We start from the raw sequence: 144,179 nt of genomic DNA on the forward strand, positions 1-144,179 counted from the left end.
GAGTTTGAATCAGTCTCTGCACAATAATGGTTAAAATCTGTATGAATCAGAGACACATGATGGATGAAGAGTAAAAATCTAAAATAATACATTATATACTTCTACTGGACTTTTACATGGATTTCTGTTTACTGTTAGTGTACTCTGTACACAGTAAAAAAAAATATATTTTGTGTGTTTTCTTTCATAAAAAGTTGCATTATGTTAATCTGCTGGTATTTTCAAAGTCAAATTCTGAATAATGAATTCATATGCAGCAGTTATCATTAAGACCAAGGTTAGTTCAAAGAGTCAATTGAGCAAAAGTTTAAAAAATATTTCTCGAAAAATACAATTATAATTTGGCATGCAGCTCATAAATATGTGGGCGATCCTCCATCGCTTTCGCGATTTAGCCCTATTTGGGGAAATGAAAAGTTCACACCTGGTAAAAGTGATGGAGGATTTAAAATATGGAAAAAAATAAAGGCATTCAAAAAATTAAAGACCTATATGCAGACGGCATGCTGCTCACATTTGATCAGTTATGTAAAAAGTATTTAATACCAACTTTTAATTTGAAAACAGAAGTTAAGTAGACTGCTTCATGTTTTTGCAGAGATGTATGACCCGATAATTAAAAAGAAAGCACTTTTTTAAATATTTACAATTGAAAAACTATTTGTCATCAAAACTGCAAAGGATTGCTGAACTTCCACCATTGACAAAAATAGAGGAGGCATGCATTAAGAATACAAAAGGGAAAGGTTTTCTCTCTATATATTATAATTTACTGATGCTTTCCTCCAAAGACTCAGCAGCAGATAAACTGGATGCTTGGAGAAGGGAGATCCAAGAGGACATAGATGAAAATGACTGGAACCAGGCTTGCTTAAAAGCACAAAAACAAACAATAAACACATGCTTTAAACTACTGCAATATAAATGGCTCACGATAACCTATATAACACCTGTCAAGCTTCATCATATGTCCAATGATATTCCGGACATCTGTACTAAATGTTTAGTTGAAAAAGGAACTCTTCTTCATTGTCTATGGGAGTGTCCTAAAATCCAGGAATTTTGGAAAGATGTTATCAAATATCTTTCTGAAGTGTTTAAGGTAAAAATCCCTTTAAAATGAAAACTCTGTGTACTTGGAATATATCCAAGGGAATTTAAGCAATCAGGAAAAAAATGAAATTACTGGACTATGGACTACTTCAAGCCAGAAGAGCCATTGCGCTATGTTGGAAGAGTATGGATGCTCCCTCCATGGGACTCTGGAAGAAGGAAATTGCAGTCTCTCTAGGCCTGAAAAGACTAACATATATTGCCAAGGGCAAACAATGGGACTTTGTGAATATGTGGAATCCATATATGGATATTTTAGGGAGTGGAGGTGAAGGACATTTATGAAAAAGAAGGAAAAGAAGAAGGGAAGGAAGGGAAAATCTTGTCTCTCCTAACCCATTGTATTTTTGTATTACTGTGAGAACTGTGCTCATTTCTACATTTGAATGTGATGTAGGCAGGTTTGATGTATGGATGGGTGTGTGAATGTGAGGGTGTTCAATATTTGTTTGTATTGTACTATAAAAAATTTCAATAAAAATATATGGAAAAAAAAATATAAACAAATATAATTTAAATGTCAGTTATTTGATGTGGACAGTTTTTCTCTTTTAATGACTGATCAGACACACAGATTAACAAAATACAGACACAGCAGGAGTCACAACTTTACAAACATCACAGGAAGCAAAACAAAATGTTCAAGCACACACAGCATCGGGCTGACATAATTACATTTTAATTACTTGGGCTGTCTGTAGTCGGTTCCAATAACGGTTAATTAGGCAGAAAGAAGTCCAGTCCTGAGGGTAGTAAGTGTTTACTGTTTACTGTACGATTTAGTCCCATGTTGCAACCCCGGCATAATGAGGAAGCTCCAGCAGGTGGTTTTTATTTTAGATAATTACTTAGAGAGAACATTAAGTGTTCAGATTCTTATTGTGTTCAATCAGCAGCCTTTTTTGAAGCGTGTGCCAAACTCACCGTCCTTTCCAGTAATACGTGTTTGCTTATTGTTTTGTCTTCCGGGTCTGATTTGCAGACAATGAAAGCCTGTGAAAGCCATGCTTTTCGACAGCCAGCATGTAAATATCGGATGCTGAAGTTTCCTTAAAAGATGCCACAAAAAGAAAAGCTCCTGCCACAGTTGGGATTACCACACCGCAGTCGGGGAGTTGTTCAAAAGTCTCAGCAAAATTACTTTTATATAAATATTATTGTTAAAAAAAAATTGGAGTAAAACTCGTGTCTTCGTGAAATAATTGCAGTATCTTGATGGACTCAGTGGAGCTTTAATTAGATTTTCACATTTGAGTTTTTCCATTTTTAATGCAGCGATTTGCTTCCATTAATTTGTGAGCAGTATTATTTTAAGCTTGCTGACACTTGCTTGGTAACATAACATAACCCTAAGAAAGGAAAGGTAACCACAGGAAAAACCCATGAAAATGTTTGTGCAGGCTTGTTGGAAAGGTTCAGCATCATGCATTTTTTTTTCTTTAAGATGTCAGATCAGAGGATTTTCTTATAACTTGGAAAAGAACTGAATCACACTTTATATTTTTGGCTTTGTCTAAAAATCTGTCTGGAAAGGGTTGCAAAACCATTTCTAAGATTTTGGGACAATGAGAGTCCATAAGCGCACATGGAGAAAACTTGGAACTGTAGAGAACCTTCGAGGAGTGGCCAGCACACCAAAATTACTCCAAGAGCGCATGGACGACTCGTGCAGGAGGTCGGAAAAGAAGCCAGAACAAGATCTAAAGAACTGCAGGCCTCACTTGTCTCAGTTAAGGTCAGAGTTCATGATTCAACAATAAGAATGAGACTGGGCAAAAATGTCATCTATAGGAGAGTTTCAAGGAGAAAAGCACGAAAAACCATACACACTGAAACAGGGTGGTGGTAGCGTGATGGTCCCGGGCGGCTTTGCTGCTCCAGAACCGAGACAGCTTGTTATAATTGAGGAACTGTGAATTCTGCTCTTTACCAAAAATCCTGAAGGAGGCATTAGTTGGTGCCCTGAAGCTCAAGCTTACACAGTTTCAGGTGGACAGTGATCCAAAATACACCATCAAGTCCCCCCTAATGGCTCAGAAATTAAAATGACATAAAAATGAAGTTTTTGGAAGTGTCCGGTCAAATTTTGGACTTAAATCAGATTGAGATTCTTTGACACGACCTTAAACAGTTTATGATTGAAAACTTTCCAATGTGGCTTAAATAAAACAATTCTACAAATAAGAGAGGTCTAAAATCATCCACAGTGATGTGAAAGACTTTGTGCCAATTATTGCAAACCTTTGATTGCAGATGTTGCTGCAACATATTAGTATTCTTCTCCTTTAAGTGTTAGCATCAATCCTCAATCAGATATCAGTTCTTAAAGTCTATTTGGGTTTAAACTCTGCCCTGTTAAAAGACTGTTTCCCACCTTGACCCACTGTCTACCTGAAAGAGTTTCAGGTACACTGACCCACTCTCAGTACACTGACATGACCACAGAGGTCATGATTAAGGAGCCTGTCAGAATGCTTGGGGCACAAAAACAAACATTTTGGTCCCCAGCAGCAGCATTCAAATCATGTGCTTGCGTCATTGTTTCTTGGCCTTAATTACACATCAATAGTTCTGAGACATAATGACCCTAATCTGGTCAAAGTAGCAAAGTAGGGTACATAATCTGCTTTGATCAAAATGGTTAAACTAGAGACAAAATGCCCTACATAGAGCCTGACTAATACATCAGTGGGTGGAGATTTATTGATTTATTGGTATCGGCTGACAAATGAAAATGTAAAAAGTAAATCTACGACTAGTTGTGACAATCTTAGTAGGTAATATCTGAATAAAGATTCATACAATAACATACAATAACTGTTTAGAAAATCTATACATGGTTCATGTGTCTGAAAGGAAAAAAGTATTGTCTGCTACATCGGATTTTCAGCTCATCAAATATCAGTATTGGTCTTAAAGATCATTATTTTAATCTTTGCAGTTTATCACACTGAAATTCAAGAGACCTTCAGCAATGATGGAGATGAATAACTTTTCAACAATAAGTAACATAAGTAAGCTATAAGAACATTTATAATATATTTGTTTTTTTGCTTTTAATTTGCGATTATTATCTCCTTTTATTGTTTTGTTATTCATCCATCCATCTCTTTTCTGGTGCTTAACCAATCCAGGGTCACGGAAGGGCTGAAGACTATCCCAGCTCTCAGTCTGTTGCTGGGCTAACACGTCGAGACAACCACTCATGCTAACATTAATAACCTAACCACTACGCTTTACTGTAAGACCCTTAAAGAATTTTAAAAGATTGATAAAAGTATTTTTTAATGTTGCTTGATTTGACAAACGTTTAGGATGTGTCTTCTTCTGCCCCACTAGAAGCACAATATATGAGGAAAAGTGAAAATCTAACCTTTTCTTCCTACGTTATGAGACGTTGTGAGAGCCAAAAAATAAACCAGAGGGTAGCTCATGAATGGGAAGTGGGACACGGATTTATCCAACCACTTACTATACTTTATAATCTCATCAGGACATCTCACTCCTACGAGCTGCACACTCCACATGGGATTAGGCTCAGGATATAAAATTCACACTGCTGCAATTCTCTTCTATTTCATTTGCAATCCTGCACATCCCTGCATTGCATAAAAGTCCTGCAGACAAATTACTGGTAAGCTTTCTCTCGCTTGTGCTTGTGGGAAGGCGACGGCGACCATCACCTCTTGACCCCGCAGCTTCGGCTTTCCTTTCGCCATTTCAGGCATGTTGTTGTGCACATGAGACACTCTGAGTTTACCTTTCATTACACGCTGTGGCAAATACCTCCTGTTTTTCCCATAAGTGGTCACTTTCCCACTGAATTGATGCCTGCATCAACAGGAGATGGTGTTGGTGGCCATTCCTACGGCTTGCAGTGATTTACAGATAAATGCCAACCAGAGGGTATTTCAGAGTAAACCGAGCATCTGTCAGAGACATGGGACAAACAGAAATCCTGGAGGAGCAGCTCTGATTATTCCAGTAAGGTTTATTTTAGCTAGACAAACAACAGGATATGATTATCTTGCAACAAACAAGCTTTGATGGAGGATGTAAACAGGTAGTGAATTGGCGGTGACGATTAAGATGGCATTGTGGGGTTTTTTTTTTTAAAAAAAGGAAAAGAATAAAAAAAGTTTTCAGGAAGAACAGCCTCGGATATTTTCAGCCCGTGAGAGTTCAGTTGTGAAGACGGTGTGAAATACGTAATCCTGGTGTTTTTGCGAGTGTGAGAACATCGCAGGATCAAAGGGAGAATCAAGTTCTGTTTTCAAACAATGGCTGGATTGCAAACAGATTTTCCTTCCTCACTGTTTCTCCCTCGGTTTCCTAAATAACAGAGAATCTTAGTCTATTTAGAGAAGAGCCAGACAGTTACCGGCAGGAAGAAAATTAAGGAAGGTTTTTTGTGATTGGCTCTTTCCTTAACAGCATGTGATCCTGGATTAAACTGGAGGGAAGGAAACAACTAAATTAATTAATGCACAAATCCTCCAAATTAGTTTCTCTCCCGTGTATAGATTATGTGAACGTGGAAATCTCGACTTTTTATCTGAAAATATTTTAATTGAGGAGCCACTGTGTGCCCGTCAATTCATATTAATCGTAACACACTGTGATTACATGACAGGTACTTTCTGCTGCTTCCTTATTTCCCAGTGACCTGCCACAGACGATAGATCTTCATGATTAGGCGCAAATTTTATTTATTTATTTTTTTTAATGCCGGATGCTCTTCCTCACACAACCCTCCCATTTACAGTGGGGCAAAAAAGTATTTAGTCAGCCACCGATTGTGCAAGTTCCCCCACTTAAAATGATGACAGAGGTCAGTAATTTGCACCAGAGGTACACTTCAACTGTGAGAGACAGAATGTGGAAAAAAAATCCATGAATTCACATGGTAGGATTTGTAAAGAATTTATTCGTAAATTAGGGTGGAAAATAAGTATTTGGTCACCTCAAACAAGGAAAATCTCTGGCTCTCACAGACCTGTAACGTCTTCTGTAAGAAGCTTTTCTGTCCCCCACTCGTTACCTGTATGAATGGCACCTGTTTGAACTCATCATCTGTATAAAAGACACCTGTCCACAGCCTCAAACAGTCAGACTCCAAACTCCGCCATGGCCAAGACCAAAGAGCTTTCGAAGGACACCAGGAAAAGTATTGTAGACCTGCACCAGACTGGGAAGAGTGAATCTACAATAGGCAAGCAGCTTGGTGTGAAAAAATCAACTGTGGGAGCAATCATCAGAAAATGGAAGACATACAAGACCACTGATAATCTCCCTCGATCTGGGGCTCCACGCAAGATCTCATCCCGTGGGGTCAAAATGATCATGAGAACGGTGAGCAAAGATCCCAGAACCACACGGGGGGACCTGGTGAATGACCTGCAGAGAGCTGGGACCAAAGTAACAAAGGTCACCATCAGTAACACACTACAACGGCAGGGAATCAAATCCCGCAGTGCCAGACGTGTTCCGCTGCTGAAGCCAGTGCATGTCCAGGCCCGTCTGAAGTTTGCCACAGAGCACATGGATGATACAGCAGAGGATTGGGAGAATGTCATGTGGTCAGATGAAACCAAAGTAGAACTTTTTGGTATAAACTCAACTCGTCGTGTTTGGAGGAAGAAGAATACTGAGTTGCATCCCAAGAACACCATACCTACTGTGAAGCATGGGGGTGGAAACATCATGCTATGGGGCTGTTTTTCTGCCAAGGGGACAGGACGACTGATCCGTGTTAAGGACAGAATGAATGGGGCCATGTATCGTGAGATTTGAGCCAAAACCTCCTTCCATCAGTGAGAACTTTGAAGATGAAATGAGGCTGGGTCTTCCAACATGACAATGATCCAAAACACACCGCCCGGGCAACAAAGGAGTGGCTCCGTAAGAAGCATTTGAAAGTCCTGGAGTGGCCTAGCCAGTCTCCAGACCTCAACCCCATAGAAAATCTGTGGCGGGAGTTGAAAGTCCGTGTTGCTCGGCGACAGCCCCAAAACATCACTGCTCTCGAGAAGATCTGCATGGAGGAATGGGCCAAAATACCAGCTACTGTGTGTGCAAACCTGGTAAAGACCTATAGTAAACGTTTGACCTCTGTTATTGCCAACAAAGGTTATGTTACAAAGTATTGAGTTGTATTTTTGTTATTGACCAAATACTTATTTTCCACCCTGATTTACGAATAAATTCTTTACAAATCCTACCATGTGGATTCATGGATTTTTTTTTTTTCACATTCTGTCTCTCACAGTTGAAGTGTACCTCTGGTGCAAATTACTGACCTCTGTCATCATTTTAGGTGGGGGAACTTGCACAATCGGTGGCTGACTAAATACTTTTTTGCCCCACTGTATCTGGGTTTGAGTGTTGTGTGTCCTTCCGGGCTCAAACCGGGGATCTGTGATTACAGACAAAGTCCACCATCCCAAATCACAGGCTCAGCTGTGAAAATGCACCCACCTTAAGATGTTGGAATGCTTATTATAATTTTAAAAGGTTCTGCAGCTCATTCTGAATACGCCCATGTCAGCTGATCTTTTTGTAAACTGTGGTTTACAGTTTGAATTAATAACTATAACAGTAAAATTGCGCTAAACAAGTTAAACTTCATGAGGGGGAAAGGAAGTCCAGATATCCTCTGTTTAACAGAGGATTGAAGTTGATGGAAAATGCACAATTTGAGTTCACTTCAATGTTTTTAATAACCGGATAAAAACGGTAATTAAAAAACAATAAACAAAAATTCTAAATGATGCATTTGATAAAAGTCATGGGCATTGCTTTGTTTTATGATAATCACATTACTGCTCATTTATCTACCTGATAATTCGCCTCATGTTTGACTGACTTCTTTGGGTTTTTACTGGCAGCACGGTGTTTACAACTTTAGTAAATATCCATCTTATTTCACCACTAACCCATAATCACATCAGTGTCATTTTAAAGGAACACTTTGTCTGCTACTACACAACAATATTGCTTGTTCGGTTCATTAATTTACAAAGAATGTGGGTCTGTACACACAGCGTGCACCTAATATAGTCTGGTTTCAAATCAGGAGATTACAGTACTTTATGTTTCACTGTATGTGATCAGTAACCTCGTGAACTGAATAATGTTTACTTCCGGAGGTTATCTGGCCTTTTTTGGAGCTCTCTGTTCCTTATTTGGGTGTTTCCTGTGTGATGTCTGTTATGGAAAACAAAATGCTCTTTGCTTTATTGTCTTTCTTTTTTTATGTGTGTGTAATAAACCCATAAAATGTGTATTCCTTCGAGTCAGAATATATATATATATATATATATATATATATATATATATATAAATAATATGTATAAATATAGTTAACTAGTAAATATTGCTTATTTAAATATTTTTAATTGTGAGATGCACATAAAAGTGCAAAGTGATTATGCTTACTGGCAAAACTGTTGTTTTTCCTTTAATTAATTTTCACAAGGCTCTAGTGATAATAATAATAATAATAATTTCTTTTTAGAATTACAAAGTACCCTGTCTACTCAAATAAAGTTAAATTGAACCTGAAAAGAAAAATATTTTAAGAGATGCTTGTTTAGATATGTATTATTACTGTTATTATTATTAGTAGTAATAGTATTAGGAGTTAGTAATAGTGATATTTAAGGAATAACTTAAATATCACTAAATGGTAAAGTAATTTATTTAGGGAGCAACTTGAATGATTATTTTTTAGCTAATCATTAATATTTAGGTCTTTAAATTTCATAAAGTGTAAATGATTATTGTTTTCAAATTCACAACAACCACAAACATGCAAAAAATAATAATTTAAAGATTAATTGGGAGTTTTTGATGAATTTTATATCGATCATTTGACCGATTATTTCGTCTGTAGTCGTACATTTAAAGTTCTAAGTACGTTTCAAATCGAGTGACACGGCAGTAAATCTAAAGCAGTTTTCGAGGTAAACTTCTCCTTGTTGCAAATTAATCGCAGGAGTAACTGTGTTACTTTCTAACGCGTTACCGGCTGACAGTAGGATCAGTTTGTTGTGTAATCCAATAAGCTCCAGTCCGTATTTCCCCTCAAGCCCATCTGGCTCACTGGCAGGGTTTGTTTACTGGCGGAGGGGCTGGGAAGAAGGGGATCCTACAGGACCAGGGAGACCTACCTCTGTGTGTGGAAGAAGAAGAAAAGGAAAAAAACAACTATAAACTCCGATAAACCTACTTTCCTCTCGTTTAGATACACACTTTTGACCGTAGCGGGCCGCCGTGCAGTGCACTGAGCACAAATTGGAGCGTGTATGTGAATTTCTTTTCTTTTTTTTAAATTCCCAAACAAAAACAAAAAAAGGAGAGTGGTGCTTCTGCTTCTGAGCTGCGACGAAGTCTGCGCTGTCAGCCTTTCAGAGAGCGGAGGTGTTGCTGAAATATCTACACGGACTGTGGAGGAAGTTTTCCAGCCAAGCCGACAAAATTCACAACACAAACATGAAAACTGGGCTGTTTTTTGCTCGCTGTGGGACTTGACGGGATTTTTTCTTCTTTTTTCTGTCTCTATCTCGCTCCCTCTTTTTTTCACGCTAACGTTACGCCACGCATGCCACAACCATCGAGTCAGCAGCAAACGACTCCCCTATTTTTAAAAAAATCCCTCTTAATCACACTAAAGCTCGCTTTTATTAAGATTTTTGTGCATGCATCATTTCTATTTTTTGAGGATGAAATGCATTGCAGCCGAGTTGCCACGCGTCGCATTTGGTGAAGTTAAAATTAACTGAGTGGGCTGCTGAAAAGCGGCGCAAACTTCGCTTGTGGCCTGAGCTGGAGTGGAGCAGGAGCCAGGCTAGCTAGCTCAACTGTAGCACCAGCGCTAACCAGCTTCTTCTCGGCTAGCGAGCCCGTTTTTGCACTTTTTTTTTCACCGACACTGACACACTCAGCTGGGCCAGAATAACAACCAAAAAGCACTTAAAGTCATAAAAGAGCACCCACGCCCTGTGTTGGCGTTTGTTGATGGTTGCGCCCCCCGCCCCACAGTGAGGTGGCTAACTTTAGCAGCAGCAGCACTGCTAGCTTGTGTTTGACTGAACACGTTGGAGTCGTTCCTCCGCCCATCTTCCGGGATGTCTTTTATTTATTTTTGTTTACCTGTTGGCCCACGCCGCAAAACAAAACCAGTTTCCTGAAGGTACTTCTCTCTCTCTCTCTCTCTCAAGTCCGAGCTGTCCTGCTCGTCGGGAGGTTTTTCTTTTTATATTTTTCTGATTTTCGACCGGGAGTAAGCGCTGCATGGTGTCAGATATGTGGCTCCGGACTTTGCTTTTGGGGTTTGTTTTGACCGCAGTCTGCTTTATGATGAGCTGTCACCAAGCGAGTGCAGAGAGTAAGTAACACCAATTTTCACATTTCATGTTAAGCTCTTTTTAAAAACTGTGTGAAACTTAGAGTAAGTAGCTGTTTGTGCTGTGCAGATGCCTGTTTTCTACCCTGAGAGAAAGCAGAAGTTTTTTTGCGAAAAAGAGCGGAAAACGCACAGATTGAAATTACGCTTGATTAAAAAATGACAGCCAAGTGCTGCGAAAATTCTCCTCAGTTGCAGTGATTGGGTTAACGAAAGCAATCAAAAAATCTTTACACATATTTTAATAGTGCCAAGATAATGGTTGATCGATTTCATAAGTGACTTATCAGGTTTTCTTTATCTACAGATATTTACACCCACGTAGTAGCTGCTGTAGTTATTATATGAACATCCAAAAACACAGTAAATCACTATTATTATTATTACGGTTTTACTCTTAAATGAAGCAAACATCCCGCTGATTAGTCGGATACCCTGCTGCAATATTGCCATACTGTTTTTTTTTCTCTTGTTTTGTTAGTGATGGTGAGTTGATAAAAAGCACGCAGGCTGCAGCAGCAGTGCTGTAGACAGCCCCTGCATTGAAGGGACAAAGGTTAGCAGTTATCGGCTGTGTGAGTCTGCACTAACTGTAAACAAATTAAGTAAGTAGTCTGAGAATTTAGTAGAATTAATTGGTTGTTATTGTAGATGCTTAAGCTTGGCTTGTTGCTCTGCTCTGTGCAGGAATGTGACAATAAGCCCTCTTTAAAGCCCCTCACAATCCCTTCTACACCCTGTTGATAAGAATGAATGAACGGCATTTGCAGTGACTCTGCAAACTGACAGTTTTCCACTGTGGGAATCTTTATTATAAGGGTAATATTACTAAGAAAAGGTGTGGGACATTTTTAAAGATGTCTGCACAGCAGAGCAGTGATATGGCAGAGATCAGTCATTGCCCCATATACCAGGAAGTTCAGTTTTATCAGAGCAGATGATTCATTCCAGGTTATCTTTGATTTATAGGTCAGAAGAAAAATTTTAAAACCTTTTTTTTAATCTGCAAATAACTCTTGGGTTGTTTCCTTATTGTCCAGCCAGAATAACTTGTTGAAATAATGCTTGTCACAGCCTTTGGTGGAAGAATATTGGCTCGTGTTTGGTACATCTGTCAATACTTTTTGAGTTTTATACAGTGAAATTACTCCCGAAGTGTGCATTTTTAAAATGACTTTAATGTTAAAATCAGACTTTAAATGTGGTGTAAATGCCCTTTTTATATGATCTTCAAAAGTCTGATGTAAACTGGTAAGCTAACCAGTTTTCCTCAAGTTGTTTGTTTACAAAAATGTTTGCCTGTAGGTTCATTTGATGGTCAATTTTGTGCGCGGTTGCAAAGTAAAAACGATGTTGTACTCATCACTTTTAATCCTGTTTAGTTACTGTAATATCTAAGAGAAAATGCTCTGCTTTTTGGTACAGTTCTGTTACACAAGCACACAAACACGTTTTCAGATGAACAGATAAACAGAAGCCCCTCCCGTGTATGTACATTATGACATTTATACAGTGTGTGCACAGCCTCAGGTAGCTTTGACACTCCTACTGCTTCACTATATGGCATTGGTTTGACGTAAGAGGCAATCGGATAAAAAGAAAAAGCGCAGAGTCTCTTGCCTTTCATCAGATTTAAATGAGGAGCGTTTGGAGCGATGCCATCAAGTCAGGCTGAGCGAGAATTTTAAGATATAAATCTGAAGCGAGTTGTGTAATTGCTGTGCAGCCCCCCTCTCGCTCCTCTCAGACTTAAGGGTGAACCACAGACGGGAAGAGTGGAACCTGGGCCCCACACTGCTCGATTTCATAAGCTGCACTGACCAGTGTTGAAGTCAGAAAATCTTTTGAGCTACTTGTTTTTCGCTGCCCAGCTCAGCTTGATGGAAAAACTCACTTAATAATGGAAACTTCATATTCACCGTGAATTGATTTCATTCACTAAACATCAATTGAAAATGTTGAAGCCGTCACCATTTTTGGTAAATATTGTGTATTTTATGCTTTTAGCTGGACCCTGTAAAAAGTACCACAGATCGATTAGAAAGAGGTTTTTTTTTTTACATTCACACTTTGAACATTTGGCGACTGCAGAACTGATGTGATAAACATCAGCTTAAGTCATTTATAAGTGTCACCTTCTTTACTGATGTAACAGTGCAAGTCACCAAGAAGAGTAATTGCCAATACATACATCCAAGAAACTGGAAATATGACTTCAAGTGCCAGAAGTTTACGATTCAGAAAGCAAATAATGTAGGAAAAAAAACATAAATACAGTTTTTTCTCCAAACGAGGGCAACAGAAACAGGTGCTTAGTTTGGGGTTGTGTTTTAACGTCAGGGGGGAAAAACAGACTAGTTAATTCTAATTTAAAAAAACAACCGACTTTCAGAACCTCTAATATGTGTAATCCTGCTCTGTTGTTAAATTCTCTTAGTACTTCCCCAAATTATGTACTGTCACCTTTAAAATATACTGTGTGTGCTGTCACATGACTGTTCTGTGACTCCCCCGTCTGTGACATGAAAACATCATGGAGGAAATGTCAAACACTGAGCCAACTGCACAGTTTGTACCAAATAAAAATGGGTTGTTTTTTTTGCTGTTATTTGGACGCTACTTTGGTTTTAGTAAAGACAACATCAACCAAAGCAAAGGGAACAAAAAAAGAGTGCGAAAAAATAAGGCCATACATCAGTCTGTTCCAACACTTGGAGTACAAATAAATCAATATATAAATATTCAGGGTCTTATCACAGCAGTCTAATAGATTGGGTTAAATTTAAAAATATATTATTAAATATAAAATATATAAAAGCATGAGCTGCTTCGATCTTATGTCCCCTTACGTCGCGCTTCAAGGGCTCAGGTGGTCGAGTCGTGTTATTGTTGTGCCATGATAACATATCACCTTAAGAGCGTTAAACAGCCGGGGCTCGCCATGAAGCCACCGGCACCCTGTTGTCAAGCACCACTTTGGTCAAAAAATCAGGCAGCGATCCAGCAACCTGGCGCCCTTGATTTACGCCACCCGACAAAAAGAGCAATTGTAGGGCAATGAAACTGTCCCTTCCCCCCGCCACCTCTTCAAAAACACTACACACAAGCTGCCACTGTGCCCTCAAGTACCAAAGTCACAAGTGCAGTTGACATGTATACAATAGTGTGATTTTTTTTTGCATTTGTCATCCGAAACAATGGCTCTCTAATCCTTGTTGGAACGTTCAGGTTTGAAATTTATGCACTGCTTGAAAACGGTAATCTGACACACCTGCACTCATTCGTTTTATCCACTCATGCTGACGGTGAAACCTTGTAGTTTCTGATCTTTACCCTTGACACTGTGGCCTTGTTTAAAGAAAATATGCTTGTTAGCGTGCTGTCACACTTCAGAGGTAATAATTACCTCGGTGCTCGTGCTGTTTGTATGAACTCTGTGGGTTTTTTTTTTTAAAAGGCTCTTATGAATCCCGGTGGTTAAAGCCAGTAGTGACATTAGCTGTTTTGGCTGCTACTGCACTGTGTCAGCAGTTTTGCAAAGTAACAGGCGCCCCAAATTTAAAATGAAGGACAAATAATAGGGTTGTGATTTATATTTTTACATAAAAAGGGGGTACCAGCCGAGAGAATAATGTGTGAGTGCCGCTGAGTGGGTACTAAATGATCTTTGGTCCACAGCCACAGTATACAAATCACACAATCCCAAGGGGAACTTTGTGGTGTGGTCGGGCTCTGTTTTACTCAGTTTCACTCTATTTAAAGACTGAGGCCTGATTTCTTTGGTTTTAACGTTTTCCTTGTTTTTTGCACTGTATTGTTAATGTGCTGTGGTTCCCAGTTGCTGACATATTTGATGATTAAACTCTCAACCCACGCCCGCTTTCTGGACTCTTGTAAGAGATTCTACACTGCGGAGGATGACTTTGACTCTTGACCAATTTCTGAAGAAAGTTGCATCTCTTCAGAGTCGTAGTAATGTCACTTTCTGGCTGTTGTAATATCTGACCTTGCACAATTCAAAAATGATAAATTTCTGAGCTGTAATTGGTGCTCAGGAGCTCTCCATAGCAGATAGTTGGATGTTTTGTTTTGTTTTGTTTTTATAAATACAACATTTAGTTGAAGTAATTCTTAGAATAGTTTTGAGCACGATGTTAGATAAATGAAACCTTATTTTTACAATTAATTTACAATTTACAATTTTTCATTTTCACTTTGAGGTTTTAAAACCCGTCTTAAAGAGGATCACATCACGTGCCAGTTTGTGAATGTTCAGTTAGTTGTAGCCCTGTTTGAGAAAACAACACAACAGTGAAACTTAGAAAAGGGAAGTGTTGCAATCACTGAGTGCTTGCGCTCCTGCATGCTTATTGAGGCTCAGTGATAATATACACCATCAGCCTAACAGCCCGAACCCCCCCATCCACTTCCTTCTCTACATCAGAAGCCTTCTGTGCCTGTTGATGCTTGCAGCTGTAGTGAAAGGATTGCGGTTTTGTACGTAGTGCCACTGAGCACAAAGTGGACAGATTGTGGCGCTCAGACTGTGCAGCATTGACTCCTTTGGTTCACATATGCACACAATTTGTGTTCTGCATTAAAGCTTCAGTGAGCTATAGATTAGTGCATGTTGATTCAAATTAAAGTGCAACTTGTGACCTAGGTGGGATTTACACGAGGCATTCACAATCTGCTAACTGTGTGGATTAATTATGAGGACGGTAACATCATAACTGTGTCTGCACTTACTCATGAAATTAATTGTGTGGTCTCGTTTGCTGTATGGCTTCATTATTATATAGAATTGGGTCACACTGTTGGAGCTTGTGGGTAGATTTAGTTTTTCTCTCAAATGTGATCAACTTCTATGGATTTCCTTTTTGCCTGATTGACTTTTATTACAGACTGATTACATCGTGAAGCAGACCACCTTCAAACATCACCCAATGAATCTGAGTGCAATAATGTGCCGTAGAGCTTTTAGAGCGATTAGTTGATGACCTGGTTAAGGGAGAATTAATCTGCTTGTGTTCTGATGTGAGATTTCTTTCACATTGTCCAACCCTTAAGTTGGATTGCGCACTCTGAAAGTCAGAAAAGCCCCACCAACCCTGACTTCTTAAACACAAGTAAAACTGTAAAACTTGTAATTTGTATTACCGCTGCTGTGTATTTGCAACTCACTAGCAGGCAGCGATCCAACACTCACTATATAAGCTATACACAAGCACGCGGATGTGCTGCAGCGATGTTTTTAAGCACAATAAAACCAGGCATTGTGCTGTATTGCTAATGATGGATGAATGGCTTTACCTTGCTAGGGAGCACAACAAAGGCTGCTTTTCCATCTGCTACTACTGGAATGCAGTCAACTTGGGAATGACGTCACTCCCAGCTCCAATATCCAGATTCTGAGGTAAAAGGGGTAAAAGGAACGCTGCATGAATCCATGTCTGGAAAACTGGGTGATATTGACATAAGGTTGAGTTCCAGACCAGTTGGCTTTAAAAAAAAAAAGTTTTATGTATAAAATTATTAAACAATGACAAATAATAATCTGCTTAATTATCAGCTTTAAAAATAATTGTTGGGCTGCAACTTCTACCTGGTGGTGCACAAGTTGTGTTGGACATTAGTACAAAGTCTGTGACGTCGGATTGCACTGGTTTGTGCGAGAGTAATAGAGTCCAGTTAATTCACAGCTAGTCACTGGAGTTGTGAGTCATATGTGCTGCCTCCTAAATGTAGGGATGTCACCAGAACCAATACATATGGTACCATTTGATTTTAAAATACTTCAAGAAATAATTCAAGTTGAGTTAGTTTCAAAAGCATCCAAAGTATTACGTTTCTTTTGTTATTCTGAAATGGACGTATTGAATTGGGTATCGAGAATTGCTTAATTCTGCCGGTATCGTTATAGACATTCCTACCTACGTGTTCCTCCTAGGCAGCACGCTCACTTAGGGCCATGTGTATATATATGGTTGCAGACACAGACAGGAAGCTGGAGATGTGTAATTTGTGCATTGTTATGTAAGTTTTCTGTCCACATGGTCACAAATAACATGCAAGCACATGGACATCGGCACGGGTCCTTGTGCTCACCATGATAAAATTGACCTCATGCGGACCCGAGCAGACTTCTGGATGTGGAAAGTACAGTCCGGGTGTAAGGGTGTTTGTATGTCATTCTTAATGAAGGGGCCAGGCACCCAGCAAGCATCTCACTTTCATCTTCTTTCCAAACTTCAGCTGGGCACCACGTCCATTTGTCAGGTTGCTTGCGTCGCCTAGGTCACAAGTGTGACTTTGTTGGTATTGTGTCTCGACCTCTGCACGTGCAACGTAAAGGATACATGGCTATTTTACACCATCTCTTGTGGTCATCTGAAATTCACAGGACATCGTTTCATGTCTGCACCGTTTAGTCGTTTAAACCGAACTCTGGTTTGTTTTCCTGCTTGGTGCGCTTCATTTCTGAAGATATAATTGCATTTGGGTGCAGACCAAAACAACTGCACCAGGACCCTTTAGAGGAGCTGGTCTCGTTTTTTTCCAGATGAACTCAAGAGTCGTTCATTTATCACGAGGTGTTCAGACCTCGAACCAACCTAACTGTTAAGTGTACACTGTAAGTTAAGTCCCTTCCAGGCGCCAGCTTTTCTTTGCATTTTGGGATTGGAGAGAGTACCGTTGACTAGCGGGCCACGGACGACGTACCGGTCCGTGAGTCGTTTGGTACCAGGCCACAAGAGTTAAGGCTCGGGTGTGAAATGTATGGTTTTTAGAGTTTTTAGAGTTTCTTTTTTAATCGTTTTAATCGTTAACTCAGTTTCCCTGGGTCTTTTCCTATGTGTTATGAATAAATCTTCTTTTTTTGGTACCAGTACTGATTTTATTTTATTGTATTTATCCACGACACCTTAAATGCCGGGCCGTAAAAATATTGGTCGGACATAAACCGGTCCGTGGCGCAAAAAAAGGAAAAATAGCCGCAATCTCCAATCGTCCTTTATATTTCTTCATCGTTTGATGTACCAAATGTTCAGAACTCAGACATATTCACCTTACAGTGAATAATTTACATTGAAAGCAGCAAATCTCCTCCAGCTCTGAGAAGCTGATTATTTGTTTAACTAACTGCTTATCAGAATGTTGTTTCAGTGCTAATGATCTGCATTTTCCCCTCATCCAGATAAGATAATCCAGACACGGTAGTATATTGTGGACGTGTAAATGGAGGCTGAGTTATTTGAGCGATAATTAATAAAATGCCCAAAGAGGCCAAAACCAACTATTTATCCTGCTGATGAATGGTGTTAAAAGACCCAGTTTTTCATAATAAAAGAATATGTTGCTCAAAAGAATTCTATTTCGTCTTTTCGTGCGATTTGTTGCTCATTATAAATTTCATTTAGGGAAAACATTTACACTGTGATTATTATAGTTATTATTAATACATTTCTGCCTGCTCTTTTGTGTCTATCATAGTGCTCCTATTCGATTAATTATAAAGTAAATCTCTCTCAAAGGTGTAGGCAGCGAGAGACATGATGGCTGTGGTGAATAGAAATGTGCCCCTCTAACGACTCTAATTGATGACTCAAAGCAGTCTTTTCAGTGTCTGGTTCAGACTAAGGGATGTATGGAGAGTGGAAACCTTTGTGAAATCTCCCAGTTTCTCTGTTTCTCACAATACAGCATGTAAATTCATCAGTGGTCCCAGTTTGTCTTGTTTCAGTCATGACATGTTGTCATGAGCTAAATTTAAGCCGCCTTAGTTTTTGTCTGCCAGAGTTTTGTTTTTGAACTTGCTGTTCGCAGGTAGAGAAGAGTGCTCGGACAGTTTCTTTCTCTGCCGCTGCTCCAAAATTCCTCACTTACACACCAGGGCTGCTATGTTCCACTTTCCAATGTGAGCCACTATCGGTAGGACTGGAGTGTATTAGATTCTCTATTGGGAATGTGGTGCTAAAAATACTGGCCTGGCTGAAAGTGTACACTGATAGGAACTTGCACTCGCCGCCCTGTGATTATTCCCCTTCTCATTTTAGTCCTCTGCTTTCTGCCTTAGCTGTGACTACACAGCCACTGACCCTTCGTATTGTAAACTTCGGCTGTTGTTTGTTCTTTTTAATGGCGTTGCTCGACTGTGTGTGGGGCCTTGTATGATACAGAGAGAAGCTTGTAGTTGTAAATGTGTTTCCTAATGGATCTACAGTAGGCTGCTGGCAGTTTGTCAGTCAGTTTGATGTGAAAAGTTTAAATTTGAAGTAGATGTGCTGAAAGTAAAAGGATTGTGGCCCGTCATATGTGCTTACAAGTTAGCAGTGCCTCCAAGGAGAGCTGCTGATCTTTGTGTAGTTTAAGAAGAGAAATGTGCTTTTTAACAAACTGAGCTGCTTTTAATGGGCAGCAGCTGAAACCCTCATTTGAACATTTTACGCTCCGTTTTAAACACGCCTCCGAGTTGTAGGCTCAACTCCAGATAAGTGCTGGAGAATTAGCTTCCTGGTTAAGGTTACAAAGTGAAACGCTTGTTGTTCAGTCTCCCGGTGATTGGACTCCGTGTTTGTGCTCTGCTTGTCTTGTACTGTTATGCAACAGAAGGTGTAAAATGAGCTGCGGCCATAAAGACAAGTACACCTAGTGGTTACATTCGTCTCCACACGGCTGACCGGTTGACTGGTTGATGTCCCCGGCTCAGCGGTTGGTCCTTTGGTAAACAAATGCAGTCCACTCTCAGCAGGCCGCACACCTCCAGCATGACTAAGGCTGGGGTGACCCATATAGCACTTCCATGAGGTTAAGAGTTTGGCTCATTTGAAAAAAGGCATTTTAGGAAATTACCTTTAGTTTTCTTTATACTCAACTCCGTTTTTTTGTAGCTCTTGCAACACACTGGACATTCATCTAAAGCTGACGAAATCAATTTATTTATTAATATTTCTTAATTTCTGCTGCAAGTAATAAAAGTAATTTTATGTCTGCATGACTCTTACACCTGGCAGAGTCATCAAAAGTCCAAAATCTTTTAATTCATGCCTTATTTTTTAATTCTTTCTATTTCAAGCTGGGCATGTTCTGTTTACATAAATATGCAGGTCAGGAAACTTAGTTCAGGGTGAGTAAAAATGTGAGAGGATTTCAAAAAAATACCCAGAAACTGCTGTGGTTCTTAGGGTTAGCTGTAATATTGTTGAGTTTTGGACTAAACATAAGCAGTGGTGTCAAAATAACACTTGACAGACGAATGATAGTTTCTGGCTAACATTAATCTCACGTGTTGCGTCACAGCGATACAGTAGACAGAAAAACATGTAACCCGTCTGCGGGGTGGCATAGTTAAGGAATTTCTCATCGAACAGGATCATGTGTCTGGGTGAGCACTGACAAAACCACAAATCTGCTACTGGTGCAATACATGGCCATTACCAAGGACAAATATTTTTAATGCATTAGCTAATGTTTTTTATGGTCTTGAGTTACAGAAGCAACTCCACAAATCAACTCGGCATAACCAAGGATGAGCATAGCCTCACGTTGATGACAGCGCTCCATATTTGACAGAGGCTCACAGACAGATATGTGGTTGCTAAACAAAATGTCAAGGAAGATGGTCTGGTCTTTATCAAAGTTAGGGACATAGCCACATATTTTCTTCAGGAAAGAAATATCTCCTAATTATCAAGAGATCTATTTTCCCCCCCCATCTGTCACGTCTTACTTCTTCGACCTTGTTTTTCCTGTGCACAGAGCAGACATCTTGTGTAATGCACGTTCGGCACTGAGAAGAGCAGACAACACATAAGATTAATTGTCCTTAGAAATTTTTTTTGTCTTCACACCCAAGAGCCAAAACATTTTTCTGAAACGCATCACAGTTTCGTCACTCTTAATGGCGTACTGTACATTTGAACCTCTCCACCAATTTACTGTTTATTATTCTGTATGTGACACTAGAACTCGTTTCTAAAGAATATGTTTCTGTCTTTCTGATTCTCTTTTCAGTTTGTCCAAGCAAGGACATCCGCAACAATGTGACCAACCTGCGGACGCTCGAGAATTGTACTGTGATTGAAGGCCACCTGAAGATCCTACTCATGTTCAGGACCAGGCCTGAGGATTTCAGAGGCATAAGTTTCCCCAAGCTGACAGTCATCACCGACTATCTGTTGCTCTTCAGAGTTTACGGGCTAGAGAGCCTTAGCGAACTCTTCCCCAACCTGACGGTCATCAGAGGCAACAACCTCTTCTTCAACTATGCCCTGGTTGTGTTTGAGATGCTCCAGTTGCGCGAGATCGGCCTTCACAGTTTGATGAACATCACCAGAGGAGCTGTGAGAATTGAGAAGAACCCTGATCTCTGCTATCTCTCCACCCTGGACTGGTCCAAGATCCTGGACTCGGTGGAGGACAACTACATCGTGGCCAACAAGAATGACAGAGAGTGCGGCGATGTGTGTCCAGGGGCGGCAGTCGGAAAGACCACCTGCCAGACGACCACCCTCAATGGGCACTTCAGTGAACGCTGCTGGACCCACAACCACTGTCAGAGAAGTAAGCAGCTTTTTATTAAGATTATCTACTAAAACGTGTGCTATCTGTGATGCAATCACCTATTAACACATCCATTCATCCATGTCAAGTCAAGTTTGTTTATATACCACATTTAAAAAGCAGCAGCTGTTGACTAAAGTGCTGTATTAAAAACAAAAAATAAATAAAATCAAATAACATAAAACAAAGGACAAAATGATAGCCTTTAAGAAAGGAAACAAAGTGAGAAAATCCGAGTAAAAACAACACAAATAAAAGGAACTCTGAACTCAAGCATTTAGAAGCCAAACATTAAAAATGGTTTTCAGGTGTCTAATGTCAGAGAAGTACCAATGTTGGCCAGTTTGATTCACAGTTTTGGTGAAAAAACTGCAAAGGTTTCTCAAAACTTGGATTGTTGTTACACACTTCTAGATTCCTTGCAAAGGATTTTTTAAAAAACATTTTTAAAGGGCTGAGGTCAAAGTCAGGAGCACCGAACACTGACCTCTGCTTTCTGTTCATTTAAGTTAAGAACATTTAAAGCCATCCATGTCCAAATATCTCCCGAAACAGCGCAGCAGGGCCTTCAGAAGAATTGATGTTTGAGTGGCACGTAAATCTTCAAGTCATCTGCATATAAGTGAAACGCAAAAATAAATAATAAGTAATAAATAATAATAAAATTTTTTTTTTTAAATGAGCAAGGGGGAGCATATGAAATAGAAAAAAGGGCATTTGAGAAGATGTATCTCGGTATTAAATGCAGCGCTGAGGTTTAAAAGTACTAAGATGGCAGAATCTCCTTAGTCAGTAATAGTTAAAAGGCATTTAACTTGAAAGTTCAATCCATCCATCCATCCATCCATCCAGTGAAACACCATTCCACCTACCCATTCATCCTGAACTTTTCAGTGACTCAGATAGTCACAAGCCTTCTTTTATAACAAATGTTTTTTAAATACAAATTCATTGGAAATTCAAATTCACTTCTAAATCTACACTTGACAGTTTAGATATACAAAGATAAAACTTGAAAGGTCTCAAAAAAATAGTCCTGCAATAAATCTGGCCTTCACGAGGAGGATAATGTCCAGTTTTCACTAACAATGTTTGAGGTCGTGTGTATTCGGCTGTGTGATCATTCTTGAATGATGCAGTTTGACATTGACCCGTTTCTATTGTGTGCTTATACCCTTATTGATATTAATATGAACAAAAGAACATGGCTACCTGTATGGATAGCATGGCCGTGTGGATACCATGAAAGGGCATGGAGGGCACCACAGGAGCTCCTTGTGACATAGCAGGCATTAATAACAGCAGACTGATTGTAAAATGGCTTAAAGCACAGGTGGTGCAGTTAAAGTAGGTTTTTGTATGCAGGCTGAAGCATCTTAACTGGCATTGCATATGATCTTTGCCAATAGGATGTGCAGAAGGAACTCAGCTGAAGCATCGGCTGATGTGTTGTGGCACTGATTGCTGGTTGAGCTTGACTTGTGGGCTGCCAGAGCCCAAGCTGTGCTCATTTTGTTGAAAGATATTTGTTATTTCCACACAGGTGAATTGCTTTTGCTTCTGTTGTTGACCAAAGGCTCTCTTTTTGGCTCGAGCTGAGCCTAATGGGGAGTGACAGCTGAAAGGTCACCGATGTAAAGGAAAATTGTGCCCTGGATTTACAACATAGCACAACACAAAACAAGGGCTTCAGTACAAAATGTAATGCAGCAAAATCTCCTTCATAGCTTGATTTTTCAGTGTAATTGTGGATTTAAAGTCATAATAAAATGAAATTCCATCGAAACATAAAACCAAGTGAGGGCTATTGTGTTTCAATGCATTTGTTTCCTTCAACAATTTTAATCAAGGGAGTTATCGAAATGTTCAGATCTTTTTATAATGATTATTGTTAAATAATGTCCAGATTACTCTATCTCAAGTTGAGATCTATTTACGAGCCACCATTTTTATCTGGAGATCAACTTGGCTCAGTTTTTCTCCCCTTTATGTCACCATTTAGTGTTTGCAGCAGTCAAAAAATCATGTGTTTTTTTTTTTCTTTTTTTTCCATGATTGTATAAGAAACTGTGTCTAACATTAAAAATTAGATTTGCCTTTTAGTTTGTTATGATTTTTGCCAGCGATTAGTGGCAGCTTTGCAGAGCCCTTCTCAGCTTCTTTTCATTGGTACATCAATATTTCCATTGGCTTTTGCCACACGTCTTACCCATCCAGCTTTTACAGAGTTCAGTTCAACTTAAATAAGAGCTGATGAGGGTATTTGTTAGAAACAAAACATGTCTTTGTGTCAGAGTAAATCTCATAAATATAAAATACAGAGACATAACAAAACAAAAATGGGCATGTCGCTCCTTCTTGATGTTGAAATGTCAGACCTCTGTCATGTGCTAGGGTAAGTTAAGTAGGCCAAGCTCTGTGTCAATGTTGCCTGAACTGTACTCTAATGTGATGCAACACCTTTCCAGTTAGTCTGTGAATGTTTACTCTCAATAAACTGTAGTGTCGTCATTTCTTATGTTGTGGGGACGTTGTATAGAAGACGTTAGACATCATGAATGTTCATGATGTCTAACGTACATTGTGCCTTTTACTGTACAACAAGGAGCCCACCAATTTACACATAAAGAGTTCAAGTTCAAGTGCTGAGAAGAGTTTTACACATGGGTGTCGGCCCATATCATTACACAACGCTGCCTACATTATGTCCTGATGCATGCTCAATAATCCAGGTAAGGAAATCCCAGAAAGTTGATTCTGTTCGTCTGCATGCAGCGCTTTCAGTGGGAGAAACGTTTCATCACTCATCTGAGTGTCTTCTTCAGTCTCAGGTTTATGAACCGTAAAGTTTCAGGTGAAGCCACTGGAGATCCCATATGTGTCAAGATTATCGGTACAGCTCCAAACACAGCATCTCTGTGCCTTTCAACCCCCAAATAACACACTACACCAACAACTGAACTCAAGGGGCTTTATATTGTAAGTAAAGACCCTACGATATTAAAAAGAAACCCCCCAAATCACTTGATCTCCATAAGCAAGCACTTGGTGACACTGGGAAGGAAAAACTCCCACTTAACAGGAAGAAACCTGGGCTCGGGGAGGGGCAGCCATCTGTTGTGACTGGTTGGGAAAGAGGGGAAAGAGAAGAGAGCACAAAATACAGTAGTAGTATATAAACAACCAGAGAGAATGAAGAGTATCAGGAAAACCAAACAACCTCTAGCTAAGTTGATGGCACAACACAGAAGAGCTACCTCATTACTATACTGTCTGTTTACACCTACATGCCAGCGGTCCCTCCTTCGGTGATGAGGATGGATATCCTGGACAGGGAGTAGTGACTCTGAACTGAGGAGGTGCCTTAAGAGTGGATCCTCCACCATGCTAGAGTGCTGTAATTAGGGCTGCTCAATTAATCGAATTTTAATCACGATTACGATCTGGGCTTTCAACCTAAACCAAACCAAAAATGCCTGAGCCGATTATTAGCCCCTCCCTCGTGCTTTACTCTCGTGCTGCTCCGTGTGGCAAATCGAGCGCACCTCTCTGCATTTCGAACACGTGTCACAACAATTAAGAGCAGCGGTCCCCAACCTTTTTTGCGCCACGGACCGGTTTATGCCCGACAATATTTTCACGGACCGGCCTTTAAAGTGTCGCGGATAAATACAACAAAATAAAACTAGTACCGGTACTGAAAAAAAGAAAATTTATTCATAACACACGTGAAAAGACCAAGGAAAACAGAGTAAACGATAAAAACGATAACAAAATAACGCTGAAAACCGATTAAAAACCCTGAAAACTATACATTTCACACCGGAGCCTCAACTCTCGCGGCCCGGTACCAAACGACTCACGGACCGGTACCGGTCCGAGGCCCGGGGGTTGGGGACCGCTGATTAAGAGGACCCGAGGGAAGCTCGGAAAGCTAAGCAGAAGTTATTTGGAGAGGAGAGTGACTGCCGTTGGTTGAAAAGAGAGGTAAAAAAAAAACTTCAGTGGTGTGGAAACATTATGGGTTCGCGGAGTCAGACGTGGATCAAGTAGACATAGTGTGTAAACTTTGCTACAGTGTCGTAGCTGCACCACAGAGCAACACTGCAAAGTTCACTAAACATAGATGTTTACATTTTTCATTTATTTTTTATATTGCAGACATTTGCACTGTTATCAGTATTTGCACACTATTTTATATTATTTTTTGACAATCTTTAAAGTCATTATTCAATACATTGTTATTGTTAAATAAATATCGTCAAATAATCGAGATCTCAATTTCAGTGAAAATAATCGTGATTATCATTTTTGCCATAATCGAGCAGCCCTAGCTGTAATTGTAGCCATTTCCCAAGTGTCAGTGAATAATACTCATGGCCACTGATCAATGGCAGTGAAATTTGAATATTAACAGTCATGAAACTGAGGTTGTGGCTGATTGTTTGGCACTGGTGTGAGTTTCGGCTCCCACTGAAAAACTGGGACTGCCTAGATTAGTTTAACAAGTCCACTGAACCAGTGTTTGTTTGCAGCAGCGGTAGTTTCTGTTGCGCTGAGCGCGGCCCCATTATTACGCTCATCAGCGCCTTTGCCACTGAGAAGTGTGTTTATAGTTTTTCCACTAATGACTTTTTTGCTTGTGGCCACTTGGTTCACAGCCATCTGAAGTCCGTCTGAAGTATCTGCAGAATCGGCTCAGAAGACCTGTTGTCAGTTTGCGGTGGCGGTGAATCTTAATCCGGAAGTGTTTAAATAAAAAGTCTCACCGATGATTTCCTAATCGAGACAATGAATCAAGGCCAGATGTTGGCTGGCAAGCACTGATCTCCAATCATGGGCCTGCGGTATTGTGGTCTGTGACCTGCGGTTTTTTTTTTTGCCTACTTTCACTAAAGCATGAAAAAGACCTGTTAAGCTCCAGCTAGAACCACAGGGCACAGTGTTGCATTCGGTGTCCTCTTCTGATGTACTCTGTCACTGCTTTTTATAGACCTACAGGAGTGCTTCAAGTTAGAGGCTTTCCAAAAACTTGCTGCATTTATTTCCATGATGATTTACACAAAGGAACATGCATGCATGTTAAATATAAACACAGGAATACACCTGATAATAAAAGAAAAATGTAATGTAACCTCTTTCTAATGCATAATAATTAATCACTTTTACTGCTTTTTGCTTTTTTATTTTGTTGTAAAAGAAGAACTAAAATTTATCATACTGTGATACTGTTATTTTTAAAGGAAGCTTTGGATAGACAGTGGTTAAGTGCCAGGGGTGACTGTGGGTCTCTTACACACACACACACACACACACACACACACACACACACACACACACACATTCTTTCTGCAGTCTGTACAACAGCACGAAACAAAGCTGCGCAACCACGAGGCTTGGCTCGGCTCCCATGTTTGGAGTAACAACCCATTTCTCTTCCCTGCTTCTATATCAGGGGTAATTTGAGCCTCTCGGCGAGCAGCCGCTGCAGATTCCCCCTCCTTTTTACCCCAAATTGGAAGCTTCCGTTCAGCATAGTGGCAAAGCACGGTTACCGGAGATGCTCATTACCAAATTTGATTAGATTTAGCTACAGGCGCGCAAAAAAACACCATGTAAACAGCCGTAATAGTGGCAAACATGAGACACCGCCCTGCTCCCTTCTTTATATTTGCAATTTGCTCTTTGAAATGTCCAATTTCAGCTTCAATTCTGTTTGTTATGAAGTTTCATTAAAACTAAATGCCAGACAGAAAATACACATCCACGTACAGTGCACTAGTGTTTCTGTAGTTTAGTCATTCCAAGATACAAAAATGTTTTTGTTTTATTTTTTAATTTTTACAGAAAATGACACAATCACCCCCCAATTAGACAGCTAAGTTGTGGATTAATTAGTAACTGTATTTACTTAGGCCCAAAACAGACTATGCTTTGAAGTCATTATATCAAATAACCTGAATAATAACACATAAACATAAAAGGTAAATAATGTTAAATAAAAGTCAATTATATGTATTTTATTTTAGCTCTTTTTAACTAGGTCATTTACTAAAATCACACTCTCTTGTAGCCTGGATGTTGTTTGGAGGGTTAAGGCCGAACTCCATCGGTGCTCCGCTTCTGTACAGGTTAAGACATGCCACGTCACTATTCAACACCAGTAACCAAATATTCACCTAAAATTAGCCTGGGGAAATGTGCCAGGACACTGGAGCTGTATCGTCACCGCTAGACACTCGTTAGACTTGCTTACAGCATCATTCGTGACACGGTACAACAGAACTGTACTGTGAAATGAAGTCAAATGAAGTGCAATGTTTGTATTTTCCCCATTTTTCTGTAAAGTAGGTTAATATAAAAGAATAAAGGGAGTTGCAGTGTAACCGAGGGTAACCACAGGTTTATCAGCGAAGAGTGATTTATTTATTCATATAAGAGAAAACATGACATTAAACCGAAAGCAGCGCACTCCGCGGTGCATTAAAGCCAAAGTGAACAAACAGAACAGAGATGTTGTTGCAGAAAGGAATGCTGCCTAACCCCAAGTGAACAAACAAGACACAAGACATGTACTGGGCATAAACTCCCTAGAACACACACAGAACAGGAGGAGGAAAAGAAACGTACTCGACAAATACAGAAGGAATAGAAAGAGTCTGGAGGCCAGTGACAGGACCGAGATGATGATGATGATGCTGTCAGTTTCTGTCAGCACCAGAGTTACAAGGCTTTAAACAGTAAGCTGTTACAAAACAATCCATCAGGAGCAGACACTTCAACAGGCAAGCCAACCAGTCAGGTCATTCAGAAACAAACCTGCAGGCCTTATTTAAAAAGGCATGTTTTGGCTACGGGACAGGCTTAATGCACTATTATAGACAAATATTAAGCTTATAGAATGTAGTTTAAAAATGTGATCATTGTTAATTGATCCACAGATGCACATATTTTTCTTTCTGTGACCAGGAAAGTAATTTACAGAACAGTTTCCTTCAAATCTGCAACAAGTGACCCTGAAATAAATGAAGCCAGTTGAATAATGGTGCAATAAGTGTACTGTCCTCTCACCTCATCGTTTGGTGTCATTGTTAGGTTATGTGAATGGCACTACGTATGGTTCGTGTGTAGGCTGTAATTTAGCTGTAAAATCTCTTATTAAATGCAACTGCTTTGTCCTGTACTTAAACCATCCATGCACACTGAGATCAGCTGAACCTCACAAGGGTCAGTGTGAACGTGCTTCTATGGCCACATGGTCTCCACAAGCTGAATACGTGCACGTCTTTTTAAAGAGACATCTAATGTGGCGCAAACCAAATCAGCGCCTTTATGCCAAAGAAAATATCGACACCCACTTTGAAAGACGTGGTCGCCACTAACAGTCGATGGTTACAATGCTCCTTCCTCTGTGCATATTTCTGTTAATATCTGAAGTCTTCTGGCTTTTTGTCTGAGAGGCGAAACAAACCAGGCCTTTATTTTCCTTTTAAAAACTGAAATTGTGAGCTGGCACGAGGGGGAATGTTGTACTTGAGTCTGTTTTCTTTTTAATGAAGTGCTGTTTCTTGCCAACGCTCAACTGAAGATAATGGGCATTTGATTATGGTTTGGTAATGGCTGTTATGTGGCACGGCTCGTTTGGCTGTTAAGTCAGCTAAGCCTGAGTCCTTAAAGGGGCTGGCAGCTGAAAATATTGGATGTGCTTCAATAAGAAATCCGGGACTTCCACTGATGATCCTAATATTTTCCACTGTTTAACGCTGCTGACAGACATTTCTCCAATGTGTCTGTCAGATTTGTCCTTTTATACATGAGAGAGAGGGATGAGGAATTAAATGCAGCGTTGCTTCTTCGCTGTCCCCTAGTCTTTCTTATCTAGTAGTCTTTTAATTTGTAAGGCGAATGTGCCTGAAGAAATAACAAACAAATTGGATTAGTGCGCAGTGTTTCACTTACCAGCTAACAGTTTAGCTCTGATTTGAGGAACATATGAAGAATCACATTTACTGAAATGAAGGTTTATTGAGGCATTATCTGTCATTGAGAGGCTAAAAAGTCATAAAAAGTAGACCTATAATGCTCATTTAGCATTTTTCAGGATTCATAGTTCAAAATAATCCTTATTTCTCTTACACTGGGCTCGGCGTCTTTTGTCTGAAACAAGCTGTTTTAGTGCCTCAGTCTTTTTCCTTCTGATTGGCTGGCTCTTACAAACAAAATGCTGAGCTCATCATACAGAGCCGAGAAAAAAAAGCTGTCTCAACTCTTGCTCACGTGCAGACTTCAGTATGCGCATCCACTGTTTTATCAGTGATATAAAAGAGAAACAGAGCTGGGCGGGCTTTAAGTGTGTCTTTCGCCGCACAAACGCAGCCGCACTGGCTACAAAAATGTGTGAATATACTCGTGCAGGCTGCTTGGTGCAAACGGAAAGTGTGATTGCCAGTCAGTTGACAGTTTCAAAGCTTTGAGATTTGAAACTAACACTGTCACCACTGCTCCCTGCAGAGGCTCATAAAGGGCAAAAAATTAAATTGTCATTGGATATTCCACCCATCTGTGTTCTACAGGGTATCTGGGTACTGTTTAATTAATTGATTACATAAAAAGTTGTCAGACTTATTGCAAAGTCTCAACAGAAATGTGATATAGCTTTCCATCATACACTACTTAGGCGAGCATTAAATTGCTGTGTTTGGTATCAGAGATCTTTATATTAGACTGCTAAATACTGCTTGAAGGACGCTGGAGAAACAGTGTTTTAGGAGTTCATAGTCTCTGCCAGAGATGCGACACTCAGCGGGTACCATCCTCATCCTCCTCCTCCCCTGCCACCACAGCAACTTTCACCTGTGTCTGCTACATAATTAATAAGCATCCATGAGGTGGAGTACAGCTCTCTGCAGAGACACAGCCTGCCTCAAATTCAACGTGTGTGCAGGCTGATTCTCTGACAATCGGGGAATTGTTGCGAAACAGCCCGAGCGGGTCAGGTGACGATCGTGTGCCGGACCTCGCTTGAAATGGAGCGCCCAAAATAACCCTGGGCTCATGCCATGTATATCTGCGCTCCAATCATGAGATGAACTGGGAGATTTGTCAGGGTCAGTGTGTCTGTGTAACAGACGGACTATAAATCACACGGGGACATAACCTCTGCCAGTGTGTGTGTGTGCAGACAGAGCGGGCGGCCATTGTTTAGTCTTGCTGCTAGGAAACACGGGAGTAACATTGTGGTGTAATCGTGGATATGAACGCATCAGTTATTCATGCAGGCCGTATCGGAAGGAAAAGCAAAGCCACCATGGGGGTAAGGGAATGGGCCCCACCTCGCCGTTGACCTCAAGCCAGTCCTCTGTGTCGACCTTGTCGCAGGTCCATCACGCAGCAGTCAGCGCTGGCGCCATAATCCCTTTCCATTCTAAACAATGGTGGTTGTAGAAGTTCACGGAGTGTTCTTCCCAATTGTTTCCTGTCTTTGTGGTCCGCTTCCTCTCCGAGGTTATGAATGGACGTTGAGGCCTAGAGTGTCGCCTCGGTAGCGGCAGACACTTTTATGAGACCAAAATACTGAAGGCTGACCTGTGGAGAGTTTAGCTCGCAGAAAAAAAGACAAACTTCGCTGCTCGTAAAGCTGTTTGTAGGGAAATGAAGGATTTTCTAACCAAGTTTTATTATTTGGGAAAATTGAGTCACCTCTGAGAAAATCTTTTAAAAAAGCTTCATCAAAGTGTCTTAAATGACTCATCGCTAATATTTTTATTTTAAACTGTGACTCCGCAGGTGTCTCCATCTTTGTCATGAAACTTGAGAGCTAAACTGGTATTTTTCCTTCCACTCATCCCATGAATCTTTTTTTCTCACACACGGCACTCGTTCACGCTGATTTCCTATGATTTATATAATATTAATCCCGAAAGCTTAAATCTGTAGCTTTCTGCACACCCCAGCTGCAAGACGTAAATTAAATGGTATTTAAACTAAAACAAAGGTAGAAAATCCAGATCCGTGTGTGAAAGACGGCGTGTCCTTGATGAGCCTAAACAGCTTTTCTACCTTTAAACACACGCTAACACAAGCTGACTCACTTACACTGTGCACAATGTATCACACCTCCTTAATACAGGCTGCTGTGGTTTTATTAAAGGATTGAAACTGCTGTTTAGTGACGTCACAAATTTGGACCAGAAGCTGTTTTTTTTTTTTCCATCCAAAAGAAGCAGCACAACCCCAATTTTATGTCTGAATTCCCTTTCTTTTATTTATGTTTCCGCTGTGCTTCTTTGCCAGTGTGCATCTCATCTGTGAGCTATTTGGTTTTCTTTCTTTCTTTCTTTTTTATCGCACCACAGATGGAGTTGTCTTTTTACTTAGAAATAACCAAAACTACATTTAAGAAGCGCCTTTCAGAACCAGTGCAACAAAGCGGTGCATTTTGGAAAAGTTATGCAAGAACGAGAGCACATCTATCAGAGGAAGGATCGATAAAATGCTCAAAGTTGCTTTGAAGTAAAATAAGTGAGCAAAGCTGCTGAACTGAGGTTGCTGTTTATTTGAGTTGGCCATGGCAAACACCAGCTCGGTTCACAATACAGTAGTTGAGCTGTGCAGTGATGTATGAGGACCTTAAAACCCAGTTAGCTGATAAATTGTGTATAAATTCTGACTCCTTTGACCTTATTGGTATCACAGAAGTTCAATTTGGAATTGGGCAGGAAGTGGGGAGGGAGGGCAGAAAAGATGGGACAAATGCGCCAGTCATTAAAACTTGTTCCTCTTTTTTTCTTCCCCCCTCAGCTACAACTATGCTCTTCATGGTCGCAGAGTACTATTTCACCAGCATAAAGCTAGCCTCAGAACCCCCAATACACGCACCACAAGTCTATTTCTTTGAGCTGACTTAAGTGCTCTGGCACTCAGTGTTGTGGAGCTGCACCCTGCAAACCCTCTCCGTTCAGCTACTGGAGCCTTTCCCATGGAATCCCAGACATCTCAGGCATCTGTTAAAGCAGGGCCGACAGGCGTTTCTTCAGCGGCGTGCACGCTCACCATCGCCATAGTGGATTTGAAACATCTCGCCACAGTTTTACAGCTTATTGAATAATATGTTAAGAGGAGATAAAAAGAAACAAGTTACATGCAGCTTCGATCCAGATGTTTTAGCAGTTCCTTGTCGTTCAAGTGCCGCGTGATCAGGGTGGATAACATTTGCGTTGCAGTGGTGATATTTTTTTCCTGTGCCAGATTGTTTTTGTTCTTGAGCCGAGTGTGAGGTATGCGTATGATCTTCAATGAGCGGTGGAGCAAAAAATATCACTGTTGTATAAATCCATAACACCTCACTCCATAAAATGGCACTGATGCGTCAGAGCCGAGCCCTGTTATGTTTTGTTTTGTACCCAGGGCTACAAATAAATCACAAAATAACAAAATGCCACGTAAAGAGTGCTCTTGAAAACGGTCTTCGGTGAAAGGAAGCAGATTTAGAGACTCGGTTATAATTAATTTTGGTATCCTGGTGCCTTAAAGGTGGTGAATAAGTAAAGCTTCTCATTTGCTTGAATAATGGCTGCTCCTTGCGAAATAATAACTCCTTGAGATGGCTGCTTTTGTTTTATCTTCCTTTGTGATATCGGGTGTTTTTCCAAGCAGATGTTCATTATTTGCGTGCTCAGAAAATCCCTAACTCTCTTTATGGTTTTCAGAGATTTTCTTTTCGTTCCACAAAGTCTGTTCTTGGTTCTGCTAGAAACCTAAAACATATGCACTTTCAAAGATTTAGGAATCATAAGTAAAAAAGAATTTTATATAACAGCAACAGTAACCTTGGTTTTCCTTTCTAAACAAGTCAAATAAGATGTTATCTGCTTAAAAAAGAAAGGAAAAAACTGATGGTGATTGGTTTGGATGCCCTTTGACAGCGTTAATCACGAGTAAGAAGATTATTAAAGACGTTGTGACGTTGCATTAATAACATACATGCTTTTGATGTCATAACAGGTAGTCGTTATTTGACCCTGGCATTGAACCCTGGCGGGAAATTAAGATTCAAGGCTGTGGCGTGCGTCATTTGCCTGTCCAGCAGGAAGCGCAATTACCCATCAATGAGCGCGCTGTTTATCATTTCTATTCCAGTCACGGACAGAGTGGATATCCTGCCTTCAGATGACAGAGATGGCGGCGCAACATTAAAAACAAAAAGTGCTTTTCCATGTTGTTTATGTGTTTTTGTTCTATTAACTGAGGCCGGAGGCAGTTAATGAAATTGTTTACGGTTCCTGTTGCTCTCGTAGTCGTCTTAACCGAGCCCTGCTGCTGCTGCTGCTGAGTCAGATCAGCTGACAAGTTTTTAAACGAGACAAATAAACCTGGCTCGTTAACCGTTGCTCTTTGAAAAGTCCCAATGACACAACAGCTCTTTTTTTTGTCTCCTGTGGCATAAGTGGCTTTAGTTTGAATAAGATTGGATGCAGGTAGTTTTAATAAATTCAAGACACATTATTGACTACTTTGAGTTCTTTCTGTTCGGCAAGACTAAATCATTGAAATAAATTCAAGCTCAGAAGAAGACTCAAGTTCAGAATAGCTGACACTCAGATTCTGCTGTCTTTTTGTTTGAGGATTTTTTTAAATTATTAATAGTGTTTATTTTGGGTTTTTTTGTTTTTTTTGGGGTTTTTTTTTTGGTTTACATTTTTTGGCTGAAAAAAAAAAAACAACACCCGACGGTTATGTTGGAGTGTAAAATATCCAGATCCTAACTTAAATGACATCCTCAAAATAAAGCTGGAGATCATGACATTTGTAGGAGGGACATGAATATGAAAATGGAAAAAATTGGGATTTGTAATAAATGTTTTAAAAAATAATAATCGCTGTTTGCTTGACGATGTTTGTGTAAAGTTTTGATTAGATCGGCCCAGATACGATACATGCATACATATGCTTTGATCGTTATAGCAACACATTATGTCAAACCCATCAGAGTTTTGGTTTTGTCTAATCTATAGCTTTCACAATATCAGATTCTTTCTAGATGATTACAGTGGCCACAGTAATTTGAAATAAGTTTATTAGAACAATGTTTATTGCTCAGAGCTACCACTCATCTAATTTACTGTGTTTTGTCTTTTATTTGGAAATTGAAAAAGTGAATTAAACTCTGTGTTTGGAGGTGGTGAGAGCGTTTGGAACCACATGTGCACAAAAGCATAAAATAAAATTGAATACAAATGATAAATAACATATCAGCATTCTTAATGATCGTGGTTATTCTTAATACTAGCATTTCACAGTACCATTACTCTGTCTGACGGTTATAGAAAAGCAGCAAATATGGCCACCTAACTATAAAATGAATGTTGACAAAAAAAAAAAACTATTGAATTAAATGGGAAAAACACAAACGAGTTCACCTTATTGCACCTACCCTTTTTATTCAAAATGTCGACATTTTTATAACCAGATTTCACCAAAACAAAGACCAGAGAAAATAACACAAACTGATGCCTCATTCATGACACTTGTACTTTGAGTTTATATTTGTTCACTGTCTGACTATATCACACTTGTTTCAGAAGTTTTCCTCTCTGACAGATACAGATTTTATTTTAAATATTTTTTAAATGTATCTACCCCTCAACCTTTCAGTTAACTAGTCCAGACAAAATAATTTTTAAGCAAAATTTCAACGTTTCAAATAAATAAATACACATAAAAGAAGAAATGTGAGATGTTATTAGCAGTGGTGTCGCTGGTCATCACCAGTGGATTGTTGTTGTTTTTTTTTTAAATTTTCCTTTCTCTGTAAGACTTTGGTCAAATCAGCATCAGGTCTTAAATGTCACCCACTTGATTAATTGCCACCTTTGCACTTTCATTTGTCATGTATAGAGGGGAGGGGTAGGGACTAATATCACATCTGTTCCCGACAGGCAGTGCTATGGTAGTAAAATGAGTTTGTGTCAGGTAGTGCAATGTGTCTTTACTGCTTTAGATGAGCTGAAATCATGAATTCAGTGATGGAAAGGATAAAATCCTGGATAACTCTGTAAATATTATGTCTTGCAAAAATAACTGTAGAAAATGACTCAGCCACTCTGTCTTCTAAAATTACTCTTTCAGCATATTGGCAGAAAAAAACAGACCAGTGTATATCAACTTCAAGTCTTCATCAGAGTGTGTCACCAACACACAATCAGTCAGAATGAAACACCAGCCCTGGGTGGCAAACAACTAACGCCTGTGTCAGACACAGGCATAAGTCTTGAGTCACCCCTTATTTCTTTTATATGCTGCAGGAAAACGGGATATAGGTGTAGTGATTTATTGATGCATTTCAAGCATGCATAGAAACAGAAGTTTATAAGGCAAATGCAGGTTTGTACAGAAAGAAATTTGCAGATTGTTCTTTGGACTTTTACCTGTCTCACTGAAGAACACCTGTCAGATCAGTCATCAGAGCCATATATCAGGCAGCTCGCATGTGATTCTCTGTCAACACAGCTGATGTTATTAACAGCGGTGTCCAGAGTAACATCAGATCAGCCAGTAACAAGTTGGAGTTTAGAAGAAGCTGGAGTCAGAGACTGGATATACTGCTGTGAAAGAGTAACGGAAAATAAACTGTTAGCAAAAATATCCCAACCTTTCGTACACAATGCTGCACTTTCTCTGAGTCCACCTTCCCACGGTTGTTGTGCAAAGCAAACGCACCCAAACTCGTACTCCTACATTAAAGTTCAATCTGTCTTTAATCTGTTACATTAGGGCAGATTATTCTTTACTCTAGGTCTTTCTCTGCTAGCCTTTTTTTTCAGCACGATCCTTGAGTTTAGCATCTACAAACAGAAATGTATTTTTTTCTTCATTTTTCTTCTTCTGGGCCTTCAGCAAAAACCTTCTTTCATAGAAACTAAATACTACCCTTGTCATAGCTGTGGAATTTTAATTGCCAGCCACTGCACCACCACGTTCCTGTTTGGCATTTTCTCAACTCTCATGTGATCTCAATGCAAAAAAGGTTTGAATAGGTCGTCGTTTCATCACCACCAAAAGAGGAAAAAGCTAAAAAAAATAAAAAATAAATCACTAAATTATTTCAGGGAGGATTGTGGTTAATGAAAACATGTAGAAACTCTTTACAGTTTATAGCGCTTTAACTGCTTGAAACAACACAATAAGAACCTCTTTATGCAGTTTGTGTTTTAATTGCTCAGCGGTCCAGAACAGTGGACCTGTTGAAAACTTGAGTGCGTCACTTTTTCTGTCTTTCTGACACCCCACATTGCTGCAGCTGAGCAATGCAAATCTTTTTTTCTTCACCCCCTTTTTCCAAGTTGGCACTGACTTGATAGGCTGACGGAGACCTGATGCGGTGTTGGTTGTTGCTGTCCCTTTTGGGCCGCGGGAGATTGAGCGCCTTATTGTGCCGCACTGCCGCCTCATTCAAATGAAACCTCAGCTTATGAGATAACGTGCCAGACATTTCTGCAGGCTTATTCCCCAGCCTTCATGCAATCCTGCTGTACTTTGCACGGAAAAGACAGAAATTGACCAACGTGTCAGTGGAATAAAGCAATAAGAACCAGGAGACTTTTTTTTTTTTTTTTGCACGCATCTGTAAAGAGAAAAGACAGAGAGGGAAAGAGAAGTGTTGATATATCGATATAATGTGACCAGGTGATTGTACAAACAGAAGATTAGAGATGGAGAACTCAAGCTCAGTGTGTCTAATTGGTACAGATCAAACTGAGAAAGAACCTCTGCTCGTCAAAAACTGCCAGCGTCGGTGTTGACAACAAAAAGAAGAAGAAAGAAAGCAGCCATGTATTTAGGGATTTGCATGTTTTAAGGAAAGAATAGCAAACCCCTCCAAACAGCCTCCTCGGGATCCTTCCCCGCTCTGGAAGATCAAAGGTAGCTTGGTGTGGCCTCGCTCTCACAGGTCATCACGGTCTCCACCTTGAAACATTTCTGACAACCGCACAAGAAATGAGTATCTCCTTCAGTGTGGTCGCTCGTTATTATTATTTAAGCCTGCATGGATTGCGATAGGGGATACTTGTGATAATGATCATTTAGGATCATTGAGCAGCTTCGCAGATATGGCAGAGTGTGGAGTAAGTCATTTGGACAGTGAACAAGTGACTTTCGATTTGTAAGTTTGCTCACTTACAAAGAAATGGACCGTCTCACTTTTATGGTAGTTTCATGTTAATGGAGAGAGACAGAATATCAAAAAACAAAAGTTATAAATTGATTTGCACATCGTTGAGTGATACAAGTGTTCATTCCACAAGCATTGAATTGTTACTTGGTGGAGGAACTCAAACCTTCAGCTTACTCCACAGATTAAGGTCTGGAGGCTGGCTAGACCACTCCATGACCTTAATGTGCTTCTTCTTTAGCCACTCCTTTGTTGCCTTGGCAATATATTTTAGGTCATTGTCATGCTGGAAGACCCATCCATGACCCAATAATCACACCAACAGTGTCATCTTCTTCTTTGTCAGCTTCTTGCTCATGTTTCTTGATGTCCTGTCCTTTGACAGCTCTTTGGTAGAGGTTGAAATGGAAGAAATTGAATCTTTTGTCAGCTGTGCTTTAAACATATAAAGAGTTGAGATAAGGAGTATCTGTAATTGATTGATTGTAATCTGTGCCACATGGAAGCCATAATCTGGATGGTTAACGGGATAAAATAGTTATTTCACTCAGTGCAAATCAATTTAGAACTTTCATGTAAAGTGTTTGGTTTCTGGATTTTTGGTTAATATTCTGTCACCATTAAAATGAAACTACCATAAAAATGAGAAAATGTTCATTACTTTGTGAGTAAACTTACAAATTCAACGGGGATACGACGGATTTGTCTGAGACTGTCATTCAGGAAAATACTTTAGCGAGCCTGAGCATGAGTATAAATGGTGACATTGCTGGTGACATTTATGTGTATATTGGGCTGGACAGTGTAATTTATTTCCTTTCTGATAACTTTCAAACTGTAATTATATGAGGCTATCCTGCAAAAAGTGGCAGTTTTTCGCATTTTCAAAATCTCTCATTTATATTGAGATAGTAGCTTTATATTCTAGTGGTTTACACCATCATCAAACAAATTAGAGAGCTGCGGTTTAATCCTGAGAGGGGCGAGAAATCCCTTTGGGATAGTGTCAGGAAGTGTATCCGTTTCCACAGAAGTGACTGCTTGTAAAAAAAGGGAGCAGCTAAACATAACTTTTAATTTGTATTGCAATAAGTAGCAGTGTATGGCATCAACTAAAATTTAATTTGTGTTATTTATTATTGTATGTGAAAAAGGCCTACATGATGTTCTGAGTGGACAAAATGAATCTTTTAACAAAGTATTTCTTAGACCAGCAGTCCAAAACCTGAAATGAAAAGACTTTATTGGGAGTTAATGGCAAAACTGACTAAATATTATTTTTTTTTTAACTTTCTGTAAAGTATTACTTCAGCTTTGTTTGTTGCTCAGTTTAAAATCTTAGCACATCCGTGTGGTTTTGCTGCATAGGAGGTTGTAATCGGTTCTTTAATTATAATGGTTCCGCATTTAAAAATTCTCACTGAAAGCATAACGAAGGAAAAACATCATCGCCATCTTTCACCACATTTATGGATTTCCTTGGACTTTAACATTTAACTAACTGCAGTTGCAGCTGAGGGAGGAGCTGTCAGTTGCTGAAAGCGATATTTCAGTCTGGGTGGAAAAGTTTCCAAAGCTGTTGAAATCTGTAAGAACTCGTAACAGGTTGTAGACATGATGAGGCACGATCATCGTCCTGAGGCGCCGAGCTGTTCAGTGCACAATCAAGATTGTCTTAGCATGAGTTTGTAGCAGAAGGAAACCATGTTTTTCTCAACTGGCACTTTTCTTTTGAATGTCAGAGATGCATATGCATGCTAAAATATACTCCAGGCGCTCTTAATGGGAGCAGCTTGTGGTTTATATCAGCGTAAAGGCAGCTGATTCATAGCAGTGAGGAGATGGAAAGAGTGGAGCCACGCTCCTTGCTTTCCCTCAGCTTGAGCCTGTTTCTGTGTGGCTCTCGTGTTGGTTTGCGTATGACTGTTTGAGTAGGACACAAAGGGTTAAACCGTCTGCTTGTCTTCCTTGGAAAGGGGAGAGGCTACTTGAATGGCTAGCTTCTACAGCCAGCCAACACATTGGCTAAAGCTGAGGGTGGATCTGTTGGGTCTGTGCTGCGACATGGAGCACACTGGAGGATCAGGAGTCAGTCAGTACACACAGTAAAGCTTTTGTGTATGTGTGTCTCTTTGTGTTTGTATGTGAGTGGGGAGAAAAAGCAGAAATTCAGCTTTTAAATGAACTTTGGTGATGGAGGCAAAAGGTCAAAGCAAGAAGCAGTTTATTTTATTTTTCTACTGTCTGTAAATCCTGACTGACTGACGTTGATAAGGGGCAATTATATCATTTGTTTTTCTAGCTCGGTGCCCCCCTTTAGCTTCCCTCTCACATTCTCATATTGCTGCTGCCCTCACCAAGCACACTCCTCGTGTGCCTCAGCAGCTTACCTCTGTTAATAAAAGAGGACAGGGGGGTACATGTTGTTTTGTTCATTTAATGGCAGACCTCGTGACACTAATGAAGACAAGCCGTTTCAACACATGCACACTGAATCCGAATGGTGCTCAGCGATCGCTGCCCAGCAGAGGAAACTGCTACAACAACTGCTGCACGTTACTCAGATTCATTGTTTCCTTTCGCACACATTCCCCTTGCATTTAATGTCAGTTCAGCCTCATAAAGACGCACATGCTCACATCTATACGGCCTCACCTGTAACGTACCCTCATTATCAGCCCTGCTGCTGAGCGGTTTTAATCTGACTATCGTGGATGAGGAGCTAATCTCAGCGGGAAGGTCAGTCTGCTGTATTTACCTCTGAGAGTCCTACATCTCCCCTTGGACTCATCGACAACACAGTGTGGCACATTCACACACCTGCCAATCCACACAGCCTCCTGTTACGTAATGACTGATTTACACGCATGCACACAAGCAAACATGTGTAAACAGCCGATCTGCAGACTTGAGTCTTTAGTTGAGCTTGTTTACGCCCAGGAGACATTTAGTCGCATATTTTTTGTAACCGTCAGGACGCTGCGATCTTTCAGTGTTTTCATTTCTCTTGCAGAGCTCTCTATTCTCCCAAAGAGAGGCCCGTGGATACATTTTCTGCAGCTGCTTTAGATCATTTGTTTATTCCGTGGCTGTTTCGGCCAAGAGCTTAGAAATACATGGATATTAAACACAGGCCATAATTAATAATATGTTTTTAGGTTATATCATATCATACATTCCAACACTTTGTGGTGTGTGGCAGTTTTATCAACATTAAGGCTTCAGCTAAATATTGTTTTCATTGAAACAGGACAAGGTTTCTCACAGCCTGAGGAGGATAAAGCTGCAGCAACACAAGCATAAAAATGCCTTTACAAAACATCCCAGACCCAAATGACGAGCTAAACTAGTAACTGACATTTAGATTAAAACATAATTACTTATTATTGACCTTCATAAATAAACTCTGAAATAATTCTCCCAGCATTAATTAAAAAGACACGTTGGTATGTTCTAATGAGCCAGACAGTTTGATTTATTATTTGCCACATCTTAAAGATGGATTGTTTGCATTTTATATTAGTTTCTTTTAAAACCGTTTTGGAGGTGCACAAAATTATGACACACACTGGTCTGTAACACTGAGATCAGAGATGTGGGAGAAGAAATCTTCATAAAGGGCTGCTGAGATTTTAAAACATTTGGACAGAAGTTTGGAGCTCTATCACTGATTTCCAGTCTTTGTCAGACGAGCTCCAGTACTTCTTAATCAACAGCAGGTTTCATTTGATTTTACTGCCTTGCAAGCCGTTCAGATAAATTTTAAACATGTGAAGTCAGCATTTAGGTCTGTTTGGTAAATCCTAAATTCATACTAACTATATGAGGTGGACATTTAAGTATTTTTAAGCATAATTGTATTGCAAATAAATAGCAGATATTGCTATTGAAATGTATTAATTAGTAAAAAAACAAAACAAATCTTTTTAACCCTTTAATCCATCATTTTCAGCTTCTTTGTTATTTTTCCAATAACTTACAGACTATTTAATCTTCTCAGCTGTTTGCTAATTAGTTTTCATTAGCCACCGCTGCCCTTTTCATTATAACAACTATTACAGTCGCATATTAAACGTTTTTTATATAGCACCTTTAAAAAAACAGTCCTTTTAACGTACAGGCATGAGAACAACAGTAAAAGATTAGATTTAATCAGAGAGCAAACATAAAAGTTCACAAAAAACATGAAAATGTTCCTTGACTGATTAACTTAATCTTTCCATGTACTGCTTGGAAAACAAGATAAATACCACCCAGGGTACAAGTATCCCTGGTTACTTGTGGTCTTGTGGAGATTATCATATCATGTCTCCCAAGCACTTCAGTTGCTTAGTCATTGTTTTCTTACTTAACTTCATGAGCTTGGATAGTGCAAAGCTTAAATGACAATAAAAGGGATTGCAAATAAACTCATTTTTAACCAGCCCTCACGTGCAAAATACTTGCATACTTTAAATGCCAGTTTCTCCCCTTTGTCTCACTTTCACCAAGCCTTCTGGAGAAGTATTTTTCTTTGGTCGACTTGGTATTGGATCCCTGCTATTTGTATTTAGTATGCTCCTTGGCCAATGGCAGATGGTCCTCGGGGCTGCTGGCTTGCAGAATAGGGAGGGATTTCACTCCTTCTGACAGAGATCTGATCACATGAGGTTTCTCCAAGAGGTAAAAGTTCAGTGTCAGTGGGGACTAATCAGAACATGTAGGTGTTTGATTTTTGATAAGCTCCTTTTCCTGTCCTTTCTTTAACTCGTGTCATCTTCGTTTCACCTGCAGCACACTCTTTCTAACCTCATCCTCCTTCTCCAATCCTCAGTGTGTCCTGTTCAGTGCAAACATCGGGCCTGCACCAAAGATGACCAGTGCTGCCACAGCCAGTGCCTGGGCGGCTGCCTGGAGCCCAACTCAGCCAGTCACTGTGTGGCCTGCCGCGGCCTCCAGCACGAAGGTACCTGCGTGCAGCGCTGCCCAGAAAACCACTTCACCTACAAGGGCTGGCGCTGTGTCTCATTCGAATTCTGTCAGAATCTGCACAACACATGCAAGCGGGAGAAGGAGCGCAGCAAGAGCACGGACTGCCGCGAATACGTCATCCACAACGGCGCCTGCATCCCCGAGTGTCCCTCTGGCTACACGACCGTCAACTCCTCCTCGTAAGTGCACACGCCGTCAGGCTGAGAGGCTCTTAATGGCCCATAGAAGAGCCACTGGATCAATGAGGCTGCAAACATAAACACACAGACCCCAACGATATACATTTACCTACTCAATGGTTTTGTTACACGATGCATAATTTTCCCTACAAACACGTCTAAATTTGTCTAAATTGGGTTGCATGTTGCTAAAAATGCTGCGATACTTTCATTTACCAGTGCATTTATAATAACTGCAGGCTGACTATTGTTAGTGAGCAGACATCGCAGGAATTTTGTTATGATGGTTTTTTTTGGCACAAAATGCGAGATTGCTTCAGGGCGCTTTTTTTTTTCTTTTTAGTTAGAGGCAATCAATCAGAAAGATCTTTCATCCTGCAGTAACATGAAAAAACAGAAAATATTCAACAAATTCAATGTGGAATTAAAAATAGTCGGTCGTGTTGCTGCCACTGTGTGTGTTTGTAGCACACCATGACGGTGCAGGAATTGGTCTTCTTGCTGAGCTCAGACGTTGCTCTGTGACTGTGTGTGTACACAGACACAGAGCAACGTGCACACACAGACACAGAGACCTCTTTTTCTTTCTGTGTGTATATTTGTGTGTTTGTCAGACACCGCAGACAGCTAGGTCAAAGTGGTACGGCACAGCAGGGAGCCGGGCACGTCTGCATTTCTGAATTTGACTCAGTATCCTACATTTCTGTGTTGCTCACTCGCTCGCTGTGTACCAGCCAGACGCTTGTGTCTGCACTGCAGCGTGCGATCTTTATGTAAATGCAGACACTTGTGAGTGAACTGTGTTTTCCCTTTTCTCTAGCTCTGCAGTTACCTCAAATAGGTGTTGTGCTTGTGCTGACCTGCCAGTGACCTTCGCTGTGTCCCTCTGACACCTCCGCTTACTGTGACTGGGCTGTCCACAAGGGTGGGTGTGCCTGTAAGCACAAACACTCCAGACAGCCGAAGTCTTTCTGCTTGGGCAAAGGCTGAAAATGCAGCTCGGTCTTTCAGGACACGTAGTCGTCTGTTACAGAACCACTGGCCAGTGGTGAAACATCAGGGGACAGGCTGTCAGCACCCCGGGTGCTTGGCCTTGACTCCCCTGGCTGGCTGCGGAGAGATAGAGGGCGTGTCTGGCAAGCAACACGCAGCAACAAAGTCCATGCAGTCTGTCAGTGATGACAGGAAAGGTGGCAGTGCCACTGCTGCCAGGTGTACGGCGTTACGTGTATTTCACCTTTATTAATCCACAGATGATTTGCCAAGCACATAATCTCTGTTTGAACCACATGCAGCTTCACATTCATGGAGTTGCATGCGGTACATTCACACCTGACAGGTCATCTGAAAGCAGATCCATCTCCAGTGGAGCAGATGAGGTGCTTTGTTTGAAAACACCAGTGTTACAGCCTCGGGCTTCAGACAGCTTTAAGCTTTCATTTTCAGGCAGTTTTCTATTCTTTGCTTTATATTATGTGAGTTAGTGTCATCTCACACACACATCATCCCATCTCTGGCTCTAAGCGCAGAAGCCCGACCTACATGCTGTTCAAAGGTCATGCCAATCAAATGAAAGTGGGCTTAATTGGTGGTCTGCCTTAAATGCAGAGGAGCTAAGCAGCTTCTTCCAGACGAAAAAGGAACCAAGGCACTGCACTTTTGCTCATCACAAGATAAGCAGCGATTATTTTGATATGCAAATCATACAAAGACACCCTAAAATCTAGGGATTAAAAACTTGGAGCTGGAAATATGAATAATAGGTCCCCTTGAAGTCAGAAAAAGGGTGAGTGTGTAAGTATATGGATGATAATTTATATTATTATCACCAAAAACCTTTAGCAAAAATACTGAATATAATATTTAATATACCTTTAGTTTTGTGTATAAAGGTTTTAAAGAGACGGCGCATTTTCCAGCTGCAGCTGATTTGTGGCGATTCAGCTGTACTCCCATTTCATCCTTTTCACTTTGACTTCCTTTCTGTTCCCTTTTTTGGTTCCTCCTTCTCAATGGCGTCCTCCTGCTGTTGTTGGCTTTAAACTAAGCTGTGGAAATGAAAGTGCTTTGAAGGATAAGCAGTGTACTCAAAGGTGTGATGAGTGTCTGGGCTGAAAGTGCAGATGTGGCACTCGGGAGGGAAAAGGGTCAAGGGTAGTTCAAGGCGGGTTTTGAGCCAGATTAGATAATAAAAGAGAACAAACCTTCCTTTACTCACCGGCATGAGTAAACTTCTATTTTATTTGTTTTTTTAGTCATTCTGGCTTTTAAACTGTTGTCATGTGGCTGGTTTGTTTTGTTGAAAGCTGTTGTTAATTTCATATACAACTATATCAGTGCCAAAGCTCACAGTGTATACTTCATTTTTGAAATATTAAGTATTTATAGTCTGTAAATGAGTGATTACCATTAAAAGCGTACCAGAAGAATCCATTATTTGCCATTTTTCTCTAATTGTCCTGCCTGCTTAATCAGCTGTTACTAAACAAAGGCCATTCTCACCTCATAAACCAGGACAATGACCTGGAGCAAACAGTCCGCCATCTTCTAATCCTCCACTTTAATCCCTTCAATTTGAAACATTTTCCACAGCAAATGTGTGCCGGCTGTAGGATGTCTGTTCAGTAAGCTGAGAGGGAGAGAAAAACGTGCACAGATGTACTCTGTTTGTGTTTACCTATCAAATATGTTTTGGCCTTTTTCCACTGAAGAAAGAAAGAGGGACAGAAAAACGGTAAAGTAACAGATTCTGTGCCTTGACTGTATTTGGATCAGTCATGCTTACGTGCATAGCCTCACAACAAAAGGCTGATTTTGAGCCAGGAGAAACCTTTGCCAATGCCACTCCTCCTCTACTGGATGTGTAAATAGACATGTTTACTAGCAGGGTTGTCATATCACCTTGAAATATGACGTCAGAGTTGATTTTGAGACGTTTGTCTGCTGTCCAAAAATCACTCATCGCAGGTTTAAGGTTTTAGTATTTCCGTGTGTGTGTGTGTGTGTGTGTGTGTGTGTGTGTGTGTGTGTGTGTGTGTGTGTGTGTGTGTGTGTGTGTGTGAGAGACAGAGAGAGAGAGAGAGAGAGCAGAATATAATTCAAAACTCATCTTGTTCCTTCCTGTTCTTTAGGCTCAACTGCACTCCCTGCGCAGGGCTGTGCCCCAAGGTGTGTCTGGGTCTGAAAGTCGTGGACTCGGTCACTGCTGCCCAGGAGTTAAGAGGCTGCACCATCCTCAACGGGAGCCTGGTCATCAACCTGCGTGGAGGAAGTGAGTGTGTGCGGTTTGTTTGGCTGAATCAGATTACATCGTGCAGCAGATCAGCACAGCAGAACAACAAACACAGAGATGTTGACATTGCAGGAAACCAGGAAGATACTCCAGAATGTACAATCAAACAACCAGCAACGTTAATTAAAGAGAAAATAAAAGCTATGGGAACTCTGGAAAACATAGATGTGTGATGATTTTTGAACATTTTAAAAGCTAAAATAAATTTTAATAGGAACAAACAGCAAGCTCATAGTTTCATTTAGATTTGATGTACAGTGGTGCAGAAGTTCCTCTTCATTTGAAAGTTAATGGATGTGAATATTTAATGCAGTCATTAAAATATAAACGCTGTGCTGAAATCAATCCAGTTATATTATTTACAAAGTAAGCCTGCGATTTAATGGGAAAAAGATGAAAAGAAAATGGGAATCACAAATGAATGAAAACAGTTTGTTGTGTGTCTTTTATGAGTCATGCTGCAGAATCGGTAGTCAGTTTTTAAAGCTCATGTTTTTTTTTGTTTTTTGGGGGATTTCTGTAGACAACATAGCTGCTGAACTGGAGGCCAGTCTGGGCCAGCTGGAGGAGGTCACTGGCTACCTGACAGTGCGACGTTCCTACGCCCTCGTGTCCCTTTCGTTTTTCCGTAAACTCCGTGTTATTCGTGGAGAGGAGCAGGAAATCGGGTGAGACTCTTTCTTCTTAGCTGTTCTCATCCTTGCCATGTCCTGTAATTATGAGTTAAAAGCGGAAGGACTGACCTTTTCAAAATGTCTTTTTGTGGTAGCCGTTTCTGGTTAGACTTTCCCAAATCATACACGAGGCTTCGTTGAGACGAAGTGGAAGACGCCTGCAGCACAATGAGCTGCACTTACAGAAGAAATAGCAAAGGACAGACATGATATAAATTGAAGACTAGCCATGCTCAGATAACCTCCTGCTCATGTTACTCAAAGGAGCTTTTTGTACCCTCAGCCAAATGTCATGTATCATTAAAGTATGTTCATGCTGTCTTCACTCTTCTTTTCCAGGAATTATTCCTTCTATGCACTGGACAACCAGAACCTGCGGCAGCTCTGGGACTGGTCCAAACACAAGCTGACCATCCAGCAGGGGCGCATGTTTTTCCACTACAACTCCAAACTCTGCATGTCTGAGATCCGCAAGATGGAGGAGGTGACGGGAACCAAAGATCGTCAGGTCAAGAACGACATCGCCTCTAAGACCAACGGAGACCAGGCTTCATGTAAGACCCTCGGCCCTCGAGTCGGCTTTTGCAGGATGTTATTATAGCAACGAAAAACACCGAGTCGGGCTTGGTACATGCAAACATACTCATAGTTATTGTTATGATGGTCATTTCCTGTCCTGTGTTTGCAGAAGTCTTCCTGCAGACCTTTTACCGACATTGTGTAACTTGTGTAGGAACAACCAACAAAGCAAAGCATTCATAACCGCTATGCATGGTAACTTGGTGATCTAGGCGTTGCTCTGATTGTGTCCTTTCCATCCTAATTCATATGTGTACGAGCTGGTTAACAGGATGTTATAAAACCTGGCACCAGCATGGTGCCTCGACATTGCTGGACCAAAGGTTTGACTGAAGAAATTCATGATTTCTCATCAACCTGGGAATTTTATCTCAGTTTCGTCAAAAAAATAAATAAAAATCTCCATAGTCACTTTTCAAGTTTTACATTTCCCAAGTGGGGTCCATTCTGTACCCACAGATCTTCAGTCTGTGTAACTTGGACTTGTGTTTATATAGTTGGGATCTTGATGATCAGCTTCTGATTGGCCCTGAGTCTCTTTTTTACCCCTCAGCTGTAAAAGGCTGATGGAGTGTTGTGTCACCCTCACTTTGTGAATACAATATTTCTACAAATAGACAATGTGAGACTTTCAAATTGACGTCATAGGTGGATCTAATAGGAGGGTGATGGGGGTAAGACTGGCGGCCATCAGGGTTTTTGATAACTCTGAGTTCAGGTAGATTTCCTGTCATCCGTGTTTTACTTCTGCTGCAAAGGCCACAGAAAACATTTGAATGCCAGAGCAGTGCGTCTTCATAAATTGAGCCACAGAGATGCACAAGGCCAAGGTCGTCTTTCTTTACTGACATGTTAAAAGCCTTCGTTTTTTCTTTATCAAAGACCTTGATAAATTTGGTAAACATGTAGGAGTGAAGCTGCAGACAGCGGCGCTGAGGAGACCTTTGTTGTTGTTGTTGTTGTGTGCTGGAAGACTTTAATTGTATGTCTGCTGTGCTTTTGAATTGTTAACCCAGTTTTGTTAGTTCTTTGTAAGCAAGAGATGTGCTTTTACACATGTTCAGCAAAGCAAATGAAAAAGGATTTAGTTTGTAAGCTGAAGAAGAATTTAAGTTTAGAAAAGTACAATTGGCTGAACAAGTGGAGTTCATGAAGATCTTCTCACAAATGAACAAAAGCAGATATGATTCCTTAGTTTTCTCCAGTCAACAGAGATTTAAAAACCTGCATAATTACTCATTATCTTTAACCTTCACTATTTCTGTCTTATGTGCTCTCAGGTGAGAACCACGTGCTCAATTTTACCCAGATTCGAACCATGAGCGATAAGATAATGATCAAGTGGCAACCTTTCTGGCCGAAAGACTTCAGAGACCTGCTGGGCTTCATGGTGCTGTACAAAGAAGCGTGAGTTCATCTCGAGTCATCAGTCAGCCACTCTCACAATCAGACTCAGAATCTGACTCGGCTCTTTGCCAAACCAATATTGTTCTAAGCTGCTCAGATACTCTGCAGAGGACAGCAGAGATACAGTAACTTCTGAAAAGTATGTTTTAAAGCGACCAGATCAGTTTTAAAGAACGTTATTGTTTGTCTGTACTCACACATCTGATACATGCTCACCAGTGTTTACTGGCCCCTCAAAAGTTTCCTATAATTAAAAGTGATCCCTATAGACCGATAAAATCTTAAGATAACATCCTGGAATACCCTCCTTTCTAACCAGAAGCGCTGTGAGCGTCACTCTAACATCAGTAATCTTATATGAGCAGATTTTCCTCTGTAGGCTGTTGAAATAAATCGATAAATTATTTTTCTTACAACAGACCGTTTCAGAACGTAACGGAGTTTGATGGGCAGGACGCTTGCGGCTCCAACAGCTGGGTGATTGCCGACGTGGACCCTCCGCGCCGAGCCACAGACGGAGAAAAAGAACAGATCGAACCGGGTCATCTAATCTTCCCCCTAAAGCCGTGGACACAATACGCCATTATGGTGAAAACCCAGCTCTCGGCCTCTGACGAGAACCAGGTCCACGGAGCCAAGAGCGAGATCATCTACGTCCGCACCAATGCCACAAGTAAGTGTGATGAGTGGATCGCAGCTTCTTCCACCTGAGTATTGCCTTGATGTAGTTGAATTGTGAAGTATATTTTGATTGAAGACTGTGGAGTTGATTTAGGAGACTTTGTCCTCATGCAGGAACTTTACTACCTGCGACTGTTTTCCACTAGTTTGTTTTTTTAATACCAAAAATGTTTTGTGACTCTACCTTAACATTATAACAGAAGCAACTTGTCAGGGTATTATTACCAACCACAGCACTACTCAGACATCAATGATGTTGCATTGTCAAGCCTGTTCTGGACCTGAATCTAAGGACTGTCCTACCAAACCAGGCATAAAAATTGCTCTGTGTAATCTAAACATGGAAACCACTGCAAACCTAAAGCTAAAGATGTATCAGCTTCTTCAAAAGCAGGTCATCGGCTGTGAAATTCTCACAGTGGAAAAGGTCAATATCTTGTCCTGTACTAGAATTCAGCTATTTTTAGGCTCATCCCGCGGTGTTACTATCATTGACTGGTGGAGTCAGTGTTGTGTGTGTTGCTGTTGCCAAAATGTCCTTGGCACAAGAACAAGGAGGAGGAAGACAGATGGCATGATTTGCTTACAGTGCCACAGACCTGCAGGGCCTTACCGCGTGCAAGGTGTCCGTATCAGTCACTCAAGCAGCCATCACCGTGCTCTTCCCCACTGCTTAATTGTACCTTGCCACCCACAGATCTCCCTGTGTGCACCATGGTGATGGCCTGTCTAGCTAGCTTCCTTTTAGACAATATACGTTTCCTTCCAGATGAACCGCATGAAACATGACATCTCTCGCTCACATGAAATAGGCTTCCAGCAGAGGCGCATCACTCACACAGACAGCCATGTCAAGCAGGGTTTTGGGTTTTTTTTGTTTTGTTTTTTTTACCCGTCTGGCAGGCGCTCCGGGTTCCTGGCCTGTGTCAAATCTAACCAACAGGGCAAAGCTGTCATTACAAATAAGCTGTTGCTGGTGAATCTTTGTCAGACAATGTGGTCTGACCAGTGTGTGGCAAGAAACAAGGACAACATAATCACAGTGTGACAACAGAGCTCAGGTCTCTGCAGCTCCCAAGGGTTCTGTCTGGCGCCCCACTTTTCTCACGTACACTCTCCTGATCAAACACTGGAAGCTCGGCAGCGTCATAACGATACTCCATCTCAGGCCAGAACACTTTTGAGATCTGAAGTGTCTCTTGTTCTTCCTCCTACTCGAAAAATCTACGTCACACTCAGAAAGAAGGCCATGTGTCAGCGATCAAATACAGGGCGATGCCAGTCACTGATCAACCCACAAGCTAGCAACCTATTTTTTCTGATCTGCAGGGCTTTTTGTTATCAGCTGACCACAACTGATACAGATTCCAGATCATGAAACCAGATGTTAAAGAAAAACAAACTTGCAAAGCTGTCAGATTTTTCCCCCCCACATATTTACTAAACCTCACCAACAACACACACTTGTATAAATTACACACACACCCCCAGCAGTTAACTCAGTGTCAACATCAGTGCATGTGACACCACAAAATAATCACCGGGGTAATTACAGTAAACTAGAAGCAAAGCAATAGCTAGTTGTTTCAGTAAAACTGTCATCAAATTGCAGCTGAATGAAAAAGTTAAAGCTACTGCCGAAAGCACCCATGAAAAGTTCGATCTTCATTCCCCGTAACCTGAAACGCTGGGCTCTGTGAGAGTTGCACGTTACAAGCATCAAACTGTAATAACAAATAACAAAACTGACGGGGAATACCCTGAGCAGGCAGCTGCTGGTCACAGAGCCAAACTGTGCCAGTAAGCGTGTTTCAGTATGAAATGCAAATTGGATAGAAAGAGGACTCCTCGTCCTGCAATAACAACAAATGCAGATGATCAAACCGCAGCCCGATCTGTGGAACAGTGCAAGTTTTCATCTCAAAGAGAGTAGAGAGTCTCAATATAGACTCATAGAGAGAGTCATAAAATAGACTCGTAGAGAGTCTATTTTATGTAAATTCAGATTCCTGGTGCTTTTAATATGTGTACATTGAAGCGAGATGTTCCTAGTTCATTAAATGTGAGTGAGGGGGAAAAATGAATAATCAGTAGAAAATTACAGTGAAAATAGTCAAAACTGAGTTTAGACATTAACCAGACGGTCCTTTGCAGCAGATAACCACAATCTTCAATAACTTCGAAACTGTTTTAATCTGCTGAAACGGCAGCTGCTGTTTGGGATGCAACAGGCCTGTGTTGAGCAGAGTGTACAGGGTGCAGAAAAGCCAAATGTAATGTCCCCATAAGTATGCAGGTTCTCAGGAGCTTAAACTTAGCTGAGTTATGGTCCTGCAGATAGCAGTGCTAGGTGGTGACACGGCCTGGATCCAGCTCTTTAATTTATGCACCAATATATGGAAGAACATGGTGTATGTTGTCTGTCTTATTTATTCATTCTATTATGCATCTATGTGATGGTAAAATAGTGGAAAGACTAATTTCCTCCTGGCAAATTTCAGAGAATTCACAAATACAGGAAGAAAGTAAATATAGAAAAGTAATTTTTTTTGGCAGCAATTCTGGTAACAGGTCATAGTATTCACGTCCCGCAAACAGCCATCCATGTGTTGATAAAACACTCTGGGCAAAAAACAAAGATTTCCCAAATTTGGGAGTCTGACTATCTAGGGAGATCATGAATGACTAATTGAACACATCACTAACAATGAGTAACAATCTCAGTATTGTTCTTTTAATGTAAAGTCATAATTTAAGTATTTATTAAGTCTTCTGTGTATTTCTGAACTGCACTCTTGGGATAAATAAGGCGATTTATTACTCGGTGTGCTTAATATACGTGTTGCTTCATTTTAATCGGCTACTTCTGTGATTTTCCCCCCAGAACCGTCGGTACCGCTGGACCCCATTTCTTCCTCCAACTCCTCCTCCCAGATCATCCTCAAGTGGAAACCTCCCAATGACCCCAACGGCAACATCACTCACTACCTGGTCTTTTGCCAGCGTCAGCCCGAGGCCAGCGAGCTTTACAAGTTTGACTACTGCCAGAAGGGTTAGCCACATTGTTTGTGGTCATTTTGTGTTTGTGCGTCTGCTTCTGTGTCCGACACGCTGAATGCTTTTCATTAGCTCGGGAGCTCGTCTCAGTTTAAGGCTCTTGACTACTACAGGCTGCTGCAGTCTACTCGTATGACACAGTAAATATTTTGTGATGTAATTCTTCTTGATGGCTTTTGTTACCTTGAAGAAAGGAAAGTGCTGTGATAGTTTTATTTAACCTAAAGTGTATTTATTATGGCAGGGCAATTAACTGAATTTTATCTATAGTTGTTGTTTTGCTTTTCAGTTAATTTGAAAACAGATATCTATCTTGTCACCATCTTAACTGGCAGGTTCCTCTTTGTTTTATTGTGCCGGTCTCTACAGATAACTCCTGTGCAAGTAGCCCGACCAGTGAGAACACAATGGCTTCACTTTCAGCACCTGAAAACAAATAACTAATAGATTTGCTGAATCTATTTTCAGAATAATGCTTTTGTTTTGTCTCATTAGCCAAAGGACCAGTGACCTTGGGTCATGGTGAAACGTATATCCACATTTCACTAGAATCACTAATTCCCCTACAGTTTTGGTAAGAATTTGATCAGACTTGCACATAATAATAGGTCTCCACGATAGGTTCAAAGTTCAGGTTAAATATGTCCAATAACCTCTGAATTTGAATGCACTCTGCCCCAGATGAGCTACTACGTCATTGCTGTTCTGGTATTGAAAATCCAGCTTTTGTCTTTACAACCGTGTGAAGGAGTCTTAACAAGTTTCCGTAGGTGAACCTGCACAAACATCATTAATGGTTGTTGTACTACCCTTTCATTTTTGTCTGACACTTGGGGTCTCTCCCTCAGTCCAGTGCAGGCTCTATGCACCAGAGCTGTTTGTTAGCTGATGACTTGGGACTCATTCCCTCTCCACGGGTTCATTATCTCAGGAAGCCACTGTTTCCTCCATCGGCACCTTTGGACCTCCTGTGGTGAAGGCAAAGGATGGAGGAGACCAGTGGATGAAAGACAAACTGAATAATCAAAAAGAAAACACACTGTTTAAAATATATTTTAAATGATGTTCCCAAAGGAAATGAGTCACCCAAACCAAAACACTGGCCTGTTTTTTCTAAAAGTCACTAAACAAGGAAATGAAATTGAGTAAAGTTGTGTCTTTTGTTAGGGCTGCAGTGCATAACTGAAACTAAATGAAACGTGGTACTAAAACAGCCATATTCTTCATCCACTTTAACTCCAATTCAGGAAGACTTCATATCTTAGTTGATTTATTTTGGTCGTAGCCCAGCCTGCATGTGTGCCTTTCCATCACTGCCCGTCTGTGTCAACGCAATCGCTCCTTTTTTAAACTCCCATAACGCTCGCTCATACAGAGATGGGAGTCTGCAGGGAGGTCGTGTCACTCATAATTTATCTCCAGCAGAGAGAATGAGGACCTGGGGATGACAGTGACAGACATGCCACCGGGGCATGGGGGGTGCGAGGGGTTGTGCATAAGACTGTGTTGTGTATCCGTGTTTATCGCACCTGTCATCCCAAACTGCCTGGCTGAAATGCATTTTTATTCTCTCCTGACTACGTGTCACTAGGGATGAAGGTGCCATCACGACTGCCCACTCAGGTGGACAGTGACGAGGAGCAGAAGTGGAACCAGACAGAGGAGCAGGGCCAGGGGACACGATGTTGCGCCTGCCCCAAAACCGAAAAGGAGCTCAAGAAGGAAAAAGAGGACTCAGAGTACCGCAAAACCTTTGAGAATTACCTACACAATGAAGTCTTTGAGATCAAGTAAGACTCCTGACAACAAACCTGCACAGGAACAATAACAGTCACTAAAAATGTCCTATGTTTGTTTGTTTGTTTGTTTTATTGGCCTGACTTTTTAAATCATTTTTAAAGGGTTGGATGCACATAACAAGTAATGTGGTTTCTGTGTTTGAATAACTTTAAATTTGACCTCTGTCATCTAGACGCTCGAGAGACCGGCGTGATCTGAATGGCATCGCCAACCGAACGTTTTCCTTCCTAACCACCGCACCAAGCCCTCGCGCGGGTACGAGCATCCCCGAGGATGAGGAAGCCTTTGAAAGCACCAAGACCGTGGTCACCGTCCATGCCAAGGAGTCCACCATTATCTCCGGCCTGCGCCACTTCACCAGCTACCAGATCGAGGTCCATGCCTGTAACCACCCAACCGACCCGGCGCGCTGCAGCATGGCGGCGTATGTCAGCGCACGCACAATGCCTGAAGGTAAAGAGGCATTGCTAACGTTACCAAGGAACTTGGTTATGTAGGTCTGTGTAATAAACCCGGATCTCTTTTAGCTAACCTTCTTCTGACTCGCTCCTTGTTGCAAATAGAAAGTTTGAAAAGAAATGACCATATTTGGGATTTCCCCTCTCTGGGACATCATACAGAGCCAAAAGTAGTAAAAACCTGTGTATAACAGAGTGTTTAGCACAGAATGAACCCCTGAGCTTTTGTCTGTGAAGGTTCTCAGTCATCCAGGTCATCGTAGTCAAAGGAGCTTGCAAAGAAAAGCGTCTGGACTTCTTTAAGTTGCTTGAAGACGGATGAGAGGTGAAACGTCTTCAAGCAACTTAAAGAAGTCCAGGCGCTTTTCTTTGCATGCTCCTTTGACCCCTGAGCTTTTGGCTCACAGGAAACAGTTTTTAATATGAGCAGCTCATCTTTTATTTACTCCAAACACGCCCAACTCTTCACACAAATATGACTCATGTCGTTTTGTTCGCCACAGACAAAGCCGATGACATCTTGGGTCTCATCAAATGCGAGGTGACAGAGAAAACAGTACACATCACCTGGATGGAACCGCAAGCCCCGAATGGGATGATCATCCTGTATGAGATCAACTACAAGAAGCTGGGTGACTCTGAGGTGAACATGTCCACAGGCTTCCACATCTGCATGCACATTTGTCATGGCTTTACTGCCTTAGTATATGTAATAGTTTGAATCTTGGATGGCAGAGTTCATTGCAAGTTCATGCCAATGCAAATGGTTCTTACACCAAGCAATTTTTATATTCCTCTTTCTCATTAAACATAATGACTTTGGCTTTCAATGGAAAACAATATAGAAGAAACAAATTGTTCAGCTTAAAGCTCACCACGCAGCACAGACGGCTAAAAGCAACGCTTATTATTTGGTCTGTTGGTCTCACTAATGTCATTTGGGAGATAACCTTAATGGAGGAGTAATTTTAACGATGCACCATGTTTTAGTTGCTATAGAGATCAGTTAGTCAGAACATCTTGTTGATGCTGGTGATTTTATTTGTAGTGCAAAACAAACCAAAAGAGTAACAAACTTGTTTTTAACGCACAGATATGAAACAAAATGAGTCTAAATTAAGTTTTAAACTTTCCAAACCTGAACGGCCGCGTTGTTCCTCCGCAGGAGCTGCACTACTGCGTGTCGAGGAACATGTACAAAGCGAGTCGTGGCTGCAGACTGAAAGTGATGCATCCTGGGAATTACACGGTGAGAATCCGGGCCACCTCACTGGCTGGGAACGGATCATGGACCGAGCCCACGTACTTCTACGTCGAGGATCCAAGTAAGTAGACAGAATGAGTTCAGACATGGTTTGTCTACGGACACCTTCTGTTTTCTGAAGGCATGTGTAGACGGGTTTGTCCATTTATTACAGTCTGATCTATATCACGTTCTTTGTAAAACATGATGAAAATGTATGTTTTCTTCTTGGCTATCAGTATATTTTGATTTATGCACTAATAAGAAAAAAAGTAATCTCTCTTCTATAAACCTTGGCACTCTAATGTGCCAGCAAAATTAAAACAAAGATTTTGAACTTAGCTTTATGGAGTGTTTGGATATTAATTTACAAATATAAGTAAATATAAGTTTCAGCATGGTGACTTTGCTCTAGTCTTGCCTGATCTGACCAAATCCTGCTAAATCAGTTGTCTATTTTAGACACACAAAAATAATCTAATTGGCCTGCTGTGCACACAAAATTATAAAAGCTTTCAAAACCGTGTTTAATAAAGCACCTCCTGTGGTCCTACCTAAGAAACCAAGGTGCTTATATTAAATTTTATACAGTTTGATGTTCTTATTTTGACCTGCTGCTGAAAAAACCCCTCTGAGTACAGCTCAGAAATGAGTGTAAATACAAATAAATGCAGAATTTTAACTTGAAAACACGCAGACAGACACCTGGCATGACTCAGTCTTCTTAAACCAAATCAAAAGCTTGTACTTGAAGCAGATTAGGATCACAGAGCAGCATATTGATCCCAGCTTAGCAGGTTTATTGTGTGCAGCTTGTTTTTGTTTTTCACCTGAAATTTGACTCACTGTCCGGGCGGACTTGTTGAACAGGCGATCCTCTGCATGTCGTCAAGATCGTCATCGGGCCCGTCATCTGCTTTGTCCTGGTGCTGTTTGTGGCTTTGGTAGGCTTCGTCATGTTCAAGAAAAGGTAAATATCTTTCACATCCGGCTCATTAGTCATTCTCTTATTATTCGACGTGTTACCAGTGTTCTTATTAAGCTTGTTTTATTTTTTTCTCCTTTTAGTCAAACCCAAGGACCCAGCGGGCCCATCTATGCCTCTTCAAATCCCGAGTATCTCAGCACTGATGGTAAACAGGGTTTGGGTCTCCTGTCAACAACAGAATAGTTAATGATTTTAGCTAATTTAAGGGATTTTGACAACTTAGTAGCAATTACACATCAGCGTTATCAGCGATTGGATCCCCTGGTTTGTGATTGGCTGGTGAAATTGTTCCTGGTGGATCAACTATTAAACTAACTGTTGCACCACGACATCTCTGCAGGATCTCATTAAATTAGTTTTGTTAGCATGAATTTAATTGCTGCTGCATTTTCTACTCTCACTTGCAAAGATTTAATCCAATAAGATCTACTATTGCATTAGTTGATAAACATTATTTTTGGGGTTTCAGCAGTACAACTAATGAAATTTGGATTTAATTTCATAATGTTATTCACATAGTTTATTTTATTTTATTATTAGTAATGATGGGCATGCCTGTTTTCCTATGCATTTAAATGTTTTTTCTTTCCCTTTTTCTTTTTGCAGTGTATGAGGAAGATGAGTGGGAGGTGCCCAGGGAGAAGATCACCATTTTGCGGGAACTGGGTCAAGGCTCCTTTGGCATGGTCTATGAGGGCATTGCCAAGGACATTGTCAAAGGCGAGGGTGAAACACGAGTAGCGGTGAAGACGGTGAACGAGTCGGCCAGCCTGCGGGAGAGAATCGAGTTCCTGAACGAGGCCTCCGTCATGAAAGCCTTCAGCTGCCACCACGTGGTAAAGAGAAGCAACATGTTTTTCTCATGTTGTTCATGAGCAGAGGACATTGATGGTTTTGGTTACTGGCGATGTGTAAAAGTTTAAGGTGGGGTTGGAAGCAGTGGGCCGTAGCTGTGTGTGTGTGTGTGTGTGTTAGCTGTTATTTTTGAGTATTTAGAACAGAAAGTACTAAATGTACTAAAATCAGAGCTGTGTGAAAGGCAAGCACCTGCTTCACCTGCTGACTTCTAATTCCCGTTTTTGAAAAAACTAAACTACATTAAGATGAAAATCCCCATGTTTCTATCTGCCAGGTGCGTCTGCTGGGTGTGGTGTCTAAGGGGCAGCCCACCCTGGTGGTTATGGAGCTGATGACCCACGGAGACCTGAAGAGCTTCCTGCGCTCTCTGCGACCCGACGCTGAGGTAAAACATTAGTTTGAATTATGTTTATTCTTCTTTTAGTTCAGACTGTACTTCTGGTTTCTTTTCTTCTTTTCACTTCTGCATTTTGTGAGTATAATAGGCAAACTAGGCTTAGGTTGCATTTTCTTGACTTTATGCAAAACAATCTTTTATAACTGGATGCGGAAATTATTTTTACACTGAGCAGCATAAAAGCTTTTAAAGCGTCATGTTTTAACTGGGCTAATTCTGCTCAGTCGAGGAGCTATTGCTGCTCTTACTGACACATTAGGCTCTACTTTGGTTCTTAGTGAGGTCTTATCTAGAGAGGTGCTTTAAAGATACATTCAGTTTACTGCAAAAGTGCAGATAAACAACACTTTAAATCCATCAGTGTTTAAAGTAAGCAGCTGTTAACAAAGTTGGAGTCATAGGGTATTTTTCCTGGTGAAACATCTGCTATTTTGTTTCCAGTCAGATTGTTTTGGACTAAATCACATCTACAGAATAATAGTGTGTTACATCAGAGACTGTGTGCACAAATATGGATCAGTTTATGTGGCATTAACACTGAAGCCTTCAATATCAAAATCTGCATTTTCTTTTAATACATGTTGAGGGGGCTTCTGTGTACAAAGCGATGCGGCGCCTTTTTAAGTAAACATGCAGATGGCGTTTTTGTTAGAGCAGAAGCAGGGCTGAGCTGCAGGATGCTGACAGAAGGTTTTAGCAGTAAAGCCAACTGAAAACATGGCAGCTGCCTTGAAACGGGTGGCTGGTGTGTTGGGAGCAAGGTTATAATAATTCTCTAATCTAAAAACTAAAATGACTTAATATTGATTTTCTTGTTTTACTACGGTGACCTGACCAGACCTCAGAAAGAGAACAAGTCCAGAAATTTACTTTTTATTTTTCTAATTTTCATAAGATTAAAACACATCTCATTGATCCATCTTTGTTTATTTTCTTTCAGTTTTTAACTTGAAGATGTTAAACTGTGTCCGTTCTCTGAACTATTGTACTTTAGTTTTTGCATTTTTTTTAACTTGTGAAAAGAACATCATTGATCAATCACAGAGTTAACAATACAGTATGGTAACAAAAAATGTATGTGTGTTCAGTGTGCGCACTTTTGCCTTTTTAGCTGAGACGTGTGCTGGATGAGGATTTGGGACATAAAAGTGTGTTTGGGGTTTTTTTTTAATCAGAAACTGTTCAGTTGGCTACATTTTTCAGGCATAGTTTTGAGAAACAGTGTAGTTAACACAACAAACAGTGGAAATCTGAAATCTGCTGTATGGCTAGATAATGAGTCATGTGTTTGTACAATATTTTGCTTGGTTGATCTTCAGTCTGATATCATGAAAAACTACTACTTAAACTGAAATTGAACATCTTTAAGATTAAAAATGTAATTTGCAATGAGTAAAACTCACTCTGGAAATTAAACTGGAACTAAATTGATTAAACTAAATTGAATTCAAAACTAAGAAAACTGCAAAAGTGTTTCTGAACTGACATGCTATGTTTGTTGACATCTGCACAAACCTCATTATTTTTCTGATAAGTTCTGAGTGTTCAAACTGAAAGTCGAGCCTGTGTCGGGGTGTTATGTTGTGTAACCGTGTACGATGTGTTATCTTGTCAATAATTTACCTAAAGTGTAATAATATAATGACTGTGCCTAGGGCTGCTCGATTATGGCAAAAATGATAATCATGATTATTTTCACTGAAATTGAGATCTCGATTATTTGACGATATTTATTTAACAATAACAATGTATTGAATAATGACTTTAAAGATTGTTAAAAAATAATATAAAATAGTGTGCAAATACTGATAACAGTGCAAATGTCTGCAATATAAAAAATAAATGAAAAATGTAAACATCTATGTTTAGTGAACTTTGCAGTGTTGCTCTGTGGTGCAGCTACGACACTGTAGCAAAGTTTACACACTATGTCTACTTGATCCACGTCTGACTCCGCGAACCCATAATGTTTCCACACCACTGCAGTTTTTTGTTTTTTTACCTCTCTTTTCAACCAACGGCAGTCACTCTCCTCTCCAAATAACTTCTGCTTAGCTTTCCGAGCTTCCCTCGGGTCCTCTTAATCAGCGATCCCCAACCCCCGAGCCTCGGACCGGTACCGGTCCGTGAGTCGTTTGGTACCGGGCCGCGAGAGTTGAGGCTCCGCTGTGAAATGTATAGTTTTCAGGGTTTTTAAATCGGTATTCAGAGTTATTTTGTTATCGTTTTTATCGTTTACTCGGTTTTCCTTGGTCTTTTCACGTGTGTTATGAATAAATTTTCTTTTTTTCAGTACCGGTACTAGTTTTACTTTGTTGTATTTATCCGCGACACCTTAAAGGCGGGTCCATGAAAATATTGTCGGGCATAAACCGGTCCGTGGCGCAAAAAAGGTTGGAGACCGCTGCTCTTAATTGTTGTGACACGTGTTCGAAATGCAGAGAGGTGCGCTCGATTTGCCACACGGAGCAGCGTGAGAGTAAAGCACAAGGGAGGGGCTAATAATCTACTCAGTCACTTTAATGATCGTTGAAAGCCCAGATCGTAATCGTGATTAAAATTCAATTAATTGAGCAGCCCTAACTGTGCCAAACCTTTTGTTGGTAGATCAGAATTTCAAAGTCTGTCTCATGTTCCTCAGAATAACCCTGGCCGTCCACCACCCACTCTGAAGGAGATGATCCAGATGGCTGCTGAGATTGCGGATGGCATGGCTTACCTCAACGCCAAGAAGTTTGTTCACAGAGACTTGGCAGCCAGAAACTGCATGGTAGCTCACGATCTTACAGTCAAAATAGGAGGTAAGAATTCATAAAGTAAATGGGCACAAAAAACTGCTTAGATTTTGGTGCCTCATAGTGGAAGCATGAAAAGCCAACAATGCACTGTCACACTGATGGGTGTTTATATTCAGTCATCAGACATTACTAAGACAGTATTCAAATCCACAGCTTTAAGTGCCATGTATTGACTGAACAGGTGTGAGCAGAAGCAATGGTAATGGCACCCTTATAATTAAGATAAATTAGATATATCCTGAATACAAAAGGGAACTTCACAAGGTTACACAAGCTGATATCACAGCAGATAGTGAATGTAAAATAACAACCACCAGATCTTTCTGATAATTGGTGCAGGTTTGGCTGTAATTTGGAGTCTGATTTATGTTTTCCTTCCAGACTTTGGTATGACCAGAGACATCTATGAGACCGACTACTACAGGAAAGGAGGGAAGGGTCTGCTGCCCGTCAGGTGGATGGCACCTGAGTCTTTGAAGGACGGCGTCTTCACTGCACATTCAGACTGCTGGTTAGTGACACGTGTGAATTTTAGACTCCTTCTCCTCCTTCATCCTTTACTTCTCACTTTTGAAACCATCCATGTGGAAGTTTTAAATATATGACAGATATTTAGGCGACATGGGAGCAGACAGCATTGTTTATCAGTATCACCTGCACCTGTCTGCACTCTGTCTATCTGTTAACAGCATCAATCATGTTTGCAGGCAGATTTATTCTAGGGTCTAATTGCTGCGTTTTCATTCTCCTCATGTCGTTCCCTCTTCTTCGCTTGTTTACCAGGTCATTTGGGGTGGTGCTGTGGGAGGTAAGCACGCTGGCTGAGCAGCCGTACCAGGGCATGTCCAACGAACAGGTCCTCAAGTTTGTCATGGAAGGAGGCTTCCTGGACCGGCCGGACAACTGCGCTGACAGACTGTGAGTATGATCACGGGGATTTGGTGGCTACGCACTGAGAAAAACAACTTCTCCTGCTTAAACTACAAACTGTGTCAAAACACTTTTAAGCAGTTATTTCACAAGTCCACAGTCAAAAGTTGAACTTTATTCAATTTAGATCACTGAGATTGGAAGTGAAGCATAGGATTTCATGATGTTCATAAATAACTATTAACGATGTGCTAAAATACATTATAAAATGGAATGTGCAGGGTGCTAAATCTGAACTCAGCTGTGAGAGCAAATATGTAAATATTTTTTTAAAGAAAAAAAAAAAGAAGCTGCTAACAGATGTACAGTTTACTTTTTAGTTTCCTAAAACAGCTGGGCAGAGCAGTTTTTAGCAGGTGTTGCTTAAAGTGTGCTCTCAGGGTGGCCATATTTTTAGCTGTTGATGTCTGAGCATTTGCTGCAGCAGGACAGTGACTCAAAATAATCAGTGCACATGGACAACAGAGGTGAGGGGAAGGGAATAATATAAATCAGGGAGTTGGTTTTGTTTTTAATGTTGTTTATTAAAAGGATAATATCGTATCTATGAAGCCTGATCAGGTGAAGTTGATTTGACTGAAATATTCTTAACAGAACAACCATAAGTACATTATAAAAATAAAGATGTAGACAGTTCAGCTCCTAATCTCCCCGTCTCATCCTGCAGACACAACCTGATGCAGATGTGCTGGCAGTACAACCCCAAGATGCGTCCCACCTTCCAGGAGATCATCGAGATGCTGCGGGAGGACCTGCATCCAACCTTCCAGGAGGTCTCCTTCTTCTACAGCGAGGAGAACAAGCCGCCAGAGAGCGAGGATTTCGACCTGGACATGGAAAACATGGAGAGCATACCACTGGACCCCTCGTCGTACTCGCAGAGGGAGCAGTGTTTGGACAGGGACGAGGCCTCCTCCATGGGCCTGAGGGGCAGTTACGAGGAGCATCACATCCCGTTCACACACATGAACGGGGGAAAGACCAACGGACGAATACTGGCCCTACCACGGTCCAGCCCCTCCTAACATACTGTACACATCCCACACAAACTCATTGATGCTATAGATTTAAATATATTTTTGTTGTTTTTGTTGTTTTATATAGCTCACACTCAAACACTCTCCTCAGCAGCCCCTCAGTGCATATCTCAGGACCTTATTTTTCTCTTCAGATGCCACAAACACACACTACAGCAAGTCCAAGCTCGGACGCCAGAAGACACTTTTTGTATTTAAGGATGAATCTCCTGTGTCTCTCTTGTTCATGATTGTAGGTTATATACTGTATATAAATATATATATATTGCCAAGTTTGTGCTAGTCTGGGTGGATATTCGATTCAACTGTGAAACAAACTCTTGACAAACAAGAAGGCTGCTAACCCCACTGACCCCCCACCCCTAATTCTAGACTCCGTCTCCTCTCCCTTATTTCATCACAAGAGTTCATCCTGAGTTTTTGGGGAAAAGAGAAAAAAAAGTGCCCTTCTATTTTGTCTGTGGCCTACATCACACATCATGGAGCTGCGTCTGAATCTTTGCACGCACACGAAGACGAACTGAAAAGGAAAGCTTCGGGAGCTCCCTGCTGGATGGTCAGAAGCGGCCCATCCTCGAACAAACTCTTATTCACTGGAGAAGCTGGCTGAAGCAGCCTACCTCCTCACACTCTGCAGTATTCCAAAAAAGGCACACGGGATACACACAGGACGTTTGTCGGGTTCTGTTTTTTAATTTATATAATGGTCTTTCTTTTTTGTTTTCTCCTTTTTCCCTACTTATTTTTGTTTTGGAGTTTTCACACTTATAGCTGAAGGATATTTAAACTGTTTTCAAAAACACGTTGCCGAACGAGTTCCTCAGATTGACCAATAGCTGCTTCGTTGGTATATTTTAGTGGGTATAGAAGATAAAAAAATATATATATATATATAAATGTTATATTGATGTTTTTGTACATAGTTGATGTCAATTTTGAGGTATTTCCGGTCATAGAAAATGTTTTTACATGTTAGTCTATTACCTTTATTTTTTCTAATCCAGAAAATCATACTAATTAGCTTTTTTGGACTCATGATCAACCAACAGCACTTGGTCTTTTTACTATGTGATCTATGTGATGCCCGGGGGAAGGAGTGTGTGGCGTCTTCGGCTTAAGATGTTTGCCCGTCATATCAAGATCAAATAAAATAGTGCTGTAAATAATGCAGCGAGATGCATTTGTGAGTAGGCTCTGCCACTGCTTGTCTTATTTTTCCAGCATGTTTGTGTTCACAAAATGGTTATGTGTAAATTTGATGTTTGTGTTTTTCCCCAGTGAGTACAACACATCTGAAGCATTTTGTTTACCTAAAAAATATCATATACATACACAGAAGTTAGTTTACATACAAAGTGGCGGCTCTGCGTTACTTCAACACTTGATGCCGTGATGTTTCTGGGTGTCTTTGCCATAGCAACAAACACCTGTCACTTACAAAGCAACCTAGCCAAGCTTTGGTTAGGAGTTGGCTATCTGTCTGTTACTAAACAACATGGTGATGATTAAACTCTCCTTCACTTTGATGCTGAACTCCACAGCCGGCTACCTCACGCTCTACTGATATATTTCTAACGGGATTTGATTGGCTGAATCCGGCTCTTTTACCAGGAGTGAAGAAACAAATCTACAATTCAGCAGCATAGACTTCACCCCATTCAAAGTAGAGATGGACCGATCCGATATTAAGTATCTGTCCGATACTGGCCTAAATTACTGGATCGGATATCGGAGAGAAATAAAAAATGTAATCCGATCCATTAAATATCAAAAAAGCACCTCACAAAACTTGCGACATGGCGTAACTCGGCTCATAACCGTAGCGTGTTGGAGCAGTATGCATCACGTGATAGAGCGGCTGTGGCGTGCGAGATCTGTTGTCTGGTTCAGCATTTGGAGCTTCGCTACCAAAGTGGCATTTCATCTCCGAGAAAGTTATCCCAGAGAGAAGTAAAGCAAGTGTGTAAGTTCATCTCTGAATGTTTGTAAAGCATTCCAGCATTAAGCTCAACAACCTGAACAGCCTCTTCTCTCTCCTGCTGCCACTTCAATCGTGAAACTGATCAATGATCAGCTGATCGGCTTTTCTGTCGCGAGTGTATGTCTCTCATGTTTGTTTATCGGCCACTTCGCGCCAGAAAGAGGAAACCAGCGGCTGAACAACAGCAGCACGTTTAAGCTTGATAAGCTGTTGTTAGAATTTATTTAATATTACTTTGTACACCACGATCTTTTTCTACTTAGCTGACAGCTGGTAACTGTGCAGGGGCGGATCTAGCAAAGTTTAGCCAGGGGGGGGGGGGGGGGGGGGGGGGGCGATAGGGCATTAACAGGGAGAAGGGGGCACAAAGAAATACTTTTCTTTCTTATTCTCATTTAAAATGTCTAGTTTTTAATAATTATCTGAATCTTACACCCAAAGTTTTAATCTGATGTAAAATGTATAGAAGTCCATTACTGTATATAGTAACTGTTAAGTCTAATATACCTTAATATACACTTTTTCCTTTGGGAAGATACCATCTGTGCAGTCTGCACTTCTGTTGAAGAAAGATGTTGAATCTATTTAATTATTCTTGAAAAATAATGGATTTCTGTGCATTTTCTTTCACACTGAATCAAATTAAAGTTGATTACATCGATTAAGCATCATGAGGTGGAGGGTGGTTCCCAATTTCTTTTTTTTGCTGGGAGCTTGCAACCCTATTAATTAGGTTGCTTATGATATCACTATGAAATATTTTGGGTACATTGTATTTTTTTGCATACAGGTATAACAGAATAGCTTTAGTGTTTGTTTGTTTGTTTTTTAACTTGAATTTGAACTTATACAAAATGCAGCAAGATATTACAAAAACAGTTTTAATTAAAAAACACTATATCAGATTCATATCGGTATCGGCCGATATCCAAATTTATGATATCGTATCGGACATAAAAAAGTGGTATCATGCCATCTCTAATTCAAAGCAAATGACAGTAGAGAGCTGTGAATTCTCATTACATGTAAGATCAACCAAATCTGAAAAAAGTTGCCACCTTACATCATCAAAATCAAATTGTTTGTGTGGTTACTGAAGCAATTCAACAGTTTTTCCCTCAAAATATGAAAATCTGCAGTTAGAATTATTTTGTACAGCATTTTTGCTGGTACTAAGTAATTACTGTAGTTAGCCAGATGGAGTTTTCAGGACTCTTTCCCCATTGTACACCCACCAGGGTAATCCTTGTTTCTTTTCTGAACTGAGCGGTTTATGATATTTCAGGCCTGTTTCTAGAACAAAATGATTAGGTATGGATCAGAAATTTTTGAGGATAATCTCTCCCTGTATAGCCTACTTCTCTTTCCTTGGGAGAATGGCTGCCAAACTATGTCTTTAATGTTATATATTAATATGTCGAAACATACTTCATTAGGGTTACAAGTGAGTTTGTCAAATACTAAAAAATGTTGATGGGGGAACAGTTAACGCTTAAGTAAAAACTAACCAAATCCACTTTACACTTTTTCCAAGTGTCACTATTATGGAATATATCATTTTTACAGTAGTAAAAAAGGCACCAGTCTATGGTCTGTGACTTCTTTCTACCTACATTTTGATACCAAGATTCATAGCTGGAAGGTAAAATTTTGCATCAAGTGTACATGAGTTAGTGCTGTGTAGCTGACCTGGCACTTCTACTCCATGTCTGCGTGGGTTCTCTCCAGGTACTTCAGCTTCCTCTCACACAGTCCTCAGACATCGAATTAGGTTGTATGGTGATTCTGTTAGGCCTGTGGCATATTGGCAACCTGTCCAGAGTGCACCCTGCCTCTCACAGCTTATGCTGTGACCCTGAGTTGGATGAATGGATGGATCGATCTGCTAAATAATGTAAAACTGTACTTGAGACTGAATTGTGTTTTGTTGTTTACTGGATATTGTTGTTTGTTTTGTTATATCTGGGCCTGCAGGATAGGATCAATTAAGCTGAACTTCCACACAGTTGATAGTGAAATGGCGCCCCCTAGTGCATATCACTGTATATATGTCACAGGATTCTCCACAGCATTACATATACAAACATTTCAGATGCAGTGCATGATGTGACTAAATTAGCTTTCAGTGTGTACTGTTTTAAAAGTTTAACAGCTAAGCTGAGGTTACATGCACTAGTGAAACAATCTGTAACTCTGTGGTGTCTCACTCACTCAGAATATATCCCTTAAAACAGCTTCTAAATGGAAATGAAGAGAGTCACATTTAAGTCTTGCTTGCTTATACACTCAAATCCCTCTGAAGCTACTATGATAATTTCCTGAGGTAGTGCTGCTGGACAAAACCCAAACTGATTTTTCTCTTATGATACCTTAGCATTCTGAAACTGATGGAAATCATTCAAAGTTAGTTTAAGGAGCTTAGAAAGAAAGCAACTGGACTTCTTTAAGTTTCTTGAAAACGTTTCACCTCTCATCCATGAAGCTTCTTCAGTTTTAAAACCAAAATGTGGAGAGTCCCAAGTATTTAATCCCTGGTGGGAGTTGTCCCTTAAGAGTTGTCACTATTGATCATCTGGCTCACCACATGAGCCACGGTGTGAAAAAAGGCGTCGGTCATTATCAACAGAAGTTTCAGGTGAGGGATCTCAAAACTGCATTATAGGTGGCAGACAGTTGGTGTTGCAAAGTCTGTTCAAAGATTTTTCATTCAGTGGACACAGATGGCCCCTTTCGCTTCTCTTTCAAACCATCTGTCTTCTCTGTCCAAAGTGTGAACATCAGCATCCTTAAAAGTGTGACCTTTATCCTTTAGATGATGCAGCTAAGTCTTGTTGCTCTCCATAAAATCAGCTCAGCTCTATGTCCCGACTGTGGATCCAAGGCACAAACTCTTGGGAACAAGTCGGCTTTGTCTGCATCTTAGGTTAAAGTGGAGGTAGTTTCTATAGTCCGTTGGTTTTCTTGATTCCCTTTCATATTAAAGCAACAGTTGCAGTTTTTTCCTCCCAAAGTACGAGGCAATATTTCTGTGTAAGTTCTCAGTCATCCAGGTCATTGTAGTCCAAAGAGCTTAGAAAGAAGGTGTGTGGACTTTCTTGAAGACATTTCACACCTTGGTTGTGGTGAGGCACATGTGGGTCAACAACCCTCTTCAAAGGACAACTCTCACTAGAGATTAAATAGTTGGGATTCTCTTTTTTTTTTCTTTTAGAACTAAAGAAGCCGCTGAAGAAGCTGCCCAGGTAAGAAGTGAAACGTCTTCTAGAAACTTAGGTAGAAGAAGAAACCAGTCACTATCTTTCTAAGCTCCTTAGGCTACATAACCTGGATGACTGAGAATTTACACAGACATTCAAAATTTGTTATTTTAGAGTTTTCCTCATTATGCTTCACTGGATTGTGACAGAATAAGAAATAGGAAATTTGGTACTAAAAAGTATAACTCTGAGAAACTTTAACACCTTCTAATAATATACTAGCTGATTATAAAAATCATTAGAGTTAGGATTTTCCCATCCAATCATCCATTTTTATTTAACCATTTGGGAGTCTATCTCAGGTCCCACAGAGAGAGAGGCAGGGTCCACCCTGGATAGGTTGATGGCCCATGAAAGTGTTGACAAATAGATGTGAATGATGTCTGTCTCTATGTCCAATTCAGAATCACCAGTTAAGCTAAAATATATGTTTGGACTAAAACTATTAAAAAAAAATTAACTAAAAGATTCACTCTGGAAACTAAGTTTAGGTAACCTGAACTGAAAATAAAATAAAAACCAAGAAGAAAAGATGAAACTAAACTCTGGACCAAATCTTCTGGGATACGAGATGATAGGAGCAGCAGAGCGATGTGTTGGGGAATTCTTAGAACTCTGCTTTCACTTGCTCAGTGCAGTTCAAGGATGTTCAAAACCTCAACTTTCTGCCGCTGCTATGTTATCATCATTGGGACGACACAGTGGCGCAGAGGTTAACACAGTGGCCTCACATCTGATCATCTAAAAAATTATTATTATTATTATCATGAATTGGTGGATTTGTATGAAAAGTTTACTAACACAGGGCTTGGCCCAGCATAGTGATTAACTTGTGGAGTTGGTGTGGATTCAAAAGTTTTGGAAGAACTTTATCAACATAAAACAGACCAATGTTAAAAATACACTGGGAAAAATGAGAGACAGCAAGAAAATATTACAAACTGATCCTGATACAGATATGCCATCCTTAACACCATCCTTCCACACAAACTGGTGGCCAAGCTACAAGACCTGGGGCTTCCATACAGCACCTGCATGTGGATCAATAGCTTCCTCTCGGGCCGTAGACAGAGAGTCAGAGTTGGCCATCACACATCCTCAGCCCTGAGTCTCAGCACTGGCTCACCCCAGGGCTGTGTGCTCAGTCCACTGCTCTACTCTCTCTACACACACGACTGCACTCCTCGCCACCACAGCAACATCTTTGTGAAATTTGCAGATGACACCACAGTGGTGGGGCTCATTTCCAAGGGAGACGAGTCTACGTACAGAGACGAGGTGGAGCAGCTGACGTCATGGTGTAAGGCCAATAACCTCCTCCTCAACACTTCAAAAACCAAAGAACTCATAATAGACTTCAGAAGGAAAAAGGCAGAGATCCAACCACTATTCATAAATGGGGACTGTGTAGAAAGGGTGGCAAGCTTCCGCTTCCTGGGAGTCAATATAGAGGAGAACCTTTCCTGGAGTGTGAACACCTCCGAGCTGCTGAAAAAGGCCCAACAGAGACTGTACTTCCTGAGAATTCTCAGGAGGAATAACATCACACAGAGACTGCTGGTGTCCTTCTACAGAGCCACCATTGAGAGTGTTCTAACTTACTGCATATGCATCTGGTACACTAGCTGCACAGGGGCTCAGAGGAAAGCACTCCAAGGGATCATTAACACCGCCCAAAAGATCACTGGCTGCCCTCTCCCCACACTGGAAGTTCTACACAACGCCCACTGTTTTAAAAAGGCCCAAAACATCATAAAAGACACCTCACATCCTGGCCACTCCCTGTTCGAACTGTTGCCCTCAGGCAGACGGTACAGGGCAATCAGAGCAAGGACTAATAGACTCAAACACAGCTGTTATCCAACTGCAATAACACATCTGAATACTACAAAAAAATGTCCATCACGCCACTCTTGTGTTAATCTATGCACGGTCTGAAGCATGTGTGTGGGAATGTATGTGAATGTTTTACTGTTATATCTTATTAGTATTTTAAGTATTCTATCTATTTTATTTATTGAATTTTATTGTTTTATTTATATTTGATATTGCTAGGGATGATGCAATGATCGGGGACCATTCTTAATTTCGTTGTTCTCATGACAATGACAATAAAGTTTCTGATTCTGATTCTGCTTCTGGATCCAGGAACTCAATTTGAGCATCTAGGGGACTTCTCTTGTATTGTTTCTTTCTATTCTTTTGGACCAACAGCGGTCACTAAATACACTATAAACTGAAGTATGAACCCGTTGAATACATCTCTGTGCAGGTTAACTTTTAAGGTTTAGCTTAATTATTTTCTTTCAAGACCCGAGCTGTCAGTGTTTATACCAAAGGCAGGTTCTTAAAAGTATAGTGATGATATTTTGCAAAACAAGCCTTTAATTTTGATTTTCCTTAATACTTCAAGGCCCAATTGTCAACATCGAATTAAAGTCTTGACACTCAAAAGTCTGACTAAAAGGCACATTTTTTTCTTCCACTATAAAATGACTGAATGTTTTTCCTTTCTTTTGGGCTTTTTAGCCTTTATTTGATACACTCAAAAGAAGTCAGAAAAGCTTGGGGGAAGAGTAGGGGAGAGACATACAGTAAATTAACTTGGGCACATTCATACCCAGCCCTCACCAATAGCCTGACAGCACAGGACAGATATTTTTTTAGAGCCTGGCTTTTATCCTGTAGTTTGCTTGAAAACAACAACAACAACAACAACAACAACAACAAACCCCAACCCATTGCAACTCAATTTTATTAATAGTACCAACTGATGATGATAGCCACCTCAAGGACCTTTATATTTTAATTACAGATCCTGCAGTATTAGAACAAGAATACCTACAATCAATCAATGTGAGACAGAGTAGACAAAAGTTAGTAATATGTAGTAGGGACATATGGAACAAGTGGAGAAGAAATGCTCAGTCCATCATGGATTAACACTTCTGTTAGAGATTGGTCACATGATCAAGTCCTTTATCATAAAGGGAAATAATATACAGGTCTTCAGATGCAGGTTAACCTGCCAACACCACACCCTGATGTAAACACTTCCACAAAACATAATACAAAATACTAAATCCAGCTACAATACCACAGTTGCCTCTGAGTGTGGTACAATCTTCTTCTTCCAGCTGCTCCCTATACACACAGCAGATTATCTACCTCCACCTCATCTTGTCCCTAGCATCCTCCTCTGTTACACCAACCCTCTGAATGTTCTCCATCACTAGACCCATCTTCTCCGTGGTCTTCCTCTTTTCCTTCTTCCTGGGAGCTCCATCTACAACATCCTTTGTCTAATAAATTCACTATCCCTCCTCTGTCATGTACCTCTACATACCTTTTTGTCTCCAAACCGCTCAACCTGAGCTGCCTCTCTTATGTACTCATTATTAATCCTGACTATCGTGGTGACTCCCAATGAAAATCTCCAATTTTACCAACTCCAGTTTGGCATCCTGGTTCTCTGTCAGTGCCATCGTCTCCAAACCATAAATCATAGCAGGTCTCACTATCATCTCATAAACCTTAGTTTTACTTTTGTTGTTATCTCCACCATCTCCACCCAGCCTGCACTCTCTTGTACACGGTTTGTTGCTTTGGATGGTCAACCCCAAATTTAAACTTATCTGCCTTCACTATTTCTCCTCCTTGCAGCTTCACTGTTACTCCTGTCTCCTTCTCATTCACATATGTATTGTGTCTTGCTTCTACTGTCTTTCATTCTTCTCTCCACCGAATATCTCCACCTTTCCAGGCTCTCGTCCACCTGCTCCCTACTCTCACCACAGATCACTCATCTGCAAACATCATAGGTAATTCCTAGGAGACTCCTGTCTGACCTCATCTGTCAGTCTGTCCATAACCACTGTAGCGCTTGCTTCCTCTATACTAATTCTTTGCACATCACTAACTTTCTTCCTTCTCTCCTCCTCTCTCATTTTTATCATTCATCAGCTTCTCGAAGTGCTCCTTCCATCTTCTCAGCACACTCTCTTCACTCCTTAGTACACTTCCATCTCCATCCAATCATCCTAACCAGCTGCACATCCTTTCAGCTCGATCGCTGCCTTTTCTCCTTCCTTAGTGTCCAGGCTCACATTAAACTCATTATATGCCTTTTCCTTTGCCACCACCCCTGTCTACTCCCTTCATCTCATTTTGTCTTTGCTGAGCTCTTCCTTTGAAAACTTTACTGAATTTCCTTGTTCTACCACCAAATCTCCTTGTCCTCTGTCCAAAATACCTTCTAGACACTGAGTGTAGTATAACTTCTGTTAGTATTAGCTTACCAAAAACGCACAGACACACACCCTCAAGACAGTTGCTTTAGCAAGCAAAATAAATTAAAGAAATGCTGTCTCATTTATGCTAGCTGAGCTCCTACCTGCAACACCTGATTGAACCTACACAAAGGACAAGTGCTTGTTTTTGCCAAAATAAAAGCATGTAACTATTCACAGCAGTTGTTTTTCACTAAAAATGGCTACCAGAGTTTCTTACTGGGAAGGTGAACTGCAGCAGATGCCAGCTGTCTGTATTAATTTAAGGATTGAGAGAAGAGGTAGTTGCTGTATGAAGATCAGGTATTACTGAAGCAGCACATTCCCACAATGCTTAGAGGAGGAAGGAGGGTTTACACAAAAGAGGCTGGGATTTGTTTTAAAACACTCCCTCCCTCCCTCATCAGCTCCATTTTTTTCCTTCTTATTTGTGCACTTGTTCCTTCGGAGACATCCTCTCTGTTTGTTGTTTTTAGCGGGCGCTGCTGACAGATAAGATTGATCTCGCTTACCTTTACCTGGAAATAACAGAAAACCTGTCTTCTCGTTCTTTCGGCTTCATTTCAATAGCAGGTAAGATGAAACCGTTCTCGGAGTTAACTATTATTGTTTAGCATATGAGCATCAAGTGGATAGAAGTAGTTAACAAGCATGAAGGGATTGCGTTAGCAAGCTAAATTAGCTTACTAACCCCGTAAAACGCAACGCAGCGTCGCGAACGCAGAAAGTTTTAAGAAGACGTGAGCAGGAAAACTGACTCGACTTGACTGTCTTGAATTTGGTCGCTAAATTAGCATAACTTCAGCTCCGTATGCCAAGTAGTGGGAAAAACAGGAGTCATAAACTTTATAAACAAGGTTGGGATACGTGTTCAGTCACCTGTTGGCGCTCCCTTCTCTCTCGACTCTCCTGGCTTTACACCTGTTTCTGTTCCTTTCGGTGAAAGCAGATTCACTATGACAGGTTCTTCAATAACATACGCACTGAATTAAAGTTACCTTGTCATACCTCACATTCACATTAGAATGTAGTCGGAGTTTAGTTCGAGAGTTTATAATTATCATGTGTAACTATCCTATGAAATTAAGAGTATTCTCTGAACTTTCCTTTTGGGGTGTCAAGTCACTAGCTACGCAGTGACATTAATCCATAACCGTTAAAAACGTACAAAAATAGGGTTATTCCATACGCGGAGTGATATTCATATACAACGTCGAACCAATAAAACGCACAGGAATGGAACGTTTTTCCTTTGGCGGAGTGATACGTAGAGCTCTGCCAGCTGCACATATATTAAAATTAGGACGTGTCGACCAAAATAACATAAAATAAAAATAAGTAAATTTTAATAAGAAATGTATCTGAAATCCATAAATTTAATCATATACAACTGAAAAACCTCAAGTGTCAGCTAAATTACAATTGCTGATAAATCTTGGTGTCCGCTGAAATGTAGGCTAGTCATAAAAGTTTTTAAACCTTGGCTGATTAAAAAAAGAAAACAAAAAAATACAGAGCATTAAGAAGCTAGTTGTATATGTAAGCATATAACTTGTAACAGTAAAAATAAAAACAATGTATGTGTGGTTTTTAAATAATGCCTCTGAAAAATATTTCTGATAGACGTGTTTATGCAGGTCTGAAACCATTAAAACTTTAGATGTAAGTTTGAACTAAGAATTTTAGACAAACCAAACATAATCAGAAAAGGAAAAATCTAAATCTGCTTAACAAAGCTTAACAGTTCTAGTTGGAAGTATAGACTGTATACGAAAGATGGAAGTAGCCATTGCAACGTCATTACACCATTTGTTTTGGTATTCGCAGCCTCAGGTCTAGCGTTTTATTGGCTACCATTTTGGGGGTTTTGAAGCCAGAAGTGGCCATATTTAGATCATATTAAGATCTGAAAGAGTTCAGGTGTAGCAGGAAAATTATAGAAGTGGCATATTAAGTTTATTATCTGAGTAAAATTGAAGCATTTGAAATTGGATTAAATGATAGAAGTCACAAATTTACCCGCAAGTTTAAGTTCACTGAAAGGTTAATCTTTCAAAGTTTTTGTGTACATAAAGCTTAGAGCTGAAGACAATTTTTGCTGGTTTTAAAAGTGAAGATTTGAGAATTTGAAGGACTGGGCTGTAGTTACGTGCTGCAGATAATTAGTGGTATTAAAAGCCCAGAGAGGCAGACAGTAATCACTGACTTTTTAAGGGCTTGTTCAGATTAAGTAGAACAAGATACAAAGCATTAAAATATGTTAAAAACACAACAGCCTTAATAAAAACAGAGTAGTTTGGGCCTGGAAGCAGGGTTCATACGTCATCACTTGACAACCGGATGGATGTCTGTGCAGGATGTGATTATTATTTATTTAGGTTTTAAAGAGGACGTGAAACATTAATCATATAAAGGCAAATTTAGATCATGGAGCCCTGCTCTTGAACACTGACATAGATGTAACACTGTGAAGCTGGATTTAAGAAATAAATACTTAAAGTTTAAGTTTTAAAAACATGTTTATCGCCATTTCTGTCAATATTGAACTACGTCATGTGGTTGGTTGTGACTAATAGACTTAGTTTATGTTGGCTAACTAGTGACAGAATCGGTAACTCAGAGGAAAATAAGGACAATAAGACCATTTTTGATCTGCACCTGGCTGCAACAATGAGTTTTATGTTAAATAACCAAAGTTATACTGTCCACTTTCACTCTGTATTGTTTGGCTAGCTGCACTCAAACTGAAAAATGCAGCTGTTAGCGGCCATGTTTGGGTTTGTAAAGCACTTTTCATGGTTGAATCAGAAGAAAAAATATCCTGGGTATGTTAACGTGCTTTTTAACCCTTTAAGACCTACCATAGAACCAAGTCCGCCAGAGCTTATATTATATTTTTACATGCTGTGGAGCCATTTTTGGGAGCATTTCAAGTTGCTATACATCAATACAACCATTATAGCCCAGATTTTAATAATATGTATTCATTAAGTGCATAGTAATTACATAAATTGCAAAAAAGTGCAATAAACTACAAAAAAATTGAAAATCGTTTTTGATTTTTTAACATATATTTGTAGTTAGAGAAATTTAAGAGTCTTATCCCTCAAAACTGTAAATACAAAAAAGTTGCACAAAATAGTTTCCCACCACAGGAAATTTATTTTGAGTGTCTTCATAGTTTTATTTTTGAAATACACCAATTTTTATACACTGCAGGAAAAATGGAAAATAAATATTATACTGCAAATTTGCAAAAAAGCAGCATATGCATCAAAATAAACTATTTCCAGCAGTGCAATATGAGTCCTAAGAATCCCAGAAACGACACAGAAAGTCATAAAGTCAAAGATAACTTTTAAAAAGAGCAGTATAGGCCCTGAGGCCCTGATCGCAAAAAAGACTACATTTCCGCGAAAATGACGTCACTTCCGGTTTCGGGCAGGTAATGGCGGAAATGCAAAAGTTCGCGCTGACGTCTATTCCAACGTAGGAAGTGTTTTGAACAGCTGATCAGATCGGTAAAGCGTGTTTCTGGAATATTATGTTTTTGTTCCTGCAAGCGCTTTTTATGCAGTTTTTGCAAAGCTTTATGTGGAAGGAAACCGTGACCGAGGACAAGCTGATGGCATCAGATGTAAGTACAACTCCTCCGGTTTCATATGCAAAAAAAATTTTTGCGCTAGCTTACGTGGTTGCAGTGCTACTGGGATTTAAAAATAGTTACGCATAACAGAGCGTTCCCGCTCCGATCGGCTCTAAAGGGTTAAGGGCTTTGTACCGTATCATTAATACATCTTTACGTGATATAAAGCTCACATCATCATGTGTTTATATATCCCAGTATGCACTGTAGGTAGGTAGATAGAGCCAAATATTGATATTATCAAATTAATATCGGCACGATAAGATCAATACTTTGTTTCTATCCTCTACCTTTAGTATGTAGTCCACTGAATTGTGTTAACAAATTATCATTATTATTATTATTATTATTATTATTATTATTATTTAATGAAAATATATACCTCAAATTGTGGAAAGTAAAAAACTGATTTAGTTGTCATGAAAATGTTTTCAAAATTTGCAAACTGATGATTCATCTCATAAATCATGACACACTGCTCTCGCCTACATAAGCTGACTTTATAAGATATAAGTATTGGTATAGGCAGTACTAGCCATTGTATCAGATAACTGCCTAAATTTACAGTATTGCACAACAATGAAAAAAGCTCAGGCGTGTCTGATAGCAAGAGTTGTGTGTTGCCCTGCGATGACGTTTTAGTATCTAAAAAGGGAGCTACTTCAGCAATTTCCGATAAAGCACAGAATTTTGCAAAGTATGTAAGAAATCCACTCCTGATGAAGACTGGAAACAACAAACTTGTTGGGCAAAAACACACCGTACACCGAGGCTACAAAGGAGGCGATACTATCAGCTGGTGATGTGTGGCCTAAATGTAAACAAATGAATCTGCTGAGCATTACAAGCTGCATTCAGCTAGCTGCACTTCATAATGACAGGAAGTGCAAACAGTGGATGATGCGCTTACATGTTGGAAAAGCAGGGCTTTAAGCAGCTGGTTTAAAAGATAAAATAAAATAATAATCCAAGGAAGCGAATATTTTTTCAATCTTATTGTGTGACATCAAGCAGCACATTTTGTCATGTTTACAGCCGTATTCCAAAATGGAATAAATTAAATGGACCTTTTATTGAATTACAGCATCAAGTCTTTTTGAGTGGGATGCTACAAGTTTTTTTTGTGAAGTTTTTCCCATTCTTTTTGGCAGAACCTCTAAAGGTCCATTTTCAGATCTCTCCAGAGATGTTCAGTCTGGGTCAAGTTTGGGTTCTGGCTGGGCGACCCGGGGGTATTTAGAGTGGTCCTGAAGCCACTCCTTACTGGTGCGCCTAACTTTTTTTTCTTAGGTCCGCTAGCCGTAATGCTCCAACAATAAGGTACACTTTTGAGGAAATGAAAGGATTTTAAGTGCGCCTTATAGTCCGAAAAATACGGTACTGAAAAAGTTCTTGTGCTTAAAGTGTTTCACTGAGCTGAAATTTAAACTCAAAATATCTCAAGATGTATAAAATAAAAAGAAAGTCAAAATTAAAAGTGCCTCAAAGGCTTCGAACTGAACATCTCAGTATCTGAACATCTTACCTTGGGCATGGGCATCTGAGAGGTTCTGCCCTTGATTATCTCTGATTGGTTTAGACCAAGATATGGGCATAATGTGTGTCTGTTGTTGACCACACAGAGACATTCAGAGTTGCGGCTGGTCGTACCAACCTAGGATTTTTTTTGGCGGAACATTAGCACATTGGTGGAATGTGCAGGTGTCGCCGTGCACTATTGGATTATCTTGGGAATTCTCTACGTTATTTCCCCTTTCTGCGCATCTATGCAGAGATGCGCGTGACACACAAATCGATCGAACAGCAGCAGCACGGAGTCAGTGCTGCGATGCTTCAGCGGCGTGTTCAGCTACTCTAAGCAGCACCTTCATGATTGGTTTAGGCCACGATATGGGCATAATGTTGTCTGCTGTTGGCCACATAGACTTTCAGAGTTGCGGAGACTGTTTTATATACTGTTGGAAGATGAACAGGTTTTCGTCAAGGACGTCTCTGTATATTGCTACATAAATCTTTCTTTTGAAAAACATCCCCCCCCAACATGATGCTGCCACCACCATGCTTCACTGTAGAGATTGCATAGACCAGGTGACGAGCACTGCCTGGTTTCCTCCGCACATGAATTGAAGGTCAAATTGAATTGACCTACTGTTGCATTGTAATGCTGCTGCTATTTCAGTAGGTTCACACCTAAAATTAGGTATTAGGTGAGTCATCAATGACAGTAGCTCATTGAAGAATAGAAAAGGCCTTTCATTTACTTACACTTATAAATGCTGTGAGCACTGATAATGTTGAGTATTTTTGTTTCTATATCGTCAATCTTATCTTTATCACAGATTTTCTTGAAATATGATGGGATGATTAGCGGCTGTATTGCCCACCAGTCATTTGTACTACAGGTCCCACTACAGGCTCGAGATTTAGTGAAGGAAGGGCACCCGGAGTAAAGTCTATTCAATCAATTATAGTAATCCATCTGTTATAGAAAATAATGGAGCGGCTAAAAGGGCCTTTTGTTGACATTTAAGGGAGCTGCAGATGAGTGTTGGAAAGGCGTTAAAGCAGCATAATCGGTCTACTGTTTTTTTTATATTGTTTTACAGTATATTTAAGTATTAAAAATTGCACATAATATACTTTAAGGTTTCTAAGGTTTATTAATTAGTCTCACACACTTTAATGAATTCAGGTGAACCAATAGCAGCTTGAAATGGTGAGAAAATACAGTAAACGTCTGTAATCTTATAAATTCAGACCACAAATGGAGCTGAAGGCCTTGAGGTTGGTGTAACATTTAAAGGTTTAGCCGTGCTCTGGGTTATCCGGGACTCTAACTCCACAATGCAGACACATGCTCTTGCTCCAGCCTCACATTGAGGACTCAGTAAAGGTCAGATTCACCTCTTCATACTGACAGAAACACATTGGCATGCGATTACAGCACACTGCAGTGGAGTTAAAAACACCCTGTTTCTAGTCAATAAGTAAACTGTGTGTCAAGGCTGCACAAGAGAGCAAGCACTGCAGTATTTCTCTCTCTGATCATATTTTCTACTGTAGTTATGTGTGAAATGTACGTTGTTTGGGTTTTATGAGGGCCAAGAGCAAATGGATCACTGGATTTGTGGCCTCTTCTGGCTCTGAGCTGTGGGTGGCCTTGCTGGGGCTGTCTTGCCAGGAGAAGTCCTCCTGTTGCTATGCTGCTGTAAGTCTGAGTAAAGCTACTCTTCAAACACGTCATTCACCAGTATTTTCCCGTCTCTGTCCTCTGCAGAATACTCGGCAGACTTGCCAGTCTTGTTTTTTGTTTTTATTTCCTTGCAGAGAACGACCTGTATTTCACGCTGCTCTGCTCCCTCTCCGCCCCATGTGGGTGAATCATTTGAGGTGTGGCTTCTGTCTTCAACGAGCTGTTGAATGATACAGCCACTACATGGATAACCATATGCCATGCAGCTTAAAAGCTGGTTTTTAAAGAAAGTGCTGTAACATGATACAGTAAGGCATGATGCTGTCTTTGTATTCTCACTTCGGTTTATTTTGTAACCGTTTTGATTTATGTGGACATCATAAAAGATATCTCGCCCTTATCTGGTCTTGAGTAAATTGAGTAAATACAACTTCAGATGAACAACAACTGATTACATCTTATGTACATCCAATTTATTAATCAAAAAATAAACAAATATGCAGATGCAGTGTGTGATTCAGTTGCTGGTAGAGCCACCTTCAGCAGCAGTAACCTGAAGTAATGGTATCAGCCTCTCACATCGCTGCAGAGGAATTTTGGCCCACTCCTCTTTATAATGTTGCTTCAGTTCATTGAGGTTTGCAGACATTCGTTTATGCACAGCTCTCTTAAAGTTCCACCACAGCATTTCAATAAGGTTGAGCTCTGGATTCTGAAAATAAAACCTAAGAATCAGTGTGACTGACTCTGTCAGTCATTCATGACCCACTTTCAGTCAGGCTTTAGCTGTCCGGTTGTTCAGTCTGACGTCACTAGCCATGTCTGGGTCTAAACTCCGCTGCAGGTCCATATATCAAACGATCACTATGGCATTACTGAGAGTTGAAAAACTGTCTAAAGTCTTTCATCTTTAATAAAATGATCAGCGTTCTGCTCTACCAGGTGTAACAATTGAGTTTAACATCCAGGCATCCATGAAAACGGAATTTATGACATTTAACGGAGTTAGAAGTTAGCAGGGCGTTAGCTCGCTAGCTTCTATCTAAATACAATATAGCATGTCCTGACTGCGGGGTTTTGGAAACAAATTCAAACTTACAGCTCTGCTATCACTTCCAACATAAATGAAGACAGAAAACTAAACAGCAGTGACGTTTGTAGGGTTACTGAAGTTGGGCTAGCTGGTATATAATGATGTGCTACGTGACCGCTAGCGACACAGCTATGTTAGGATAATATAAACAAGCTAACTTTTTTTCCACTCGATAAAAGTTAACGTGAGTGTTCTCGGTGGTCAGGAACAAATGTAATCGCATGGCAGGATGCTGTAAAAGGACCAAACTTCAGCCAGGAGAACAACTGAGATAATCCATCCACAATACGAGGTTAGTCATACTGCTGCATGGGCTGGGCTGTAGCTACATCCTAAGGTTTTAAAAACTGAGCTTAAATAAATGATTAGCGGTAATAAAAGCAGAGGGAGGTCAACAGTGATCACTGACTGTTTTAGGAGCTTTTTGAGATTAAATAGAAGGAAATACAAAACATTAAACATGTTAACAACACAAAAGCCATATTAAACGCAGACTACTTTAGACCCGGAAGTAGGATTCGTCGCGTCATCACTGAACAACCGGGTTGGGCAGATGTCCTCACTCTTTGACACTAAAATACTTTGGTATACATCATGGTGCACTCAGTGACTGCAAGGTGCCCAAATCCTCAGCTCTCTACTGATGTGCTGTGTTTGGTTTTTTGTTTTTTTACAGCCAAACATCTCTGCTGTCCAAAGGACATCTGTTCAGATGCAGTTTTGCAAACCTCAGCTGTGCACTCACTCTCTTGGCATACCTGACAAACAAGCCAAGTGTATTCAGTCTTTTTTTCAATTACTCTGTCATGAACTTTTATGAACTTTAACATTTAACATGCTAACTGAGACTTCCAGAGTCTGAGAGAGAGCTCTTGGATTTTTTTTGCGGTTTCTCTGAGCATTGCACTGTCTGACCTTAAGATTATTATTATTATTCACATTATTACATGTGAATAATCTTTTGCAGTACAGAAAGATGCAGTTCGATTGTTTGGAAATGTCCTTATAGCCTTTCCCAGATTGATGGGCAGCAGCAATTGGTTCTTTAAGATTGCTAGCAAAAACATCTTTTTAGAGGTGCTAACACCTGCTTATTATCAATGAGTTGCTTTTTATTAGCAGACCTACGTCTCGCACTCTTAATTTCTGTGGAAGCAGTAACGGGTTACTGAGTTTTTCCACACAATGCTTCTGTATTTTGACTTTTTGTGAATTAAGTGCAATATGCCCCATTTTGTAGTTCATCCTAGATTGTATTTCCAGATTATTTTTGTTAAATATACTTATCTCCTGATATATAAAATGTTAGAGACAGTCAAAGTAAATAGGTAGGTACACCGCCTTTAACTTCTAACTTGCTTGGCTCATGCTGTAGCTCTGTATCCTAAAGATCACTTCTGGTTCTACAAATAAATAACATGATGGCAGCCAAAAGAATAATGTTGAGGCTCCGAAACTGCTTCTTTGAAGAGTGTGCTGCAAGTATAAGTTTAGATTTCTTCTTGTTTTACCAAAAAAAAAAAAAAGACATAAGTTTGCAGGCGAGAGCTATGTGTGTTTATGAGTTGTGTCATAGTAACGTGTGTGTGTGTGCTTTAGGTGTGTCTGGCTTTGAACAGCTGCTGCCTTTCCTCCTTAAACTGTGGGGTGAAATGATGAAGCTTTGAGCTTGGGTGTGGTGGGAAACCAGTAAAATACAGATCTTTGCTGCTAAAGTTGTGACTGTTTTTGACGTTTACTCCCATCATCATTTTCTTCATTGCGTTGTTCATTCTTTTGTCAGACCTCCAGCAGGCTTTGCTGCTGCTGATTAAACACATGTAGGTGTGTGCAAAGACCAGTAGATTGTTGTCGCTGACACTTAAGCACCCATTAGCATGCGCACACTGCCAGCCAGCAGGCCCCCATATACTTTTTTTCCTCCTTTTGTTTCTGTGCACTAATTTAAGTGTCTTTTCTCTGTTGCACCCCCCTCCCTTCCCCCGCCCCTTGTCTCAGGGAAACGGTGACACGCTTAAGTTGGAAAACAAGCAAGGCAGAAGTGTTAGAAGCAGATGAGTCACTCGGGGTCACAGAAAAGAATATGATAAAAAGTCATTTGAGGGACGAGGAAAAGCTGAGTGTAAAAGGATGTGTCCATAGTCATCTCCCTGCAGAGATGCAGATCTCTGAGTCAGGAGGAAAATGCTGAGCGAAATGACCCTTCAAAGAATAAAAGGAAATGTTGATCTGTGTTTGTGCAAGCAGCTGCTGTACCTGTGTTAATTGAATAAATGACATCACTTGTGCAGCTCCACTTGTCTTGCATAATTTTTTCTTCTTTTAGTTAGCCTGAAAGCTGGTCTGACTTGAGCTGTGTTGTCACAGTTTGCTAAACCAGTTCCCTCTACACAAGACTAGATTAGTTTTGTAACCACTTGTCTGCCAATATTGTTCTTTTTCTTTGGTAGGAAGTCTTTTTGTGTAACTGTCTGAGGACAGAGAGATTTCAGAGCCGAATAATAAAGTTATATTTTACTTTATTTCCCCTAAAATGATAAACTTGTGTTTGAGTTTAAGTTGTGGCTTCACAGATGGCAATAAGCAATCACGCTGTGACCTTCAGCGGTATCATGTTGCCCTGACTACATAAAGTTTCTGTCTAAATTGATATTCTAGTAGTTTGCTTTAATCTCCAGTCACACAGACCTGGAGACCGGTTGATTGGCCGGTTGATTGAGGTTTAATTGCTGTTGCTACGTGAAATTACTGGCCGAGAATTACCACTACATCGAAAGCCTCCTTCCATTGGGTTATCTGCAATGAAGAATAGAGTGAATGGAGTAAATGAAGAATGTTTGCCTTCAGTTGCACACTTCTACTTTGAGGCAGCTCAGAGAGTAGTTGGCGACTGTTTGCAGACAGGAATGAAGTCTTCCAAACAAGTTGTGGGTAACAGCAGCAATCCGCTAGTGACGAAGCAGCAGCAGGGGGACATTTGCGATGTAGCAAATTTGCTAGAGATTCAGTGTTTTAACCACCTGACACTTTAGTCTGTTAGCAGTCCTCATCTTTCTGCTCATGTTTCTCACAGACTGTTTTTTGCTCTCTCACACAGCCCTGGGGAGAGTATTTCTCCCCCAGCCCACAATGGCCTTTCAGCCAACTTCCTCGGTCCACGCATGACTGCCCCCCACCCCACCCAAAAACACCAAAATCAACCCCTCTCTTCTTACAGCAACACAAGCCCCAGGTGTGTACGTCCCCAGGTTTAGTTTTACTCCTGATACAATAAATAGGCTGTTTTCTAGTGAAGAAACTCAAACCTAACCACACATTCCAAGTTGTGTGATGTTTGTGTTATTCTTTGTGACGTTGTTCCTTTGTGGGGGTTTTTTCTTTCTTTTCACTCAGTAGAAATTGACAAATTAGCACAGATGGAGGAGACCGATAGCTGGAGAGATCGGTTGAAGCTCTCCAGTGAGGACTTGACTGATCCCATCAACCTCGAAGGTCAGTCGGTCAAGCACGACCTGGAGCTGCTCACAGCTCCTCACTTCTGTCACAGTCGGAAAATAATGGTGGAAACTTCCTGGGTGAAAATACCTTTTTATAGTCTTTGTTGTTCTTGTCCATAAATATATTTAACACAGTCCAGTGCTGCTTAGTTTTACTCACTTTTAATATTTTTGTATGCAGTTGTATATAAATAAGGAAAAGACCTAAATCTGTTGCTATATAAAGAAAAGTTATTAAAAGCAGATTCAAAAAAACCTGTGTAACCAGCAGTGAATCACTGACACGCACTCATATGACCACAAAGCACAAGCCTTGTTTCATGTAACGTGTGTGTGTGTGTGTGTGTGTGTCATCCAGACTCCCATTATACCCTGCTGCAACTCGAGCTTGAAGCCGATGCCCAGAATTTGGAGGCAGACTCCTGGAGTCTGACTGTGGATCAGAACTACCTAAAGAACCTGAGCAAAGAGGAAATAAAAAGACAAGACATCATCTATGGTACGCTGAGCTATACTGAATCAAGTTGAGGCCTAAATGTTGAATGCTGTTTTGCTCTTTATGGGTATTTTTCTATAACCTGTCAAAATATATCCGCGCATAAATTCCTGTGTTTGTCAGCGTGTCAGAATCTTATGTCAATCACCCATTGAATTGAGAGCTCTTTCTAATGCCTATAATTATGATTACAACAGCGGTGGTGGATTCTCTCTTTACCTCATAGGACCTTTTGCTGAGACACACTTCTGCTGTGATAATAAGTACGATGACATTAGTAATTCTCTTGTCTGCCTTTGAACGCTGCTTTGACCTGCTGACCCTGTCTTTTACGCTGCATTGGGGAAACATTTAGAGTCACAGTGGTTGGTGCTGAGAAAGAAGAATATTTTATCAAGAGTTTTTCTCTTCATGTACTTCCTAGAATTGATCAAGACCGAGGTGCACCTCGTGCACACCTTAAAAATCCTTCTCGGGGTCTTCATGCACGAGCTGAGGCAGTCCCAGCTGATAGAAGAGGATCGGCTGAAGAGGCTCTTCCCGGGCATCGAATCCCTACTCGTCATCCACGAGCACTTCCTCAAATGCCTCAAAATGTGCCGAAACCAGAGTCAGGAGGAAGGAAACCCGATTAACTACCAAATATCACAGATAACAGATGTCCTCATCTCTCAGGTAAGCTGGGAAAGCAGTGCGCCGTATCTGCTTACATGTTTATTATTTACTCATCCTGAGGGTAAAATGCTTTAAGAGTTTTTATGGTAACACAACGCAAAGTGATGCGTTAAGGTCAGCTTCCACAAAATACTTTCAGGAATCTGGAAGCCATTAGAGGTCCAAATGGGGGAAAAAGGTCCTGAAATTGGAGAATAAACAGGTTGTTCAACATCCTGAAGGATCACTTTTCCTGATTGAAATTCCAATTCCAAAAATAAGCCTATCAGAGGAGTGGCTAAACCAACAGTCTGGTTCATTCTTGAAAAAGGAATGCACTGACCAGCTCAGCTACTGAAAAAGGCCCTAACAACCACAGACAGACCTTGATAGTCACAGTAGGAGTGATTATCAAGGTCTACAAACAAGAGAAGGCTTCATGAATGGAGGTAAAAAGGGATTATAACAAGGTAAAAACCACAAGAACAGGAAGGCCAGATTAGACTTTTACTTTAACGAGAGCGTGCACAGTTCTGAAATAGATTTTTTATTTTTTATTTTTGGACAGATGACAGAAGCAGCAGGATGAATTGTGAAGCGCGCAGGGCTCTTCACTCTGCCCAGATTTAGCCCGATTCTGCAAAACTGAATGGCTGTTCACCCAATATTTTCTTAAGGCAAAGAAATAAGATATTCTTCAGTGCGCAAATGAGTCAAATGAGTCTGACCTCAACCCAACAGGGCAGTTTTTCAGTGACTCAAGACAAAACTGAAGGCACAGACCCACAAACAAAGAGCAGTAAATACGTGCAGGAACGATGCAATGCCACTGACGTCATATTCCCACACACACTTTTTTTTCATGCTCCCCATTTATCAACACATTTCCTGAGTGAGAAATGAGAATCCACACAGTGCCACACTGTTATAGGCCCTCAAAGTAGTTTGGGAGTGGGTCAAAAATGCTCAAATGCTCATGTGGGATAAGTAATCTTCTTATATGCCTGATCTCAACTAGCTGTCATCAGTGTGGAGGACTAGCTGCTCTTCTCCCAAATGACAGAGCTCCTCACCCTGTCTTTAAATGAGGTGTCATTTAGAGGAAGCTCAGTTCTGCTGCTCATATTACTCAGTCTTATTCTTTAGGTCAATACCCAAAGGTGAGCCGGAGGTGAGAGCAGGTAGACCTGCTGTCCCTGGAGCCAGGCTGGGAGCTCACTGACCTTGAGCTCACTGGCCTTAACCTGTAGAGCCCGTCTAAGTGCATCCCTCTGTGAGCTGAATTTGTTGTTGGGCAAATCCAGACACCTCTGATGATTTTTACAGTCATTGGTCAGCTGGGAAGCAAGAAGGAAAGCTCGGATCTGAATTTTTCTGTTTCATATTCATTTTTCACACAAGTAGAAATGTTAGTCTTCGTTCTCTAACCTCTGCTTCTGACACAGTGTATGGAAAACTTTTTCCAGTGTAACTCGATGCTAACACAGAGGGTTCATGTTTATTAAAACGCCTACACCTGTTGTTGTTTTCTAGGTAAACTCACAGATCTGTGAAATCTTAACGCAAGTCAGCACATCAGCATATATCAATGTCCTTTTTAAAAAAAAAAATCTCTTATTTCCAGCATCCACACACCAGGAAAATGTTGTTGCGTGAATTCAGCACATCATTGTTAGTATTAACGCCTTCATATCCCTTTTTTTTTTTTTTTCCCCCCCCCTGAATTATTTCAGTTTTCAGGTTCAATAGGAGATCAGATGGTGGCTTATTACGGGATGTTTTGCGGCCATCACTTAGAAGCCGATCGCATCTACAAAGATCTGATCCAGAACAACAAGCGGCTGCAGGCCCTCGACAGAGTAAGAAATCCACACTCGCTGTTCGCATCAAGTCGAAATGATTTCCTTCAAATTTTAGCTGAAGAACAAGAGCAGGTCCGCTTTGTTTATCCTTTGTTTATCCTTGTTTATTCTTATTGTATTCTAATTTTTGCCTCATAACTTTTGCACTGTCCACTTCCTGCTGTGACAAAACAAATTTCCCACGTGTGGGACTAATAAAGGTTATCTTATCTTATCTTAAATTTAGATCAAGTGTTTACAGTATCAGGTCACAGGAACCATTGTGTCAGCTGCGTTCTTTAATACAAATTACTAAGTACGAGTTTTCAGGTACTGCAATGGAACTTTGCTTTTTCAGGCTGTCTTTGAATTCAGCCCCTCTGCAGGTTGATCATTTTCATTCCTATCAAACGATGCGGCATAGATATCCAGTACAATTATTTATTTATTTTTCTCATTGACATCTGATGTATTTTCAGCGTTTTTGACCAGTGTATTTCTTTGTAACCACACAAAGCGGCATGTTTTTTCTTATTCTTCAACATGTTGTGTGTATCACTTTCTCTGTCTTGCTGTCTACTGTCAAACAGTGTTTGAGACTTTCTCTTTAAATGGCAGTCACACATCTGGTACTCTAATGTAATCTCTTGAACAAGCAAATACAGTAACAAATTTGATCAAGTATCTAAAATGTATGAAACTTCTTTGTTTTTATTTTATTTTTTTTATAAATAAGAAAATAGGTCAGCTGCCTCTGGTGCGGAGGTTGGGAATCTCCGACTGCTTACTGTTGGTGACTCAGCGCATCACAAAGTATCCCGTGCTGGTGGAGCGACTCCTACAAAACATCGACGGTAAAATCTCAACAGCCACCTTAACGAGACTTTCAGTGTTTAACTAAGCAACATGTCTACAAGCTGAAATTAGTGAAATCTGCTCACCTTGCTGGCTGCAGGGTTTTAAAAAGAAATAAATGTGGTTGGATCGTTTATTTCTCGCTCTTACAGCCGACACAGACGACCACAGGTCTCTCAGCAAAGCCTTGGAGTGCATCAAAAACACCATCGCCCAGGTGAACGCTCAGGTCAAAGACTATGAGAAAGCCGCTCGTGTGAGAGAGATCGGTTATCGTCTGGATCCAAAATCTGTGGGGCGGCTGAACGGAGGCGAGGTCATCCGCAAGGAGGATCTGATTCAGGGCAACAGGAAGCTGGTGCATGAAGGCGCGGTCACCTGGAAGTCATCTGGTAAACAGAAAGGTGTGTGACGAGCTCTAATGACTGTGGACGTGCGTCTGTGTATGTCTGCGTTTTACTAAATATCCAAAGTAAACAGTGACTGACGGTCCGGTCAGTTTTCCTGAGTCCCGACCTGAAAAGGATAAAAGTTCTCAATGAAAATGTTAGTTTTCAATGTTGATTTGTTGTGATAAATTCTTCATTTTTATTTTTCTTAGTTATACATTTATATGTTATAAATTTCTGTTTTATATTTTGTAGACTGTGCAGAGAGACAATAGTTTATTAAGACATTTTGATCTTCGAGCCGAGCTGCTGAGCTTGTAATGAGATCACAAACCAGCAGGTCTCATGTTAAACAAGCCTGAAACCTGAGCTTTTGGCTTTTTTCCTCATTTTTATTCTTTCCGCTTCTCTTGGTTCAGCATGATATTCGTGTTCATGTATATATAAATAAGATTTAGCCACACAGATTCATTTTCAACTGCAGTCCTCAGCAAGTTGATGGTATTTAAATGAATGAACAAAACCAAATGCACAGAAGCGCATGAAAATTTAAACGCAGGAGCATATGTTAAATAAAACACACATGCATGTAATATATCAAAGATCAAACTTAAACTCAAACAGTCAAAAGGTGTCACAATCAAACACTTTGATCTAGTAATGGCTGTTTTATCTGTGTTCTGTCTTAAGCACATTTAATTATATGTAAACTCAACGTGCTTAAGACGGAACCTGTGCAGGTTTTTACAAGGCCTTGAGCCATTGAGAGCAGCAAAATAAAACAAACCCAAAAAAAACGAACGTAAATGCTCAATATAAGAGGATTGTTTTGAACTGTGAGTCATGCAAAGCTGCTCTGAGCATAATAGAGACTTTAAAGCCTGCTGCTTACAGTTCAGAGTGTGTCCTGCTTTGTGAAACAGTTTTACTTCCTCGTGCTGACAGCAACATCCATTAGTGTCGTATTCGCTTTGTGCGGCTGTTGCCTTTGAGATATTGCCACAGAGTTAAATTCAGCCGGGGGGAGAATTTGTAATAATACAAAGAGCATGTCACATGTCTCAGCCAAGTGTGACGCACATGAAGATTCCCACAGATTTCCACTCGTGTCCATATTTAGACTTATGCTTTACACATAACTTGGACCCGCCTTGTTTTCAAAATGCAGTGGTGACTGTGAAGCGATCAGCAGAGGTCAGACGGTAAACTGAGGTGAGCGTGTGTGTACTCTGGTGTGATTTTTAATGAAACTTTGAGGATTGAGTGCTCAGTGGATTACCACTTTGACTTCTCAGTGCGGCTTTTGTCAAAATCCGAAACAATCCGACAACCGGCAAAACTACTTTTTTGTCATTAAGCGATGATGAGCAGTCCTGTTGAGTCACAGCATTAAGTGCTTGTGTTGTTTTGATGCTGAGCAGCTTTAATCTCCCCCTGCAGACGTCCATGCTGTGCTGCTGTCAGATGTGCTGCTCCTCTTACAAGAGAAAGACCAGAAGTTCGTATTTGCTGCTGTTGTGAGTTCTTCTCAAACGTTAACGGCTGACACCGTTTACACACCATTTACTGTATCATTTATACATAAAAGGTTTCACTGCATTTAATAATAAGATCAGTGTTTATGATTGCGCCTCGTGCAGGATAACAAACCTCCAGTCATCTCCCTTGAAAGACTGATAGTCAGAGAAGTGGCCATGGAGGAGAAGGCTATTTTCCTCATTTGTGCACGCACCGTCGGCTTGCCGGAGATGTATGAGATCCGCATGGGCTCTCGAGAGGAGCGCATCACGTGGGAGGCCATCATACGAGAAGCGTTGGAACGGTAAGACGAGTGCTTCTAGGAAAAACGTTCAAATCGGACGTAGTTTCTGGAAAAAGGAAGCCAGTGCAGTCTTTGGTATGAGGTCATCTCACTAAAATGACCATAGTGTAGTATCAATAGTTCTCTATGTACCCCAGGTCCTCCTTGATGGGTGGACCAGTCTGAACTAAAGTTTGCATCATCAAATGTACAGCAAAAACATTTATTATAAATTTTGATTTTATCATCTGCCTGCGAATGCACCGTTGCGTTCTCTGTTTGCTTCTGTTCACATGTGTCGCATTCAACATATGTCACCATGTGTAAATGTGTAACCAAATTTAGTCTCTGGGACTGAGTTTTGCTCGAGTCACCTCTAAATATTAGAATGAAGATTTAGAAAAGTTGTTGCAGGCTCAGTATCAATGTGTTCAATTAAAGATCAATTCTACTTTGGTTATTGGAGTCACACAGGGAAGCTTATCCAGGGGAAGCTCATTGGCTAATGATTAGTGTTGGGATTAAATAATTTGCAGTGCCTTAATAATGCTATGCTTTTTATTAATAAGTGCTATAAAGTTGTATAGTATAGTATTAAGTGGACACAGCCCTGAAAAATAAAAGCATTAGACCATGTGTCCTTGGGGATTCACCCTTCGCTCCACCCATCGATCCTTTCTGGCTTCCTTCCAGTTAGCAAGTTAGTCAGTATAAATGTTACATTTCATTCAGAATTTGGTAACATCACTGATTAAATAGCCTCCTAAGGGAGATGTTTTGGGCGGGTCCTTCCAGGAGATCAGGATGGAATCATTGCTGGAGACAGTGATTCAGTTTAATTCACTTTTATTTATATATAGCTCCAAATTACAACTGTCACCTAAAGGCGCTTTATAGCGTAAATACCCTACAGTAATACACAGAACACCCCAACAATCACACAATCCCCTTTGAGATGGCTCTTGGCGGCTGTGGGAAGAAAAGAAACCCTAACAGGAAGAAATCTCCAGTTTCTCCAGGGAGAAGTTGATCTCTGTTTAGACTGACCCTGACCAGGATAAGGTATAGATGGATTTTATTTGATGCATTTTATTTCTAAATAAAACAAATTCCTTTTCTTAAATCATGGTGAGTGAAAGCCTTCCTATTAAATTAAAAACAAGTCAATTATTTAAATTGTTTTTAAATCTGGCCATTGGTTAACATCTCCCTGATCAAAGTGTGATGTCTCTTTACTAAAGACTTGAACGTTAAAGCATTAAAGCAGCCAACAGCCAGCTTTTGTTGTCTTTGTGAGATCATACCCATTTATTTCTTAGTGTTTATATTTATTTTACAGATTATTTCTTATTGACACTTGTGCATGTGTTAAAGTGGCACGTTTCACGTCATATTCTCGTCCCTGTACAAATAAAAATGTATAAATTCTAATTAAAAATGATACATAAAAGTGGATACTGAGTAGGTTGTCTGTGTTTTTCAGTCATCAGCAAGAGGTGCAGTACAATGAAATGATCACTACTCTGCAAAGGTTTCAAGGTAAGCCGGCCGAGAACATCGGCCACTTTTGTGCTCGGCAAATCCTCCGGTGTGACATTTTTGCAGTAATTAATTTGAGGGAAACTTTACCTGATTTTACGGCATACATCTTCATAAAGGAAAGGGATTTAAAAGATTTAAAAATTGCATTTTTGGAAATTGTTTTGGAGATTTGCCAGTTTTTAACTGATTTTGGGTTTGTGCTCACCCACCTTCTTTACTTAAGATTTTTTTTTTTTTTTTTTAAATGCATTTTCAACCTTTCCCAGCCGGAAGATCAAAGAGTGTGGAAAACGACCTTCTTCCTTTCTCTTCTTGTTATAATGTTAGGTGTACAAAGCGAGAGTCACTGTGTGCTAAGCAGTGTTGGGCAAGTTACTTCTTCAAAAAAGTAACTGAGTTACAATATTCTAAAAGTAATTAATTACTTGAAAAGTAACTATTGCGTTACTTTAAAAAGAAAAAAGAAAAAAAAAACGTTTAACCCTCTGGGTATAATTGACCATTTTTAACTACTTTTGATGTTTCCTCTACATTTCACCTTTAAAATCGATTTACTTTGCCGTGTTTGGTATCATTGTTTTCAGCACAACCTCACGTGTCTGAATTTACAGTTATGTTTTCATTTTGACATACTGTATTAACACAATTGATCTAAAATCAGACAAAAAACATAAAATCGGAGTAGAAAAAGTTATATTTTTTTTACTGTAACAACCACAAACATGTTTAATGAATCATATTTCATAACTTTAAATGCAAATATAAATTGTCAATTTTAAAGTTAAAGTTTTGCAAATAAAGTTATTTGCATCCATTTACCTTTTTACCTCGATTTTTTAAATAACCATTTCAAACCATTTCATTTATCTCCAATCTACCATTCCTCTCAAAAATTCTTGAAAAAATAGTTGCTTCACAAGTCCATCTACACCTAACTGATAATAACCTTTACGAACAGTTCCAGTCTGGCTTCCGTCCTCTGCATAGCACCGAAACTGCTCTTATAAAAATAACAAATGACCTTCTTATGGCAGCTGATTCTGGTCTCCTCTCCATCCTTATTCTCCTTGATCTGAGTGCAGCCTTTAACACCATCTCTCATCCCATTCTTCTTAGCAGATTAGCTTCTATTGGTCTCTCTCATACTCCACTAGCCTGGTTTAAATCATACCTGTCTGACCGCACTCAGTTCATTCAATTAAAATCCTTCACTTCTCAGCCTTCTCCTCTATCTACTGGGGTGCCCCAGGGATCTGTCCTCGGGCCCCTTCTTTTCATCATTTACCTTCTTCCACTCGGACATATTTTTCGTAAATATAATATTCAGTTCCACTGCTATGCCGATGACACCCAGCTTTACCTCTCTACCAAACCCGATTCTACTCTTCCTCCATCCTCCCTTATCCTCTGCTTAGCTGAACTCAATTCCTGGTTCTCCTCCAACTTCCTTAAACTCAACAGCAATAAATCAGAACTTCTCCTGGTCGGCACTAAACGACTGCTATCCAGAATTAACAATTTCTCTCTCACCATCAATAACTCACTGGTCCCTATCTCTCCCTCTGTGAAAAGCTTGGGTGTCATTCTTGATAGCACATTATCCTTTAATTCACATATCAATAATGTCACACGTGCAGCATATTTCCAACTCCGTAATATCAATCGCCTCCGCCCTTTCCTCACTCCTCATGCCACTGCCATTCTCGTCCATAATCTTGTTATCTCTCGAATTGACTACTGTAACTCACTATTATTTGGCCTTACACAAAAATCTATTAACAAGCTCCAACGTGTCCAGAACTCTGCTGCCCGTATTATTACTAGGACTTCCTCTACCCACCACATCTCCCCAATCCTGAAGCAGCTTCACTGGCTCCCGGTTAAATTTCGCATCCATTTTAAAATAATCCTCTATACATTTAAGGCTATTCATTCTCTCTCTCCACCATACCTCTCCGATTTAGTACAGATGAACTTCCCATCCCGGTGCCTCAGATCTTCATCTTCTCTTTCTCTCTCTGTTCCTTCCGCTCGTCTGATTACAATGGGGGGGCAGGGCTTTTAGTTCCTGACCTCAGAAATATTAGTTCATTCCCTCTTTTTAAGTCCACCCTCAAAACTCATCTGTTTAAAATTGCTTATGTTTAAACCTCTGTATGCTCTAACTTTTATCTGTTATTCTTATTATTGTGTATATTTCCAGTTTCTGTGTTTTTATCTGTTGTACAGTGTCCTTGGGTGCTTTGAAAGGCGCTATTTTTAAATAAAATGTATTATTATTATTTATTATTAAACTATTTACAGAACAATCAGCTGTTCTGCATTCAATAAGACACACACACACACAAATTATTTGTGCCACTCCAAAAAAATTATTTCTGTCCACTATAAAGGAGAACATCACAGCCTGATACCTGCAGGTCTGACAGCAGCAGGAGTATCACTCCTGTTTCTACCTGGAGACAGCAGTCGCCTCATTGTTCTGACACACAACACAAAACTATCCACAACACTACACACTAACTACACAAGACAACACATTAACTACACACTCCAAACAAGCTAAACGTCACAAATCTCTCACATCTCAAAACTCGCTCTCTCTTTTTCTGCTCTCGCCCTCTCACTCCTGAAACTTCCCCTGTGGGTTTTTTTTTTTTTTTGGTCATAAGCAGAGAGTGCTTGCTAGCGTGACGAAACTATTGAGGAAAAAACGCCGCGTATATATTGTTTATCATGACTCTGGTTTTACGTGGCCTATCAACACAATTTAAAAACTGGTATCTATCAACTTGTTGCTTTGTCTTTAAGTGGTCAAACACCAGCACTCATGCGATCGTTTTGCCCTCTTAGCTCCAGGTGTTGTGCTAGACAGTGATCGTGATTACCGTCCGCGGGAGCGCGCGCAGCTGCTTAAAGCTGTAGCGTCCAGATTACTTACGTAGGCAGATACTTCCGTGCAACTGATATAAGATGCCGTAAGCTGAACACAGCTTCAACCGTCTGTTTGTTGAAAAATAGTAACGGACCGCGTTTTCTTGTTAGTAACTGTAACGGCGTTGTAACGATAGGAATAGTAATTGGATTACTCGTTACTGAAAAAAGTAACGCCGTTATTCCCATCGCTGGTGCTAAGTCTATTTTTCTCTGAATAAAAGATTTCCACTGATTTATTTATTTATTTATTTTCATGGCGCAAAAAAAGTGCTTTTGTTGTGTTCTGCTGCTCTTTAGTTCATCTTAAGGAGAGGGACGACCGCATAAAGGAAAGTCTGACAGAGAAGCAGCAGCTCTTTGCTGCTCTCTATAAACATGTGACTGGACAGGAAACCCCCTGTGATGGACTGCATCTCGTAGGAAGCGCCAACGACCTCCAGCAGCGGGAGATGCTGTTGAACACAGCCATCGACGAAGGTGAGGGAGCGACTGAGATGGAGGTGGACTCAGTTTTGTTGTAGTTTCCGGTTGTTTTGTGTGATGTTGCTGGAAAACAGCCGCGTTTTTAAGGTAGAAGACGTATGCTGAAGGAAAAGTGAAATTCACGTCTCACACTGTTGAATCATGAGTCAGCATCTTATCTTTTAAGGAAGAGATTAAAGAATTGTTTCTTTTTCTTTTGTCAGTGGAAATCCTGCAGAACCTGCTTGCCTTGAAGACAAGCAACACAAACGCTCCCGTGGATGAGAGTAACGCACGGGGAGGAGTGGCAGATAGTAAATCTGCAGCTAGCACTTGGAAATGTAAGACTGATGTGCTGTCCTGCTTTGTGTGTGGCTCTTATAGGACACATGTATACTAAAGTAACACAGCTAATGCAGAATCAAAGCTGTGACATGTTTAACTTGTGGTGACATCAGTGAATGGAAAGCTGCCTTGTAATTTTCTCAGTTACCTGATGGAGGTATCGGTGGAAGTGTGTGGTGCCCTCTTTAATCTGTCGGCTCCCTGCTACATAGTTTTTGATTGTACCGATTAGAGCTGATGTGAGCATGACACAACTGGTCTCACATCCAAAGATCGGCAATACGCTTCTTTCAAACGTACCACAACCACTACCCATGATCTGCTAAAAACAAAGACATCCAAAACCTGCAGCGACATCGAATATGAATGATGAGAGGATTTGTTTTTCTCAGATGGCGAAGAAGCTGATGACCTTGAAAATTTCAGTCCCCCGACTATGAGCCACAGCTTTAGTGACCAGCTGCAGCAGCACCACTCCTCCGAAGGCCCAGAACAGTCTGTGAGTGATGTGAGACAATGTGAGAACCTGACGTCCATCCTGTGGTGAAACATGAACATTTACACCATTTGTGCTTTTTCTTTTTTTACTTCCAGGCTGATGAAGAACCCCACGATGCCTCGCTGCTACATTTAACCGAGGCTGAGGTCAAAATCTCATATCTATCGTCTTAGTTACTGCAATCGTTTCCTCTGTTTTATTCATGAATAAATGTTACTTTTTTGCCCCCCCTCTTTTTTTTTTTTCTCTTTACAGGTTTATGACAGGGTGATAATGCTCGGGCAGATGCTCTATAGCTTAAAAGTAAAGCAGCTTATCTTAAATTCGGATGTTTCTCTATTTGGTATCAGCCGGCTAAATTAAACTTTCCATCGTGCAGGCAATCGTTGCTCAACAGGACAGCCAGAACGCGCTGCAGCACACTTTCCAGTCACAGAACCAGCGGGCTGCTACCTTCAGCAACGCTTTGTATGAGTACGAGAAGCAGCGCAGCTTGGAAAAGCAGAGGGAGGAACTCAACAGCTTGAGCAAGCAGCAGGCGCAGCTTCGAGAGGAGCAGCAGCACTGGGAGAAGGAGAAGGAGCGGCTCAGGCGCCAGATGGAGGTTCAGGAGGCTCAGCTGAAGCAGAAGGAGGAGGAGTGCAGGAAGTTTGAGGAGAAGCTCAGCGAGGAGAAGACCGAACTCGACGTGCTGAAAAAAGAATACCAGCAGGACCTGGAGAGACTGAGGGAGACCACAAGATCACTGGAAAAACAAAAGGAGCGGCTGGAACAAGACAAGGATCGCTTAGATAAATTTAAGAAGAAGTTCATGCCAAGCTACGACGATCCCACACAGGTGAGGAATGGGATTGGAATTAGATGAATGCAACATTTATCACCATTAACGGTGTGATTGTGTATTCATGTGGCCATTTTTTTGTGTCCACTGAGCTAAACAAAAGGAAATACAATCTCCAAGTACGATCTAGTGAGGAAACATTACACCAAGGCAAATTCAAATGTGAAAGAAAATTTAAATTGCGTATTTATTTTTTTTTCCCTCCGAAGTGTTTGATGTACTCGTCATTCAGGGGAAGCACAGTGAACGGAGGCACTCTGACCTCAACGCTACAACTCTACACAAAACCGTTCGATTCTCTGGAAATCCCCCCAAAAGTTCCACCGCGCAGGGAGAGCATCTGCATACACCCGGCCAAACCCAGTCTGCTCCCCAACCTGGTCAGCACCACCAACCAGGCGCTCAAACCTGTACCCGTGCAGCAGAAGATCCCCACAAAACTGGCCAAGGAGAAGGACAAAGTCTCCAAGAAGAAAACCCACAAGAGGGCCCAGAGCGCAGGTCAGGAAATAGGTTAACGTTTAAAACCTGAAGTTTGAAAAATATTTATCAACACTTAATCTGAAGCCAGCTGTTACACCACATGGCTGTGAACTGAAACCATTTCTCACTGTGTTTCTAATTCCAGCCTCTATAGACCTGAGCGAGGTGGCGCCCATCCAGGTGACGGTGAAAGAAGGAGGAAGTCTGAGGTTCCAGAGAAAAACCAGTCCTCAGAGGATCATAAATACAGGTACGACCGGAGAAAAATGTAAAAAATGTTTTTACTTGGTTGGCTAAGAAATAAGTAAAATAGATCTCAGTATGTGCTAAACGTGCACAGTCATGGCTGGGAAAAGCTGCAGGAGACACAATGAGCAAATCAGACTCGAATCCCAGAGAGTATAAACAAGTTTTAAGTTTAGATTTAAAAGACTGGATGGAGGGAGCAGATTTGACTCTTCAGTATTTCACTTGTCAGTATTTTTTTAACTAGAATTATTGTGACTGTGTGCACGGAACTTGTGAACTCGTTGCCTTTGAAATGTGACTGAGACCAGGTCTACGACCGCTAGCAGTCAGTTGCCATCTTCCAAGCAACCTTTTTTTTGTGTTAACACGGCAGTAAAATTGCAATAAGACAGGAGACATGTTCATTTTGTGTGTGTGCTCAGTTTGGCAGTTACTCCTGTAACTTCTGTAATCTGGTTGTGATGCGAATAACTGTGAAGAATCAGCCATCCACATCACATTAAGTAGTTGTATTCAGAGTCCAGCCAAAAGCGCAAAACTTCCTCCACAAATAGTGATGTAGTTCCTGCAGGACAGCAGTTTACCTGCAATATGATGTGGGCCACCTTGCATTTATACAGAAATGGATCCAGAGTAAAAGCAACGAGTGGCAACGCCCGTGATCGTATTTGTAGTGTTCATCCTTAGTTCACGAATGACTGAGCAGCACCCTCTTGTGGAGAGTTTGTACCTTTTCAGTTTGGTGGCACAGAACGGACGTGACTGAGGTCCTAATAATGAGATCCTGCTCTCATGTCTCATAAACAGGAGGGACATAAAATTAGAAATGTGGTCATTGCAGTGGGTTGCACTGCTACACCTGTACAAACTGCCGCCTCAGTGATAAACACCACTGAATTTGAGCTTTTATTTCCCTGGAGTGCTGGATTTGTCTTCTTTCTTCCTTCAGATACTTTCAGTCCTCCAGCATTTGTCCAGAACGTGAAGACGCCTCAGAACCTCAACAGACGGAGGAGCAGCGACACTACTCCACCAGCTCCACCTCCTTTCCCCAAGGACATTGCCAAACAGAAAAAAGAGAAGGAAATCTTTCTTTAACCCTAAACTTCAGACCATCGGGCGAGTCTGGAATTATAGACGGAGTGTGTGTGTGTGTGTGTGTGTGTGTGAGAGAAGAAATAATTGTAAACAAAGCAGATGTTTGATGAATGTATACACCGTCCTGCTAGAGCATGTTGAAAGAGTGAAGACGTTTGGCCACGTTTGTACATTTGAGAAAGATCTTGGCCAAAAAAAGGTGTTCTTTTTTTTTTTTTAGTCATTTTTGTTTTAAAGTATGATCTGTAGCCACGTAGCACTCGTGTCTTAAGCTCTTGCTTTTATATAGTCAACGATGGTGTGTGAGTAAGTGAGCAGTACATCTGACAGATTTACCTATTTAAAACTGAACTGTAAAGCATTTTATTTTACTTTTGTTTGAGTGAATCAGATATCAATGATTTTAAATTTTTTCTTTTTTTTTTAACCTGCTGAGCATGTGTACAAATTTAAAGTGTGTGTGGAAGTAGTGTGAGCGCATCGTTAAATGAACATGAACAAAGGCTCAGCAGATTGCATCCACAACACTTACAACTCTATTAAAATAATGTTCTGGGGATGTGAAATATTTAACCTCATGTGCCTAATTTTCTCTGGTAGAAACACTCTCGCTCCTCTTTGTTCCATGTAAAATATTTGACATGTCGTGGAATAAAATCAGGCTGATTTTACAGTCGTGTAAATTTTTTGTTGTTGTTTGTTTAATGACTTTTGCTGAGGGTTGAGCCTCTGAAAATAAAACTAGATGTGAAAATCATTTTAGGCAGGTGGAAGTTATAATTACTTCACTTTTTACTTGGGTAAAGAGTACAAAGAACACAAACACTCATCACACAATCCACTACGAGCAAGCAATGGGTGATGGTGGGGAGGAAGAACTGCTTTCTAACAGGAAGATGCCTAAAAATTGATTATCTTAAAATTCAGTTTTTCTCTTTGGTAATTTTAAGTTAAAATGTGGACTTTTTTCAGCGAGGGAGAAAAGCTAAAACAACCAAGGATCAGTAAAAGTTAGAGGATTATTTTGAACAGCAAAGCATGAGTTAGACTCCAAGAATAAAAGTTATCTTTGGGGTGCAAGATGAGGTGATTAAAAACACCAACCTGGCTCCAGAGTTTGAGGGTGCTATTAAAATATATAGCAGCACATACGTCACTAAAGGGCCTTTTGCAAAACCACTAATAGTGTGCTGGTTGATCAGATAAGTGACCCAGAGTAAATGGACACTCTCCATCCTCCACTGATGAGGTGACAGAGGCTCTTTGTGCTTGCTGTTAATCTCTGCAGGGACTTCTCACAGCTGGAAGGCCACAAAGAAAAGACTCATTCAGAGTCTGGAAGGAAATGTGAACATAAATCACCCCGAGATCAGCTCCTGGGGCGGGGGTCCAGCTAAGCCGAGAAGGTTCCTGGCTCAAGTCTGCTGGTCCTGGCTTTCTCCTACAGCCCAAAGGCCAATTTAGACCATAACAAAAGCAGAGTCCCACCTGTCCAGCAACAACACATGGGAGGTGTGGCGGGGCGTACAAGACTTTATAATCCACAGAGGGTCTGAAAACAGAAAACTTGAGTGCTCACAGAGGAGATAAATTGCCTCTTCGCCCACTTGGAAACACCACAACAGCAGCCCTCATCTGCTTCAGGCCTGCTCCCATCCACCTCATTCCTGCACCGCTCCACTCACTTTACGGAATATGATGTCAGACGTGTATTCTTAGCAGTGAACCCCAGGAAGGCTGCCAGTCCAGACAGAGTACCTGGCAAGACGCTAACAGCGTGTGGCCACCAGCTCACCCTCATCTTTACCAGAATATTCAACCTCTCACTAGACTGGGCACCCTGTCTAAAATCAGCCACAATCATCCCAGTGCCGAAGAAGTCTCCCGTCACTAACCTGAACAACTACCACCCTGTGGCCCTCACTCTGGTAATCATGAAATGCTTCGAGAGACTAGTCCTTCAGCACATCAAGGACTACCTCCCCCGAGACCTCGACCCCTACCAGTTTGCATATCATGCGAACAGATCCACAGAAGACAGCATCACCATAGCCCTGAGCGCTGAGCCCCCTCCTGTATTGTGTCTACACCCACGACTGCAGTTCCACCCACCACAACCTCATCATCAAGTTTGCTGATGACCACCACGGTAGTCAGATTCATCTCAAAGGGAGACGAGGCAGACTACTGAGAGGAAGTCCTGAAATTGGCAGCATAGTGTTCAGAGAACAACCTGGCACTGAACACCAACTTGTGGACTTCAGGAGGCACAGCACTGACTTAGCCCCCCTGTACATCAAAGGGGAGTGTGTGGAGAGGGTCCACACCTTCGGGTTTCTCAGTGTCCTCATCTCCGCTGACATCTCCTGGACAGACAACCTCACAGCAGTCGTCAAGAAGGCCAGCAGCGGCTGCACTTCCTGAGGCTGCTGCTGAACTTCTACCGCTCATCCATTGAGAGCCTGTTGACATATTGCATCACAGTATGGTACGGGAGATAAAGTGAGGCTTCAGAGAGAAGTCAAAGCAGCACAGAAGATCATCGGCTGCCCTCTCTCCTCCATGATGGACATTTAGTCCTCCCGCTGCCTCAGCAGAGCAACAAAAATGCGCTACAGGTGCATCAGCATAAAGACTGACAGACTCAAAAATAGTTTCTTCCCAAAAGCCATAACCACCCTGAACTCACACATGCACTGACAATACAGTCCCACCCCGATTCCAAGGCCTTCCCTCTATAAACAGACTACACAACTATCATTACTGTGCAATAGTTTACGTGCAATAACCCTGTAACACTGTAAATATATCACACTAATTATTAATTCCCCCCATATGTATATTTTATATATTCTTTTGAATACTGCTCATATGTATATAGTGCAGCAGAACTGAGCACCTCACACCCGTTTCTTTTACCACATGTTTGCACTGCGTAGGAGATGCTCTGTATCTCATTGTACATGTGTATAGTGACAAAAGGCATTCTATTCTATTCTATTCTATTCTATTTGAGATGCAGCAGTGTGTGGATATAGAGTATAGATAAAGTGTATAGAGTAGATCAGTCTTGAAAAGTGTGATATAAGAAACACAGCAGGCCTAATATTAAATACAATGGTTCTTTATTATACATATGCCTCTGTGGAGGCATTAAAAACCACTGGGTGACACCAAACTATCCTGGTGAATGAATAACGTCGTCCAGAAAACTGTTCAATCACATTCGGACACCGAGGCCGGACTCACTCGCAGCACGCTGCTGTCCAACATGATGCCCTCGGGTCAGACAAACAAAAGCAGAACAAATATGGGACAAGTAGGTCGTTACCATGGTTTCCGTATCTTTAAACCCTTATAATTATGCATAAACATACACGTACACACACATGAGCCGACAACAGGCCGTTTCATGAGTTAAAATGCTGTGCAAATGTTTCAATACAAACTAAAAACAACCAGAACCACATACTCTCCAGTTCACACATGAAACTGCAGCACTTTGAGTCCAGCACACGGTTTTCAGAGAGCCTCCCCCCACCCCCCCACTCCAGACGTGGACACGGTAAGGCCAAAAACCCAACTCTTAATATAACACGAGCGCCTCCCGGGTGATGCAGACTGCAGCGCTCAGCAACATTTACAAAGTCTGGGTCATATATCTGGGCTAAAATCAAAATAAAAGCATGCAAACACAAAATGTAACAAAAGCTTGATGAGAAAATAACAAAAGTGCTTTGGCTCAGTCAACAACCAGGTTAGCACCACATTTTAAGGGGTATGAAAGTTTTCAGCGGCTTCATGCTCTGACTCTGGGACACACGCTTCAAAAAGGGCTTTTTAAGGGGATTTAAGTCTCAGTGCGTTTCAAATTAAGTGCTTGAAAATTGATGGGCTTGCAGAGCTGCTGCCATCGCTTTCTCGTGTTATGACCCAAGTCATTTTGCTGTATGTTGTTTGTGCTTATGTAAGTTCCAGGTGGAGGCAGATAATTGGCTAAGCATGGAATGAGGCTGGCTGCCCCGCCCACTTTCTATTTCCAAACAAGCTGTGCATTTAGCCATGGGTCTTGTGTTTAGTGGTGAGCTGTGTAACCAAGTTACTGTGATGAGAAGAGCTTGGTTGTCTTGTATTGATTGTAAACCTTGGTGATCTGGTTGCTGTTGGGGTTTTCTTTTAAAACCTTTTTCTCCTGTTTAGCTTAGTGAAATTTTCTTTTGGGTTTCTCGTCATAGGTAAATCAGTTCTGTTTCATTTCTGGAGTGTTTTGTTTGTTGTTTTGGCCATTCCCTCCCTGCTGCTTGCTATCTTTGGAGATTAATAAAATATCTGGTTGTTGTGAAACCGCAATCCTGTGGTAGCGTTGGTCTTTCCTTGGGAGCAGTCAGTGTGGGCATTATGTTTCCTTTTCTTTTTTTTGTGTTGCGCTCCGGTTTCCCCTTGGCTGGGTTGTAGCCAGGACCTTTAAAGCCCGGTCACACCAGAAAGACGAACAGCTAAATATTTGGGTCCGAGGCTTGGTGACTGTGGCAACAAACTGGATCAGAGTATCTTTCCACACCTCTCTGTCATCAGAGAAGTTTTAGCACTTTATTCTGAAGACTGAGAAAAATTTTATATTCGTTCGCTAACAGGAGCACCTTGAGGTCAAACACATCTGAGTCTGCTCTTCACTCGCATAGTAATTGTTCGATTTAGGATCCACTGTGGTGCAGAGAGGCAAAAACTACAAAATAAATGTGCCTTTCTCCAACAAATTATGAACCTGGCACTACCTTTAACTGCTAGATAAAAAAAACTGACTGCTATTTAGAATTTTTTTCTTTTGTCCAAAAGCAGAAAACAATGTTCGAGATGCCTTATTTTACAAGTTTTGTTTGTGTGATCAACATTTCAAAACCCAAATACTCTGTTTCTTATACATAAATGAGAAGCTGGAGCAAGAATGAATATTTAAATCTTTAATTTTCTGTTTGCCACCTAATATTTTACCATTTCTCTTTTTTCGCTCCATCAGGTTAGTTGGATCCTGGAGTTATTTGTATGAGACTGATCAGGCACTAAATACATTTTTTGATTGCTCAAAGTTCATTAAAGTTGGTTTTCAGGGGTGCAAAACATGCAGCTCACGGCTCACTAACTAATTCATTACCACGATTCCTTTAATAGCGATGCCAGTATTTCTACACAGCAACTACTACTATCGCTTATTTTTTTCTGCTCTAGACATGCCGTTTGAATTGTGAAGCACTAAAACCTCCACATGTGAAGTTTTTTCCCCTTTTCTCTGATCTGTAACAGGTCAGGGTGCTCATTATAATTTATTACGATAATACGATTTATTAAACAATAGGTCAAAAACATTTTTTACTCAGGTTTAGATCTCAGCTTTTAAAAGGTCTTTTTTTCCACTTCTTAAATGTAAAGAAAACCAAAAATCAGGAGGGGTATTTTTTTTTAATCTGCCATTTAGCTCTGGTGTTACTGGTCAAGTTATACATTGCACTGTTATTTGCTGGCGTGACGGGGTCTTTAGGTTGGCACAGAGCTGAGAGGAGTGGAAATATTTATTGTTTTCTCAATGGAGTAGTGTAGATTGACTTTTCACTCCCCTTTCGGGTGGTGCAAATTGTATGTTAGTAGGAGGTGGTGATGGGACTGCTTCTGTTTGTCTGTGCCCGGCTGAGCCCGACATTCAGAAAACACAGATTCGTACTTGGCACCGAGTGCAAACAAGCATGAGTATGTGAAATGTCCACTGACTCGGACACACTGTAGAAAGAAAATGAACAAAGTAAACACGGTGAAATGGAAAAGTGCCGTACTAGACGTTATTTCAGTTGGGTTTTTTTCCCTCTTCATTGCTCTCCACCGGGGGAGTTTTCTGAGGCGGGTCCTGGGGGGAGTCTTCACTCTGACTGGCTTGCTCCTCTGCGGTTGGTGACTCTGGTTTAGCTGAGGCCTCCTTGGTCGGCGGCGCGGCGGTTTGTGTGCAGTTGATCGGTGCGAGCACTATGGCAGGCTGCAAGGGACAGAAAACAAAAGCCTGCATGAGTGAAGGGCGCCAGGCTGAACACAAAATTTAATGACAGGAGCTACAGGAGAGCAGAAGGCAAACAGAACCAAACGCTACACAGGCACAAATTTAACCCCAGCTAAAGAAGCTTTGTGCCCTCAGAGGTATTCGCAGGGATAGAAACGTCCCACTGAGGTTTTTAGCCCCATCAAGCTACGCAGAAATAATCTACATCAACATCAGCCCCACTAATGGGAGTCAGAGTTTCCCATGTGATCACTACTTTATCATCAATGCAGAAATGAAGCAAGGTTAAGAGAGCAGAGGGAGGTACTACGAAGCAAGTTCATAAAGCCAGGCTTACTTTGTGTTAGCTGGCTCAACAACACCTAAAACCCCAGTCAGAGGTAACAGGCATCTCAACAGTGGTTTTCAGCTTCCTGTGTTAGCTCAGGTTTTCTGCTTCAGGCTCTGAGCATGCTCACAATAAAGAGCAGGCATCTGATGAAAGTTATTTTACAGATTTAATATTCTTGTTTGTAGTCCTGATAAATGGACAACAAACAAACAGACCGACTTTCTAATCTGTGTTTTTTAAGCTAGAATTTCAGCAGGCTTGGCAGCAGATTTAAATAAAACACAAAAACAATCGTTTTCTGCATTAGAAAATAAATGCTAACATATTCCTGCCTCTCTTTCGGGGGTTATAGTGAAACACAGCTCTACCATGTATGTAATCACTTATGTATATACAAAAATTTTTATTCCTGTGCTAATTTTATTCTTTTTATACAGCTGCTGTAACAATAATTTCCCTTGTGGGAACATGAATGTATATATCTGCACATGGCATGTATAAAACCTATTGCTCCAGCAGAGAATCTGAATCTATCTAGAATCAGTGAAAACGTGGCACTTTTTAAATAGCTTCAGTTACCATGGTGATCAAGAAAGCCACCCCCGGGACACTGAAAACTCTGACTCAAGGCTCGACGTAGCTCACTAAGCCATTGATTTCGCTTCGTAGTACGCCCGTCGGGGTGTTTGATGGTAGAATGAAGCCCGGTTTGAATACCTGCAGTGACATTCACAGACAGCTGAACCCTCAGCAGCAGACTAGAGCACACCCACAGTAAAATAAAGGGTGAGGAGTAGCGATGGAGGGGGACATTGAAAACAGAAAGAAGCAGTTGGAATGGATGGAATTATTTAAAGGGGTTACTCAACTTGAAATTCTACTTTAGTCTGCATGTTATTTAAACCTAGATTTTTTTTTCTCCTTTTTTTTTTGTTAAGTCTTTTTGTTCTTCCGTAGTAGGCAGTCATATCAAACTGGTATTCACCACAAATCCACTTCCAGTCCAGAACTGGGGCAACTCCCTGCGCCATAGCGCAATACTGAGGCTGGTGAGCAGAGTGCAAGGCACCAGGTAGAGTAACGCCGGTTGACCCATCTGCATCACGGCCAGCGCCACGAAGGTGATCAGCAGGCCGATGCCATAAGCTGACGGGAGAGAGACAAAGACAGACGTCACTTTAGCTCCTGCAGGTGTTCTGCAAGCTGGTGTGCTGCTATATTCTTATTTACAGGTCGTCCTTGGCCTGCTTCTACCTTACTGAGCTACAACCATCAGAAAAGTTACTGAAGTCTTTTGTTCCTAGACTTGTTCCTAAAGCTTGTACCAGATCTGGCAGGAAAATGAAATCCTCTCTTTTTTGCTCTAAAACTGAAGTCCTCAGGAGAGGAAGTGCTGATGTTTTCTACTGGCTAGTCTTAACAATCTGTTTATTACATTACAAGCACCACGGTCATTTTTCTCGGGGTAAAACGATGAGTTGAACTACAGAGCAGAACCTCCCCTTATCAATGTCATTCCCACCTGAATGAGGCTCATCATAACATCAGCATTTCACAGAGTACAGCCCACCTCCATCCCCTCCTCCAGCCCACGTACGTACCAACTGTACAGGCCATGAAGTAGATCCTGTAGGATTGTGTTAAAATGTCAAATCTGTGACAGTACACAACCAGCAGACCTGAGAAAAGAAAACCAAAGAGGCATTCAGAACAAAGGGAACGACTAACAGCAGTTTCACAAAGCTTTCTTAGCAGACTTCCAGTTTTAGTATTTGTTTTAAATTCTTTGATGAAAATCTCTCATCCGTGACAGACTTACTGTTGGACAAGCCCTTGCTCTTATTTTCAAAGCATGTGAACTGTGTCATCATAAAACATTTGATTTGCATACCTGGTACTAAGATATCTCCGAAGCCAAGCAGGGAGAAGGGGCGGTCACAAAGAGCCAGGGGGGAGGAGTTTAACCGTGGCACTTTAAGCACCATGGGAAGCTGGGGAAAACACAAAAATTAACATTACCATCAACTACTGAGCTGAGAGGGGTGTTTGGAGGACTTAACCGAGGTGTACCACGTAGGCTCACCTTTTCATGTGTGGAGGAGTCAGAGGGACCAGCTGCTACCTCCACCATTATACTTTGCCCACTCTGGAGAAAAGGTAAGGAGTAAAAACACAAAGAACACAGCAAACAACAACTAAACTAAAGAGACGTGTGTGACAACCTGACATACCTTTGTGAAGGAAGGTGTAATAAATACAAAGAAAACATCATAGACGAACAGGACGGTCATTAGTAAAGTGCAAGCCTGCATCAGGGAGCAAAAGAAAACAGTTTATGATCAAACTTTTATTAAAACAATCAAACACAGTTAAAAACCTTTCAAAAAAAAAAAAAAAAATCGCGTTGTGGTTCAGATCTGTCACCTTAAATGTGGGCAGCCTGACTGTTTTGAGCATGTAGAGACAGAAGGCGATCCCCAGGGCGTCCTGTAACACCCACGCCCACCTGGAAGACACATAACACATTAGTCAGCCAGCACCATCACCATATCATGTACCTCAAAGGCGTCATTACACACAGACTTTACGCCACCCGACACACACACCCACAATAATTCTGCCCTCAAACCAAAATTCTTGGGTGCTGGAAGAAAGTGTGCAGCACAGCCTGTAGGAAACCAACAGCTTCAGCTCTTTTGATACTTCAGCAAAAGCATCTTTCCAAGTGAAAGTGAAAAATTTCCCCCCAAATATAGCACCTACGGGGTCACTCTGAATTTTAAACCAGAAGATATGCACTTCTGGAGAAGCCCACAATAATAATTCCTTTCTCAAAAAGCTGAAATAGCCCGAGTGGTGACACTTCTGGATTATGTGATAAGGTATCTACTATTAGGGCTGGGCCATATCATACCGTTCACTGTAATACCGGTATAATGTTAGGAAATGATAAGAAAATTAAATATCGCAATAGAAAATGGGTAAAACGCGCATGCGCAGTGCCTTTGTTTTCATACGCACATGGTGGAAAAAAGCATGGCGGCGACAGAGAATGAGAAGGGCGAAAGCGGATCGCTGAATAAAACTGATGAAGCAGAATTGGTTTGTAAAAATGCTGCAACTTCAGTGGTGTGGAACTGGTTTGGCTTTCATGCCCTCAGATACACACCAAATCACATTTTTTGGTAGAGCATGCAAGCGGGCCGTCGTTATTACCGAACCGAGTTTATGTGGTACACGCCGCTCAAAAATCTGTCAAAAAATGTTTTAGTACGACTTTGCTAAGTTACGAAGCCGCACCGCTTGATGGATTGTCAGAGCATTATGGTTACCGTAGTCGGGAGCCTCGCCGAGTGATACGTACTGTGCTTGAACATAATATTACCGTACTGAGTGTGTATAACCTCTTTTTAAGTTTTGTGGATATTATACATGGTTATGCTGAGGACATGTCGGCCAATTTCCTGGAAATGCCTTTTGGTTAAACTGTCAGCAAGGAATTTTCATTTGCACTGTTAAATTTTTATATAACTTTAATGCACATAAAAAACAGCTGCTTGTTTAAGTGAAATTGTAAATGGTCTGTATTTGTATAGCGCTTTACTAGTCCCTAAGGACCCCAAAGCGCTTCACACATTCAGTCATCCACCCATTCACACACACATTCACACACTGGTGATGGCAAGCTACATTGTAGCCACAGCCACCCTGGGGCTCACTGACAGAGGCGAGGCTGCCGGACACTGGCGCCACCAGGCCCTCTGACCACCACCAGTAGGCAACGGGTGCTGGGTGAAGTGACATTATTAGTACAAAAAAACCCCATCAAAGTTGTGGAGTTGTAAAGTATTTTGTCTCGCATCAGTTATATTGTTATGGCAAATTTTCAAATCTATATCGTGATAAATATTTTTGGACATATTGCCCTGCCCTATCTACTATGAAACATTTAGTCACAGGTTATGGTTAAAAGTTTACTTTCTAATGTGAGCCAATTCTGATCTAAGTTGAAAGGGCCGCCTACAGATAAGGCTTAGACCATGGCTATTCAACTAAGAAGTTAGTTGGGCCAGATTTTCAAACAGAGGAGTTTATCTGGGCCAGATATTTTTTTGCAGCCAGTAAGCAGCAGATCATGATCAATTTCAAACCCACACAACTGTATTGAAAAACAAGTAATTTCTTTTATTCCTTTTCCCCTGTAAATCTGGTGACCTCTCAAAAATGCACATCGAAAGGTTCATTTATTTAAAAAAAAAAAAAAAAAAGGAAAAAAAAGGGAGGTATAACTAGCTTTTTTTTTTTTGCACATTTGAAATAATAATAATAATAATAATAATAATAATAATAATAATAATAATAATAATAATAATACTACATTTGGACATTTCCCTTTCAAATTAAAATAAATATTTTGCTGACCACTCACTTTTCCTGCCATGAATGGAGCCCCATCTGTCACAAGTATACAGACGCGCTTCATATCCAGACCATTTTCCTCAAAAAGAGATGAAATCTTCTCAAACATTATTTCGCCAGCTGTGTGTCCCTCTAACGGTAGTAAGCCGAGCAATTTTCCATCCAAAAAACAGACATATACGCATAACTGTGCATTATCAGTTCTGTCTGTGAACCCATCTCCTACTATAGACATTAAATCAGTTTTCTTCAGGTCATCTGACAACATTTCAAACTCGTCTGACGCCAAAACTTCACAGAACTTCAACTCGATGAATATTTGAACTGTCTGACAGGGGTACGTTTTTAATAGCAGATGTCACACTTACTTTAATTTTTTTTGTCACTTATTACCGCATCCACCACGGCCAGCATGCAGTATTTCACTGTTTCAGAATCTTCGGCAAGAAGCAAACACGAAGGGAAGCTGCTGCAGCTCTCTCTCGGGCTGTACAGGACCCTCACCATGGTAGTACAATTCCAGTTGTAAGATTATTAAACTCGCAATTAAACTGTACTTGCTGTTGTCACATCATACATTACAATGATAGTTTAATATATTTACATCACGGTGCATTGTGGGTTAAATATTGCTAGGCTACTAGGAGTGTTGCATTCACAGTCTACACTACGCTGTAGGAATTTTTAATTTTTTAAAATTAATTAATTAATTTTTTGCGTTTTCTGTGTTTCTGCCAGGACCACAGGCAGGGCCACTCGCAGGTTGCTTCTGGGCCACATGTGGCCCGTGGGCCGCCATTTGAATAGGCTTGGATTAGACCCAGACAGAGGTCTAGGTTTTTATTTTTTAAAGCTATCGCAGTTATTACTATCGGTATATCCTGGTTATTTCCCACCGCTGCACATGTCAATCAATAGTATTCCTTACTCCCATTCACCTCAAGTTAAACTTCGTACCTGACCTCATTTTTCGCCTCTCATGATTATTCCCCCTTTAATCGCTACAAGCTGGTGAATTTGACCTTTTCTTCTATGACTGTGAAGCCCTGCAGCGCCTTTGTCTGTAGCTGTAGTGGAATGAATTCAATTGTTTTTTAAATTTTGTGTTGTGCACTCACTGGTCTTCGTTGCGAAACACCATCCAGATGATGCTGACACCAATGCAGAGGGCCGACAGCAGCAGCATGCGGATCTGCGGCCGCTTGTGCAGGTACGGCAGGTTGTTCTCCGGGATCCTATTTTTCCAAAACATAGGCCAGATGTCAGCCACTACACCACAGCACTTTCTCTCAGAGAAATACAGTCACTGTTAAGCATGAAATGCAACTAAAAAGTGTTTTTATTAGCATTAATCTGCAGATAATCATGTTAACCATGTATCATTTGGTCTACAAACAAAAGAAAAAAGGGTGTACAGAAGAAACAGGAAACAACTGCTCAATCCGCATTGCTGAAAAAAATATAAAAAAAAGGTTCCTAAACTGTTCATCATGCTGTAAGTATAATGAGTATTTAAGTATTTATATGAGCTTTTCTGTTTCCAGGGTGGAGTGATTGTACAGCAGGCATCTTTATTGAATTTAATAAATAAGAACTGGGCGAACAAGTTTGAATTTATTTTAGATTTGAGAAGCTCAAACATATATATACCCTGACTAATATTTGGTTGAATCATCAAGTTGCACCTCGACCAGACATAGAAAACATACATGAATGGAGAGGAAAAAAAACCCAAATGTCATGCTGTTTAAAGCATCATCGCACCTGCTAATATGACCTGAAGACTCACCTGCACTTGCAGAAAGGAAGTCTCCTGACGAACGGCCACAGGCAGCTGTACAGGCCGACAGAGGAGGCCAAACAGAAGATCCTGATGACCCAAATGGCTAAACGGTGAAGAAACAGCAGACAGAAGCTGAGTAGATATTATCGTGTGAGGAAACCCGCTTCTTTGGCATCCCCCCTCCTTAAACGCCTGAATAGTGGTATTGCTTTCCCTTTTGTACACTATTGCCATCTGCAGCTTTCAGTAGCTTTTTAATCTGTTTAAAGGCGAAATGTTATCTCAGCCATTGAGCTCTTTATCAGTGCAGCCATTCTTTACACTCAGCAGGGTTTGACTCTGCTGCAGCTTAATGCTGGACAACAGGTAGCTCTGCGAGAGGAAATGATCTCTGAAGAATCTCAGTTTACCCTGGAGCTAAATGGAGAGGGGATTATTAATTTAATAAGATTAGTTTAGAAGCTTGGACTTTTTAACCAGAAATCCTGTTTTATTCATTTTGTGTATTTTCTTGTTGCACCTGTGTGTGATGTGCATTTTTTTAAATTTCTTCACCCTTCTTCTTTTTTTTTTTTTTTTTTTTTTATTCACAACCTATTCTACTGTATTGCATTTTAATCTTTACTTATTTTGCTCATTTAATTGGTTTTATTTAATTGAGCTCCTTTCTATTATTTGGTTTTTACCTTAAGTGAAACTTGCTTTGTCGTATTGTCTTTTTATTTTGTTAGCAAAATATTTATTCTACTTATTTAAGCTAGTTTTTAAAGGAGGAAAGAGGCAGCAATGTTAAAGGCTTAAGACACTGATGGTGAGCCTTCTATCATCGTGGACAAAGTGAGACTGCACAACAACAGGATTAACAAGCCAGCGGACTTTATGAGTTCAGTGCCAGTGATTCCTCCTGTGCATTTCTGTCTAATTTTTCCTGGGGATTCTGGGGAATGGAGTCTAATAGACTAAGTTTCATCATCCGAGCGACATACAATGTGCTACCTTCCATAAATGTTAAAGAGGTACATATTTCTCAGCTGCAGTGAATAGATAGAATAAACTGTAGAAAACTAAACAGGAGAAAGAAGAAAACAATTTTAACATAAACCATTGACACACTCCGGGGCCTGATCAACCCTGGCAGGGCCTCCTTGGATGAGGGTGTCTAGTGATAATGGCCGAAACAACCGATGAATTCAAGGTCCACCACTGACGATGTGTCTAAATTTTAATGATTTAGATCAGATCTCTAACCCCTAAACCTAACCAAGGAAAAATGGCAGATTAGCTTGTGTAAAAGAACAAAAGTTGAGACACATAACGATGTGTGCCACTGGTAAAGTTTCTGGGATGCTTTTCCTCATAACACCCATCCCTCAAGATTTTCTCCATTAAAAGCAATGCATTGCCAGGAATTGTGACATCTAGTCCTTTACCAAATCAACTTGGCTTTTAAATTTATCAGCAAGAGAGCAACAATATAGGAAATAATAACCGTATTCTTAATATAAGGACCTTCAAATATCAGTAAATTCCTGGAGGGAGATAGCTGAAAGTATCAGAAGTGAGATTCAGAAACGTGTAAATAAGTTTTTGTTTTTTTTTTTTTGTTTTTTTTTTGTTTTTTAAACGTGAGCGATAGTTATGTTTACCTCTAAAGAAAACTGACCACAACAAGTAGCATGGACCCCGGAGGGGAAAAAGTGCCAGCATTTTACTTGTTTCTATCTGCTGTCTCTGCATATAAAACACTGAGACACAACGAACCTCAGCTGCCGAAAACTATGCTGCACAAACATGTAAATGAGCTGTTATCAAGGATGTACTCAGGATGGGCCTGAGTGTGTTTAAGCATTAAAGTCCAGCTTGTTTGACTAACATAATTAACGTGCTGTGCCCGGGTGCGGTTCAGTTAGACTCGGTACAGTGTGCATGTATCGCATTCCCCTGCACTTCCCTCTTTAAATATAACTCTGAAAGGAAAGCGTTCCACCGCTTTCATAATAAAGTCCCAAAATCCACAAACTCATAAAACTCATCAGGCTCTGCAACAGTGTTTAAGTAAATCAGAGAGTGACTGTGAGAGAGGAGCTGCTGCCAAGATAAATGTAAGCATCCTCTGGCACAGTGTGAGCACTGGGCAGCAGGAGGACAAGTGTCCCTAATCTGAGTAAGCTACTGCATACTGTAGATAAAAAGAATATAAACTTGCCAAGTGGTGAGGAGAAATTTGACGTTTAAATTAGTTAACACATTTGACAATGAATGCCTAGTAAGTCCAGGAATTATCCATACAGGTGTTTCAGTCAAGAAAAACAAGGAAACCTGTAAGATCCAGTTAAAAGCTGCAGGCTTGAACTAAATCAGCTGCTCTGGAACCATTTTTTTGATTCTGACAGACTGTAAAAATAAGCATATCCTAAATTATCACTTCATTTGATTCTAAACTACAAAGACTTATTGCAAAAGCACCATTCTGTGTTTCTTTGCACTTCTGGAGGTTTTTTTTCAAATATGTTTTGCTCTGTTTTTTTTTGCACATAGCAAATGCTGGGTTTTTTTAGGTTTTGTCACATCTTTTGCACAACCTCAATCCAGAGAAAATCCCTACTGAGTGATGCCAAGCCACAGTGAGTAAGGACAAATTAAAAGCTTTGAGAGGCTAACCGCCCCCAACACACTAATGAATACTGGGCAGAAGGAACTGAAACCACCATCATTTACTGTTCCCATAAACGTGCTTCTGATCGAACGGATTTACTTATCTTTTAAATGTTTCCTTCAGCGCGACTAGTAAAGCAGCGGTTATATTCTGTGTACGCTTCGTGAGTATCTGCATCGTACCCAAGTGGTCGTAGAAAAAGTATAGTAGCACCAGCATGTTGCAGCACATGACGACGAACACACAAATCATGATTGGGGTTACGTCTACGGTCTCCTCCTCTTGCTTCTCGGCACTGTCGTCCCGCTTGTGCTTCATGTACCGTCTGCAGGAGGACAAGCAACAGTGAGTAACTCTAAAGACAAAGAGTATATATGCACACATGTTTGCTCTGAGGTTTTGTCTTTCACATTTTAAATTGCAGATTATGGTCCAATTTTTGGTGATTTACCAAAACACACGGGATAACCATATTGCCATTAAAAGTCTATATTTATAGTCATTTGGTCAGCTGGCTGGCATTCACTTCCATCCTGAGTTGAAAACACGCACTCATGATTCCAAATGTTTTTTTCTCTGCGGTGCTGTGCGTCAGCGACCCCATCTCACTCTGCCCTCCTTCACCTCAGAAAACTCCAAAAAGATGGACTCAGATTGGCTTAAGCCAATGAGTCACCCATACTCAAATAAACAGTGCTGCCCTTTACTGGAGTCGCAGCGGTAAGATGCAGATTGCTTGGTTTGAAAAGAAGAGAAGCACTCATAGTCACCCAAAAGGAAAGTCTTTTGCAATCATGCACTTGTATTTTGTTGCCAGGAAAACTCTGACCAATGTTCTCTGGAGCCTCTCCTGATGAAATATCTCTAATGTAAATTTAGCAGCTGTGACTAAATGCATCGTTTGCACTCACTGAAGGAATTTCTTTGATACCCAATACTTGCATCATTGTATTTTTGTATCACTTAATGCAGTTTTCAACCCAGACTAAAATCACTTTTTAACTTTAATTTTTTCAAAAAGTCTGAAAACTCTGGCTGTCATACTGCAGTACAGCTGAAACTCTGGCACTATGGGATTTTCCACTGAATCGCTTCCACAGAAGCACTTTTACAGGACCAGTAAACTTACTTCTTGCTGTCTCTGCTGCCGGCCCAGTAACCTCCAATAGCCACCGTTCCTACTGCCATCAAGAAGATGATCACCATGTTATAGTCTAACACTGGCTCATTGGGTGCGTACATGGCAACCAGCTGTCCTTTACCAAAGGTCTGCAGAAGTAAGAAACAGCATTAGATTTGCCAGATGTAAACCTTCAAAACTAAATAAAACATGCCAAAATAAGGAAGTGCTACTTAATTTATATTAAATAAACCCTAATTTAGCCTACTTCAAAGTAAATTAACTCTGATGTTGTGATTATTAAGCCCAATTCAGTGCATAACACTGGACTGAAGTCATGAATTGCAACAAGAGTCTCCGTCATGGTGCTCAGTTTTAGATACACTTTTCCACTTAGATACATTTTCCACTCCACTGGAAAAACAAATCTGTCTGAAAAGGAGCATTTAACCAGTTGCTTCCAGCTGGATAGACGTGCCATGTGCCGTTTAACGTGTATCAAAGCTTAAACCATCTCTAAGTAGTTCCCTGAACATGTCAATCAGTTCACTGTACTCAAATGGACTCTGCAGTCACCAGATCTCAATCCAGCACAGCACCTTTAGGATGTGGTACAATGAGAGATTCTCATTGTGGACATGGAGTTAACAAATCTGCAGGAACTGTGTGACACCATCATGTCAATAGGGAGCAAAATCTCTGAGAAATACTTCCAGCACTTTCTTGAATCTGTACCATGAAGAATTACAGATGAAAGGTAGTTTACCCTGCTACAAACAAGGTACACATATTAAAGCATCCAGTGACACAAAATTAGAAAAGGGATAATAAGGCTAGGTGTAGAGCTTCTAAAGTGAGAAGAGAAATATCGGTTGGTAGCTGACTTCTCACCTTGCTTATATCCAACATATCAGAGTAGCTGAGCAGTGCCACAGGAATGTCAATCTCTTCATACTGAGTCTTGTTTCCTGCTGGTGGCGTCTGTAGGAAAAAAACAAAAACAAAGCACATTTCTGATTTGTCATGAACCAAAAGACCTGTTTAATTCTGACACAGAATAGCTGTGAACAGCTGTCTTACCAGTCTGTCCTTGCTGACGATGAGCAGGCCCTTGGCACCATTAATCTGGGCCAGGCGAACTTTTTCATAGAAAGTGCAGTTCCCCCTCATCACCATGGGGATGCGGTTCGGGAAGCCTCCCTCTGGGACCTCAGAGGGTGAGCACAGGACCGATGTTGTCAAGTCATGGATCTGGAGACGTGACTTTGAAACAAAAGGTTTGGAAATACTCTCAGAGGTTTCAAAATACAGTAATTAGAGATGTTGTTTGTTTTAATTAATTACTCATTATGTACTGTTTATTATTCTTTAATGGAACAAAGAAGCTTCCTCATTTAGTGTAAAAAGGGGCAGCCTTGTCATAAAAATCCTTGTACTTCTAAAAGACTAGTTTGTTTCTCATTATTTCTCATTATTGCCTTGAAGCAATTTGAAATTTTACAATGTTTGGTTAACCCCCTTTGTTAGTGACTTACTGCCTTATTGAGATCCTGAGGTAAACGTGCCCACTGGGAGTTGAAGAATATGCAGTAATCCTTTCCTTTGCTCTTGCCCTTGTCACTGAAATGGGCCATGCCGTACTCTCCCACCACCTGTCAACATAAAAACAATGGCTGGATCATCTCACATGTCCAAGAAAAAGTAAATTTTTATATCACAGAGTTGAGCTTTAATTCTAGCAGCCCTATAAATGTTGATGTTTCGCTGTCTGCATCAATTTGAGACGGCATAAAAATTCCCAAAAGCCTTTTTGAAGCTATGATTAAACTATTCGTACCCCTTTTAGTTGGTTTTTGTATACCCTTCTTCATATAAACGGGGTGCACACAATATGATAAACCCTTGAATGTATAATAAAGCTCAGCAGCACTACAAACTACAGCCTTCAGTGTATAAAAAGGCTCAGTAACAGCTCCTACAATCAGGGTTCCTGCAATGTACTTGAAGTTAGATTTAAGGCTTTTAAACACATTTCTCAAATACCTCTTCTTTCTTTCTCTTTCCACATGACAATCTTTAGCTAGATTAATAGTTTTTTCACTGCACACAAAACAGAAAAACCTGTTCAAATTTTAGTTGGCTCACTCAGTTATATTGTTTCTGGCAGTGACTTGAAATATTTCACTCTTAAACTCTAATTTCAGACGCGTTCCATATTTTACAGCACTACCGCAGTCCAAGTTGTCAGTGGTTAACATCATATTCGCTGTCTCGTAATCACTGTGAAGATAAACCCAGTGTCGGTTTCAGGTGAGGTGAATCGATCGGCAATAATCCCCCTTCATTAATGCTGCATCAAAAGGTGAGTAATGTGTGGGTTTCCAGGGCCCACAGAAATCTCCGCAAGCTAACAGACATAGCATCTATGCTAACGTTCCCGGAAAACCGCAGGGAAATAAAAACCCAAATCCTTGTTTGTTAACCGCAGGCTGCTACCCGACAAAGACGCACTGAGGGACAGTTTTCGAAGAAACAGACGTGGTGTCTCTCACCTTCTGGATGAGAAAAGCGACCCAAATCAGTGTTTCGGGGACCCTCATGATGTCTAGCTTGTTGTTGTCTCCCCCATCGACCAACCAACCAAACGTTTGGCTCGAACTCCCTGCACGAGAGCCCCCAACGCCGGCTCTAACAGGCCGCGCCCATTTCGTTCGGCTAGGCTTTTTAATTGGATGATATTGTCATGTGCCACTTTGCTGTTTGGATAAAAACAGACTGCCAAAAAACTATAAAAATAGTAGCGGTCACTGACAGCACGAAAAGCCTAACATGCTTTACAGTTAAACATAAGTTTTAAAAACCCCCAACAACAAATAAAAGAGGAGTTATAGAGTTTGGTTAAAAGTTTTTCAATTCATTAGCATGAATACATAAATCAATCAATCAATCAATCAATAAAGGGAAACTATTTTTCTTCAATTTTTCTTCATTTTCTTCAAAAATGCAAAACTCTTAGAATGTTTAACCCAAAATTTCTAAAAAAAAAAAAAAAAAAAAGAAGAAATAAAAATACAAAAGAAAATTACAAACAAATACAAAAAAAAACAACCCAAAAAACAAAAAACCCACTTGTATGCAGGTGATTAATTCCAATATCTTGGAGGTAAGTGGAGCGGCTGCTCCTGGTACAGCTTCTGCCCCTGCTGAGCTCATCACTGGACCCAGTTCAGTTTGCCTACCAACCTGCTGTGGCACCGGAGTGGATGACCGTCATTCACCTCCTACATCGTTCAAAAATCATTTTCACTGAGTTATCCAGTGCCTCTAGAACCATTCTTCCCACAGTTCTGAAGGACAAGCTGGAGAACATAGAAGTGGACCATCACCTCACAACATAGATACTGGACTATCTGACCGACCACAGTATGTGAGAACTCAGGCTGTGTCGGACAGGGTCATCTGTAGTACGGGGGCCTCACATGGAACAGTTCTGACTCCGTTCCTCTTCACCATCTACAATGCAGGCCTCTCCCACAACTCCACCCAGTGCTTCCTGCAGAAGGACGGACAGTGTAGTTTGCTGGGGCAGCAGCATCACTGCTGGGGACAGAACGAGCCTGAACAGGCTGATCCAAAGGACCAGCTCTGTTCTAGGATGCCATCTGGACCCAGTGGAGGTGGTCAGTGACATGATGGCTAAGCTGTCATCCCTACTGAACAACAAGATAAGATAAACTAGGTTTATCTTATCTTATCTTACTTCAGTCACTTTAATTTTAAAACTGTGTAATTTTAAAACTGTATATACTGTATATTCTGTGTATTTATTATTTCAATCTTATTGCCTGTTCTTATTGTCCTTATCTTCAACGTTATGCTGCTCTGTTGTTTGTTAATTGTCCCTTGGGGATAAACAAAGTCTTCTGATTCTGATTCTCCTATCTTTGATAAAACAATTATCATATACATCCCCACTCAGGTGAGGGATCTCCAGCCACTTACCGTCCCTGGTGGTCTAGTGGTTAGGATTCGGCGCTCTCACCGCCGCGGCCCGGGTTCGATTCCCGGTCAGGGAACTAATTTTTTCAAACAATGTCTGTTAGGTATTTTAGTACCATGGTAGCATTTACTGGATATTGTTTTATAGTGACATTATGCAGGAAAACTCTGTCATTCAATAAGGCCCCTTTGTTTTAGTTATTTTTCTCTTTGACCCAAGAATTGATGTGTGAGAATCACAGGCTGGTACAAGGTTGAAATACCACAGAGATCACTCCCTCAGCTACATTAGTTTCTTAATCTTTTAGACGCCTGTTGAAGGCCAAATGGTTTGTTTCAGATTTCACTAATGAAAGAACTCTTCGTTTTGTGCCTTGAAAATATGTCGCTGAGATAATCACAATTGTAGCTGAACTAATAAACTACACAAAGGATGCTTCTTCACCCATGGGCAGGAAGACACTGCCTTATCTTGGTCTGTACTGGTTTAAACTGATAAATCTGCTGTCTCATGAATTTTACCCTCTATATAAACTGTTGTACTTGTGAATAAAGTTGAGTCACTTTGGGAAGACAATCTGAAGCAGTCTCTGTTTTCTTGTTCTCCCAAGCTGCTCCCGAGCTCGTACTAACACGCTGAATGGCATGCTTGAATATTACTTGAGAATATATTTGACTGTGTTACAGACTAAGGGACATTCTCTGCTGATAGGTGAAGGGACATTCTCTGCTGATAGGTGAAGGTACATTCTCTGCTGATAGACGTCCACGCCTCGGAGGAAGTCGATCCACGGATTAGGCCCTGGAAACCGTTTCCTTCAATTTTGGTGTCAGAAGTGGGATCCTGACGAAGGTAGGCACTCGTCTTTTATTTTATAAGACTGTGTTATGCCTTTCTCAGTGATCCACATAGAAACGGGATACGCTGACGAGGCCTTCTTCAGTGGCCCACATAGTAACAAGTGGGATACACTGAGGAGCCTTCTTTAGTGGCCCACATAGAAACACAGGAAGTTGCCTGTTGTTTTGTAAATAAAAGCAGAAAGGACACAGGAAGTTGCCTGCTGTCATAAACTAAGAAGTTGCTCACCAGCAGAAAGGACACAGGAAGTTGCCTGGGGTCATAAAACGAGAAGTTGCTCGTTAAAAAGTGAGAAGTTGCTCACTAAAAAGATAAAATTGCTAGCAAAAAATCAAGTAACCTCAGGTGTGCCACAGCAAAAATAAATACTAACCTAAATCCTCCTAGCGTGTAAACCCCTCTGGAAATCACTGAACATGGGTCAGAATTATTCAAAGACCACAGACAGGTCCGATAAAAAATCTAAAGTACCTGTAAAACCAAAAATTAATAAAATACAAAATAAAGTCTCAAATAACGGCTCAGTACAACTCCCATTTCCGGTTACGTGTAACCCACGTCCGCGAATCGGTGAAGACGTCCATGATCACGTATCCAGAACGTGTGGAAGTGCTTATGTGACTGACTTTGTTTACAACTTACGGACTGTAAGTTCAATGCATTCTAATTTATTTCCGGAGCCCTATCCCGAACGATTATCGCCAGAAAACAGGTCAGTAAAACTGAAGGCCAGTGCAGATACTACCACGAAAGCTAAAAGTGTTAAGATAAAGTTGAATTTTGATGTAGAAGGCTCAGAGGAAAGTGAGAAACTAATGTATGCAGGATTACCCGCTCCAGCACAGCAAGGAAGTTTCAGAGGACGGAAGGATAAAAGTAGAGATATGTGTTTTTATTGTGGCTCAGTTTTCCAGCAGCCGCAGACACCCAGAGCAAAAATGAATTTGTGTATTTCATTTAACATAAAGGGTGAAATGTTTGCTGACACTGATAACAGCTTATGTTTTCTCTGCCCTATGTACCGACATGATGGAGAAGGAACATCCTCTGTGTCAGCTGGACCCTCAGCAGAGAATGAACTCAACATCCTTTTTGTCCGGTACTCTATGTCACACACTGTGCCAAAAAAACGTGTACAGACGCCACTACCAGGTAATCCCATGACTGGGAGCCACACTTTTGTTTCTCTAAGGTCAAACAGTGATTTTGTCACATAACTCAGACATAGTTTATGACATAACTACACCATGTCGTCACATAGATCTAACCTACCCTATCGACTGTACTATTTCTGCACTTACCTTGCCAGCTGAATACCAGAATATGACATTGTGGTCTAAAAGTGAGAATGATATAGGATTTATTGACTGTACACTTTATCACGTACACCTATTAAAACACAACAAGCCAGTATATGTCAAGCAACATCCCATTTCCACGGAAAAAGCCGCAGCCCTAGATGTCATGATAGGAGATTTATTGACTACAGGAGTAATAAAGCCCACACTCCTGTCAATCCTGTGCCAAAGCCTAACAAACCTGGCGTATGGCGTTTCATACAAGACTTAAGGCAAATTAATGCAGTCAACATTCCTCTGCCACCTCTCGTTTCAGATGTTCACAGCATATTGACATGCATTGCATACACATTTTACCGTGGTGGATTTATGCTCCGCTCCTTTTTCTCAGTACCTGTGCATGAAGACACACAGCCGTTATTTGCATTCACACATAGAAATAAGCAGTACACTTGGACTCGTCTGCCTCAAGGCATGATAGACAGCCCTGCTGCTTTCTCAATGGTGATCTGTGCTACCCTGGACAGCTTCACTCCTCCAGGGCTGCACCCTGATCCACACGTGGATGACCTCCTCCTCTGTGCTCTGAGTGAAAAACTATGTCAAACTGCTACACACATGCTTCTCCAGCACCTCCAAAAGACTGGCCACAAAGCATCAGCAAAGAAAATGCAGTACTGTCAGACTTCTGTTCAATATTTGGGATTCACACTGTCTCACGGAAAACGTTCCATGACTGCAGACAGGGTCAAAGCTGTGACCTCCGTCCCTCGGCCCACTACACAGAAGGAAATGTTGTCCTTCCTGGGCATGGTGAACTATTGCAGACAGTGGATACCAGACTGTTCTTTTCATGACCACATTCTGCGTGACTGTTGTAAAAAAGACAAGCCTCCTCGAATACTGTGGTCCACAGAAATGACTGCCTCTTTCAATGCATTAAAGGGAGTGCTGACCTCCGCCACTCAAAGGTGCTGCCCTAAATTGTTCAGGGAATGCCGGCCTGCCTGAGAGCAGTAGCAGCTTGCTCTATCATGATAAGGGACTGCGAGAAGCTCACACTCTCACATGACACTATTCTACACACCAATCACCAGGTCACGACCATTCTAGCAAACATAACTATACAACACATGACCGCACAACGTCGCTCAGGTTATGAAGCTACACTGACTTCAACAGCAAATCTCACTATAAAAGCAAGCAGCACACCCAATTCGCCAGCACACTTACTTATTCGTATGCTGTGTTCCTCTGACCGACAGGATGGTTCAGACGACCCTGACGATCATGACTGCATGACACGTATACAGGAATCCACAGCACCATGTCCAGATTTAGAGCAAACACCTATCCCAGACTCAGCCACGGTTTATGTGGACGGGTCCTGTTCAAGGCCGAGTGACAACTCATTTCTTTGTGGCTATTCAGTGGTAACAGTGCCTGACATCATACTAGAGGCTCACTCATTACCATTTCACTCAGCACAAAAAGCAGAGCTCATGGCTTTAATACGCGCCTGTGAGCTACATTTGGATAAGCATGTGACAATTTACGCAGACAGCCGCTATGCATTTGGCGTTGTGCATGACTTTGGCACATTGTGGAGACAGAGAGGATTTCGATCTGCTGATGGAAAATAAATTGCTAATTCTGATTTTGTTCAAAGACTTTTTCAGGCTATACAGCTACCATCGGCCGTTGCAGTTGTAAAAACGAAAGGACACAGTACAGCTGACACAGACGAAGCAACAGGTAATGCCTTAGCAGACGTGACAGCCAAGGCTGCAGCTGCATCACAGCTCCCACCTCCGCAGGAAGTATTATCTGTGCCCCTACAGCTGCCACTTGTTACACTCCCAGACTATTTAGACACAAATGTTGATTTAAAATTCATACAAGAGCAAGCCTCTGCATGTGATTACACCTATTGGGAGAATAATGACTGTACCTTAGATGACAGAGATGGCTTATACAACATCTTAAGGGTTTGATTGCCCTCCCATATTCCCTGATGCCAGTCCTTGCCCGACATTTTCACTGTGTGAGTCATGTCGGACAAAGAGGGGTAATAGGGGCAATAAAATCAAGATTTGTAATTGAGAAAACATCACATGCAGTAAAAGCATATTAGCAACCTGTCTAACATGTGCACGAACTAATGTAGGAAAACCAAAAGCAAAACATCAGCATTTACCACAACCAGATTTTCCATTTCATACATTATGACTCCATCTGCAGTAACCAAATTATTTCCATTTGAAATAAGACTATTTCCAACACCATGGTCAGCTTCCAGAGGGGCACCGCTAGTAGAAGGTGATGTATATTGCATTGTCCACTGATGTTCACAACCTGGTAGAAAAACTGAATAATAACTATCAGAAAGTTTGTCTCTCTCAGCCTTTCCCCTCCACGGTTCCACAAGTGGAGACAAGGAGATGCGTGTTGGAGAAGTCACTAAAACCAAGGACACTCTGGGAGGCCGCGCGTGTTCCAGCCCCAGACTGTACTGGCAGTGACGAAGAACCAGCATCCTCACAGACGGACAACCTCAGTGGATTCATGCCAGCAGGGTTAAGACCAGCCCCACCAAACCACCTAAGGCGTCGGATCAAGTAGATGACGTCTCCGGCGAGCCAGCGCCCGGATTCAATACACCTACACACACACAATCACTGATTAACACACAACGCCGGAAAGAGCCAAGACTCAGAAAGCCCTTTGATCCCCCGCCTGAACAACAACAAGGTACTCGAACATCCAGCAGGAACAGAAAGCCTAGAGTACCACACAATGTCTAACCTGATAAAGATAGACTCGTTTCATCCTGATAATGGAGAAAATGAAATGCCCATTGTCATCACACGAACCTGGGACCAGGCCAGGAGACGACTAAAGAACTGTCTTTTTTATATATTTAGGTTATTAATCATATCTACTGCATTAACCTTAGGATTTTTATTTACTATTTCGTATTGTAAAGTGCAACCCTGTTCACATTTCTGCAAGCCACATTTTCAATGATAACCCATATAGCTACTAGTACAGCTACTTCAATGTATTTGCAATTAGCACAAATTGATCCTGAGGATGTACCAGATGTTACCAATGATGTTCCTGATGTGTATATTGAACATTAGGTTGTGAACTATTACATTTTATGATTTGCTTTTTATATTATGTTATTACATTTGTGATTTTTCCTTTCTATTTGAGTTATTATTTTTAAAAATAATAAAAGAGGGGAACTGTTAGGTATTTTAGTACCATGGTAGCATTTACTGGATATTGTTTTATAGTGACATTATGCAGGAAAACTCTGTCATTCAATAAGGCCCCTTTGTTTTAGTTATTTTTCTCTTTGACCCAAGAATTGATGTGTGAGAATCACAGGCTGGTACAAGGTTGAAATACCACAGAGATCACTCCCTCAGCTACATTAGTTTCTTAATCTTTTAGACGCCTGTTGAAGGCCAAATGGTTTGTTTCAGATTTCACTAATGAAAGAACTCTTCGTTTTGTGCCTTGAAAATATGTCGCTGAGATAATCACAATTGTAGCTGAACTAATAAACTACACAAAGGATGCTTCTTCACCCATGGGCAGGAAGACACTGCCTTATCTTGGTCTGTACTGGTTTAAACTGATAAATCTGCTGTCTCATGAATTTTACCCTCTATATAAACTGTTGTACTTGTGAATAAAGTTGAGTCACTTTGGGAAGACAATCTGAAGCAGTCTCTGTTTTCTTGTTCTCCCAAGCTGCTCCCGAGCTCGTACTAACACGCTGAATGGCATGCTTGAATATTACTTGAGAATATATTTGACTGTGTTACAGACTAAGGGACATTCTCTGCTGATAGGTGAAGGGACATTCTCTGCTGATAGGTGAAGGTACATTCTCTGCTGATAGACGTCCACGCCTCGGAGGAAGTCGATCCACGGATTAGGCCCTGGAAACCGTTTCCTTCAATGTCAACTCTGTGCACCTTTGAGCACATATCAAAGTCTAACTATGAACTCCTTGGCTCTTTTAACCGGATTTACGCACAAAACTAAATATCCTACTCTCAAAACTCTAGTATCATAAGATATGGTCCTTACTTAAACTTCAATCATAATTTCCAAGAGCAGAGTGTGGAGGACTGCATGGGAAGATCCGAGAAGACATGAGGGTCTACTCGGATGTTTGCATACTGTATATTTTTTATGATCAATACATGTGCACAGAAACAAATACATGTTGTTATTAGAGCATGTTTCTACCAGCAATTCCTTACATTTTTTATCTTTTAACCAGGTACACTCTCAGAACAGCATTCAGGTCAGATGACCAGATGCGTCTGGTCGGACAGAGTAGCAGATTAAAGCACTGATGAGATCTTATCTCTGCTGTACCTGCACCTAAACTTTGGAACAAACCAGAAGCTCATAGTCAAGCTCATATTCAACACATGTTCAAAACATGTTCACTCTCAACCTCCACTCAGCCTCCATCTGACGATATCAACATTATATGCAGGATTCTGAAGGCGCAAAAACCGATGCCCACAGTCCCTGGTAGTCTAGTGGTTAGGATTCGGCGCTCTCACCGCCGCGGCCCGGGTTCGATTCCCGGTCAGGGAACTAATTTTGAAAATGTAAGGTCGATGAAAGTTCTGTTCATTCCTACCCTGCGTCAACCCCCCTGCTAAAATCCCGACCTATTACACTAGCCAGATGTTAATTTCCAGAAATGTCTCTCTGTCATAGCTTTGAAAACATGCTCGTATTGTGTCTAATTACAGTATTTTAATAAATTAGTCGTTATTAGCAAAACCCGTTGTTATACGTTCACTGTCTAATAGTGCGCCTCTTCCCTGCTCTGGCCTCTCTTTAATCTTCGCTGCTGCATGCTCGGTCTTGTTGCTCACTGACGTACTGCAGCAGGCTGATTCACTCAACATGATGTCATTCCATATGTCCTCCCTTCTGTCCGGTGTTTACCTGCGTCAAGATGCGCAACGACAGCGGAACTTAAACTACTTCAACTTTCACAATAAAGGTTTTCTTACAAAATCAAGGCTAAATATTTCTATTTGCCTGATAAGATCTTAACTTAAACTTAATACAGTGCTGCCACATAGTGTGAAATGATTCTTATTAGCTTTTATGGCTGGTTGATATTGTAAACAAAAAAAAGATTGCTAAAGAAAAAGAACTGTGAAGCCAAACGAGAGCCTATCTATGGTTTTGTGGGGCCTTAAATAGAATTTGACATCACCCAAGCTGACCACATCTTGATTGAATTGAAGGTTTGTTTGATGATTCTGTTGATCTTATATTACTGATAAGTATTTATGGAAACATTACTTCACGCTTCTCTCTTTTCTTTTTAGCCCCAGAGGGATAAATCCTTTTGGTAATAGAATAGAATAAAATAGATCTTTGTAGTCACTGTTACAAGAAAAATGAAACATAGTTTGGCATTCTCTGTTGGCACATGTAGATTTACATTCAGATTGTTTTAGCATAGGAGAAGAGATAAAAATAGACATAAGTTTAAGGGCACCTTCTCAGGGAATGTGTGTGACACACAATAACGTTAGTATCTACACAGTAACACAGGCATTTACACACACACACACACACACACACACACACACACACACACACACACACACACACACACACACACACACACACACACACACACACACAAATCTACTTGCAAGTACAGTGTGCATGAATGTGATTCCAGGTCTGACAGTGAAAATGATAACATCAGTAGCATTAAGTTGTCGGTCTATTAACACACTTATGATTAATATTTTGAAAATATTTAATAATATGCTGACAAAAACACAGGCGCTGGAGGTGGTGGAATTGAAGATGTTAACACGTCAATTGGGCGTGACCAGGACGGACAAGATTATAAATGAGTACATCAGAGGGAGACTTTGAAGTGAGTGGTTTGGAGACTGCATTGATTGGCGCCGAAGGTTAATGCTTTTACTTTTGAAGGACACCGGAAGCTATGTGTTCCGCCGCAGTTAGCCTGATGTTTTCTCAGTCGGCGAGTTCACACACAACTACTTGGCAGAGGAATGCAGCACTCGTAGCCAGCCGTACTGTAAGTATCTGTAGTAGAAATCCCTTCACTTTTGTGTGACTAAATATATGCGTTGTTGTCAGTATTTGAGTTACTATGAATCCTTTTCTTTGTCTTTATTAAGCGCTGTGTTTCTACGGGACGCTAATGTTAGCTTCACAGCTAAGCTAGCTGGTTTCCGTCGTCGGGATTCCCTTTATTTCTTTCCTTAAATTCTTTAATCAGTGTTCAGATTGTAATAAGTTAACACGACGATCCCGTTTCACGAGTTTACCTTTGTGTTTGCTTTAAATAGGTCTTCCTTTGTGCCGTTTTTCTTTTATGATGGAAAAGTGCAATATAAACGTCGCAATTTAGCATCTTTTTAAAGTCATTATCTGTGTATTGTCAGTTAAACATTGATTCATTTGGCTCGTAGTTTGTTATCTAGCCAGTGAAAGGTAACATAGTTGGTTGTGTAGTCCCTTTAATTGAGTCGGAGAGCTGATCCTGGGAAGGACATGATGTAGTAGGACTGGTATGCAGAGGTCTGACATCAGCTAAAAAGTCTCCAAAGCAGCGTTGACTCCAAATAAGGATGAAGAAGCCCTAAAGTGCTAACACTGTCTTATCACTTCCTCCATACTCTGTACTCTGTGGCCTCTGTGTCACATATCCACGTTTAAGTTATTTTTTTATTTTTTGGCTGCAGGAAATCTGAAGGCGTTACTCCCATCATCATCATCGTAAGAGTCAGCACACCATGGCTGGCTTCAGGCAAGAGGATGTTGAGTTGTACTACGAGATGGGAGAGGAGCTGGGGAGGTAAGCTTTGTGGGCCTGTTTTAAAACGTTTAATTGAAAGCATTATATGTGAAAACCCTGCTTTCTTCTTCATTGCTGTCCTATCCAGCCATTGTGCTGTGTGCTTCAGTTCATCTGAAAGTCTAAGAACACTTTTTTTGCATTTGTAAGACACATTTTTTAAGTTGTGTAAGCGATGAGTTTTCAGCTTATCAATGCTTTCCATAATTAAAAACAGATCTAAATGTGAAATGCTGCTTGAGATGGATTTTAATGCCAGGTTGGGACTGATCTGAACAGGGCTAGATATTTAATATGTGTGAGCAGCACTGTATTAAATGTCATCTTTAATTCTTTTCTGCTGTGCTGGATAGTTTGTGAATGAGTCATCACATTTTTGGAGATGAAACACAACTTTCTGGCTTACCTTTTTTTTTTCTGCAGTAATGCAGCAAAAGTGTGACGTCACTGCCTCTCAATGTGCCCTTGCACCTCTGCTGTAGTGTAAGAGAGGGGATGGTGTGTGTGTGTGTGTGTGTGTGTGTGTGTGTGTGTGTGTGTGTGTGTGTGTGTGTGTGTGTGTGTGTGTGTGCGCAGATACTAAATGGATCTAAACCACACTGTTTTATTTACAAATGTCTGTTTTATTCTATGTGGAATAAAACAGAATTTTCTTGTTTTTAGTTGTGTTAATGATTGTTTTGTTGTGCTGACAACACACTGTTTTGCTTTCTTGAGCTTCAGTCAGAGATTTTAACTTCTGTTTGGATAACAGACATTTAATTTAATTCTGGATGGAGCACTTTCAGTGGCAGAAACTTTTTGTCACTCATCCAAGTAACTTCTTCAATTCAGTCTCTGCTGACTGCAGATTGCAGTACCACTGATTAACAATGGGCTGTGAGGTCAGTTTCATGATCATTGATCAATGCCCAAGAGTACCTTTGTTAGGACGGTGTTCTCTCTGTGTTGTAGTGTCCTGATGACACATTTGTGCTCTAGTGGATGATGAGAGTCAAAACCTTAAATGCTGATCCGTGTGCGTTGGTTTACGGTACACGTCGACTTTTAACTGTGCCCCATTACTGATGGAAATTTCACAGTCTAAGAAGGCTAGCACAGCACAGTTGGATCAGGCTTAAGCAGTATTTACACTTGTAGGCCAGTGGCCAGTGACTCTTTCAATGATGAGGATGTACACATCCTGGACAGGGAACATTTATGTGAAAATGGAAAGACCATCTCGGAATTGAGGAAGGAGCTCAGGGTACATCTTTCACCATGTTACAATGCTGTGATTGCAGGCCATTGATCAGTGGCCATGATAATATGCACATCAATGATCATGAAACAATTGTTAATCAGTGGTGCTAGTTTTGATCATCATCATGTGCGGTTTGTTGGTGAATTTTGGCTCATGCTTCTTCACTATGTTGCTTTAGTTTATTGAGACATTGGACATTCATTTATCACAGCTGTCTTGAGGTCTTTTCACAGCATTTCAGTCTGGTTGAGATGTCAGTTTTAATTTACTGTGGCAACACCTTCATTTTTTTTTTCAGTCATTCTGTTGGAGATTTGTTGCTGTGCTTGGGGCCATGTCCTGCTCCATGACCCAGTTTCAGCCAAGCTTTAGCTGTTGGACAGATGGCCTCACATTTGACTCTAGAATACGTTGGTATACAGAAGAGTTTGTGGTTAAGTCAGTGACTGCAAGGTGCCCGTGTCCTGTGGCTGCATTACAAGGCTGGATCATCACCCCTCCACCACAGTGTCTGACAGTTGATGTGTTGTGTTTGATTTTGCTATATGTTGGTGTGCATTATGGCCAGATATCTCCACTTTGGTCTTGTATGTCCAAAGCAGATTGTTTCTGAAGTCCTGTGGTTTGTTCAGATGCAATTTTGCAAACCTAAGTTTTGCTGCCATGTTTTTGTTTTTTTTCCCAAAAATTTAACAAACTTTAACATTTAACATGTTAACTGAGCTCTCTAGAGTCTGAGATGTAGTTCTTGCGTGTGTTTTGCAGTTTACTTGAGCGTTGAATGGTCTGATGTTAGGGTGAATTTGCTAGGATCTAAACTTCTGGGATGACTTAATCCTAAAGATCAGCAAACTCCCAAAACGTCTGCTTTTATAGAGGTCCTCACACTTACTGTTGATTGGTTGATCAAGTACATTTGATGACCCTCTTAATTCCTATGGAAGCAGAAAGGGTGTGCTTTGTTTGCCATAGGACTAGGGCTGCCACGATTAGTCGACTAGTCACGATTACGTCGACTATTAAAATCGTCGCTGACTAATTTAATAGTCGACGCGTCGTTTGAAGCTTTGTAAGATCCCAAAAGACGCAGGAATAAGTAGTAGGATTTAAGAGCCACCATTCTCCCGAATTTCCACCCGGACAACAAAATTGAAAAACCATATCGCAGAATTCATAGCGCGACCCAGCCAATTCCAGTTTTCAACAATGGCGGCAGCTACTTAGTTTTAATATCACTCTTATTTCTCTTTTAACATATTTTCAGGTGAGAATGTAGCCGTGTAAACTTCAAATATCTGAGCCGACCGACACATCGTTTTCAAACCCCCGCGGTCTTTCACTACTCGGGTTAAACATGATATACAAGTCACTTTGATAACTTAAAAATGTTATTTTTTGGCTTTTTCAGTGTTTTATTTGTTCGTGAGTAAATTGGTTTGACTGAGATTAAAGTTATTAGATTAAATTAAATTTACCTTTATTAATCCCTCGGGAGGGTTCCTCCGGGGTTTTCACACAGCTGAATAAACATCAAGCAGAAAACTAATTAAAGAAAGTGTGAGACGGTCGAGAGTTTACGCCAGAGCCCGGTTATATTCTAGATAGCAAGGAGCAGACGGCAGAGTTTCACTCCACCGAGGGAGCTCGTGCCATACTACCCGGCTTTCTTTAGACCGCGAAGGCCGGGTCCTCAGGTGGAAGCAGCCTCTGAATTTGGACACCCCCGCTGTTTCCGGGCTGGTGTTCTGGGAATCCATCCTACCCGACAAACCATCCTACCCGTTGTTTCTGCGCATGCGCACAACACGAAATTAAGTGGCGAACCATCCTACCTTTGTGAATGTGACCTACAACCATAATTTAACAGCTAAATTTAGTGGAAAATTGTCCTACCTTTGTGAATATGAGCCAGAAGCATACTTTAACGGCTAAAATTAAGTGGCAAATCATCCTACCTTTGTTAATAAGAGCTAGAAACATACTCTGACGGGTGAAATTAAGTGCCAAACCATGCTACCTTTGTGAATGTTACCTATAAGCATACTTTAACGGGTAAAATGAAGTGGCAAACCACCCTGGCTTTAAGAATATAAGCTACAAGCATACTCTGATGGGCAACATTAAGTGGCAAACCGTCATACCTACTTAAATTTGTGCTGGAATTACTCTGTGACTGCAGAAATGTGCATAAACTACCTACGGTAGGACGTTTTGCCAAAGTAGGATGGTTTGTCAGAACACGGGTCAATAATAACGGTGACATTTAACGTATTTTATCCGATAAATAAACACTGTAAACTGTATTTATCACCCCCCCCCCCCCCCCCCCAACAGCCCTTTTGAATGTCTCTCTAAATCTGAGGTCTCAAGGTTGGCAAGTATGGCCACAACACCTCACTCTTGGAGCACTTTTTTGCCACATGTATCACAAACCACGTCTCAGCTGTTTGTGGAAGTAAAATACATCCGCACAATTACGCTCAGCCATTGTTGTGAGTGCGCACACCAAGGGGCTGCGAGACATTTATACAGCCGTATTTCGCACATGACTATGAAAGGCGGAAGAGGAAGTAGTTCCTTTGAATGTAGACGATCTGAATGTTATAGTTTCTTTCCACTGTGTTCCTGTTAATGATAAACTATAAATTTACTCTAAATTACTAAAATATCGATATTTTAATGTGAGAATCGATTCTAGAACATAAATGATTGGTATCGGAGGAATCGACATTTCAGGATCGATCCGCACATCACTACTGCTCAGTTGTCAACAATGGTGGCAGCTAGTTAGTGTTAATATTACTCTTATTATTCTTTCTGGGTCACAAAATAAACGTTTAACATATTTTCAGGCGAAAATATCTGCTCAGTTTATCAAGACATCACATATTTTCAAAAGCGCTCCGACGTTTTGTGCTCCGACGTGGGTAACGGACGTCTCACCAGCTCGATAGCTAGCCGGAGTTCAAGGCTCACTAGAGCCGTGAGAACACCGGACTCCCAGCAAATCGTTTTCAAACCCACCGCTGTCTTTCGCTACTCAGGTTAAATATATATAAGTCACTTAGACAACTTAAATATGTTATTGTTTGGCTTTTTTTTTGTATTTTATTTGTTCCTGAGTAAATCGGTTTGGCTGAGATTGAAGTTATAGTTTTTACACAGCTGAATAAATGTCAAGCAGACAGCTGATTATCAGCTGTCTGCTCTGTGTAACACTAGATACAACTGAGGTTATTAGCTAACAGCATTTAGAGGTCTTTGCTGATAAATATCTATGATGATAGACAGACATGCAGTGCCTTCTGCTTAAGAAACATCTTTTTTTTTTTTCCCCATCACAACATGAGGTAGGAGAACATTGCGTTGACATCTCTCTGATCTTTCCTCTCTGCAGCGGACAGTTTGCCATCGTCCGTAAGTGCAAGGAGAAGAGCACAGGCATCGAGTACGCAGCCAAGTTTATCAAGAAGCGGCGGCTGTCGTCCAGCCGGCGGGGGGTGAGCCGCGAAGAGATCGAGCGCGAGGTCAACATCCTGCGCGAGATCCAGCACAGCAACATCATCACCCTGCATGACATCTTTGAAAACAAGACGGATGTGATCCTGATCCTGGAGCTGGTGTCTGGAGGAGAGCTGTTCGACTTCCTGGCAGAGAAAGAATCTCTGACTGAGGAGGAGGCCACGCAGTTTCTCAAGCAGATCTTGGATGGCGTTCAGTATCTCCACTCCAAACGCATCGCTCACTTCGACCTCAAGGTCAGCACTGAGGGGAAACTTGAGGGGCTCTTATACAGCGGTGGTAGATGACATGTTGGTGAGAGCAGACAAACACGGCTGCCCTGATTCTTTTGGGCTAAAAACATGGTAAAATATATTTTGGGCTAAATATCTTAACATTAATGAAATCATATTTTCAGGGAGGACTACTCTCAATGGGGTTAATGTACTAATCTCATTTTTGATAGCTAAAAGTTAGACATAAGCTTCTAATAAAGGAAAAGACTACTAATCTTTATCAATAAAGATACGGTGACCAAAGCCTTTAAACTGTACTGCAACATTTAACTTCACGAGGATAGAATAAAAATCGTATAATAGGATTATTTCTGTATTATTTTAGTTGGTGGATGATGGCATGTACAGGAGCAAAGCTTATTTTTATGGACTTGTATGCAAGCTGCTGACAGTGGTGATAAAATGCAAGTGTCACGGTTCAAAAGCTCAAGTAGAAAATGCTGCTTTGTCAGTGTCTAATGTCATCGACTCGCCCTCCTCCTCCTTTCAGTGATATAGTTGTTTTGTTTTTTTCTCCATTTTTTTTTTATCTTTCAGCCTGAGAATATCATGCTGCTGGACAAGAATGTCCCCAACCCCAGGATCAAGCTAATAGATTTTGGGATCGCTCATCAGATCAAAGCAGGAAACGAGTTCAAGAACATCTTTGGAACACCAGAGTTTGTTGGTGAGAGCCCGTGGCCTCCTAAATATTCACTTCCAGCCTTGTGCCAGATTGTTTCCATGCAGTGAGTCAGACCCTGTGAGAGGGTGATCGTGGCTTCAGATTACATCTGCTTTGAATTAAAGGGCTCATTCCTGTGTTTTACAGCACCAGAAATAGTCAACTATGAGCCACTTGGACTGGAGGCAGACATGTGGTAAGATACCAACCTGTTTTTTTTTTTGTTTTTGTTTTTTTTTTGTTCCCCCCCCCCACTTTCTGAAGCTGTGGTTTAACCTAACAGTTTTTACTGATCTTTATTTATCCTCTCGTCTCTGCAGGAGCATTGGTGTCATCACGTATATTCTGTGAGTGAAGCTTATAGTTTGTAAAAAAACAGAAACCACCTGATTCTTCAAAACGGGCTCTAAAGTAAAGTTTCTGACTGGTTACAGGTTGAGCGGTGCCTCGCCGTTTCTGGGCGAGACCAAACAAGAGACGCTGACCAACATCTCAGCTGTCAACTACGACTTCGATGAGGAGTATTTCAGCAACACCAGCGAGCTGGCGAAGGACTTCATACGCCGTTTGCTAGTAAAGGATCCTAAGTAAGAATATCTTTATGATTTTTATCCAATGCTTGTTGATGTCACAATTCCAGAAATGTATTAGCTATAGCACATTGTTGTCGTCTGCTGTGATGAGCTTTTTTCTAGACTTGCAGAATTTTAACTTTTGCTTATTTACCTTGATCAATCAATCAGCGGTCGCTCAGCTGCAGCGGGAAGATAAAAAATTCTTAAATACATAGTGTAATGATTGTAGAACATGCAGAAACTGAAAAAATGCAGCACACTAAATCAACAAACACGCGCATGGTGAATCTCTCTCTCTCTCTCTCTATATATATATATATATATATATATATATATATATATATATATATATATATGAATGTACAATTTGCATAGAATATTTGTATACTTCATGCAGATGCTGGCACTCACAGTGCCCTGGTCTTCAGCATTTAACCAACACTAATGGATTTTCTTTTGCAGGAAAAGAATGACCATTGATGACAGTCTTGAGCACCCCTGGATTAAGGTTTGCAGTTTAAGTCTTTGTTTACATCTTTATAGATTAAACATTCAGTGAAGTGGGAAAAAAATTGAAGAACTTCATGTGAAATTTCACATCTGATAATCAGGCCAACTGAAAATATGACTCTTTTTACTCCCATCTTTTGGTTCTTGTCATCAAATTCTTGCTCGTTTTTCAGACCTGTACCTTTTTACCTCTTCAGGTCATTAAGAGGCGGAACGTACGCCAGGAGGACAGAGATCACAAGACTGAGCGCCGGCGCCTGAAGACTACTCGTCTCAAGGAGTATACCATCAAGTCCCACTCCAGCATGCCTCCGAACAACACCTACGCCAACTTTGAGCGCTTCTCCCAGGTGCTCGAGGAGATTGCGGCGGCTGAGGAAGGCCTGAAGGAGTTGGAGCGCAACCAGCGCTCTTGCCGCGAGGACGTGGCAGCGCTGCTATCGATATATGAGGAGAAGGAGGGGTGGTACAAGGAAGAGAACCAGAGCATCTCTGGCGACCTGAACCACATCCGCCAAGAGCTGCAGCGCACGCAGACGCAGCGCAAGAAGTGCCAGGAGGACGCGCGGGTCACTATGCAGTCGGCCAACATCCTCAAGCGCAAGTTTGGGCGCCTGGAGAACCGCTACGAGGTCCTGGCCGAGCAGGTGGCCTCCGAGGTCCGCTGGGTGGAGGAGCTGGTGAAGTCAATATCGGCAGAGAAGGACGGCCTCAGCTCTGGCAGCACGCCGTGAGCGGCGCTGACATCCAGCAGTGAGGGTTTCATCATCAAGCTTTCATCTTGCCTGTCGTCTCTGCTCGTCCACTACACAGCGGAGTTTGAGAGGGTCAGTCGTCATCATAAGCTACGCCGCCGCTGTCGCCCATCAGAAAGGGAAAAAATAAATAAATAAAAATCCTACTTTTATGTCACGTTTGAGAGAACAAGAAGCAGAGAGGCAACATGTGGAAGCCATTCCTCTTTGAAAAATCATTCCTGTGTCAATGAATTTATTTAGATTTTTACTAATTTCATGTACTGTAATTCAGCTGTTTGCTTGTTTTGGGGTTGTTTTTGTTTGTTTGTTTTTTGTTTTGTTTTGTTTTTTACACAGAAATGAATTCATTTGTTTACTTGGTTATTATTATACCTGGTTATTATTTTAAAAATTGGTCTTAACTTCCTGTTGCTTTAAAAGCCTTCACTCTCCAATCATCTGTTCCCGCCTCAGGTCACATGAGAAAGCTTCACAATATTCGGTGTATAGTTTCAGGTTTGAGGCATTAGGTGGTATTTATTTTTTGCCTTTTTACATTTCAAATGACTTTAAAATTCATATTTGGGACATGTAACTATAAATTATGCAAACCCTCAGCACAAAATAAAAGTTTTAGGGCTTTATTTTAATGTCTGATTATTATTTTTTTAAGTTTATTGAACATTTCTGGGAAAAATAAACAGATTACATATCAAACAGAGGCAGTTTTTAGACTTTAGGGTTAGTTTTTCACAAGTTACATTAACAAAGGTTTTGGGGTTTGTTTTTTTTTGTGCACCTCAGACATTTTAATGCAAAAGAAATCACCAGCAAAGTAGAGCAATAATTATTTTAATCAGTTTTATTTCAATCAGAGACTTTGCAAATGTTATTTCTTATCTTTTCCTTTGTTTTGCTCAAAGTCAAAATAGTCTGGAAGAGAGTCTCTGTTTTACCTGTAATTGGTATCAAATTACATGTTTTTTCCCCAGTAAGTGTCCCAGGAAACAATTTGTAAGTTGTTGTTTCTTGAATGAAATGGAGCAGTGGGAAAACCAGATCTGGGAATGTATATACTCGTCTTTGCAGTGCCTGTAATCTCATTGACCTTATTGCCTCTGTGAGCACTCATCCGTCACCCAGTGAACATCATCTGCTCAGTGTCTTAAAACGCAGTGACTTTTGCACAAGCAGCCTTGTAAACCAAATAGTGTGCATGGAAACTCCGTACGTATGCTCTAAATCCCTGCGCACCTTAAATGCTCCATCGATGAGTTCCACATTCAGCCGACACATTCCACATGTACAGCATAGAAGGCATTGTTGTATAATCTGTAGTATTTTTCTGTAGAGAAATGTATCCATTTGCACCTATGAGTGTAGAGGAATTTTAATGTATTTTAATCTGTCTGTTGATGTAAGAAAGAGCTGTAAAGCATCTGTCCAGACTCGTTTCAAGCAAATAAAAGTGACACTTCAACCAAAGCTTACCTGTGTGTAGATTATTATTCATTTTATCACGCTAGCACAACACCATGATGCATTCAACATTACAGGAGTTAAATCGCTTAAAGTGAATACCTTTTTTTTTAAAATAAAATGTCTTTTCTTTTTGAGAAACTTAAAAATTACAGTGGGGCAAAAAAGTATTTAGTCAGCCACCAATTGTGCAAGTTCCCCCACCTAAAATGATGACAGAGGTCAGTAATTTGCACCAGAGGTACACTTCAACTGTGAGAGACAGAATGTGAAAAAAAAAAATCCATGAATCCACATGGTAGGATTTGTAAAGAATTTATTCATAAATCAGGGTGGAAAATAAGTATTTGGTCAATAACAAAAATACAACTCAATACTTTGTAACATAACCTTTGTTGGCAATAACAGAGGTCAAACGTTTACTATAGGTCTTTACCAGGTTTGCACACACAGTAGCTGGTATTTTGGCCCATTCCTCCATGCAGATCTTCTCGAGAGCAGTGATGTTTTGGGGCTGTCGCCGAGCAACACGGACTTTCAACTCCCGCCACAGATTTTCTATGGGGTTGAGGTCTGGAGACTGGCTAGGCCACTCCAGGACTTTCAAATGCTTCTTACGGAGCCACTCCTTTGTTGCCCGGGCGGTGTGTTTTGGATCATTGTCATGTTGGAAGACCCAGCCTCGTTTCATCTTCAAAGTTCTCACTGATGGAAGGAGGTTTTGGCTCAAAATCTCACGATACATGGCCCCATTCATTCTGTCCTTAACACGGATCAGTCGTCCTGTCCCCTTGGCAGAAAAACAGCCCCATAGCATGATGTTTCCACCCCCATGCTTCACAGTAGGTATGGTGTTCTTGGGATGCAACTCAGTATTATTCTTCCTCCAAACACGACGAGTTGAGTTTATACCAAAAAGTTCTACTTTGGTTTCATCTGACCACATGACATTCTCCCAATCCTCTGCTGTATCATCCATGTGCTCTCTGGCAAACTTCAGACGGGCCTGGACATGCACTGGCTTCAGCAGCGGAACACGTCTGGCACTGCGGGATTTGATTCCCTGCCGTTGTAGTGTGTTACTGATGGTGACCTTTGTTACTTTGGTCCCAGCTCTCTGCAGGTCATTCACCAGGTCCCCCCGTGTGGTTCTGGGATCTTTGCTCACCGTTCTCATGATCATTTTGACCCCACGGGATGAGATCTTGCGTGGAGCCCCAGATGGAGGGAGATTATCAGTGGTCTTGTATGTCTTCCATTTTCTGATGATTGCTCCCACAGTTGATTTTTTCACACCAAGCTGCTTGCCTATTGTAGATTCACTCTTCCCAGTCTGGTGCAGGTCTACAATACTTTTCCTGGTGTCCTTCGAAAGCTCTTTGGTCTTGGCCATGGCGGAGTTTGGAGTCTGACTGTTTGAGGCTGTGGACAGGTGTCTTTTATACAGATGATGAGTTCAAACAGGTGCCATTCATACAGGTAACGAGTGGGGGACAGAAAAGCTTCTTACAGAAGACGTTACAGGTCTGTGAGAGCCAGAGATTTTCCTTGTTTGAGGTGACCAAATACTTATTTTCCACCCTAATTTACGAATAAATTCTTTACAAATCCTACCATCTGAATTTTTTCCCACATTCTGTCTCTCACAGTTGAAGTGTACCTCTGGTGCAAATTACTGACCTCTGTCATCATTTTAAGTGGGGGAACTTGCACAATCGGTGGCTGACTAAATACTTTTTTGCCCCACTGTATGTCCATAATTATCTGGACTATGACAAATTAGGTTTTGTCTCTGCCTTCAGCTTTGCATTTGATAACTGAAAATCATGCTGTGTTGGGCTGAAGTCATCGACCCATCATCAATATAAACACCAGCAGTCATGCATGCCCATACCATAATACCGCCTCCACCATCGCTGAAACTTGTCTGAGCCCCTCTCTGTTTATGCTCCAGGAAAAACCATGAGGTCTAGCTCAAACTTAATGCTATCCATCCCATGGACTCATCTCAAATCTCGTGGTGATAGAGCCTTCTCTGTGGCAGGTCCCAGACTTTGGAATAGTCTTCCCCTAAATATTATATTAATATAAAATAGATCTGCACAAATAGTTGATCCATTTAAATCACTACTAACAACACATTTTTATGCCCTGGCTTTTAACACACAAGCATTTGTCTTATTTAATAGTCTTAGTTTTAATTCTTTTATTGTCCTATCATTGCTTTATATTGTTATTGTTTTACATCGTTTCTTTTTAATGGCATTTTTATATTGTTAAACACTTTGTGCAGCATCGTCTGTCTGGAAATGTGTTACATAAATAAATTTCACCTTAAATCAAATTTCCTGTTCTCCAGTGTAACCGGTGGCTTGCACCTTGTTGTAAGCACTCTGTATTTACATCTGTGAAGTCATCTTTTGATTGTAGACCTTAACGGTAATACTAATACCTCCTAAAGAAGTTAGGTGTTGGAAGGCTGCTTTTGTTAACAGTGAAACAATTCTGTCATCATCCACTTTAGCCGTCTCCTGTGGTCTTTGCATTCCTTCATTTAAAAAAAAAAAAAAAAAAAAAAAAAAAAAAATAATGAACCAGATGGTTGTTTTGGCCACTTTAAGGTTTTGTTGTCTCTCTGATTGGTTTATTTTAGCCCAATCATGACATAAACATTTCTTTGGCTCTCACATTGAGAGTTTGGGTGACTTCAGATCTTTTATGTGCTTAATTTGTTCACAAAGTGTCTATTTATTTGTCGTGAGGTTCAATAAACACTATCGCTTTAAAAAAAAAAAAAAAAAAAAAAATTCTGATACTTATTTCATTGTTTAGGCTTTACAGGTTTAAACTAGTGTCAGCGTTAATCTCATTAAAATGATGTTGCATTAACGCAGCAAATATCAGTTAGCGAGTAAGCACAGATCGCTCTGTGCGTGGGGCAGCCCCTCGCAGTTATGCCGTTAACGTCATTTTGACGAGATTAAACGCTGACAACACCAGTTTAAGCAAAAAAAGGGAAAAGACAAAGAATGAATTTTAGATAAACAAGGACCCTAAATCTCAGTAAAAAAATAAATAAATAAATAAAACATTACACAAAGAAAACACTGTTTTCTAACTGTTTTATTTGTATATTAATTATGACAACAATAAATAACAATAAATAACCTTGTAGTCAGTAAAACTTTCATAAGTCAGCACAACCGTTTGCTGATGGTGAACGTATCAAATTCCATCTTGAAGACAGGAGGCAATAATCTGCTTTGTAAACAGTGAGATTGTACCGCGTTTGTCGAATGTAATGATGATCATTTGTTCTCTTTGTCTACAAATGATACAAACAAAACAAAACAAAAAAAAAAAAAACATTTAAAAACCATTTTGAAACAAATGGATAACTCGAGTCAGAACTGCTACGATCACTACAGCGAAATGACAAGCGGTGAGAGAAAGAACTGCTCATCTTTGTTGCTTTGGCTCACTTCTCATCTCAAAAATAAATGAAATCTGACCGTCTCAGCGTCTGTTAATATCTTTAACTATTTTAGGACATTTAGGGAAATCACTCCTGTTTATCAGAACTAAATGAAACTCCAGTTTTAGCTGTTTTTTGCTGTTCTACAGCAGCTCATAGTTTGTTTTAGAACAGATTTTATGGATGACTTTTAGGGCCCTTCATGGCCTTGCTCCAGGCTATATCTCTATCCTCTGAGCACCATATGCACCAGCATGCACCCGGGGTCCTTGGGCAAAGGCGCCAACCTTGCCTGAGGAAATCATGTCAGTAGAGTCAGCCACTTCCTTTAAACCTATTTTTTATGGGAAGGCTTTTTTATATGAATTTCCTTTGAGACGTCTTTTTATCTCCCACAGTTCACAATCCCTGACATTTTTACTACAATTTATTGGTCTTGGAGTTTGTTTTATTCTGTCTAATGTCAAAATCTCACTGATCTCACAGGTGTAGCGTGAGTACTGAACATACTGGAAGATATGCACAGAAAATGAGCGCCATGTCAGTGCAGAGGAAGATATCGGACCACGTGAAAGTCAACAGACTACAGAAAGATGCAGAGGAGTTTTTCACCTTTGATATTGCAAATCAAAGCATTTGATGCAGCAGGCAAAATTTGATTGCTGTAACTGAAAAATTGTACTCAGTAGTTTGTTTCTATGGCAAATGTCACTTGGGCTCCATGGAGCCAGGCAGCGAAGAAAGGACCCATTAGAGCACGTCAGTATTCATGTTTGGATTTCTTCATGTTCTATTGTCAGTTTGATCCTTTGTTATATTTTTGAATCTGTTTTTGGTGCTCATTTGATTCCTGTCCCAGGTGAGAACTTTCAGGTTGTGTGTGTCCCTGTGTTATTTTCTCTTCATTATTCTAAACTCTTGTGTTCCTTTTGTGTAACAAATGAGTTTTCTGGTGTCTGTGTTAAGTTGGGGTGAAAAATAAAGTGAAAAAAAAACAAATTTTTTTTAAAATCACCTGTAGGTCAGAATTTCAACTTATCAACTCAAACTTCTGAGAAAATAATTTTCAATAAGATAATATCCCAAATTTTGACTTATTGACAGCAAAAAAAATAAAAGTTTTTGGTAGCATAAATAAACTTTCATAGATTGTGGTCTCCTGTGTGTTGCTTTGAGTTTTACCTCCTCCCCAGTGATTACCTAGTTTCTCTGCACCTGTGTATCATATCCCCAGCTGTCTCCACTTCCCTTATTACCCTGTGTGTATAAATAGTCCTTCCCCTGTTGCCTGGTTTGCTGCGAAGAGTTGGATTTTTATATGGTACCTTTTTGGTTTAAGTATTTAAATGTAATAAAATGTTGCATTTTAATCCTTCAATATACAAAAGATGGCAAATATAGCCTTTTGCAGTTTAACTGGTTTTGAGTGATTATGGGAAACTTAAATATGCACTGCTGAGACTTGTAAACGTGAAACTATCAGGAGAAACGAGCCAGAGCAGCTGAGGTAAAACTGTAAAATCATCTGAGAGCGAGTCGACTTTGAGTCCTTGGGTAATGGAAAGCTAAAACCCGGAAAAATAGTTGGCAGTGGTCTTTAAAAAAAAAAAAAAACAAAACAAAACAAAACAAAAAAAAAAAAACAAAAAAAACAAAAACAAAACTGCAGTCAGTTCAACTCAGCGAGCTCTGCTCTCTTTTGTGACAGTGTTTAAAAATAGGCAGTTTAAAGATGAGCAGCACTTCCTCATTGTCTCTGCAGAGGTGAGCAGATCCTTGCTTTTCTTTACATTCACTAAGAGGAGGAATGTTACGTGTTTATGCATCTTTGAGGGAGTTGATGTGCGCGCAAAGCTTCAGTGCGGGTCCCAGTTTAAGGTTCATGGTGCTGACCAGGTGATCCTCTGTGAGAAGCAGCAGAGCCTGCCCATCTATTTCCTGGGAGCGAAACTCCTCGGCTACATCAGCACCACCTGATGGAAAGAGAACCGGAGTGGTCATTCTGTGTGACCTATAGCCTCGTTTTCCAGTTCTTAGCTGATAGATGTAGCACCCAGTGTGGTATTCTGCTGCCGAAGCCCATCTCCTTCAGTTTCAATGTGCCAACAGTGCCAAATTTAAAGTAAATCACATTTTTTGCTCAATCTGATGCTCAGCTTGAATTCAAGCAGGTCGCTGAAGATATTTGTGCTAACGAGCAATTGAACAGGTGTACCTAATGAAGTGGCTGGTGGGTGTACACTATGTGCAGTCACCCTTAACCAGCACATGTCCACATGAAACTTTCATGCCTGCAAATCATATTTAACCTGTCAAAAACTGCGAGAGAGAAGCAAAACTTACCTTATAGCAAACCCAACACACCAAACTACAAACCGACACAGACGTGCTGCGAGGTCAGAGGTCGTACTGTTAATGTTTGCCATTTCTTTAGCAATAAAAGCTGTGCCTCAGGAGTGTGAAAAACCGCATTACCTGGCAGGGTGCTGATGTAGGAAAACACTTGCTCCACGTTCCACTGAGACGGACAGCCGACGTCGTCTTCTGCGTCTGAAACGATGATCGTTTCTACGGTCCTCTGCTCCCTCACCCTCTCTTGCGCTCTCTCAGCCTGTTTTCGAAGCCTGGTCGTCATGGGAATGGGAGGTTCTTCCTCCTCTTCCTCGTGATGCTCATCTTCCTCTCTCGGTGAACTCTGTTGGGTCTCTTTGGAGCCAAATGACCTGTGGGCCTGAGAAGCACAAAGACACAAAAATTCACAGTGTATTTCAGAGCTGGACTTCATACAGTAACAAACAGAAAGCAGGTGTTAGACCGTGTCTCAGGTGAGGTTTAATTCTTACCAGTCTGAAATAAATTTTAGTTATAGCTCATTGTAAGTATTGACTTTGAGCTGCAAACTCATTTAAATGTTCATCTCCTTTATTTAAAGGATCTTTTAGCCTCTTTTAACAATGCTATTAGAGATGCAAGGGCTGCTTACTTTTCTCAGTTGGTTGCAAAGAGCAGAGGTAATCCTAAGGTCTTATTTGATACTATTACTGATATCATTACTCCTGCTCCACCTGCTGCCATTATTTCTTCTGCTGAAGACTGTGAAACATTTCTTGCTTTCTTTTTAGAAAAAATTAGCGATATAAGGAAAAAATTGTCCCCATCAGCATCTGCACTGTCAGTTCCCACGCCAGTTCGGCCTGTTGTTTTAGAAAGATTTTTACCTGTTTCACTATCCGAGCTGGGAAAAATAGTTAGTGCAACAAAAGTATCCTCTTGTTCACTCGACATTTTACCCGCATCGTTATTCAAAAATGTCTTTTACTCTATTGGTCCCTGTATGCTCACTATAAGTAACACCTCTTTGGGATCTGGCAAAGTCCCTGCTTATTTTAAAACTGCTGTTATATACCCCCTGTTAAAAAAGCCTATGCTGGACCCATCTCTCACTAGCAACTACAGACCGATCTCAAAAATACCGTTAATTGCTAAGATTTTAGAGAAGATTGTGGCTAAGCAGCTTACAGCAGTTTTAGACAAATATAATATCTTTGACAAATTTCAGTCTGGCTTTCGTAAAGCTCATTCTACTGAAACAGCCCTTCTTAGAGTTTCCAATGACATTCTGATGCAAAGCGATGCAGGTAAGTGTTCTGTTCTCTTAATGTTGGATCTCACGTCGGCCTTTGACACCGTTGACCATTATATTTTGCTTGATAGGCTGAAATACTGGGTCGGTGTATCTGGGTCTGCCTTAGAGTGGTTCTCCTCGTATCTTTGTGAACGATACTCTTCTGTGGCAGTTTCTAAGTACAGGTCATCTTCTACGTCCCTGTCCTTTGGTGTGCCACAAGGCTCTGTGCTGGGGCCATTATTGTTTTTAATTTATTTACTTCCTCTCCAGCACATTTTGAGCCCTTTTGAGGATATTTGTTACCACTGCTACGCAGACGACATCCAACTATATATATCTTTTAAACCTGAAGATGCTTCTAAGCTGCGGATTTTAAATGTGTATTTGGAAACCATCAAAGGTTGGATGGCCGACAATTGCCTCCAACTAAATGAAAATAAAACTGAAGTCCTTTTATGTGCTCCAGACAGACATGTACCCAGCATAATGAATGCTCTTGGTCCCCTTTCAACATTTGTGAAACCATCTATCAGGAACCTAGGGAAACCTTCGATCCTGCTCTTACATTGGATATTCACGTCAAATCTCTGGTTCGGTCTTGCTTCTATCATT

General features: G+C 40.7%; 5 protein-coding genes, 1 long non-coding RNA gene and 2 other non-coding genes across 14 annotated transcripts in view; 6 read left to right on the forward strand and 2 right to left on the reverse strand.

The window, feature by feature from the left end:
- The first annotated feature begins 9,220 nt into the window (after positions 1-9,220).
- Positions 9,221-63,789, forward strand: insra (insulin receptor a). The gene is made up of 21 exons (XM_085253781.1): positions 9,221-10,501; positions 20,534-21,082; positions 42,067-42,403; positions 45,535-45,674; positions 46,219-46,363; positions 46,709-46,923; positions 48,229-48,355; positions 48,775-49,028; positions 51,921-52,088; positions 53,685-53,883; positions 54,066-54,346; positions 54,855-54,994; positions 55,517-55,676; positions 56,465-56,564; positions 56,663-56,727; positions 57,189-57,418; positions 57,715-57,825; positions 60,479-60,638; positions 61,017-61,146; positions 61,419-61,553; positions 62,233-63,789. Exons 1-21 carry the CDS (start codon positions 10,408-10,410, stop codon positions 62,588-62,590), a joined length of 4,098 nt encoding a protein of 1,365 aa, XP_085109907.1. The 5' UTR covers positions 9,221-10,407; the 3' UTR covers positions 62,591-63,789.
- Positions 63,790-72,413: 8,624 nt separating this feature from the next.
- arhgef18a (rho/rac guanine nucleotide exchange factor (GEF) 18a) lies at positions 72,414-98,721 on the forward strand. 2 transcript variants are annotated; one of them, XM_085254901.1, is made up of 21 exons: positions 72,414-72,432; positions 72,606-72,702; positions 83,159-83,293; positions 83,458-83,553; positions 83,917-84,057; positions 84,479-84,729; positions 86,442-86,567; positions 87,286-87,403; positions 87,557-87,808; positions 89,234-89,310; positions 89,434-89,615; positions 91,078-91,133; positions 94,371-94,550; positions 94,760-94,876; positions 95,273-95,379; positions 95,475-95,525; positions 95,635-95,682; positions 95,759-96,217; positions 96,430-96,721; positions 96,849-96,953; positions 97,902-98,721. In XM_085254901.1, exons 4-21 carry the CDS (start codon positions 83,478-83,480, stop codon positions 98,048-98,050), a joined length of 2,787 nt encoding a protein of 928 aa, XP_085111027.1. In that variant the 5' UTR covers positions 72,414-72,432; positions 72,606-72,702; positions 83,159-83,293; positions 83,458-83,477; the 3' UTR covers positions 98,051-98,721. The 2 variants fall into 2 exon arrangements, with proteins under 2 accessions (XP_085111027.1, XP_085111026.1); XM_085254900.1 differs by lacking the exon at positions 72,414-72,432 and having other exon boundaries at positions 72,529-72,702; positions 83,455-83,553.
- Positions 98,722-101,158: 2,437 nt separating this feature from the next.
- sppl2b (signal peptide peptidase like 2B) lies at positions 101,159-117,083 on the reverse strand. 2 transcript variants are annotated; one of them, XM_085254902.1, is made up of 15 exons: positions 116,955-117,083; positions 115,938-116,054; positions 115,483-115,665; positions 115,294-115,383; positions 114,412-114,551; positions 113,465-113,607; positions 110,633-110,729; positions 109,962-110,078; positions 106,849-106,930; positions 106,656-106,730; positions 106,508-106,570; positions 106,316-106,415; positions 106,026-106,103; positions 105,410-105,570; positions 101,159-104,072 (listed from the first exon to the last, which is right to left on the reverse strand). In XM_085254902.1, the coding sequence occupies exons 1-15, from the start codon at positions 117,000-117,002 to the stop codon at positions 103,887-103,889; spliced, it is 1,680 nt and encodes a 559-aa protein (XP_085111028.1). In that variant the 5' UTR covers positions 117,003-117,083; the 3' UTR covers positions 101,159-103,886. The 2 variants fall into 2 exon arrangements, 1 of the variants encoding a protein (XP_085111028.1); XR_014889545.1 differs by having other exon boundaries at positions 103,933-104,072; positions 105,294-105,570.
- On the forward strand, positions 116,556-124,501 carry LOC146553364 (uncharacterized). Its single transcript, XR_014889546.1, has 3 exons — positions 116,556-116,764; positions 116,891-124,427; positions 124,478-124,501. It is a non-coding gene; the product is annotated as an uncharacterized LOC146553364 (long non-coding RNA).
- Positions 118,407-118,478, forward strand: trnae-cuc (transfer RNA glutamic acid (anticodon CUC)). Its single transcript has one exon. It is a non-coding gene; the product is annotated as a tRNA-Glu (tRNA).
- A 617-nt stretch (positions 124,502-125,118) lies between the features above and the next one.
- On the forward strand, positions 125,119-125,190 carry trnae-cuc (transfer RNA glutamic acid (anticodon CUC)). The gene has a single exon. It is a non-coding gene; the product is annotated as a tRNA-Glu (tRNA).
- A 1,335-nt stretch (positions 125,191-126,525) lies between these two features.
- On the forward strand, positions 126,526-136,470 carry dapk3 (death-associated protein kinase 3). The gene is made up of 9 exons (XM_085254895.1): positions 126,526-126,676; positions 127,347-127,459; positions 132,100-132,460; positions 133,037-133,166; positions 133,311-133,359; positions 133,484-133,510; positions 133,598-133,750; positions 134,201-134,246; positions 134,446-136,470. The coding sequence occupies exons 2-9, from the start codon at positions 127,398-127,400 to the stop codon at positions 134,980-134,982; spliced, it is 1,365 nt and encodes a 454-aa protein (XP_085111021.1). The 5' UTR covers positions 126,526-126,676; positions 127,347-127,397; the 3' UTR covers positions 134,983-136,470.
- Positions 136,471-139,572: 3,102 nt separating this feature from the next.
- phc3a (polyhomeotic homolog 3a) overlaps positions 139,573-144,179 on the reverse strand; it is a 17,075-nt gene continuing 12,468 nt past the window's right edge. For all 5 annotated transcript variants that reach the window (XM_085254824.1, XM_085254825.1, XM_085254826.1 and 2 more), the window contains 2 exons: positions 142,415-142,670; positions 139,573-141,912 (listed from right to left, as the gene is read on the reverse strand). In XM_085254824.1, coding sequence (XP_085110950.1) covers positions 141,758-141,912; positions 142,415-142,670 — 411 coding nt within the window. In that variant the 3' untranslated portion in view covers positions 139,573-141,757. The remainder of the gene's footprint in view (positions 141,913-142,414; positions 142,671-144,179) is intronic.

This window comes from Mchenga conophoros, linkage group LG18, assembly GCF_057382185.1.
Source record: "Mchenga conophoros isolate Kocher_MC1m ecotype Shallow Benthic linkage group LG18, M_conophoros_male_GT1.1, whole genome shotgun sequence".
Lineage (NCBI taxonomy): Eukaryota > Metazoa > Chordata > Actinopteri > Cichliformes > Cichlidae > Mchenga > Mchenga conophoros.

Excerpts from the sequence above, each read along its gene's own strand:
- insra (XM_085253781.1), top strand. The coding sequence starts at position 10,408 with ATGGTGTCAGATATGTGGCTCCGGACTTTGCTTTTGGGGTTTGTTTTG. Across the intron at positions 48,356-48,774 it reads ATGGTGCTGTACAAAGAAGC|ACCGTTTCAGAACGTAACGG; the intron begins GTGAGTTCATCT and ends TTCTTACAACAG. Across the intron at positions 60,639-61,016 it reads TCTTACAGTCAAAATAGGAG|ACTTTGGTATGACCAGAGAC; the intron begins GTAAGAATTCAT and ends TTTTCCTTCCAG.
- arhgef18a (XM_085254901.1), top strand. The coding sequence starts at position 83,478 with ATGGAGGAGACCGATAGCTGGAGAGATCGGTTGAAGCTCTCCAGTGAG. Across the intron at positions 84,058-84,478 it reads AAGACAAGACATCATCTATG|AATTGATCAAGACCGAGGTG; the intron begins GTACGCTGAGCT and ends TGTACTTCCTAG. Across the intron at positions 95,526-95,634 it reads TACATTTAACCGAGGCTGAG|GTTTATGACAGGGTGATAAT; the intron begins GTCAAAATCTCA and ends TTCTCTTTACAG.
- sppl2b (XM_085254902.1), bottom strand. The coding sequence starts at position 117,002 with ATGAGGGTCCCCGAAACACTGATTTGGGTCGCTTTTCTCATCCAGAAG. Across the intron at positions 116,055-116,954 it reads TCGCTTTTCTCATCCAGAAG|GTGGTGGGAGAGTACGGCAT; the intron begins GTGAGAGACACC and ends TTATGTTGACAG. Across the intron at positions 114,552-115,293 it reads ATATGTTGGATATAAGCAAG|ACCTTTGGTAAAGGACAGCT; the intron begins GTGAGAAGTCAG and ends TTACTTCTGCAG.
- dapk3 (XM_085254895.1), top strand. The coding sequence starts at position 127,398 with ATGGCTGGCTTCAGGCAAGAGGATGTTGAGTTGTACTACGAGATGGGA. Across the intron at positions 132,461-133,036 it reads TCGCTCACTTCGACCTCAAG|CCTGAGAATATCATGCTGCT; the intron begins GTCAGCACTGAG and ends TTTATCTTTCAG. Across the intron at positions 134,247-134,445 it reads TTGAGCACCCCTGGATTAAG|GTCATTAAGAGGCGGAACGT; the intron begins GTTTGCAGTTTA and ends TTACCTCTTCAG.